At 36.3% G+C, this 144,179-nt stretch overlaps 1 protein-coding gene across 1 annotated transcript; it reads left to right on the plus strand.

Annotated features, from left to right (window-relative positions):
* Nucleotides 1-6,879: 6,879 nt before the first annotated feature.
* On the plus strand, nt 6,880-78,739 carry CDH7 (cadherin 7; the record flags this gene model as incomplete). The annotated part of the gene is made up of 11 exons (XM_082317267.1): nt 6,880-7,089; nt 36,723-37,017; nt 44,466-44,585; nt 46,900-47,067; nt 48,412-48,599; nt 59,094-59,347; nt 63,191-63,327; nt 66,227-66,348; nt 68,353-68,470; nt 70,522-70,773; nt 78,246-78,739. The coding sequence occupies 11 exons, from the start codon at nt 6,880-6,882 to the stop codon at nt 78,737-78,739; spliced, it is 2,358 nt and encodes a 785-aa protein (XP_082173393.1).
* Between the last annotated feature and the right edge of the window lie 65,440 nt (nt 78,740-144,179).

Consider the following 144,179-nt stretch of genomic DNA (forward strand, 5'->3'; position numbering starts at 1 on the left):
TTATAATGAGAGACTTTACTGTAATTAAAGGCTGATGTAGGTCATTAGAATTGTGTTAAGAGTCAGATGACAGCCTTACAACTCTCTTAATTCTACTTTTATTGATTTAATAGCAAAGCACTCTTGATTATTTGCTATTGATTTAACAGCAAAGCATTCTTACCTTTCCATATAAAAGGGTAATTGTAAAGCATTTGTATAACTGCAGATTATCCATGAATTATCTGATGAGAAGAATGGATGTCCCATCCATGTAGATTTTTGTCTATCCTTTTCATGTGTAACTCTGTGCGTGTGCATGTTGTGTCCATATTTTTCTGTTTCTTCAGTGGTCAGACACTTGACTGAAGAAAATAATTATTAATGGAAAACCTTAAGTTGTTCTACTCTAAGTTAAAGTCCTCCTTTGCTATGAACCTGGCTAAGACTTTTCTCAAAGGTATTCAACTCACAAATCGACTCCAGTGTGCAATGAAAATAGAAAATATTTTAAACTTCAGATGAGGGTGAATATACTGCTTGGGAGTCAGTTTTAGTGACAGGTTGGCTAGTAAGTTTCTGTGTACATTTTTGGCTATTGGTTTCAATATCTGATGTGTTCAGCAGTTTTTCAATTAAGGCCTTTCTTGAGCCATTCAGTTTCCTTTCGTTTATCATGCACATTTATTTTTTTTTCGCGTACACTTTCATGCTACTTCTGGGTATTATTTTCTCATGGCAATAAACCCCATTAAATTCTAGCTGAGGAAGGGTGCATCAAATAGATGATGCTTACTTCGGTTCTTCCTGTCAAACCAGGCTTAACTCTAAGCAGTAATGCAGGAGTGCCTCCTCTGGGAATTCAGCTGTTCTGCAAGAAAGTCATCCCTAGGTATTATGTGAAGTTCTTCAGCTTAAATGGGGCTGCAGAAATAGAGCTTGTGGAAATTTAAATATTTGACTTGATTGGTCACAGATATACAAACACTGCTAGCGTTTCTTTTCAATAGCTGATCAAATTAGCATAATCCTTTCCAGCAACTTAGATCTATAAAATGTACCATAGAGATGCGAAAAACCAACAAAGCATTTTCACATGGAGAAAACGATATTAAAAAATATATATATTTCTTTTGTTAACTTTTCTTGGGGAAAAAAAGAAACCTACCAACAACCCAAACAACTTAGCACTCTAGCCACATGCAATCGTATGATCAACTGCAGAGCAGTATGAAAGACTAAAAGCTGTTGCCTGGTTTTCTTTATGCATTTTTTGAAGCCATATCATTTATTGAAGTGTGCCTAGTGTTTTTCTGTTGTTTCATCAGGTCCTTTCACCTGAGTCAGAGGGTATTGGAGCCAGTTTAGTGTAACAGCGCCATATGTTTGGAGCAGTGATAGTTTTTTGCTTGATAACCAGATGCAGACTGCAGGATGTGCACTACATTTACAGATCTCCCATGTGAATATTTAGGCCAGTTAGCGGCAGGAGGTTGTGGTCTGTAGTTGTAATGTCATCTGGCACAGGGATTTAATAGGTTTCATTGTACTGCCTTGAATTACAGAGCTTCATTTCATGGAAGGGTCCCCACCTCACTTGCTCCAAGGCGCCCTCCTTTTTTCTTTTTTTTTTTTTCTTTCCCTGAAAAAAGTGATAACCAGACATTTCAATCTACACCATAATTAGACATTTTATCTTCTCTAAACCCTTTGTCTCAAAGATCACAGAGTTCCTGTGCCTGTAAAGGAGTCTCCCATGATATTTAGGATTTGTGACATAGAGGAGCTGTAGGCTCATAACAAAGGTGAATTTTCTCTGCCATGGAAAGTGACACCCTTTTCAATGGGCATTGTAAAATTGAATGTCAAAACATAAATATTTCAGTGAGGGTCATTCAGCTGTCAGGGGGCTCACCTGCTGATTCCACTGTGTTTAAGGGATCATGGTTCAAGATCCAGTAGCAACAGTCACCCTCGGAATTATCACAACACGCAGGGTCTTATTTTATTGAATGACTAAAGTCGAGGGGAAAAAAAGACCAAACACGGGATAACTTTGCACTATTGACCAAGCTAAAGCAAGATTTACTACCAGGTGCTGTCTGGGTTGCACTTTCAGAGGCAGTGAGGTCCAGGTTTACACAGTAAATTTTGCAATGGTATCAAAAATTGAAGCAATATGATGAGAGGAGAATAAGGGGGGGGGGGGAGGGGGAGAGGGAAGGCAATAGGAGTGGAACAGTTTTCAGTTATACCTTCAATGGATGCCCTGAGCTGAGAGTGAGATTTCAAAATAGAGAAATGTAATGCAGACTGGTGGAGTTTAGTAATGGAAAAGGTTTTGAATTCCCACTTCTTCGTGAAGAATTTTGCACATTGGAAAGACTTTAGGACAATATGTGGTGAAGGACAAAATTCTCTTTTGGGTTGAAGTGGTTGACAGGGAAATTATATGGTTCATAGATTAAGCTGGCACTGTGACACCAGTAGCAATGTGTGAGTGGAAGGCTGCAGGAACTTGCACTTTGGCTGCAAAGTTTAGGTGGTATGAAGATCATCTCAAGATCCTTCAGCAAATGGCCCTACAAGGCTGGGGAAATCTCAGGGGTGGGGAAAGAGGGTTTCCATGAAGATATCTAGGAGACTGAAGACATGTTTTGCCCATATCTACTGGTGCTCACTGCTACACACAAACAGCGAGGACTGGTCTTGATGTGTTGTTTTAGAAATTATGGAGCAAAGCAAAATATTCAGAGAGATCTTCAGTGGGTGTAAATTACCCTTAATTGCTTACAGTGAGGAGAACTATTCCTTAAAGCTGAGGATCTTATTCATGATGTGAATGTTTTGAACAAATCAAGATTGCCCCTCAGAGACAGTGCATAATAGTGTCTTTTTGACACTAGCAGATTGTTTTGGCAAAGTAGAGTAGTAACATTTTTCAGATTAGCAATGTTCACCAGAACACTTCTGCTACTAGGCTATGGCTTAAATATAGATCAATTTCTATACAGCAGATGGGAGAAAATGTAAGTTTTATGGTACATATTGAATAAGGAGGTTATTATTTTTTCAGATGTATATTCTTCAGTCTGATGTTTTATATATCAACCGGCTATTTAAGAGCACAGACATGAGAGATTAGATATTTAGTGGGTATTTTTTATGTTTGTTTGTTTGTTTGTTTGTTTGTTTTATTCTTATAGCTGTTCACATAGGCAACATATTACTGCTCTGGTAAGACATATTACATGCATAGTCCAGATCACATGACATACTCTTTGAATTATACACCAGTTTTTATACTTTATATTTTTCATATTTATGATTGTTGGGACTATATGCAAAGTAAATAGGGAATACAAGCTTAGATGTGAAAGGTAGAGCCTAGTGCTTTAAATATACTAGCAGACAAATTAATTTTATTTTTAAAGCCTAAATTACTCTTTATGTAGGCAAAACATGAGTGAGGAGACATGATTGCATTTTGCCCCTTTTTGGGTAGGGGAGCAGCATTTTGGAGATCCAGAAACAAGATGTAAAGGTGCACTTATGTCCTAGGGTAATTAATTACATCAATTACAAGCACAAATATTTCTCAGTTCTGTGTACTCTGAGTACTGTTTGCGCAGAAAGTGATACCATTTTATAAAAGAGCATCTTTAAACACAAAATACAAAATGGTTCTGGGTCAGTTTTGCCTTCACACTCAAGCCTGTAAACGCTGATGACAGAGAAGGCACTGGAATCAGAGCACTGTATTCCCTCTATTGCTGTCAGTGTTAGTCATACCCACTGCTGCAAGTGCAACCCTGAACAGTGAAGTTATGCCTTGATGAGGAAAAAAACCCAGCACCTTTTAGCTTTCAGTTTTATGAATGCTATGATGTTGCTTATGTGGATTTGTGGGCTTCATATGCATGGACTTCTTAGAACAGGTGATATTGAAGTGCTAGTTATGCTTGGATAGAAATATAATATTTTTATTTTTTTTAATTAATATAAATATGTATATCTATATCAGTAAGAAAGGTAATGAAACTCAATTTAATAAATAATTATTCCCAAAACAGAAAAGATTTTTAAATACCAGATACTTTTACTTCTGCTTTGGGAAGTATCACACTCGAAAGGCAATGTGCTGAAAGAACTATAAATAAAAACCTAAAAAAAAAAGGCCTCTAAGAGGAATAGGAAGACTTATCCTGAAGAAGGGGAGGAAGGGAGGGAAGAGTGTTTCAGAGCAGAAAGTGCTGTTATACAGCTGAATAAAAATAATTGGAATTCTGGAGACTGTGTGGTGAAAGTATTTGAGAATGAGTAAATGACAACAATTTTTTTCCAGGGGGTGAGTATTCTGCTTTTCATCAGATTGTGCTGTCTAGCATATGGACTGTTTTTAAGTTGGTATTTTGGGTGCGTTTTTCAGTTCTGTTCTGTGGTGTGTGGCTGGGGACCATGGCACTCCATATGGTGGCTTTCATACTTTCCTGCAGGTGTAAAAGAAAGGATATAAGAGAACACTGTTCAAGATAAAGGTTAGAGCAATTCCAGGTTTGAAATGTCTGTTCAGAGCAAGAACAAGACATTTCGAACTGCTTAGTGGAAAGACTCTAACATATTGTAAATGTTTTACTGACATTTCTTAAGAAAATCCATTTCATATTTTTATCTCTGTTAAATAACAATCTGCTGCCTCTTTGAAATAAACTGACAGTTTATCAATATCAGATGTCTTTAACCTGATGTACCTTAGACACAGAGAGGGAAAGTAAAGGGTGCATAAACAGCCTCTACTACAAAAAACGCTTATCTTATTTGAACTGAGCGGTAAGAAGTGAACATATCATGGAGGAAGCACAGCCACCCGCCTTAACACTCATGGTAGCCCTCTCAGCAGTTACTATGTCATGTGGTCATGATTCACCCAAAGGGCCAGATCAAAGCTGAGCTATGACTAGTTGGGATTAATTATTTTAAACTATGCTCTGCCACTGAGGATGACACCTGAGTGCTAATCGTGCTGCAAAAAGAATCTTGGTCCATGTTGGAGAGACATCTTTTATAACCATGGAATCACGTTTTGGAAATTAGGGTCTTTAGGTAAGACATTGCCTATTCTCTTTGTTTTGCCTGTAGGGAGACACTGGATTTTCACATATGGAAGCTTTCAAATTGTTGCTGCTTAGCAAACACGCTCAGTGGGTTTGTGGTTTATCCCACCAGTCTCTAAGCAAAGCCTTTCTGGTGCAGGGCAGTACCACAGAAGGGATTACTATAAAAAGGCTTTAAATACAGTCTGTAATCAGAAGAGCTTTTTATTTGTTTCATGTTTCTGCCCTCTAGGTACCTTTGGCAGCACAATGCATAGGAGTTCTTCAGCTAAAAGAGCCTGACGTACTGAAAACAGCAGAGATTGCATTTCACTCAGTTTTAATAGTAGTGGGTAGGGATATAATAATAATCTATCTAGAGCATTTAAAGTTCATGTGATTTAATGTCTAGTCTTTTTAGATTAACTAAATGTAGAGGGGATGAAATCTTCTTTCTTCCATGGCTTCCTAAGTAGCAGCGGTTCCCTCCAGATGAATGCCTTGTTATCTGTTTTAATTTCATCCTCATTTTCACCTTGTGTTTGGCACTTCTTGAATACTTCTCGAATACTTCTCATCTGCCTCATTGCTCACTCAGACAAGGAGGATGCCTGTTTCAGAGAGAGCATTCCTAACCTGACTGATAGAACTTATACTTCTAAAAACATTATACTAAGTATACATTTTACTTGGCCAGAGAAGGCTCACAATTGTAAAAGGCCGAAAAAAGACCTTTTTAAGTATTGAAGTTGGTTTTTTTGTTGTTGTAAATGATTTTTTTTTTGGTGCATTCCACCAGTTACTAAGTGATCAGGATTTTGAAATAAAAAAGGACCAGATGCACAAGACAATAAAACCTGTATGTGTTACTGCTGAAAAATCATTCGTCATTAAATCAAGGTTTCATTGAAAACACAAAATCCAATTATCCTCTGATCTTTCTGAACATATTTGTGTATAAGTGTATAAATTAGTTTAGCTTGCTTCTTACCGTGCCTGACATTTGCTTTAGGAATGTAGTAAAAATGAGTGGGGAGACTCTGAGGACTTTTTAGCAGGTCAGATTCAGATCAGAACAAATCATAATATCTGGTGTACTGTGACTAAGAAACAATCAAATTGATTTGATTCATCTTATACTCCTTTATTTTTACTTTTCAGTTATATGGAAGAGAGTTAAGCTAGCATATGTCCTTTCCATTAATAAAACTTCCTGCCTGTATCTGGTTTGTAATTATGTCACGGTAATGGCAAGTAAAGCAGACTGCAGCAGGCAGAGAAGGAAAAATCAAAACAAATAACTGTAGAAAACTACACTTGCTTTGATTATTTTAAAGAGAAAAAAATCAGCCTTTGTACTGGGGAAACTGGTGTATTAAGAGAACAGTCAAGAGAACTTTATAATATAAATACAGTTCTATCAGCAGTAGAAATGCCATCCAAGGAATGAGCTCTAAACTTTCAAAAACTTATGTAAACTCAACTGTGTTGATGATGAGAAAAAACATAAATAAACATTTTTGATGTATTACGTGAAAGCTGCAAAGAATTTGCCTTCTTTAAAGAAAAAAAAAAAGTTCTGACAACAGTTCTTATCTTTTTCCCGGATAGGTACCTATTTCACCACTTCTTTGGTGAAGGCTGTTCAGCAGTGGTGACTTCTCCCAATTGACTGCTCCACAAATTATTATCTCTGGACTCTCAGCTGACACCCTGCCGGAGGCTAGACCTACTGAGACAACTGGAATTGTGCCCGCTCTCCTCAAGGTTTTTTCTTACACAGTGGAAAAAAAAAAAAAAAAAAAAGATGAAGTTGGGCAAAGTGGAGTTCTGCCATTTTCTGCAGATACTAGCTCTTTTCCTCTGTCTTTCTGGGATGAATCAAGCAGAGCTCTCGAGGTCCAGGTCAAAGCCCTACTTTCAGTCGGGGAGGACGAGAACCAAACGCAGCTGGGTGTGGAATCAATTCTTTGTGCTGGAAGAATACATGGGTACAGACCCACTCTATGTAGGAAAGGTAGGGGATTTAAACAAACTTTGGAGGGTGCAGATGCTTGCTTTTTGATGTGTTTATACGGTGCAACCTGAAAATTGCAATTCTGCCAGTGTGGTTGAATTAAGCCAGGGTGGGCCAAAGTTTCGTAATTTGGAAAAGAAAAATGTTTAGCACTTCAAAACAGCAACACATTACATTCCTGATTCCTCTTGTAATTTTCTTTAAAAGCTCTACATATTAGCTATGCTTCTTTAAAGGAGTGCAATAATTAAAGTGTTTTACCACCATTGATAAAGAGAAAATATTTTATTACTAATATTAAATGTATTTTTTTACAGAGGAGTAAAGAAACATAACGATGAATATTCTTTTATAAGAGCTAACAGCTAGTCCCAGAAGATAAAAGTTCTGTGATATGTCAATTGCTCCCTAAAGATCAGCACTGCTGAAGTCAAGAGAGAAAGAAACAGGCATCTGGGGGTGTGACAACTAAAAAGGAGGGCATGTCTGCATTACCGCTATGCTTTGACGTTGCCTGGCTGGCAGATTGGCACCTTGGGGGCCTCGCTGCCCTCTGTGCACGGCACAGCCTTGTGGCTTTACCTTCCCTCTGATGGGCACCAGGCCAGTGCTGAACAAGCCCTTACATCAGGGCATCCCAAATGGCTCATTTTGAGTGCCTGTCGCTGCACGTGGAGCACACTGAGCACAGCTGTGAATATGGGACTTAGCTCATTCACTGCCTTGTGCTGGTGGGTAATATGCTTCCTTCAGCAATTATGAAGGGAAAAAAAAAACCCAAACAAAAAACCCTCTTGTGTTTCTATGTAACATTTATGCATAATCCTCTTATTGAAAGAAAAACCCATTTTTCTATGTCATATCAGAATCAATAAATAAAGATTCTCATTAAAATATAGCAAATGCATAGAAAACAAGGGAGTGACAGCTTTTGGCAAAATGGCATGCTTACAGATGAAGTAATCTGAAATCCACCGCTTCAAATATACGAGTGCAATGAATTTCAGCTTACTTAATTTGTGCTACTGAGACAAAAACCTTGATGTTTGTGCTAACACAGTTAAGCACTTAGAATTTAATCATGCTAACTGAATAATCAAGTTAAATGAGGAACAGCTCTCATGATTACAGCTATGGTTGTGTTTAGGTGCTTTTCTGAACTGAGGCTGGTACTTTGCACAATTGAGCCCTTAAGAAAGATGTGCTAGAATCAGAAATATCATCTCTTATTACAGCAGTCCTGAAAGTTTTTGTTAAGTTTTAGGTTATGTAGCAGTTTCCATTCTGATGCCATGCAGCTGCTGGTTGGCTTTGTGAGTTTTATCTTTTAGGCAAATTTGTTCTCAGGTTAGAGCTTCTCTTGTGCCTCTGGAAAATAGCATATTTGGCATTCTTGCCCATTGATAAAAAAGGTAGTGTGGCTTACAAATTAGAATTTCTCTCCTGGAGAAGAAGTGTCTTTAAATACTTGACTGAAGACTGGATTTGATCTGTAGCAATTCTCATATCAATTTGATTGCTATATTATGTCCAAAGATGCTGTGGTAGCACTAGAGTATATGATATTTGCATGTATGTGGTTATTTTTATCTTCACAGTCAGCTCTTTCCTGTCCTTTATAAAAGTCCTAACATTCATAAGCAGATATCTTCTGAAAAGCAAACCTTTTTTTTCTGAAACAGTCTTTGTCCAGCCTGCTTTTGTATCAGCAGTATGAGTTGTTGGCTCAGGAACTCACATTTGTACGAGCAATTCTTTTTGTAGGAAAAACAGATAAAAATTTGCCCTTGCAAAAGGAAGCCCATATTCCTGGAAACAGAGCCCTTGCTGAGCATCTTATAAGATAAGATGTGCCCGGTTCCTAACCTTCTCACTGGAGAGGCTTTTTAGTGTGTGGTTCCTGAGGTGCAATCATGACCGAAGCTGCATTCCCATGCAGGGGAGCAAAAAGGTGAAGAAGTGATTTTCTTTCTGTATGTTAACATATTATGTGTAGCACCACTTTGAAGTCAGCAGCAGTCGCCTTCCTCCCCCTCTTCTCCCCTTAAAAATATTGCTGTTCTTGTTTCAAATCCTTTGCAGGCAGGTAGGGACTGAGAAGACCGAGATTTGAATAGGAAGGTTGCGGTTTTATGTATTTATTTATTTATTTATTTATTTTATTTCTTTTCCCTTGGTGAGGAAGCATCAGCAAGCAAAGAGCTGGCATAACTCATTTCTCTCATGAAGTGAAGTAGAAGCAGCAACCAGACTCTGCCTTGTGTTCTGCAGAGTGCTCTGCTCCTGGGGAGGTCAGTCCTGTACTACCTGACATTCAGGATGCTTTGCAGGGTGCCAATCTAACTGCACATCCAGGAATAAGGAACCTTCCTCCAGATTTTAAGGGCTGTGAGAGAAAAATGTTTCAGAAAAAATCAGGCAAATTGAGCTGCAAAAATATCCAGGAATGTTTTCTCCCTGCCACTATTCAATTTTACAAAGCCCTAGGCAATTCTGTTTGGAAGGCAGCATTCAGAGAATGTTAGGGTTACACGACAAATCATTCAAGAGTCATGAAATACCAATGTTAATTCCATGCTCAGCATTAACTCTGTCCTCCTGGGTGTGTGCATTCTGACACTCGAATTACATGATCATGCAGGGTAAAATCCTATTCCTTTTAAATAATGTAATAGGATTCCAATTCACCTGAGTAAGATGAATCTTTCACTTAAAATAATTTTTCAGTGTTTTCATGTTTGTTTAACAAGACTTCAGATCCATACCTGAGGTATATTGCAGTCGCCCTTCTTGCATCCTTGACATCCATTTATTGGCAGAATGTGTTTTTTTTTTTTTTTTTTTTTTTTTAAATGTATTTATTTTCTTAAGGTGGCTGGGGCCTGTTTCTTGCGTCACTCTGGAGAAACCTCTGGAGAAGTTCCATTAGTTTTACACTAATAGGAGTCAGAGGTGACTGAGGTTTTTTTGCTTTTTTTTTTTTTTTTTTTTAATGTAGGTCTTTCCTCTCCATAGTATGAATTTTAATCATCTTGGATTCAATCCTGAGTAATTCTGGGTGCCTCCTGGGAGGTGCTTAACATGTAATCAGATTGTGGACTGAACCATATACAATTTCTTTCTGTCTGTCAGCACAGCATATGTTATGTTCACTTAAAGGGCTGAAGCATTTAACTATTTAGCCCATTTACCTGTTCGGGTAGGCACTGTTATCTTCCAGACATGCCATGTAGGAGATGAGGCAGTTAACTATGAAGCTAATTTAACTAGAAGTATAGATGGCTTCTGTTTTCCAGAAAATGTTTACTATTGCTTGGTAATATGTTTTGTGAAATGCCTTACTCTGTATTTTCCGTATAAATGACTTAAATGGAATCTATTTGGGCATAAAAATAATAGTACATAGCAGTTTTAAATGATTCAATGCATAAACACCTAAAATTAGGAAAAAGTGTATGCTATTATACTGAACATTTGAAAAGCTGTGTACAATCTTGTAATTAAAGTGTATATGGGTACATATTGGCAAAAAGGGTGCAGTTAAAGTAGAACTTTAAAATTTTGTTGATACCTTTTTTGGTTTTATTACATAACTATCAGACATCCAGGGTTTGGTTTTGGTTGTGGGTTTTTCTTGTTGTTGCTGTTGGGTTTTGTTGTTGTTTTTAGTTTCATTTTACATATTCTGCTGGAAGAGTGTCAGTCTCCTCAAAAGCATTATAATAACACAAAGTCTCAGCCAGTAACCCTTTCATTTTTCTTATAAAAAATAAAAAAAAAATCAAAGGAAGCCACAAAAAAACCTGCAGAAGTGAAACAAGGCTGTGAACTCCATGTGAGATGCTGATTGATGGATGGCTTCACTGTTTTCTTTTGGATCAAAACCAAAGCTCCTTCTCCAATGGCTCTAAATTTAGGTGTAGTTAAAGACAGGGACAATTTCAAGCTCTTTGCTGAGTTAAACTCTTTTTTTTCCTCCTGAAACCTCACTAAGATATGAAGGACTGAAAATAAAAGAGAAAAAGGCATAGGCTTGATTGAGCACAAACCCAAGAAGTTGATATTTGACTTTGAGAGGCTCACTGGTACTTCTCAAAAATAATACTTGGAACTTGTAAAGTGCCCTGCATGTAATTGTTATTTATAATGTATGGGGAAGAAAGCATAAATCCTAACCTGCATTTTCTAGATGTTAAAATCAAGAAAAAAAGGTTGAGTGGACTTAGAGCATGTAGTTTGTTAGAGCTCACAGTCATTGCCTTCCAATTCCATTTTACCTGCCTCATTGTTTTTCTTTTAACTTTTTTAAGATAAAAAGGCTTGTTGGATTCAATTTTAAAACATGGACCAAAGTGCATAAAAGCTAATATTTGCATTATTATTTTCTGGAGTAGTACAGAATGAGTGAAGCATAAAAAAATGCAGTGAACTTAAACATTTCCTAGAAAATTAGTGCATTTAAGAGAATTTACGGGTTTGTACCAAGGCAGGGTGGGGAAAGGGCTTTTCAAGCAGCAAAACAGGAACTGTATGTTATTGTCGGCATAGACAGTGGGTTTTTTCCAGCCTCATCATTTTGGAGGGAAGGAGGCTGGACAGGAGAGGATACGGGATTTTTGTATTTGTTTTTTGTTTTTCAAAGGTGTTGGTGAACGTGTCAATAGGGTGACAGAGTTATTCACATATGATATTTATTTGTGGTGTGACCTTGTATCAAGCCATACAGGTGTAATCAAAAGTGGGGCTCCTTTTCTAGATCATAGCCTGACACTTTCAGATGTGACTGATGGCTTTTTGACTGACTTGGGTAATAAATGTCTTTGCTAAAATAGTTCAAGGCGGTGAGTACTGTGGAAGAGCTGGCCACTCAGTCAAACTCAGACTGATATGCAGGAATATCAGCTGCTGAGAAACTGAGGGAACTTCATCTGTGATGAAAGAGCTGAGGATCTCTGAATAGAAATTAGCCCAAATAACTTTTAATCTCTCTAGAAACTACGCTACAGGAGTTTTACTGACACTTTGGGAAATGGACAGGAGGTGGGGTGAAATTACAAAGGCTAAATGTAGGTAAAAGAGGCTAAGCTTCCTCAGTTACAGATAATGGAGCAGGATGTGGGTCCGGTGCAATTCCCTGGAGGGCTCTGTCCCTCCCGCTCCCTCTGGAGGCAACCCATGGGGACCTGCACTCTCTACCCAGCCTTAACCTGGGGTCTCGCCCCTCCAAGCATCCTGCACAAGATAAATGTTCACATCTGCTTTGCAAGTAAACTCCTGGCTGAGAATAGCTACAACTCCGCACAGATTTTTTTTCCTTTTATTTTTGTTCCCCCAAGTACTTTTGGGAAAAAGAAAAACAAACCAAACCCAAACCAACTATTTTTATCTGTCTTTGTGGACACTATGTGGAAAACAAAGATGGCATAATAACTCAGAGAGAAACTTCCTCTTTGTTATATTTTTTGCTCCTTTTCTCAAAAGGCCATTTATGAAAGTGAAAAAACAAATCTGCTGCATTTCTGATATTTATCCATCTTAGGAACTCTTTGTTGTTCTGTGCTATGAAAATTGATAACAGTTGACCTTTTAAGTAAATTGGGACATGCCATTCCTGTCAATGTTCTTCTACCACAAGTGCTGCAAATGAAACACATGAACAGACAAAATAGTCAAGTCCTACTTACCTGCTTTGTGGATTGAATAGGTCTTGCTGAAGGGATGCTTCAACTCTACAGCAGTGGTATGAATTTACCATCTCAGCTTGTACTACGCAGTCACCAGTAGCACACGTTTTTCTTCACTAGATAGTCACTGTGGGCTTTGCATTATTCCATGCTTTACTTTATTTGGATTACCTCAAATAACTAAGAGCTGACTGACAATCTGAGTGTTTCCTACTTAGCATGCCAGGCTAAAGTGTCTCTGGGGAGAACGGTGAGATTAAGGCACACAGGAAGAATTATCCAAATGGATAACCTAAAATCTACTGCTTTTTCCTTGTTGATTTCATTAGCCTGCACAGCTACAGTGTAATTTCCTCTTTCTCTCTTTATAGGAAGTCATCTTCTCACATAGCTGAACTGATACAGAAATGGGTTTTATGCCAGGGTTTTAAAGTGATGACAATTTCACATGCTCAAGCACTAAAAGACAATTTGTATGTAATTTCATTATTAGAAGTGATAATAGAGTTGAGAGACTTATGGTTGCATACTGAACCAGAACATGCAACTTTTTGATCTTTTAGTATAATATAGAACATTGATCCTTAACATGTGGCATTACAGAAGAGGAAGGTTAGTGAAGGTGATGACAACATCCGTAAATTAAGTAGCCCTCTTCACAGCTTTTTATTCAATGGCACAGCCATGCTATTTATATAATCCTGTAATACCAGTTCTGTATTTCAGTAGACTAATAGGATCTACCTGCAGTGCTCTGCTTTGAATTTCTTTTGGGCATTATTTAAAACTATATTTTATGGGTCTCTGACAAAATAGAAAAGCAAGAGTAAAAGCTAATTTTGCAATGATACGTAGATGCAAGTCTTCTGTATGCTTGGCTGGTTATCAGAAAATGCCTCTTTTCAATGAGACCATGAGATTTACAGTTTTGATGTCAGTCAAGCTCATGCTGCTTCAGCTGATGTTTTTTTAGCCATGTTCTAATGTTCCTTCTCCCTTTCATCTGTTGAGCTTGTTTTTAGCCCTCTACTTCATGCTATTGGCTGTCACTCAACATTCAGTTTTACCTCTGTCTCACAGTTTTGTATTAATGATGGTGGAAATACAGCACTGTAAAACTAGGGCTACCAAGAACTGTATTTGCATTATTCTAGGGCTAAGGAAGTCCAGTTATGAACCAAATTCTCACTGTGCTAGGCACAGTGCAAGCAAACACAACCCCTGCCCTGAGGCAGTGGTCTTGTAAGACAAGAGGCAATCGCAGATTAAGAAGCAATGACAGAATCCAGAGAAATATGGAGAAATTAGTCAACATCCCGAAAATAGCTTGAGAACAATACCTTACTATTTGCTATGAAGATAGAATATTATTTATTCTGAAAATGACAATCATGCAACATCTTTAAGCATTATGAACAGATAACAGGGAGTTCTTTCCTGCCTTTATTTTCCATCCTTTATGGATGACAAGTTAGTTGAAATTCATAAGTGCAGATCTATTTGATATCTATGTTAGTACAAGGCTACTTCTTCTTTCAGACCAGTGAAGATAAAGGATATTTTTCTGTTGCTTTCAAAAGATCAAACTGCATATGCTTTAAAGTTTTACATCTTGTAGCCTGCTATCACACTACATTTTCCATGTTGCCTTTTTTCTTATACCTGTACTGTTAGACATAAGTGTCTTTCTACAGACCCATTGGGCATTCATTCCATGTATTTAGTATTTTCCATGTGTCACAGTCTAAAAGTGCTCCAGGACTATTGCTGCCTTGTCACAATTCTTCTGCTGAATTTCTTCTTTGTTGCACACTATTAGGTTTTTTTGGTGTTTGTCTTTTTTTTTCTCTTTTTTAAATATCACACTGCATTTCTCAAGTTCCTTGTCTTTTTTTTTTTTTTTTTTTTTTTTTTTTTTTTGTAGTAGTCATCATTTAAGAAAATAGTACCTGTGTACACATGTCAGTTTTTCAGCGCTAACTTTTACCAGTTAAGGGGAGTACCTGGGACAACATACTTAGAGATCCTGAAAAAATCAGGGAATGGTTCCTTCATATCCAATAAATTGGCTTTTACATGAATATACTGGTGATAAGTTCTGGAAAATCTCTGCAGTATAATCTTTTTCTCTCAGCATTATGCATTTCCCTGGAAGAGGTAGCTGAAGTGCTAATGGTGGAACTACTGAGAGAAGAAAGTTAATACACTAGGTTGTTCTCTTCTCTCCGAATAGCTATTAGCTACCTTATGCTACCAGCATCTTCTCTGTCACTTTTGCACTGGAAGAGACACTTACTGTCATGTAAACTAGAGACAAGTAGCTCTTAGAAAAAGCAGTGAAGTTTATGCTGTTAGAAGAACTCTAATTCTGTCCCAACTGTCCAAACCATGGTTGTGGTATGAATACCAGCCTACACCACAAGCAGGAGTTTGAGGAGGTCATAATGCCTAATCTCTCATAGCTTCAAGGCTGTAAGAAGGAGGATCAACCAGTTAAAAATAGGGTGGGTTTTTTTTTTTTTTGCATGATATTAAAAATATGTTGTCAACACCTAACTATAGATGACTTGACCTCAATCTATAAATGAGAACCACCTTAATCTTCCCAGGTTAAGTGTAAACTTAGCCAATGAAGAAGTTCCATAGACAACATAAGAACACATCAGGAAAAGATGCTGATCACCAAAATCAATGAATATGCTCATAAAATTATACAATATATTTAGGATTAATTCTTGCTGATGTTTTTGGCTCAGCTAAAAAAATTACTACAATTAGTAGTTCCTTCCATTTTCAAGCATTTGCTCGTGCTGCAGCCCTGTGCTGTTGCAAAAGTAATATTGCTATTTATGTGGGTGTAAAGCACGTAGTATGGTAGTAGTACTCTATAAATCATAAACAATAGACCAAAGAATAAACATTATTTTATCTTTCAGATAAATAGGAATACCAAGACAAATATAGCTCTTTTGCATATAGTAGTTCATATGCAATTATTCATGTACCAGAAAATACAAAATACGCCTTACTGGCTCAGTCTCAGGCTGTCTTTTTTAGAATGTTCCCCAGGGAGAAGAAGGTAGTTCTAAACATTGGAGAAGAAGGCAAAAGTTGTTTAATGTGTTGCTTATTAAGTTGTGCTGTTCATACAGTAACTGAAGATTTAATCCAGAATCTTGAAATCTGTTTTATCGACCTTAGTAGACCATTTGAGAATATTAATTTTGGAATATCACTATTTGGCCATTTTAAAATCGAATTTGTAACTGATATTTTATTCTGTAGGTTAGTAAAAGAGGAATAGTGAGGACTGATTGACAACAGGTAGCAACATATTCCACATTGTGACAGTAAAAAAATAGTGCCTTCCTTTCATATAGTCATATCGAGCACTGAAGGCCTGCATTATGGTGTTTCATATGGGTGAATAGGGTATTTATTGAGAACAGCTAAGGGTGGTCCAACAGAATGTTCTACCTACATCCCAGGAGGTTCTTTGGCCCTCTCTGAGTAGAAGGAAATAAATGTCATTTTCCAGGTGATATAAGGAGATTTTGCTCCATGCATTCCACAAAATGTTACCATAGTCATACTGTCCCATTTAGTTTTCCTGTTTCTGTAAATCATGAGAAATTGCTTTAAGGACTATAAAGACATGCAATTTTGTTGCTGTGGAGGTGTGTGAGAAGAATTGAGCCCACAGTTATTTTCCATTTGAAATGCTTTGAAAATATGGAAAATCTGGTACTTGGATACGTGTGTGAGGATGATAAGCTGCTTAAACATTTCATACTGAGGTACCAAATCGTAACCTGCTGACTAGGCAATCAAGCAATTTGTTTTCCTTACAAGGTAGGCAGGTGCTGTATTAGGCAAAGTTTAGCTTGTTATTCTGTAACACTGAAAAGTTTTCAGACACAGTTGGGAAAAGCAGATGGTCATTTCTTAAGTTTCCGTAATCATGGTATAAATGCAATGCCATAAATTAGCAAAATATTTAACTTGTCTTTCTTATACAATTTACACAGATTATATGGGCAGAGTAGGCATTTGGGAAAGTACTTGGCATATTTTTATGTTTCTTTTTTAACTTACAGGGCTATAATGCTGTACAGTGTTTATATTAAAAACTGTTAAATAATTTCTCTTGCTCCTGAATGTTCATAATCTTCATGCATATGCAGACTTGTCCACCCCATCCGTCTTTTACCATTTAGCACTTAACTGTTGCTTAGCCAAGCAATAAATATTTCACACTTTTTAAAAGTTTTCCTCATTAGTCAGCACTGCAGCACAGCACTGCAGTCCTGTGTTCATCTTTACTGTTCTTTTATGCATTCCTTCTATTTTTTCAATATCTTTCTGACAATAAAAAGCCGTGAACAGAAGCACTCTATTATACCTTCAGCTAAACAGGAAATAAGCCAAGTGAAACTGTTATTTCCTGTCTCATTGTGTGATTCAAATTGCACAATTCATGTTGGTTTCTTTCTTTGCAAGCTCATATCCACTACTACTCTGAGAATCTTAAAGCCTTATTGCTTTTCTGTTTTATTCTTTCTGCTGAATCGTGTACTCCTGAGTGCATATCAAACCATCTTGAAAAATTCAGAGAGCAAAGGAAGTATTAGTTGTTTAAAAAGTTGTTTCAATTTATCTGCTTGACTGATAAACTGAATGAAGCCATATCAAAGGAGGTTTTATGGAGGAAACCAGCAGGAATTGGAGTGATAGCAGTGATGGAGCATATACGTAAATGTGTGCATATGCTAATATGTATAGGAAACAATGGAGGTACCTTACATTGAGGAATAATTCCCACTTGTACTGACACATTTATTCAATTCAGATTTGTCTTAAGATTGAATGAAAATGTAAAGATTTTAATCTTAATGACTTTAGTACAAGAAAAAAGAGATTGAAAAAGTTTAAGAGAAGAAAACGCATCCCAAAGTGTAAGTAAGTGTGAGAACGCAAGGACCATGATGAAGCAATATGCTATGTTTTTCTCACTCCAGAGCCTGACGTAAAGCTGAAAAGAATATACCAAAGCAATCAATGAAAAGATTAATTTAGATTAAGGCATAACAATCATATGTATAGGTCTTGATTCCCTTTGCTCTTTGCTAAGGATGCTATATGTGTGTATATGGGGCACACATTGGTTTAAGTCACATCAATTCATCACACAGGAGTTCTAGAAAGAGGGTCTTGTAGGTACCAATGCTGGCTGACTTTTAGTTATGTTAACACAGATAGAAAAAGAGGACACCTAGCCAGAGAACCAGTAAAACCCAGGTTTGAGAAATGTGAAGGAGACTAGGTCTGTTAACTAGCAGATCCAGTTGAAAGGGACAAAAAGGTAAGTAAAGCTCATTTTTAATTGAAAGAGGAAGATGCCATATACAAGGTAATCTGTGACACAAAACAGCAGAAAAAAAACAAATATCAACAAGACAAAGATAGTAGAAAAGTGATTTTATGTTTCTTTTCTGGGAACAGGGAAGCAAGGGATAGAAAAGGAAAGATGTAAATATTTTTTTATAAAACACTACTGGAGAGGGCTAGAGAATTCAGGATTTAACCTGAAAAAAAACCCAAAACTAAAATGTGCAACATGGTGCCAAACAACATAGGACAAGAAAGAAAATCCTTCCATCTGTAGAGGTTCCAAGAATTCTGGGGTCAAGATAGAGTGATAGATAAGCAAAAAAAGCAACACGCAGATCTGGAGGAGTCCAAGGAAGTCTCAGCTCTCAGCAGATGGACAGAAGAATGCAAATACGTGCAGCTGTCAGGGCAGGAACTGGGCCATGTCCAGACTGTTTCCAAATTAAAAGCTGAAAATCCAAAGGGTTAATGCTCTGGTCTACCACTAAGGAAAGCAGCCTGCACCTTATGAATTAAATTTCTGTTTGGAGTTAAGGGAATGAAATAATGACACTCGTGGGTTTTCTAGTTTTTTCAGAACCTCAGTAGACATCTTTCCTTCTAGACTGGTATTTTGACATTCATCATTTCATGTAACTGTATTTCCTTCAATCTATTTGCAGGCTACATGAGAATTTTTTTCCTGCAGACTAATTTCAGTCTCCTATCAAGATTAGATTTTGTTCCATACTATGTAAGCCACAGTATCACATTCAACAATTTCCCTTCATCTATTATTCTAAGTAGCTAGACCTAGGTAGAAGACGATGGTCCATTCTGCTAGCCTGATGACAAAATAATCTTTCCAGAATGTGTTTTTTTTTTTCCTAATTTTACCTCTAGAAGCACAAAATTAAATCAATGACTGCTTTTCACATGGGATGATGCAGACTTGGGGCTCAGGTGCTTTGTCTTGCTTCCAAAATATCTGCCAAGCAGGCAAGGAAGGCAGGTGAAGACAACAGAAAGATTGAGATGTCCACCTTGATGGCAGATCCTTCTGATACCTTTAGAGATATAAGGGTCTGTATCAGCAGACGGCGCTAAAAATACAAGATATTTACCTTTGCTTCTGACATAAGTTTTTTCTTCTGTGTATTAGATACAGTGGCCCACCTTCCAGTTCTGATCATTTCATGCATGCTTTTTTATCCTTAAAACACAAAGACCAATTTGGAACACAGTTTTGGACTGTAGCAGGATGAGCTAACAGGCTGTGGATCAGATTCAGTTCTCTGGAAAATTACTTTGTGAGGTAGTTAGCAAGATACAGGGGAAACACGTTGCAGCTTAACCATCAAGGTCAGAAGAATTAAGTTTATTACAGTGAACAAACTGATCAGCAATATCACAAGTTTTCCTGGAGCCAAACATTCTTGCACCTGTAAATAACCTTTACTGATAACAGAACTCTGACAGAACTGATCCGAGTGCCATTGTAGAGAGTAACGGGATGAAACCAGATCTTTTTTTTCCCATAATTACTTGGATCTGTTGGAATATAAATGCAACTGATGATTAACATTACTTTCAATGCTTTCCTAATCTATTCTCAAAATCAAAGTACACTTTTGGTTTTGTTGGTGGCTACAGAAGTAATGCAATGAAATAAGATAGATTTTCTTAAATTCTAAAACATTAAGATACTATCTAATAATGTTTGGTAGAGGATAACATTATTTTATCAATGATGTTTTGGAAGGTAAAGTAAGGGTTGTTCTGTTCTTCATACTCCTGAAGTTGTGTGTCTCATTAATCAATAGACCCTTCCTGATGTTTTGCTGTAAGGTTGGGCTCCAGCAAAACATTCAATTTTGTTATTTTTTTTACCTTAACTGAAGGTTTAAATGCTTTCAGGTGGAGTGTGGAACTGTCAGAAGAAGCAGCAGGTTAACACATGGAAAAGGGAGCTCAGGGCCACGAGTTTTCACATTGGCTTAGAAACCCTGGGTGTCTTCACTAAATACAATACAATGGTCTAATATGTGTCTGTTTATAGAGTAGCAGAAAATTTGCTCTTAAAAGTGACTGTATAGAAGTATACTTCATTACTCTGTAGATGAATTGTATGTGTGAGTCACACCTGTCTGTTCTGGTGATGATTTTTTTTCTACTTATTATTGCCGTTAGTCCTGCTGAGCTAACATAGTTGAGAGACAGCAAACTGCATTCTATTATTCCTTGAGTGTCATCCACAGACATGTTTGTTATGTTCCACTGACTTACACCTGCACAACCCAGTTGTAAGCTATGGAACCATACATTTTTTACAATGAGAACAGAATCTCAAGATAGCAGGGGTTTTTCTTACTTATGTAATTGGAGGCATAATTCGTCTCCTGGGAAGAAAGAGCTTGTCTTTACAAGACCTAGCCAAGGTGGCAATACAAACAGCCTATGTATGACTTGTCCACTGAGTCTGTTTGAAATGCAAGTCACAGAATGGCATTGCTGGTTTTATACTACCACTTTTCAGCATGCAGCACATTAATAGAAAGCCTGTTTACTGTCTGAATGCCTTTTTTATGATAAAATTGGTTTACTTGGTTAATTCAGTTTGTTCTTGGCCAGTTAACATTGAATTCACTAGATTTGCTATTGAACAACTACTTTCCTTCCACTTGTCCCACTATATTTGTGTATATATGGACACAACAACATGGCTCTATTAATGAACTGACATGCTTTCTGTTTGATAAAAATTGGAGAATTTAAATAGTGCATTCTGGTTCCTTTATTCTCTTATATAGCCATTGTTTTTGCCTTCCAGTCTTCCACTTGTTTTAAAAGTAGCTGCAGAGCAGACTGAAGGGTATTCCTTATCTTGTGCTGTCATGAGCACTGACTACCAGTGTTTGATCACTTCTGCCAACAACATGCTTTACAATTTATCATGTATTCTTCATTGAAAACAAATTAAAAAACCAAACCAAAACAATTTTTTTCCCTTCTCATAAATTTTATTGAGCAAATACAAACAGAAATTAGTGGGGAAAACAAAAGAGGAAGAAGAAATAAAAAGGATGTATGTAAGAAAAAAATAAGGCAATACTACCCAACCACAAACTCCTAGAAGAGCACAGTATCTGTGGGACCATTAGGAGGACAAAGGATTCACTAGTTCGGAATGCAAGGAATAGAGTACGGTTGAGGAAACACAATGACCTTTGAAGATGTATATAAGCTAGAGACAAGCGGGGAATATAAATTCCAACTGTGAATTACAAGTGAGATTATTACGTAGAATTTTCTGTTCTCTTCAGAAAGTTTGATTTTAATGATATTTGAGATTTATACATCCTTGATCTTCATTAGTTTGACTGATCTGCTTGTGACTTTTCTTTGCAGAAACTTTTATTTATTTGTGTTATTTTCACAAGCTAGATTTCATCTATTCATAAGCAATATAACTTTTTACTAAACTGCCATTTTATTTAAATGAAAATTTGCACATTTTTGAAGGAAAAAAGTATAGAAAAATAACATAAATAATAGATTTCTGTTTCACGTGCAGAAACAGTTGCTATTTGGAAAATATTTACTGAATTTAAAATTACATTTTCCTTTTAAAAGATATAAAATTTTTGGCAGCATTTATTAATGTACAAGGCTCAGTACTTTATGAATAGAGACATAATAATTTGTTTTCCCTTAAAAATATAGGAGTAGATCCTCAATGAATGGAAATTGTTCTCTCCTTCCAGTGCAAAGAGGTGTGCTGATGATTTACATCAAGCTGTATAGAACTTCCCTAAGGGGGGATATTTAGCACAGTTTGTTAAATTAAGTGATCATTTTAATGGACCACACAGAAGGTGTGAGACAAACGTGACAATGCCTTGAGTATAAAGTTCTGAACATTACAATTCGTGACAGAAGGCCAATCAATGAGACAGTAATCCTATAAAAATACAGAAAGATCAGATTGCTTGTCGAATTAGAATTGCTTTAATACGGATGCATGCAAGGGAATAGCAAAGGAGCTGGAAACTTTCCATCTGCTTTGTATACAAAGTGATTAGATTGTGATCACTTAGTCCAAGAGGATAGAAACGATGCACAATTCTGCCGGGATGAGACATGCAAATTGGATCAATTAAGCTTTGAGAGTGCTCAGACAATCTGGTAGAGAAGTTTACATGCTGTGTCAAGTGAAACTTAGCAAAGATCAGTCTTGAATGCTAGGGGCAACTATTATAGTGATTTAAACTCTAATCTCCAAGAGTAATTCATTGTTTTCAGATTCAGTTATAAAACCGATCAAATACTATAATAAAAAGATCAGATACTATAATAAAAGATCCCTTTAGGAGATGTTTGATGGTATACATAAGAAGTATGACAGACAAATTAGTAAGTCATCTGAGTTGAAATATTTGATGTAGATGAGAGTAAATTCAGATGACTGATCTTGTTTGCAGTTAATGGAATACACAATACTAGTAACTCCTGTACCTTCATGTTGACAACAATGCTTCAGAAGCAGGGAGTGTTCTCATAAGGAACTCACTGTGTGCTCTGTTTTTATTGAACAAGAGCTCACTCAGAAGGGGAACAACGTGAAAACGATCATTAGATAAGTGTGCTCTAATTTCATCAGGAACCATCTAAGAATTTGAATTATGTACCCTATGCAATGTCTTTTATAGCGGCAAAAGGACATGCTGTTTCAGATAATCAGAGGGGTCTATATGTAAATCAAAAGTTCTCAATATATGTGAAGTACTGGAACCTTCAGAAATGAGTTTCCAAAGGAAGACTTTGAACATTTTCAGTAGAATCCAGATGGCTTTCAGAATTAGAAACAGGTCTGCACAATTTGAATTTTAATGTAGATTCAGCAAGTATACATGACCAACATCAAATAACACCTGCCATTTCAGTATTTTCTCATCATTTGTTCATCAATGGCACATAAATTGATTGTATTGCCAGCATTTAATGGCAGTGAGTAAGAAACACAGCAAGAACATGTTCTGGTGAAAACACAAGCAACAGACGAAAAAATCCTGGGTTGGCATCAGGATTGTACATGGCAAAACTCAGATCTATGGATTTTTTTGAAAACTATGAGTGAATTTCAATTTTAATCCATAAATGTCTTCTCTCATCATTTGAAATGTCAAAATATGATTTAAGGAAACCAGGTGTAATGACTGTATAGGAATTTGATAAGATTATCTTGATTAAATACTCACCGCTCTCACCAAAATAGAAAAAGGCACCAGGAGAGCACTGCCCCTTACATGCTGCTGTTAAAATCCTTCTAAGCTGGAAGGCTTTACAATTAACCTATTATTGTTCATGTTAAGGCAGTTTGTTGTGATTTTGAAAGACTAATGCATTATTCTCCCTCTCAAATGTTTTCTGAAAAACAGTACAAAACACAGGCATTAAAAGCATTTCTTTCCCAGCCCTTAATCCTATGGAGTAAAAATGCCTATCAAAATATGAATTACTATCTTGAGATCAGTCTGGTTATATCCGAAAGCCCTGGCAGACCTGCAAATTTGAATGGTTAAAAAAAAAAAAAAAATCTTAAGAAGAAATAAAACCTTTTAAAGTAGTTATTTGCAAAGGATCACTTTAAATGTTCTGAACAATTTAAGGCAGACTTTCAACCGTCCGTATTTACTGTGCATACCCTACTTCAGCTTGTTCTGAATACTGAACAGCTACAGTGTGAATTTATGTAATGGAATCACTTAAGCTTTCAGTTCTGCTTCTTACAATTAGTCTATGTGCTGCACATCGCTCTTCATTAAAGCACCCTTCTTTTGCACAAGGATTAAGGCTCTATTTCAGAAAGGCGCTTAGGCATATGTTTAGTACCAACTTTCATGAGCGTTAAGCACGTCCTGACATGCTGTACATGGGTAAGGATGATTTCCTAACTTAGAGAATTCTGAAACAGAGGTTTAATTTGATGTAATACAGGGTTAAATTTCCCTGCTCTTTGGAGTAAATTTTGAACACTAGGCTGTTAATTAACTAGCCGGTATATATGGATGGATAGATATGTACTTTAGAAACACTTTTGGGTAAAAATCAATGTGATTGATAAACCATCTTCAGGAAAGTACATAAGAGTAGGGGAAAAAAGAAAAAAAAAAAAATTGTCCTATAGCCTACTGAAAAAAGAACAACTTCTTTGTCATTCAGTGTTTTACCTTTACTGAACTGCAGTGTTAGTAATTGGTCATAGTAGTTAATAGAAAGCACTACAGAAATGTTAGGGTGTTTAATCAAGCCAGACTGAAAAAGAGATTCTAAATGAAATGTAAACACACTGACAACAGTAACTTGTGTTTTAAGATAATAAGTTAACCAAGGGATTCTGCTCTTTTTAAGTGAACTTATTTTAAGACACAAGACAAGTGTCTACAGGAAGATATCTAATACTGCACTTTATTTGGTCATGCATTGTTTTTTCATGTTATACTGTCATGCTAGCAATGAAACTGCAATGTTTTTCTACAGATTTTCATTGCTGCCCTTTTCATATGAAATAATTTACCCATATTAAAATGTTATAGTAAAATTTTACATTCAAAATTCTCTGTTCTTGCTTCATTTCCTTGACCCACTGCCAGCTCTGAGCAGTTATGACTCTCTCCCCAACATACCTTCCCAGGGACTAATTATGTGTGATATAGTATTGCGTCAAATTCTTAATTTTGCACTTTAAATCTAGGAGTAGCCCTATTGATCTTAGTGGGAATACTGATGGGATTAGATTTGTGGAAATTCTTTGAGAAATATCTCAGTGGTGTGAAACATTTTATAACATATAACTAATATGATCATATGAAGAATTGTTAATTTCAAGTTGACTATAAATCTTTCAGGAAAGTCAGCACTAAGTATTGCATTTATCCAAACATGTAAAACTTTATAAAGACAGGCAATAGGAATTTAGTTTTTAAGAAACAAAACACAATAACTAACACTGATGCCCTGACATGTATATTATCATTCATGTACGTTAAAGTTGGAGATGTAGACCAACAGGTTAATTCTGTTTTGTTGTAACATTTTCATAAATTTTATTTAACAAGTCCTTAATTGTTTTCAGGGAATTACAAGTTAGTGTGGCTGTGGACCCAGTTAATTACATTTTTTCTGTATTGTAAATCTTTCATCATTAAAATGATCAGATCGTGCTATCTTTTGTAGTCCAGTACTTTATAAGCTTCTACAGACACAATTAGTCACAGTAATTACTACAACTGTTTTACAGTTACATATTTTACTGTTGTCTTCTAGGCTGTCAGCGTTTCAGCACTTCCCACCAACACGCAGGGTAAGATTATAGGTGGATTTTTAGTAGCATTAAACTTTCAAGAGCAAATGAAATTTGAGGAATTGATACAACACAAAACCAAACCAAAAACAACAGAGAAAAGCTCTACACCCTCTGGGTATCTATTCCTTGGTACTAATGTTCTTTGGAAGCAGGTTCCTATGAGAAAAATCATTATCAACCAAGCAACGCTGCAAGCTATTTTGGGTAGTTGAAGCAGAAACAGGATAATCACTCTAAACTATAGATCAGTATTTTGACAACGAAGAGACAATATGGGAGGTATAATTTCCACTCTAAAATAAAGACATTCAGTATAAGTACATATCTTATCTCATAAAGAACTTTAACACCAAATGAATTTTTGTTTGTAAATTTGGTATTATTGATATGGTAGTCAAACAAGAAGTGTGTATGATTATTTTCCCTGCTCAGTGCTATTACAGATAATTCTTCAGATTACAGAGTTAGATATGAAAAAGTAGATCCTCTAATATGCTCTCATTTTCTGTGGTTGAAATCCTAGGCCTGAATTGTCATGGCTAAGTAGAAAAAGCAATATGGGAGAAACAACTTTCCAATCAGCATATTTGTACTCCTTTTTCTTATTTCTATTTTCAAGAACAGGGAAAAAGTAAAAGCATTCATTTTCCATAATTGTAGATATATAAATTCTGCTATTGCCTTTCTTGTTTCATCTCCCCTCTTTCCCTCTTTCCCGTGCCAAAAGGCAAAGTGCGTTCATGCATTCTCTGGTCATAAAAACAAATAAATATATTAATAAATAAGACTTAAAAATAAATAATTAACAAGAGGATTAACATATTTTTACAAGGTACAGTGGTATAAGAACAGAAAAATATTCACATCACTGTATATGTATTTATATATGTATGTGTATATATATATGATATATATGTGTATTTATGCATATATACATATATATATTTCATTCAAGAAAAGTATGCCCAAGAAATAGTTCTTTACTGTATGTATATTGACATTGTGCAAGAAAAGATTATTTCATGTGTAGTGGGGAAGTAATCTGAGAAGAATGAGTGAAGTTTCTTGAAGGCTCTGTTTCTGTAAGCTGCTACATGTGCATAAACTTTTCAAGCCCATGGACATCTGCTAGCCTAGAGATATTCTTCTATGAAGTATACTAGGGTCTTTGGTATTTATTTGCCGTGCTACATTTTTTAAGCCTGATCACCTTCATAGAAGCTACACGTGGGGTATGGAGAGAGAGAGCATCCTCACAAAATTTTTTATTACACTGCTGAAATAGAGAGTAGTGACTTTAAAAGAATTTTGTCTTACAGCTTCAGTGATTCTTGGCAACAAAATAAATCAAATCACTGAACCAGTAAATACATTGGTTTAGTATATAACAGCAAGTAGTATGGTGCATTATAAATAGATATGGATCATGTGAAAATACTATTGGTATGTATGGAAGAGAACTTGTAGTCCTTTTCATGGAGAATAAGTAAATGCAGAGACCCAAATACAGATGGTAAGAATAAACATTCAGGAATTTGTAAATAGAATTTCACTCCAGTGGTATTTTCACATGATTTAATTGTTTCAGGCACTTGTATAAATGAGGTTTGAGTCATTGGTTTCTTCCATAAAAAATTAAATCTATTTGGGTAAAAACATAAGCACTTTTTATATGGTAAATCAGATAACAAAACCACTACTCTGTGGCTTGGTTTGTCAGTGATGCAGTTTTGTTACTGAAATACTGAGAATGAGTACTCCAAGGAATAAATACTGATGGACTGAGAGTGGTTTGGGAAAAAACAAAACAAAACAAAGCTGAATATTTAACAGGTCTGTAAGGATTCCAATGTGCATATTGTTTACAAACACTGTGGTCTGTTTCTCCATTCTAAATTGTAGCAAGATAAGTTCTGAAAAGCTTGAAGTGTGTGTGTGAGGCAAAAGCAGGTCTCTTTTTTTCCTTTCCTATTCTGAACTTGTTATGTTGCCTGCAGGCTCTTGGTGGTGCTACAATACAGTATTGCTGTCCCCCCACCCCCAATAAATATTATGCAATTAGTACGTGATGATGCACAGTATACAGATGGCTTTTACCTCCCAAAGCTGCCAAACTGTCTTTTTAAGAGTGTGAATGACAAATAGTCATTTTGGAGAGTGACATGTCATGATGATGGCCCATTAAAACTCCTCAAGAATACTCAGCCAGCTACATATGCCCACTCAGCTCCATCTACAGCAGCAGCTGCTTCCGAGTTCCTCCTGTAGCTGCACTAATCTTAATGGGCTGGCTGCACAATTCCCTGTCACCACAGGGCATTTTGTGTTCTTATTAAAACTAGGGGGTAGAAGGCACAGATTTGCGAGTACAGCATCTGCAGAGATCGCAAAAGAAGAGGACAGAATAAGGAAATGTACGTGTGTGTGCATGTGCATATGTATGTATACATACATATACTTAAATGTATGCACACATTGCATACATATATACAATCACTATATCACTATCTATATAAAGAGATTAATTATATAAGTATGCACAGAGAGAGAATACTATAGACACTATTGAGTGTTATTAAGAGAAAAAATGTCATAAAAATGTGACATAGTTGCTCTTATCACATCCAGTTTTCAGTATTTTCTATTAATTATTCAACTCACTAGCCTTTAGGTGACAGTATCTCTTATTCCTAGAAGAATCTTTCACCTGAACTTTATCTTCCACTTAGAAGCCTTGGGGGCTTACTTAGATACTAACTGGAATGTTATGAAGTGTAAGTTTTAGAATTTTGGTACTTTTATTTTTAATTTTGTTTGAACAATAACCATCAAGGAACTAAAGAAGTTTCACTGTTCTCTTTCCTGTTTCACCCCCCTTTTTCAAAAGTTTGGCAGAATTAAATATTCTCTTCACTTCATGTGGCTGAGGTCATAAGGTTATTAACCTCCTGGAGCACTGATCAGTCACTTAAGAGCATAAGAGCTATATATTTTTCACTAAACTCTTCCACCAACATTTCTGAACCTTTTACTGGGGAAACAACGTGGGAGAAGGAGGGGATAGTAAAGCTTAACTGCTTATTCCAAGTTTGATCATGGGAGGCAATAAGTCTGAGTAAATTAATAAAAATTCTTACTATTTTAATTTCTTAGGCACAGAAACATACATTCTGTAGCAGCAAAAAAAGTTTCAGAAACTACGTTAATAGGGGAAATAAAGATTTTTTTCTGTTTAAAGAATAATGCCTAATTCATTCAAAACAAGCTGTCACTTATGCTACTCTCCCTACCCATCAGTCATGTATCTTACGTTTGCTTCTCTGGCTCCAGCACTTTAACATCAACGACAATCCAAATTGCACCCTCTTTTTTGCTTTTTTTTTTTCCCCTCCAGAGAAGGCTTTTTTCTGTGAACTTGGAGTAGTAGTAATACACACCCTCAGTAAAACTGCACCTGACCACATTCAGGTTATCGGCCTATTTAATTCCTGTTGCATTAAACAGAGCATGAAAAGGTGCTGGTAAAGTTATACAGCTTTACTCTCAAATACTGTTCTTGCCTAACACTGATCAGTCACTGTAGATCAGCTCCACTTAACTACTTCAGCATTTTCTTTCATTTGTACCTTTTATTTTTCCTTGCTGTTTCCTCGCATTTCAACTTGTCATTCTTCCTTTTGCCTGTCTCCTTTTGTCTTCCTTTTGCCCCATCTCCTCTGCCTCATCACATTCATTTGAGGTCTTTCATCACTCTGTTTCCCATTCCAGTTCTCTCCTGGTCCTTCAGACCTGTCCATGTTCTCATCTACTTTGTTTTTTTGGTTTGTGGATTTTTTTACCTTGGTTTTTTTTTTTTAAAACTCAGTTTCCTTTCTTCCTTCTTTATCCTTCCTATTTATTTCCTCTCTTATCTTATGCTTTCTTAATCCTGCACCTGCATGAATACCTTGATTGTAGATGGAGTTTTATTCTCATTGGCTTTATATACACCACTGAATATGAAGATCTTGGAGGTCAAAATACACTAAATGACATACCATTTGCCTGCAGGAGGGCTATTAAGGACAAGCTGTGGGATGACACAGCTGATACTCACAAAAGGATGTGCTCTGGTTTTACCTTGAATGTGAAATGCATTCATATAATAGGTAACCTCTCATTATCTCATTGCCTTCATGGTGATCTTGGGTAGATATATTGTCTTGTGGTCATTCGTAGGACTCTAGTATTACCTGTAGCACGTAATTATTCAGGCAGCCTATAAGGACAGTGCTGGTGTGAACAGATTTCAGGAATGTCTTGGACCTCAGTTGTCTCAGCAGCTCTTGGGTTCTTGGTCAGCTCTGAGCACTCTAGACACAATTTTGGGGCTTTTAGATCAACCCAGAACAGAAGTCTTGTCTAGGCTGACTGTGTTTTGAGCAAGCTTGTCACCAGCTGCTTGTGTTAGATAAATATAATGTGGTTATACTGTGGTCTACAGCATGGGACCTTGTATTCCCACATGACTATCTCTGTGCTTGCCTGACAAGGAGAAAGTCTGGAGGCAACAGAACAGTGCATGAAATTGCTAGTATGTCAAAGTGGCAAATTGTGCCACTGTGGCACAGTTGTCTATGCTGGTCCCCTACTATACTGACAGCATCGCTGGGACAAGGAAACTCCGGCAACATTACAAGTGTATTCCTTCTTTTCAAACTCTAATTAAAAATGTTAGGGTTTTGGGTATAGCCATTTATATTGACTTGATCTCTTGTCCTCAGTATTATCTGTCATGCTGAAAGCACAGAACATAGACCAGCGTATTTCTTTCTGAGCCCTGGCTTGTACTATAGTTTTACATAAATTAATAAAACCAAAAGCAAACAAAAGCCCTTCAGGAGCTCCTTTATCACTTTCTCAATGTTTCTTGGAAAGAAGACTTTTGTAAGAAAATCATTACCCGCTGAATAATACTTTCATTAGTGCCTGGGTGTGAAGTCAACTATATGAATCACAAGCCTTTGCTGACATCAATAAAATGTTGAGGAATCTTTTTCTGTCCCACATGACTTCTGTAATGAGACTGAAAAGGAAATTAAAAGAGATGTCTTAAGCTGTTGATATTGAAATATGGTTACAGTTTACAAAATTGTGAGTTTCATATCTCCCTCTGAAAACAACTGTATTAGTAACTAATGTGTTTGTCAGGTCCTTAAACATTGCAGAAATATGACATGTGTGCACATTGGATTTTACTTAAATGTTAACTCAATTGTTTATGATGAATTTTAAATATTACTTATTATTTGCATTGAAATTCTTCCAAATCAGCAACAATTGAACCCTTAGTTAACCTGATAGTTAACAAATAAAGTGTTATATTTAAAAAAGAAGAAAAGAAAAATACAAATATCTAGTGCTTTATAAGTCATCACAATTCAAAACATTTACTAGCAGTGATAATCTGAGGGGAAAAGGGATTTCAAAACCTTCTAGGTGCAACCACAATAAATAGTGAATCCAAGAACAGAAGTTTTAAGAACCTGGCTGTTGTGATGAGCAAAATTTAATAGAAATAGCCAAATTAAGTCTTTGTTTCAAATCACCTACTTTCTTTCATCTTCTGGCAATTACATGTTGAATCTGTATACACCTGAGAAGCTCCCTTTTTACGTCTTCCCAGAAAGTGGGGGGGGGGCATGTTATATATGAAGACAAGAGTGTCTTCCTCCCAGAATCAATTCTCAGTTGTTTTGTGATAGTAAGTTGTGGTTATAAAATGGACAAGAATATTGCTCCTGGCTTGGTGTTCTTTCTTCCTTTTGTCCTTTTCTGTTTCCTAGTCCCTCCTTGCTTTTAGTGAGGAGGCAGGAATAAAGCTGCAGCTGCATCAGTTCCATATCACCAAGAACTATGGATGCCTGCACAGTCATGAGGAGGCAGTTTTCATTCCTCTCCTCCCTTTCTAGTTACCATCACAGAGAGAAAGCAAAGGGTGCAGGCAAGGTAACTCCGCCTTGAGAAAACTTTTCAGCTTTTCTGCAAACGAGTGCGCATTTCTTATGGTCTCAGGGAGCTATGGAGCTAGGTTGTATTGAAGCATCTCATGTTTGCTCCATCTATCTCTTTCTTACCATTACCTCTGTCATCCTGCTAGTGCTGAAAACACAGCAGCTCCTCATGTTCTCCCTGTGCTTTTCTTCTTCACCCAGTAAACTCTGCAATGAAACATTAGCCATGCTGCTACAGGGAGGAACAACTGCAAAAATAGATCTTTGGGGAAGAAGAAATGGAGAAGAGAGGCATATGAACATTGCACCTGCTTTAAGGGAGCCTGAACAGAAAAACAGAGAAATAGCAGACCTCTCATTCAGACCTCAAACAGATCAGTGGTGGCTAGATTAATTGCCTATAATGCAGTGCAGTATCTCTGCTTACTGATAAAAATAAATGTCCTTCTCTATTGAAAATACTTCATTAGCATACTTTAATGGTAAGTGATGTAAAATGACATAATCTTTGATTGTACAGATATGTACCTTCAAATAGACAAAATCCATAAACTATTGAGTATTAGGGATCTTGAAGGAAATGTATTATTTAGGTTTCCCTAGAATAATCTTCATCCTAAGCGTCCACATAAACATAAATGCGTTAGTTGAGACCCTATACTAAGCTATATTGCTGCAGGGCCAAAAAATGTGAGGACAAAATTGCATTCATTAAAGGAGTTAAGGTAATAGTGCCTTTGCTACTGAGTGAAGCTGACTGCTTCTTTCTCTCACACATATCCAAACAAGCATTTTCTAAAACTGAGAGGTGTTTTAGGAGTTAGGCCTAAGAAGACATGAGTGCCCTTGTTTTAGATTGAGTTCAGAGACAGTAGAGGGCACCCAGTTAATTATCTTCTTACAAAAAAAAAAAAAAAAAAAAGTGCACTTCTTATACACACTGGCTGTCTCTGCCTCCTCAACGTTTGTGTGGCTTTTATCATTAAATTTGTTCACTCTCTGCTAACTTTCCTAGCACATCAAAAGTTAATCTCCTGTTAAAAATGCATCATCTCACTGCAAAAGTTTGCTGCTTCCCTTTTCTGTTCTCGTGTACTCTGTCTTGTACATGGTGTAATGCAGGGAACACCCAACACCAAAACTCTTAAAATCTTCAGGTTAAATGTATGTGGAATATAACAAAGAAACAATAGGATCAGCATATAATAATTGGATCATGAATCTCATACTGGAAATAAGGTTACTTGAAAGCCAAGGCAAACTGGAGATTGACCATCATGGATGTTGCGTAGAGGCAGCAATGGATGAAATTACTTGGAAATATACAACCGTCTTTACCTATAGCATTCCTCTTTCAGAAAATGGAGGAATTTTATTTACAGTATTTATTGGAAACTAATTCTGAAAGAAAATTTGTCTGGGGGGTTCCAGAATGGGATCAGATGAGATTTACCCAGTGAATCCTTGAATCTTCCATGTCTCTTGAAACAAGAATTTGAAACTGCTTTTGTCTTGATCCTCTCTACTTCTAAAGTCATAGTCCCCATGTACAGCTACAGACTGAGCTGCAGTTCTGTCTCCTACATGAAAGTTTCTGTAGAAAGTGGGAGGAGTGATAGACAAGCTAGTAGATGTCACAGTCATAGATGTTTTCTGGAGCCTTCCTGTAAAGTACAAGTGTCCTGAGGCCTAATATCATTCTATATAATTGTTGCCAAATTAATCACAAGAACAAAGAAAAATCCCAGTCTCATTCTTAAATGCACTTCTTTGCAAAAAAGGGGGAGAAAAACAAAACAAAACAAAACAAAACTAGAAAAAAAAAAGAACGTACAAAGTGTTTTCTAAAGCCAACATTATAAGGAAAATATTACTTCTCACTTCCTAGGATGTTAAACTAAATAGCTGGAAGTACAGGTAGTTTGAAGTCACGTTCGGTAGTAGCAGAGCTGTAAGTATGGTACAGGACTGCTGCATTCAAAAATTTTATTCTTAGTTGCAAATCACTGATGCCTCTACATTAATGACTTTGAAGATCACTGTTTAGAAGGATTATATTGGGTGGAACTGGAATAAAGATGATCTGAAAACTGCACCAAACATACATCTGGATTCTGTCAGCCTAGTTGATTTTTGCATTGTTCTCTTGTATTGTATTTTTAAGTTAAGTTATCTCAGATTGACACTAAAATACCCATATAAGTGTTGAAAAAAATTATTTAGAGTGCTTTACACGGAATTGATTATACTATAGTGCCAAAGATAAACTAAATCTTGAGCTATATCACCTTCCTGAGCTTAAGTGGGTAGAGAATGGTGCTTTACTAACTTGAGCATGGGCCAGCAATGTTTTTTTAAAGGCTTAGTAGAACAAAGTTTTAATAAAAGATATAAAGAAATTTGCTCTCCCAGAGCCTCAACCTTGGAGTAACAAAGGTCATTGCTAATCACTTTACTAATATGTGTGGTAGCAGTTTTCTACCAAGGTATCATTCCAAAAAGTGGCTTCTGTTCAGCATTTCACTCAAGGGCACCAGCCACTGTAGTGTAATCCATGAGGAGATTTATGGATCTCAGAGTGGGACTCCTTAAAAAACAATGCGCTAATCAGCGAGCCACTGAGTTAGCAAATGGTAAATGCTGAAGCTACAGAATTTCTTCTTTCTCTGGAATGTGAAAGCCTTACTCAGTGCATCTTTGAGGATTTACACTTCTGGCCTCTCCCCTGAAGGTCTCTTTTCTTTCAAAACACTGTTAGAAAGTTATTCAGGATAGGGCTGGATCTAAATACAAGGTGAAAGGGAGGCTGTATAGCCCTGCAGCATGAGGCCCAGGTGTGAGTGCTATACTCTGGTATGCTGATAGGCTCGGCTTCACCCCCGTGAGAGAGCTCTATGTTGCTCTCAGAAAGCTGAGACATGGAATCCCTTTCCATCTCTGACTGAAGAGATCTACTTGCACATCTCTAACTTTCAGAAAACTGCTCTGCCTGATAAACTGCTAAGTATGCTGATGTCACCTGCTTTTCTCCCATCCAGCACATCCTTAAGCATGCCACAAAAGGTGAAATAACTTTTACAGGGAGAATGGGAGAGTCTTAGCCACCACAGAAAGACTGGTGCTGTGCTATAATATGGGATATGGAAAAAGCTGAATCACTTCAAGAAGACAAAGGCATTGAATCTTTGTATCCCATAACTTCAGTTCTTGGGTAATGTGATTCTCAGCATTTCAGTCTAGACTGTAGGATTCTGGCCATGTGGGGGAACCCACACAATGCCTCTGTAGCACATAGGAGACATACACCCTGAAGTAGGTCTTAGAAAAAGAAAAAAAGAAAGAAAAAAGTAAAACAAAATCAAACACAAGCCAGATAGATTCTTACTTGCACAGGCCGCTGCTCCTTTGTAGGGAAGATGGGTACTTCCAGTCAAGTTTTAAAAAGCAGTAAGAGCCCCAGCCAAAAGATTTGTGAGATGAACAGAGGTATGGTTTATTGAATAAACCCTCAGCCATTAGGGCTGAGGATCTTGAAAGAGCCTGGATGTGAGATACATTTTACCTTGATCTGCTCACAGTATCAGCATTGACTATTCCTGAGTGTGCTGAGAAGTAGGACTTTAGATGTTCGGGGAACTCCACCAAAGAAATCTCAGGCTTGTTTAGGTATCTCAGGAGTTAGATAGCAGCAGAATGAGGATAAGCCATATTTTGAAATAATGCAGCTAATCTGATTTAGACACCCTAGTTCTGTTTTTTTGATCCAGTCCAAAGCTCATACTCCATTTCTCTCTTAAAAGAGAGAGGGAGTGCACTGTAATTGCATAAGTAAAGTATCCAGACAGTGTGAGTGAAATAATGTGTAAGAAATAGGCAGCTTTTTATCCAGCTGAAAAATTCAAAACTGATCACAAATACTTCCCTGCTGAAATAAGAAAAGGTTTTGCAGCTGTGCTAAGTTATGCCTGAGATAGCAATTTTCTGCGTGTATTCTGGAAGTGATTACTATCTCAGTGATACTCCCAGCTGAGAGAAAAAATATATTAGTGGAGGAAATTATGATGATGACAGTAGAGTTACCTCCAAACTCAACGTCATGAAGTTAGGGCAAGTACAAAGTAGATAAGAGACATAAAGAATCTGAACATCTTTAACATTGTCCTCAGCTATTTACAAATAATAATCCATTTTTTAACAAGCGAGCAAGTACTTTGAATTTTACTGATGTTCTTTCCACTTGTACCATATTACATATGTCATGTGTGTGTGTTACTTTAATGTGATATCCAGATCAATTGCATTGCTGATACAAGTTTGAAAAGTATATGAGAATAGTTTGAGTCTGTGTTCTGTAACAGGAAGGTGAGACTCAGTAGACATAAAAGAGCTACAAAACCTGTGGAACCTTGCCCTGTAACTTAAAATAGCTTGCGTGATGAGGAAGAAAGTTTCTTTCTGTAAATCTGTCTTGTAATTCTAATGGAAGATACATTTTGACCTACTGAGGTACATATGTTCTGTGCCTGCTGCATGCAGTCCCAGGGAAACCACACCCGACTTTCGATGTTGTGTAGTTCAGGTGGTGCCAGGACACTTCTTGGTCTTTCTCAGCCTCTGCATTTTTCTGAAGTTAGATAATGGAAAACAAGATATGGAAGTGAAGTTACCGGCCCATCAGATAGTAGTGAGCAACCTATCAACCAGTCCATTTTAATTAATTTGATACATTTTACTGGTCTACACAGTAAACACTGAGGAAATCAGTATGTCGTTTCCCATACATGCACAGGAGCAAACACACACTGACATCAAGTTTATAGTGACATTTGTTTGAAGTCTCAACCTTCAGTAGGATAAGAAGCTGCAACCAACAATGTAGTTAAATTCAGATAGGAATAAAGTCACGCTTATAGTCATACATGTGCATGTGTGTATGTATGTGGCTATGTAAAACTCTGGTATGAGAAGACTGTAAGACAATATCAAATGCATTTGAAAATGAGATTGTTTGCAGGAAAGAATGAAATTATCGTGCTCAAAAGAGCAAGCTGACAGATTCTAATGGTCCCTCACATGCCGTGCACGATAAACATTCAGCTTATCTTTCCAAGAACAATAAAATTTCATGTACTACTGCTTGACATAAGAATTATTTTTACATATCTCCATGCCACTGACTCTCTTGTAAGTTAATCTCATCTCTCATCAATTTTTCACCAGCTTCACTCTGATGTTGATAAAGGAGATGGTTCCATCAAATACATCTTGTCAGGCGAAGGGGCAAGTTCCATTTTCATTATTGATGAGAACACGGGGGATATTCATGCTACAAAGAGGCTGGATCGAGAAGAGCAGGCCTACTACACGCTCCGAGCACAAGCACTAGATAGGCTGACTAATAAACCTGTGGAACCAGAATCTGAGTTCGTCATTAAGATTCAGGACATCAATGACAATGAACCAAAATTTCTGGATGGTCCTTACACTGCTGGAGTTCCTGAGATGTCTCCTGTGGGTAAGTGCAAAATACACTGTTGGTGTTGTGGGAAATTTGTTCCTATTGCCTTTTTAAAAAATTCATTATTTTTTACTGTATTGCACTAAGCTACTTAATTTTCTATGAGGCACCTGCAACAGTTAGATATTTCAGGACTTAACTGCAAATAACATGCTAGATTAAGTATTTACCCTTTCAAAAATGTTGTGAAACTCAAATAGCTATGTAGGGATTCAGATAAGCATTTTATGGTGTATTTCTCATTCCAGTGCCCAGAGGCCTTGTTTTATAATTCTCATTAACAGTAATAAGTTTCACACCTATGCTATGGTACTCAGAAGTGATAATATATCATTTTGTTCAGATAAAGTCCATTCTGAACAAACTCTTCAAATTCCTGCTAGTGCATATCATCATTTTTTTTGTAAGTAAGTGTTGCATATGTCAGTAACAGTTTACTGTATATCTTTTCTAATACTGAAATCCAGCTCTCTAGGAAATATATGCAAGCAGCAGGGACTGAGATACAACTTGAGATAGTTTCAAAATTCCAGTGGAATCAGAGAAGAATGGCTTTTAGAGGCTTCAGACCCTCTGTTGCAAAAGAAATGCTAATTTTTCCTGAGTTTGAATTAGGGAAGCATTTCAACATCAGATCAACTCGCTCTTCATTTTAAAGAGACGAAATGCTCCATTATCGTCAGGTGCCACTGTCCCTTTGAAAGCTGACTGATTCAGACCAGATAGGAGTTTGGCCCGGAGACATTTTGGTAAATTTTACCTTAACCTGAAATTATAAATGCAAGCATGAAGCTAAAAAAACGCAGAAGAACTTAATCTACTTGAGTGGAAATACATGTATGGCAAGTCTCACTGCAGGTTGAGACAGTTATATAGTGATTGAAATTAGGATTTTCTTTACTTGACTGATTTTAAACCATATCAAAATTTGATACTCTTACAGAAGACTGCCCATATAGAATTTGTTATAGTTTCCTCAAGACCATCTCCTGTGGTTTTCGATGTTAAACAATGCCTCTAAGTCAGAGCTAGAAAGAGAAAATAATCTTCCCTGCCTAAGTGCCCTGCAGCAATCATTAGTCGACATCGCTTTTATATTTAAAACTCAGTTTAGGAGCCAATAGGAGATAAGTAAAACATTTCTAATGAGTTTTCTATTTATTTATTTTACTAAGCAGTGAGCATAGACACTATTTCTCGTTTGATACTTCGCACTTGTTCATTGTCACTTGAACACTATGTGGATGGCTGAAGAGGCAATAGTAGCCTTGGAAAGAAAGATGGACACCACAGCTTTTGAGGAGTATCAGGGAGAAGGTGAAGGGATACATTGCTGAGAACTTTTTACTGCTGTGCTTTGGAAAAACAGAGATAATCAGATAATCTAAGACTGTAAAACCTAAATATTCAGCACTTCAAAAATATGTTCTGTAAAAAATCTATCTTTTTTTAATTGCTGTTTTATTTTAGAATTAGATTATTGAAGTGAGCTGTAGCATGCAGCAATCATTAGATTTTTGCACCTTTTCCTTCTGCCCTGAAGAGCAATATCTCCACATTTCCCTTTTGCATGAGTTACCTCTCTTGTCCTGTACTGGCATATTGACACACAGATCCATGCCTCTACCCCTCACCCATGCTCCATTTGTTCCAAAAGTATATTGGGAATCTGTGTGGAGTGCACAGTGTGCAGTGGAGAACATAAGGACTATTTTTCAAAATGAGCTGCTTCTGCATATTTTGTTGAATCTTTACCACATAAATGACTGAAAGAAATTCTCTCCCATACAGACTGCAGCACCAAATATATATTCAACTTAGGTGGAATATTATGCAAAATTATTAGCTGATACTTGTGCACTCTCTGGGATTTGTGTCAATTAAGGGCAGTTTCATTTTCATGAGCTTCCTGAAACTGTACATTTTAAACACATTCATAGTTTGTATCACACAACTACCAAATACTGCATTGTTACTGATATAAGGATTACCATGAAATGTCTGTGTGGCACTTGTCTTATATAGTCACATTGATTCATAGTTTATACATATAACACAATTTTTAATTAATCACCTGGAGCATTCATGAAATATTAAGGAGAAACAAAGTATCTCTCTCCTGTTTTCTTTAAAATTTTATCCATGACAAGGATTTTTAATTGGATATTATGCAAAATGAAAGAGATCATAGGATTATAAACCCAAATTAACTATAAAGCTAGGAGAACTATAACTTTTAACCTAAAGGGTGGTTATGCAAGTATAATGACTGTGTATTTTATTTGACAGATATTTTAGGACATTATCTAAGGCTAATTGAAGTCAATCTTTTCTGTTATTTGAAATGACTTCAGGTCAGGTTCAAATTATATTTGGGTCAGGCCCAATTATATTGATTATCCTGGATAGGGCAAATATCTTGATGGCTTGTAAATCTATTCATAGCAAAAACCTCAAAGATATGGCTTATCTGAAAATCATAGGGCTTTTTTTTTTTTTTTTAAAGTATGTCTCCTACTTAAAAAAATCTAGCAATTTTATATTTCAAACAAAAAGACTGCAAATTACAGTTAGAAGAGTATTAAAAGAGTGTTCCTGTAACGTTGACCAAAAATATAGCTGATGTGAGATGCTGATCTGTTTCGCTTATAGCCAATGGAACTGAGCATAAAAATTCCAAATACCCAACATAGTTTTGGTTTTGTTTAATCTTCTCTACTCTCCAGACATATCAACAGCTTTGCTTGTTACCCAGCAGAACAGATATCTTTCTTGCCACATTTGTTATTTCTGATTAAGAAGGATAGAAACATTTGATTTTTTTACCAAAGAAAAAAAAAGGCAAAAAAAAAAAAAAAAAAGAGCTTTATATCATGCTTAAACCTTTAGTACAAGCTGGTAGTGGGTTTTGAGAGCCTGAATGCGTGTCTCTCTCCAATCACAAGCCCCCTGTACTGCACTTTACCTGACCTTGCTGCTGGGCTGGGACCAGTTTTGGGCTTTGTCCCGAGGTGAAGGTAAGCTAATGAGGCTGTGGGAGGAGAAGGAGGAGGTGAAGAGCGTAGAACCTGCTTCCATGTGCTGTCTCTCTCCCTTTACATTCCTGGAGGGGAAGGGCTGTGGAGGCATTACTGCATCAGCTCTGGGTGAGGGCCAGTGGCAGAAGCACAGAAATACCAGATGGTACAGAACAGAACCAGGCCAGGCTGTTGCATGTAAGGATTAAGCAGGTATTATTGATAACTTGATAGTAAAGGTGTTTAATATTTCTAGTAGGAGCTGATATCACGTAGAAATGTGATCCCATCATGGAATTGTTTTGTGTATTACACGTATTACACTTCACTAATTGATATCAATCAATACCTTTAATAAATGACTGCCTTTAAAGGTCTATTTTTAACTACTTAATGTGGCTACAATTCAACTGATAAGGGTTTGTGCAGTTTCAAAAAATAAGTGTTTATTAAGTTCATCTAGTTCTAGAAACCAGTTTTCCCTTAAATGATTTCACCAATGTTAAAAATGGAAGTCACACAAGCATTTCTCATACAAACTCATTTAAAAACTTTGGTAAAATACTATACAAGTTACTAGCAAGCTTTTTAAAAAACTCTGTGCAGAGGTTTCTAAAACAATAAACTCAGAGATTTAAAAAGGATCCCTTTGAAGGATCTCCAGCTCAAAATAAACTTCAGCAACCAGTTCTCCTTTATCTGACCCTGTCACAGAAAATGTTGATCTCTGTGACATGTCGGAAACATTGCTGAATCTTGACTTGGGTAAATTAAAGTACAAATAATGTTCTAAATTCAAGGTCCTCTCTGCAAAAAACCCTTCCCTTCCTTCTGCCCTAATATCAGAACTTAAATAGGTCAAGTTCTCAGATTACTGCGATTCTGTAATATCTGCCAATGTCTAATAAAGGTTAGGTTAAAAATGATAGCTTAAACATTCTGGAAAAAAAACAGAAATCTGCAACAGTCACACAAAATTCAGTGTGCTATTAGCTAGTATCAATAAAGAAATACATGGAATACTCTTTGATTAACAGCACGGATTTTCCCTCAGTATTTGCAGCAATTGCTGAAAAAGTTTGTGAAGTTATTACATGTAGAATTCTTTTTAATGAACTAATATTCAAGCTTTGTTACAAAGACACAATTGTCAAGAAAAATAATTATACAGGAATCCATATCTGAGAGGGAAAGACACTTTTTCAGTAAATAGCCTGTATTTATTTTCTCAACCCATATCAGATACACAAACTGTAAGAAATATTTAAAGTTGTAGTTGTGAAGCTATAGGTTATAACAAGTCACAAATGAAAGTTTGGGGTAGGGTTAGTGTCCTGTTTACACCTGCAGTCTAGGGCTCTGAACAATGCTGCCATAAACAAGATTTACCAGGACACTCATTTGGTTGGATGGAGTGAAGGTATGGTGTCGTTTGTTGACTGTCCCACGTTACCTGTAAGTCCTAATCTTGGACACATGTATGACAGCTCACCACCTGTGTTATGAGGTAGGGCAAAGTGTTCAGGAATAAAAGGAAGACTTAATTTCAGTGCAGGAACACAAACTCTCCTTTTGAAAGATGATATAGTTGGAACTACCCATTTTTCCTCAACCTATAGATTTATTGACTATCCACAAGTATCCATAGAGCTTTATCGGTTACTTTTTTTTTTTTTTTAAGGAAAATAAGCATATGAATTTGACATCAATCCATTGCAAGAAAAAATAGGATAGCTCTGTGTTGCAATGATCATCCTCTGAAGGAATTCATGTTCTTGAAGAGAAATCTGCTTCCTCTGGGAAAATCTCTGGAAATCTCCGCATACTGATCTTTCCATGCATTATGTTTCCTTGGAACTGATTTCCTACACATAGGACTTTTCACACAGTTAGCATACCTTATGTTAGCTTGCATATTCTAAAAAGAATATATAAAAAAATATAAAAAAATATATTGTGCAGAAATCTGCCTCTCAACATGAGACTTCTGGAAGCTCGAAGTTTTTGTGTGCAACTGGTAAAGAAATAATGACAATAGCAGTTGTTTTAAAAGGTCTTTTCCTCATGAGATTTGAGAGAAGTTGATTAGCACAAAGGGACTAGAAAAGTATTGTTGTTTTTTAGTTGCTGATTACAAGTGGGATGAGTGCAGAATTTCTACCTAAAAAAAAAAAGACTTTTCTAAAGGATCTATGTGTTTTAGGAGAGAGCCAGTTAGATTCAAATACTAACTTTATTCATCTCATGGAATGTAGAGGGTTTGTTTGCTACATCAATAGATTTTTACAGCAAACAAGCACTTCTAAGCTTGCAGGATTTCCAAAATGTCTATGTTGAGATTGCAGAGCCTATAATTTCTTTGATCTTGTATTGGTCTGGAGTCCTTGAAAGCTGCAAGAGCAAGGAGCAAAGACGTTACTGTGTATGAGGTTTATAAGCACTTTTGCCAATATTTGCAGACATTGTAAGCTTCATTGGCAGGGCTTAGGGACTTTGTAGATGTGGTAAGCCTGGCTTTCTCAAAGAACGCAGGATGTCAAATATTCATTATGATACCCTTGTACTCAAAAGCTGGAGAGACTCTGGCAAGTTTAAAATAGGTCCCTGTATGAAATTACATTATAGAGTAATTTGTAAAATCAGTTTGACATATTGAATCAAAGTTCTTAGTTACTGGTGAACAGAAAATTGATGTATTTTAAGTCCCATAACTGATAAATGACTTGATGGATTAACTACCAATTTTCTTTTTAAACTTTCCATCTACTTAATAGTTGCATGTGAAATTTCAGGTTGAGAATAACCTTTTTCCTGTCCAAAAATATTAGACAGTCCACAAGAGAGAAAAATTGCATTTAAAATAGATTTGCAATCATAATACTTTGTTATGGATACTTCAGGAACAGAGATTGGGAATGTGGGTTAGCTAGGCCATAACTTAAGTGAATAAAGTTATCTTATGAATGATCATTTCTGGTCAGAATTCATTCAAGCAGGTCCTATCCTTTGTAATCTGTACCATTTTATGGAGGGCTGCACTTAATCCTCTCCAAACCTTCAGCCTGATCCCAGGACTCATTTATGATACTCTACTTAACTGAGAATTGAAAAGCTGAGGAAAATGGATGGGGAATGTACTATATCAGACATGAAGAATTTCAGAACTTTCTCCCACTCATTTCCTGAAAAAAATCCAAATAAAACTGACCAGAATACAACTTATGTTGAGTTCACCTTGGACACTTGCTATTGCAATGTGTTCTTAAAGAGTGATTTCTAGACTTGCTGCTCTCATTTTCACATGTCAAAAATGTGTTCATTCGGAAAATGAACACTCTCTTTAACAAATGCTTTTCTCTAATATTGTGTCTAAATCCAGTTTATGAAGGAATCTGATCCTCTGTTCAAGACCTTTGCTGGGCATCTGCCAAATCGCTACAATATTAATTTGCAACCTAACCTCCAAATGGGTCCCTGGGCTGTTGAATGGAAGGTCTCGGTGTTCCAGACAATCTGCCTATGAGAAAAAATAATCCTTTCTGGCTATCAAAGGGTGATGACCATGGCCAAGGCCCTGGCTCCCAAGTGTTGTTTTATTCTGCTCTCAGCATACATCATGGAAGTTGTTGTACAGAACAAAACAAATGGGAACTGACGTGGAGAAAATAATGAATAGGAGCTGGATGCAGAATGAGATCCTCGCAAAATATATCCTTCTTGCTAGCCAGTTAGACATTTCACTTTCTTATTCCTGTCAACAAAGAGACATTTCTTGCTCAAGAAATGTTTATACAGCAGATTATTACCACAACTGATACTAAAATATTGCAGATTATTGAAGGAAATGAGTACTTTTTAAAGGAATTTAGAGACTGCTCTCACCAGTTTTTCTCTGAGCTGAAACAGAAACTCTTCAGCCATCTCTTTATAAAAGGGTAAATAATTTTATAGGCTAAAATTAATTTATATATATATGTGTACAATTATCAAAACTTTTATAGGTATGTATATTCGAATCTCTAACTACTCATTACAATTTTAGCATGCAGACTTCTCTTCAAAGGGAAACTATTACTGTATTTCATAATTAAGCATACTTCAGGCATCACTATAATCTAAGAAATATTGTTCACATACCCTCCACCAACAAAAGGCAGAGAAAGAGAGGGGGAGCTACTGAATGAGATTGTTTTTATTGCTGTGAGTCAAAGGCTGAGATTATTTGGGAAGACAGAACTCTCTAATAGCTGATACTACTGGTTTACAAAGAGGACCTTATGCTCTAAGCTGAATCAGCATGGAAATGATGAACAGTTTTGAAAAAGCCACCTCACACTGTTCCAAATATATATTGGCACAGCATGTTGAATAAGTGTAGTTCAGATTTTTGGATCTTTTATGTACAATAGTCCCTTAAACATTTTGCAGGTACCTCTGTGGTTCAAGTGACAGCCACTGATGCAGATGATCCTACCTACGGCAACAGTGCTCGGGTGGTTTACAGCATATTGCAAGGACAGCCTTACTTTTCTGTGGAGCCAAAAACAGGTAACTTTCCATAAACTCTCCGCAGTAATGCTGAGAAAAAAGAAAATGTGCATTAAAACTTGGTAGGAACTTATTAATGTGGTCTCTTGGTTAATTGAATACATTTGGATTTTGTTGATCTTTTAATCTCTTATTCTTCAGAATAGATTATGAAAACCACACATCTGAGCTATGTGATAAGCAGGCATTGCTGCTATGGGAATTTTTATCTTCTTGTCAATCTACCAGCTCCCTGGTCTGCTGCCTGTTGCCATCTTTCTGATCAATGAAAATTTCAAGATGCTATGAACAAGTTTTTTTGCAGATGTTTGTTTTAAAAATATCTAAATGTCATATAGCCAGATTTCCTTAAGCATAGATTTATGGCATGATCACCTCTCCATTCTCCTTATTAAACTGAAGTTTTGTTGCGAGCAATGTATCTTTTCTTTATTAGCTTAAAGAAGAAAGCATTGTGCTTCCTATCCGTATCTGATATAACACTATGCTGCCACTTTCAAAACAAATTACTGGTGGAACTTTTTTTTGCTCTTTTCATGAAACTTTGTAAATATTTTAAGCCACAACAAGATGCAACCTTTAATCCTCTGTTGGTTTAATAAACAGTACTCATTCTACTGCATAATTTCATAGTGAGAAAATAAATTCTCTCTCTGCTCACTTCAGTTTTGTGCCTGAGCCTTCACTTACACCAACACGGAGAAGAGTTATAATCTTCGTTTCAGACATGGACAAATTGAGACAAAAGAAAAACAAACTATTTACCCTAATTATCATAAACAATCTATGACATGAATCAGACCTGAATCCCAATGCTATGACCAAAAAGTCACACTCTTTTTAACAACATCTAAATTTGCAGAAATAAGTACTATAATTATATTCATATTGCAACAGGTACATCTGTAGCAGGGATACATAGAACTTTCTTTTCCCCCCTCAATGAGTATGATTTATAGTGGTTTTCTCCCTGTGTCTCCATGTATATGTATGTACAACGTGTATTGTCATAATGACTGCAGACAGTCCTTGAACAATAATTTGGTAGTTTCTGCTAATTCAAAATCTTTAAGGCTTCAGACAGAAATGTTTACGTACATTTTCACTTTGATATGATGATACTCACATTTCCTGTGTGCATGATAATTAGCTTCCAAATGATTGGTTAACATTGACTGGCAATTTAACTATGATAGAAAAAGAAGAGGGCCAGAAAAAGCAATGTAGAAAAAATAACATGATGAAATTATATATTAGCTGTATTTTAAAACGTCTTGTAAAATGGGTGAAATAGTGCCAGACAGTCTGTTTGTGAAATAAATGTTTCAGCCCAGAGATGATTAATGGCAACACCTGCATTCATAAGGGAAGAAAGAAATAAAACTCTAACTAAACATTCAGCAAATATCAGATTAAGACATATGTGTCCCAATGTGGCTCTCCTTTATTTAGTTTGTTTATGTTTCCTTTGCTGCTGACACTAAGTGCTGGTGGAGTAAACGGTTGCCTCTCTGGAAATCAGAGTTAGCGGCTGTACTGTGTACTGAGCATGAAATATTCATAAAGTTATCACATTTTGAGAAGGCATATTTGTTTTCTGATCTATATCAATAGAACTGAAAGGATGAAGCATGGAGCTTTCTTCTGGTTTTCATTTCAAATCAATTAATTACAAATTGCATGCAGATCATCAAATGGATATAACAAAAACTACTTCAGATATTACAGTATTTCCATTAATAAATCAAAAATCTCTTAATTACACTAATGCTTTAGAAATGGGTGTTGTTAAAGCAAATATATGGTAAAATAAGATAATTTCATATATATGCGGAGTGTGGCATGATATCAATATTAGTAAGAGTTAATGATGTGGTAAATGGCTATTCAAGACATCGTGAAAAGAATCTTGACTGTGGAGTCTTAAAAATGAATGTAGAATATTCTGTTCTTCCTAGCTCTAAAAAAGTGGGAAATCAAACACAGAAGATGATATCTTCCAGGGAAGGGAGTGTTACCCAAGCCATTATGAAGTCTATAGTTCAGGGAGAAGATATTCAGAAAAAACAGTCATGAATGGCATTACCCAAAGAATCTAGTACTAAATAAAGATCATTGGGTTTTGGTGACTACTTAAAATAAGCTTGCTGATGTCAGTTCTGGTCCTAGTCAAAAACTGTGATATTAGTGTTGAAATTAATTCTTTCCTCTCTTGTTGCAGTCATTGATCTACTGCTACTCTTTAACGGCAAACTCAGCTTTTGTGGTAATGTATTTGCTTTTGCAACGATTGACATAACTTGTCTTACTGCAGGTGTTATCAAGACTGCACTTCCTAATATGGATAGAGAAGCCAAGGACCAGTACCTATTAGTTATTCAAGCAAAGGACATGGTTGGGCAGAATGGTGGATTATCAGGGACTACATCTGTAACTGTCACCCTGACTGATGTTAATGACAACCCACCCCGCTTTCCACGACGTAAGTTACTTTGTAAAAATATGACTTGTAATATTATTCCTAAACATTGTTATTTTCTTTACATGTCATGCTATTTCTAAACAGAGAGTAAAAGTGCTCAGCTTCCGTGTTAAGTACTTTGAGAATCACTGACAGCAAGGTGTATTATTATTATTATTACTACTACTACTACATTGGAAGAATCTTTTTTCTTTACCTAATATATTTCAGAACACTTGAAATGATGTACAGCAAGTACATTTATTAATGTATTTTACTTCCTCTCTATGAATAAAAAGACAAAGAAAGATACACCTTAATAGACATTTAGCTCTTGCTAGTTGGACTTCAGGATGTATAGTTCTTTAACTTGACTCTTAATCCTTCATATTCCTTTGACATTTTTAGAAGGATTTCTCTTGTGCATACAGTGTTTCGTAAGGAGTTAATCACAGAAGAGCTGGAAAGTTATCTTGCCTCCATTTACTTACTTTGACCAAGGTGGCTCTCACCCTAACTAAAGAAAGGAGTACACAAAAGTTGTACGCTCAAACCTGAAGAGCTCAGTTTAATAATAGCATTCTGTCTGGGGTGCTTTTTTCTTAGAAATAAAAAGAAAAAAGTCCTCGCTAAGTAGAATTAAAATAATGTGAAGAATATATTCACGTCCACTCCAGCCTCACCTCCAATGATATAAAAAATAGATCTATACCTAATAGATTTCCTGTTATTTCAAGCCACCATCTGCTTGAAATAATAATAGAATAACTGAAGTTATTTTTGAAGGTGAGGGTGTTATTGGATACACACTGCACTCAGATACCCTTTTGAGAGCATATATATCATTTTCTACTTGAATGGAAAAGCTGGAATTTTCAAAAATGCAGATGGTGCACTTACTGTTAAAGAAATGAATATATATGTTTCTAGTCACATTCAGATTGCAAACCGCCTAATCAAGATACACATCTATAAAAAAATAAGAGTTTATATTGATATTATTTGACTAACTTGCTTTTTTTCCACTTTTGTGGAAAACAAAATAAAATACTTTCTGCACTGGAACTCTGTAGCAGGCATTCACCTCATGATTTGCGCTTAAGTTTTGAATTATGTTTTTGCATCTTTGCCTTGTGCTTCTCTCGTCGTAGGAAGAAATTATGCCCATAGTACTTAAAGTAGAGTCCATCACAAGGAAAACCTAGCAAAAAAAGGGTAATTCTATTTTAAACTGAATATATTCTGGTAGCCTGAGTAAAGATTCAAGTGCACGATTTAAAGGAAGGAAGATTTTATGAAGGCTAGATTTTTTTTAGCCTACAGTCCCAGAAGACTCTGACTTCATTAAATTTTTAAATTTCACAGGATCATATCAGTATAATGTCCCAGAGTCTTTGCCAGTAGCTTCTGTGGTGGCCAGAATAAAGGCTGCAGATGCAGATGTGGGACCTAATGCTGAAATGGAGTATAAGATTGTGGATGGTGATGGTTTGGGAGTATTCAAAATTTCTGTCGACAAAGACACCCAGGAGGGAATCATAACAATTCAGAAGGTAAGTCTGATTTTTCACACTGTTTCTGTTTGGATCTGTGCAAGATGAGGGCAGGTAATGAGAGCATGAGCTTTTGTTTCTGAGAGCCTTATCTACTGTGAAAGTTTCCATTGGCATATTTCAACTTGACTTCATTGTGTGTGCATGTCTGTGTGTGATTTTGAGCTTTTTTTTTTTTTTTACTTACACTGAAAATTCTTGTGGGTTTTTTGTTGGCAATAGCTGTATTGTTTTGATGAGGTTTTTTTTAAAGCTTCTGCACATACAACTTTGGATGGGAATCTCAGCTTTAGTCTCATTTGTCCTTGTATTAAAAAGAAAATGTGAAAATATATCTTACAGTAAAAATGCAAACTCCAAATACAAAATGGATCCCAAATGTAATTTAAAAAAAAAAATCTAATTGTCTTTGGCTGATGTTCTATTCAGGAGGCACATGTAACTAATGCTAAAATTATGTATCACTAAGAATAGTTGTTTTACAAGATAATATATTATAAAAAATATTATTTAAAAAAGTGGAAATATTTAAAGAAATATTTTTTCTTCTTAGCTTTCTCTATGTAAAGTTTGAAAACTAACATTTTAAGATTGAAAAATCATGTTTATATAAAAATATTAAACTCAGCATTCTTACCTTGCTGCAACACATTTTAAAGGGTATCCTTTTACAAAATAAAAGTTGCCGAAATATTTTTCAAGAAAATTTAAATTTTGAGGAGAACAGGAAAAAAAAAAACAACAACACCTTAGACAGAAGAATCTCTTCTCATGTAATTTCATACTCTTAACGTGTGAATGCTTGACAATGACAATACTGAATCTATGGCCCTAACACTGCTAAGCAATTTAATACCCCCTAAAATGTGGGAGCGACTTGGCATTTTAAAATATGTGTAAGTATGTTCCTGAACAAGGACCTGCGTTTGCAGTTAATATGATTCCATAGCAGATTTTTCTTCCTTATATACTCTTTAAGCTCTGTAAGCTTCACCTACCAGTTGTGGGGTTTTTTGTTTGTTTGTTTATTTTTTTTTCCTCCTCTGGTGCATCAATTCCTTTCTAAAACAATATAAAACTTCAGTAACATTTCTCCTTTGAAAGAAGTTAAGACTGCATGATGTTGCAAAGCAACAGGCTAATTCTCTGATGCCCTGAACACCTGCTGTGAGCTGGTAAGTATCCATAGATGTCACGGCAAATGGAAGCTGTTCAGCACCCTTGAAAGATCAGGCTCTAATATGTTTAATGTGAATCATCTTTTTTCAAGGCAAAACCATCCATCTTAGGCTTCTTGCAAACTGTGCTAATTTCTGCTTAGCACGTTTGAAATACAAGTGATGAAAAGTTAGTCGTCTCTTTGTTCAACAGCCAAATTCAATGTGGCTCCTTCAGTTTGCTTGTTTAAGGTTTTTTGAGCAAAGATCTGGAAGAAATATGCCTATCCTAGAGGGGGAGCATTTATCAGTGCTGCTGTGAGCAACACTGAATCAGTCAGGGCCTTCAGCGATCTAATTTGAGAATGGATGAGTTAATTTTAATTTTTAGTATGCTCTTGTAGTCATGGTATTTGTTCCTGGAATCTCCTGATTCCAGTGTTGTACAGTGGGCCAAAGAATTGTCATTTATTATTTCTATAATCATTTTAGCCAGGGAGCTGAACTGGGCTTTTCAATACTGAACATTTATCCTGAGAAGTGATCTATGAAATGGCTGTTGGACTACATTAAAGAGGTTACAAAATTTTGACCTGATGAAATGCTCCAATTTTTGTTAATAATTTTTAAACCTAGATGCTGCTACATTTTCACACAAGAATTCAGACTTTTTTCTCTGCAACGCTAGAACATTTCTCTCATTTGCCTACTATTATCGACTTACTTTGCCCCATGCTGAGGGGCACCTCCCAAACTTCTGGATGCCCTTAGCTCTTCATTTGGATTCCAGGGAACTTGGTGCCTTGCTGCAGGCTGAAAGATCCTTCCTGCCAACGCTGCAGATAAAATGACAGAGAACATTGGCTAGGAGGTAAGAAAGAAAGTGAAGAGCTCAAGCACAGTGACTAACAGGCAACTGTGCCTTGTTCTTCTCTGGAGGACATGTACATAGAAAACCATTAATGACAGTGTATGCAGGTTAAACAGATTTCAGCCACAGAGCCTAACCTGCCAGATCATTATGGAGTCAGGCAGAGGTTATCCCTGCATGATAATGTGTGCTTGCTATTAAGGAATCAGGGAAGAAATTGAGTCTGTAGCCTGGAATCTGCCTAAACATTTTATGATCCGGCACATGACATTCTGTGAACTTCTGAGTGCAGTTAGCTCTCTCCTTTTCATGTCCGTGACATCAGCTGAGGCATTGAGAAGCAGCTCAGCCTCCAAACTCATGCCCATCATTTTAAACTCGTGTGTATTTATATGCTCAGATGACATGTCTGTGTACACATCAAGAAGTAAAATGCCAAGGCAAAGATTTCTGAAAAGGCACGCTTTGATTCTAAATGCAAATGAATGCCTTAGCTTTGCATACTGTTGCTGCAATGATACATACGAATCAGCAGGTCAGGCATGAAAATCACCACCAGTATCTCTGAGCAGCTGAAGTCACTGCTTCATTCATTTTTGTGCTGTGTTGTGGAGAAAGTTTGGCACCTGGTTATTGGAGTTCCACACACAAACTGAGGGGTTTACATTCTGTTTTTAGAAGGATAATCATTTTGAGATGATTTTAAAAGTTGACTTCCTCACTTAAAACTAAAACTCTTTTTTAACACATAAGGAGCGTCAAGTAAAAAAAAAAAAAAAAGTTTTCGTTAAAAAAAAATTGAGAGAAGTGAGATTTAAGAATTCATCGAGTAAAGCAGGATTTTTGTATGCTCCAAGTGGATAGAATGTGAAAGAAAATGCCCAAGGATCAGCAAAAATTGCAAATAAATTATTTATATATTTAAATTCAGGAAAATTAACTTTTTTGAAAAAGAGAGATACCAAGAATTGTGATATTAGAAAGAGAAAAATGTTACATGGCTAGGTATTTCCCAAGATTAGTTGTGTAGACTAATACATATATTGACTTGAAAGGTGGTAAAATTGGTGAATGAGATTTGAGTGTGTTCAATTTTTCATTTTGTTGGTGTTTTTCCATGCATATTTGAACACATTTCTTCTCTGCACCCTATCACAGAGACTTCAAAGCATCAAAGTCAGCAGAAGAAAAAAAAAAAAATCATGGTTTTACTCTAACGGTGATATTCATCAAAATAGGGAGTGTATTCTTCCCTCATTTATATCTCTTCTGCATTGCTAAATCCAGATATCTCTTTGTCTTGCACAGTTTATTCAGGATGGATTTTTCTCTAAACAGTTTGAGAACAGTGCTATTTTTCAAATAGCAGTAGTTCTGCTCATAGCTTTTATGGCCATGGCAGGATGGTGGATTACGTGTTCCTGAACATCCTAGTACTGTTGCTGCTAGTGCCTAATTTCAGTATATAGTAGCTACTAGACTAAACCTTAGTTCAAGGTAACATTTTGACAATAGGCTGGTACTCTTATAATGACTCCCTTGACCATACGGAATCAGACAAGGGAGGAATACTTTCTCTGTGTTTTCATTGACTTGGTCTTTACCCCTCCAAAGAGTAAAGAGTAGGACTGTACTACCTTATGCAGCACAACTAAGGAGCATGCATTTGTACCACCGTGCAATATTTGCTGCTATACGGCTTTTCACATACTTGTGACACCTTATTTTCTTTTGTCCTGGTTAGGATGTTTGAATCAGGATTAAATGAATGAGATGTGAAGTTCATGTAGTCCAGCAAGTGCAAGTTCATTCAAACAAAAAAAAAATACTATTTCAAAATATTATTTGGGACAAAGACTAACTTTTTTTTTCATGAATTTATGGCTTAAATAATAACAAGAGGTTAAGCCTGGGTAGAATTGATTTTTTGTGAGATAAGTGAAGCTAGAATTTCATCTTATGACAGGAGCTAGTAAAAACAGTATTGAACCATTTACTTGGTTATTTGCACTAAAAAATAAAGTCTACTTTCTTCTGCAATGCATTAACTGAATTCATTGACTGAATTCATATACAAAAAATTTATCCAGCATGTATCTAGGATGGTATATAAAAGCACCTAAGTTGTTTTTAGGATACCATGCTCTGTTTCCAACCTGCAATAGGATATGAAAAATGCTAGAAAACAAAAATTATTTTCAAGTGAATGGGACCCATAAGCACAGTTCAGAGCGGTATTCTCAGCTTACAGAAAGGGTGGGAAAGTGGTGGGAAAAATAGTGGGGCTCTTTTCCTGTAACTTGCTATGTTCATAAAATTTGTTGCCTAGTAGTTTCAAGTTACTGTGGAAACCTTCCTATTTTTTTCTTTTCCTACTTTCTCTTTTATTAAATAATAATAATAAATAAATGACAGGTTCTTGCTTGTCAAATGAAATAGAAGAAAGCTCTTCCTTTATTTTTATCCTGTGCAGAGCAGTCTAAAGATACCACCTACTCAAACTCTGTGCTAGGGTTCTGATGTTGCAAATAATGGGGAGAATTTGGCTATTCTCCACCCCGTAGACACACTCTCTAGTGAATTCCTAAGTAAAGCTAAATTAGACTTATAAATTACTTTTAAGCAGGATTTAGGAAAACATCCATCTTAGGTGATCTTTTCAGAAAAAAAAAAAAAAAAAAGTCTTGTATGGTTTTTGAAAAAGAATTGGGCATTTATATTTTGTAGAAGTATTTGAAAATTTTATCCTGGTTCATGCTGTGACTCAGTTCTCCATCTGTAGAGTAAAATCAATTCCTTCCTGTGGTTTCATTTGTAATTTACATTCTGCTATCAATGCTCTGTTAGTAAGGACTCAGATAATTTGCATAGCTACATTTCACAGTGGTGAGCGTGTTTGGAAGAAAAGTGTAATTTTTCTGAATATATTGGAATTTTAAAAAATGTGTTGGATTTGTCTCTGCAGTAGCAACTTTAGAATTGAAGAAACGTTTATGGAAGTGAATGATGAATCAGTCATTTAATACAACAATTCTGAATTGTCCATGCAAACCTATGTGTGTACAATTTCAGAGTGAATTCATGTTGACTGTGCACAGAATCTTGATTGTAATATACATGAATGGAATCTTGGCTTCACTTTCTAAGCAAAATGCATACACAAGACCATATTGTTTGTAGTTTCCAAAGCACTATTCCTAAAAGTAATGCACTGAAAAAGGTATCATATATGTACAGATCTCACTTTATTCAGAAAGTTGCAGGCTGTAGTTAGACTTCAGTAATAATAATGATAGCTTAGTAGCAAAACATCTTAAGACAAAAACCTGATAGATGGTCTGTATTCACCTACACCTTTATCAAATACATGGTACTTAAAGTAGTAATGGTAATTTAATAATAAAAAAGGCTGCAGGGTATATTTTTATTATAAGTATCATAGGTGACTTTTTGGAAGGGTATGAGATCTGATTCAAGTCATTTTGAAGTCTATGGAGTGATTTTGGTGGACTTCAGTGCAAAAAAAAAAAAAAAAAAACAAACCTGAAGACTCTATAGAGAGAAGGTTGTCATGTCTTACTGCAGCAAGTGACAAACATTAAGATTTCCCACGGTACAGTTCTTGCTCAGTTTGCCTTAATTTCTCCCCCCAAGACACAGAGCTACCACCAACATCACCAACCAATTTGAAAGTTAGAGGCAAAAATGTGAAAATAGTGTTGCAAAGTAATTTCTCATAGAAATTGACTGCTAAGAGATTATTGTAAAACCTGAGTTCATTCTAAGAGTAATACTGGCAATTATAAAAATGGGGCGTTTATGCGTAAGCTTTTGAGTGACAAGCTATCTTTCTATTACTGTTAACATTTCACATTTTTCGGCAGCTAGAAAATTTTCTTTCAATTCTATATCAGAGTTTACAATGTAAGAACTTGAGGCTTCCATGGTTCCTTTGAGAGATAATGTGTATTTGTTTGATGTACTGCAGTTTTCAATATAAAACCTCAACTGTGCTTAAAAATGGGATTTTCACCTCTGAAAAGTACATTATTACAAAGTTACCATACAATAAAAAAAGAACATTACAAAAATGGACTTCCTATGAATGATAACTTCATATTCAGCCTCTGTAATATAAATGACTTGTTTTGTAATTTCCTTCAGACAGGATAAAATTCTTACCCCTTAAAAGAAAAGAAAAAAGAAAGAAAGAAAAAAAAAAAAGATAAAGAAAGAAAGACCCCACAAACCCCCAAATGAGAGAAAGATGAATAGATCCTGCAGAGGATCTAACCACATAACACTAATGCACAGATATTAATGAAGCTGTCAAGCTCTATTCACTGTACTGAAGGACTGTTGTCCATTTAACCTTCAACACTGATACAGTGATTTGTAGTCTGTTGACTTGGTATGCCATTATGTGCTTTTGTTACAGCAGGAAATAATGAACGCATGATCTGAAGGCCAGTTAAATAATGCTCTCTGTGTAACAGACATCAGTGATAATTAGATAAGAAGCAAGAAAAAAAGGAAATCTTTTCAGTTTACTTTTTTAGTCTTTCATTACTGTCTGTAGTATGTAATGTCTTCATTATGTTATCTACAAATTGTTGAAACTTTTGCACCAGGTCAAGAACTCTTGCATACTAATCATATCTTAGAGGTTTTGTTTATTTTCCCCGATTACATTCTGCCTCACAACTTGGTACCTGTGTATTCACCTTAGGATCTGAGGATGTGTATCTCATCGAAACAGACGGAGGATGATGACTGTAGCTTTTGTAGACATTGTCCCACCCCACAGGAGATAGACTGCTACAAAGAACTAAAATAAAACATTATTACTGCCCCTGTATAACACAATACCATTTGATGCTGTAAAACCCCGTTGCCAATCCATAGTTCCCCTCTTCTAAACATCAACTATTCCCTACTGTATATGTACGTACATCAGATTTATTTATTTATTTATTTTTCATTAACAAGGACCCTTATAGCTTTTGGAAACTAACAGCAGCATTGGGTACCAGAAGATACCCGAGGGAATTGTAGGGCAGGATTCACATTGCTGAAAGCAGATGTTTACTTCTACCAGTTATCGAGACTTCCTTACTAGTGACTGGTAAAAACCAGGCATTCATAAGTAGACTAGATGATTCTTTCCCTAGAAGAATTTTGGTACATGCACAGTAAGCACCATATGGTGATTTTCTCAGATGTACATGGCTAAGTTAGAGAAGGTGAAGCCTGCTCTTAGTAAGCAAGCCTGTTTTGAATATGCAGCTACACCATCATTAGTTTTGCATCCTTCTCTGTGAGGAAATACCTTTCTAATGAAAGTGGCTTTTCTGTATTCCCTACTAGTCTAACACTCCTGTAATCCAGTCAAATAAAGAATGATCTCTTTCTACATTACAAGAATGAAATATGATGATTTAAAAGTGCGTGTCAGCCCTTGTGATAAACGTTCACATGGAAAATACATGTTTTTATGATTTCAATTATTAAAGTTCTAATTTAGTCTTCTTTAATCAATATAGAAACAAGGGAATATCTTAAAAATTTAATTTAAAAAATATTTTTTTCATTATTGTGCTTAGTCTATTAAAATTAAAATTTATATTATTTGTCCAATTACATATATTGTGCCCTATGCACTTTCTCTGTTAAATCAGAGTTTTCATAATTTTTTTTCTTAGGATGACTGTGGTATTGACATTAGTATATCATAAAAAGCTATCTTGTCTGCAGTCTCATGGTATATTTCCATGTGTTTGATTAAGCATTACTGTAATCTCAATTATCCAATTTCAACAGATATCGCTGATTAATGAGAATGCATTAGCCTTCCCTTCTCCGTTACATATTTTTGTACATTCTGACAGAAAACATACTGTTTGCTAAAGGCTCGCTTTTTTTTTTTTAGTTCAACAAATCTCAGACTTTTGTCTTTGACATTCTTCAGGTTATCATTTCTTTAGTTAATATGACGCTTTTATGAGAAAATGAGAAGTCTTAAGATATTTGTGTGCTTGATTGTCGTCTTAACCTTGCTGCTCATCTGGTCATAACAGTTGCTTAATTGTTATTACCACACAATATAGTTTCCGAGACATTTTTCATCATCCTAACACCACATTACGTTTTCATTATGGCTATGAGGTTTGTTTCATAGCACACATATTGTACTTCGAATATAAAACTACAATTAAAACTAAAAACAATTAAACACGCTTTAGTAATAAATACGGACCAGTTGTATCCAGTATAGTGACCAGTATCCAGACAGCCTTTCTTTTATGGCATATCTGTGTTTGGAGAGCTGTGGATACTAAGCTCTGATTCAGTGCAAGAAGTAAGCTCTTGCATAACATGAGTGTATTGGGTTTGCATGGCAAGGTTTTAGTAGCGGGGGGCCTACAGGGATGGCTTCTGTGAGAAGCTAGAAGCTTCCCCTGTGTCCAATAGAGCCAATGCCAGCCGGCTCCAAGATGGACCTGCTGCTGGCCAAGGCTGAGCCCATCAGCGACAGTGGTAGCGCCTCTGGGATAACATATTTAAGAAGGGGGGGAAAAAAACTGCTGCAGAACAGCAGCCAGAGAGAGGAGTGAGAATATGTCAGAGGAACAACCCTGCAGACACCAAGGTCAGTGAAGAAGGAGGGGGAGGAGATGCTCCAAGCGCCAGAGCAGAGATACCCCTGCAGCCCATGGTGAAGACCATGGTGAGGCAGGCTGTCCCCCTGCAGCCCATGGCAGACCCCACACCAGAGCAGGTGGATGCCTGAAGGAGGCTGTAACCCTGTGCGAAGCCTGTGCTGGAGCAGGTTCATGGCAGGACCTGTGGCCCCATGGAGAGAGGAGCCCATGCTGGAGCTAGTTTGCTGTCAGGACTTGTGACCCTGTGGGGGACCCACGCTGGAGCAGTCTGTTCATGAAGGACTGCACCCTGTGGAAGGGACCCACACTGGAGCAGTTCATGAGGAACTGCAGCCTGTGGGAAGGACTCCTGTTGGAGAACTTTGTGGCGGACTGTCTCCTGTGAGACAGTGAGGATCACATGTAATCCCATTCGGAGAAGCCTTTTGGTGCCACATAGAGTTTATAAAAGTTCAGTGCTTTTCTGAGTGTGATATGTTGCAATTCATTTTTCTTTTTTAAATCTAGACTGTTTAGAGCTGTACTGTAATGTCAGCATAATCGCTGACTTTAAGATGCTCATTTGGGATTTATCCTACTGTAACTCGATGGAGAACTTAGACCCTTGCATTTGTAGGTCAACAGATGTGTGTTTCACCTCAGCTGCTCCTCTGAGTGAGTATAGGAATGCTTTGCAGATGCTGTCAGATTATTTAGCAAGCACATTTCAGATCCCTATGATGTATTCAGAATCAGAACTGCGGAAAACCTTTTTTAATCTGCTTTATACACTTGGAATTATAGTTTGAAAAGATAGTTGAGTAACCAGACTGCAGCTTTACAAATGCTTTGGTCTTTTATTGCTCTTCTTAATCATTAAGCTTGGAATTGCAAAGAAATAGTTAACTGGGCATTTGGTGCGAGCTGACAAAATAATACTATAGATAATATAGTATAAATGGTGCTAATATTAACATGATGCTTTCTTTCAATAATTGCCTGTGAGGTAAGATCCTTTTTTACCTTTTTTACAAAATAATTTTCTTTACAAGACTGTCCTCCAGATCACAGATATCCCATTAGTTGGGGGGGGGTAATTTTTAATTCTAATGCAGTCTTTATTCCAAAAGAAACTATATTTTCATCAAAGAAAATTAAAGCAGAATGAAGTTGGAAAAAATTAATGTACATTTTGTTTAACAAGCAAAACAAAACAAAACAGTCTCCAGGCTTCATCTCAGTACAAAATATTGTCATATAAACAATGTAGTTTAACCGATTGCCACATTTTCTACACAAATTTATACAGAGCTTGGCATAATGATTGATTAGTCAATCCCACTGTCATGCAACCCACCCACCCGCCCCACCCCCCGGTTTTCTGAATGAGATGTTTTCACCAGTTAATATTATATCGAGTTCTTATGCCTGGGTAGTATGGCACATTGTATTGGACATTACCTTAGATAAAATATGAATAAGACAAAAAGAAGTATTCATTCATAATGATGAAATAATGGGGGAGAATTTGGTCCTCACAGAAGTCACAGAAAGTTTTGCCATTAACTCAGAGAATTCTTGTTTCATTCACAGGGTAGAACTACCTTTACCGTTAAAGTAATTGAGGAATATTCACTAGCGAGACACTGCAAATAGTGTTTTGAGAAAGCTAAAAAATGAGCCATCAACTATGCTCTGCCAATCAAAAGTGCTAGTTGGATACAAATGGCAAAGTTCATTTTGTACTTACTGACAGTAATAAGTGAAACGGTTTTGCAGCAACATCACTGGATAATGAAATTTCCAAATAACTTTACCTGTATAGGAGCTGGATTTTGAAGCTAAGACAAGCTACACCCTGAGGATAGAAGCAGCCAATATGCATGTTGACCCTCGCTTCCTGAGTCTGGGACCCTTCAGTGACATGACAACAGTGAAGATAATCGTAGAAGATGTTGATGAGCCACCTGTGTTTACTTCACGTTTGTACTCCATGGTGGTGTCTGAAGCAGCAAAGGTTGGCACTATCATTGGAACTGTAGCGGCCCATGATCCAGATGCCTCAAATAGTCCCGTCAGGTAATTATAAGATGTCTTAATTGTTTATTTATTTAGCCTTTGTACTGAAGTTGTTCATTTTGTTGTTGGTTACACTGAAATCAATTAGTTAGCTTTTTTCCCTTGCAGAAGGAGATTGAGATGTTCTAAGAGTTTGCATATTTTGACTTTTATGCTTCTGAACCACAGAACCTTTGAAAAAATAATATATCTAAATCTCTGTAAAACAAAGAAAACGTATAATTTCAAGATTCCAAAGAAAAAAAAAACTCAACATGTTACTCATATTTATTTCTTCTCTCTAAGTTTAGGAAGAGTCTACTATTATCTATAACAAATTATGTTCTCTTAAAACAACCAGGACAAAAAAATATATATATAATATAGATATATGTGTGTGTGCATAATGATTCATATTCTGTGTACACTATGCACAAGAATGTAATAGCACAATAGACTCTTGCATGGTAAACCAGAACTGAGGTCTCACAGAAAAAAAATTAGAAAAAATTCTTTATGTGAGAGAAATGGGTAGGACAAGACTTGTCCTGTCCTAGTCAGGATGGTTAAAGGCAATAATCTTTTGTCTTTTGTAAATTCTGCTGCAGCCAAATATCTCCCGTTCAAATGGGAAGAGATATGAACACTAGAGATGCATGAAAACTGTCAAGGGCCTCTTCCTTTGTCTTCAGTGTGTGAAGTACCTGTAAGTCTTCCACAATCTAATGTCCAGGATCATAAAGAAACCATAAGAAAACACAAAGTATCGATCTTATCCTGCTCAAGGACAAAGACTCACCACCCAGGTTAAACCAGTAATGAGTTACATGTTACTTTTTTTATGCAGAGTAATAATATTAATTGTCAAAGGAACACGTAAAGGATCTAGAGGGTAATACTTCTGATTCAGGAATTTTGTGAACTTAAATATCTGCAGGAGGAGGAACACATACACAATTAAATGTTAGTACTAAGTTTCATTTGTTATTATTATTCATTTAGGACATACATAGAAAAGACTCGCTTGGATGTAACCTTTTTTGGTGATGTTAAATTTTTACTTTCATGCATAGAAGATAAACTTGGGACTCCAGTGTAGCTCTGTAATTTCTAAAGTAGCAATCTTAAGCTGTAAAAGTAAAGCATATGTTTCACTCCTCGAGGTGACGTAAGTGTTCTCTTTCTCTCATTATGTATTTGCAACATATTCAAAATAGCTGATTCCTATCATGTATAAACAAGTCCTAGATGGATGGTTGGCATGGATTTACTTGTGAAATTTATCTTTGCTGAAGTATTTCTTTGATGTGGCAGTGTTTTCTGGCACTGATGTTAGCATCTGCTGCATAATATCTGGTTTACCAGAGTCATGTAGAGTAGGATTAAATCCAGTTCCATAAATGCAGTCCATGCTCAGAATGCTTTTGACTCCCGTGTAAACATAAGGTTAAGTTTTACCTTGATCTGGTTAATTTTTACAATTCCAGCATAAACCAGTGTAACTAACATCTTGAAGATTTCTTCTGCTGCAAAGTTGTTTGTTTGGAATTTGAGAGGAAGGAGAAAGAGAAATAATGAGAGTTTATCTATATGCTTGTGAACCTGCTATGTACACTGTCGGGGGTACTGACGGATCATATAATTTAAAGCTGTCCTGCATCTGCTATTATGTACATCAGAGCCAGATTCACCTAAAATTGGAATGTGTTAAGAAGGATTAATGCATAATACTTTTCATGATCTATTTAAGAAGTTTAAATTATTAGTCTATAAATAAGAATTACAAATTCCAAACATTGGATTATATTGATATTGATTAAAAATTAGATTTGTTACAATTGAGAAAATTTTGAAATTACAAGATCAGACACAATTAAAACCTTGGCAATACTGGGGGGGGGAAGTAATAAATATTTTGAAAATAAGAGGTTATCTTGTATGGACCAGAGAACTATTAATGTTTGAACTAACTTAAATAAAGGATTTAAAATTCCTGCAGCTCAAAGATTTTCAAGTATTAATGGCTGCAAGGAATTAAAGGATTAAAAGTATTTAAAATATTTTTTTTTTTAGAATTTGAATATGGATACAATGTTTGTAAATAAGTTAAGGGAAACTGCTTGCTTCCTATGCATAAAAATTATTTTTCTTCTTGTTTCATAAGAATCTGGTGTCCAATTTATATAACTTATTTCCCTTCCCTTCCCTTCCCTTCCCTTCCCTCTGTCCTTCCATCCTTCCTTCCATCCTTTTTACTGCTTTCTTTTTATTGCCTCCTTGCTTTCTTTTCCTTTTTCTGTCTTTCTTACCTCTCTCCTTCTCCTTCTCCTTCTCCTTCTCCTTCTCCTTCTCTTCTCCTTCTCCTTCTCGCTCTCTCTTTCTTACTATTTTTTTAAGAAACGTCTTTGGCTCTTAAAATTGCATAGTGATAGTGTTAATAATCGGGAAATCTAAGGGCTGACAGGAGATTGAATCCCAGCTACGAGGCCTTGCCAAGATTGCCTACATAGCAGAGGTGACAGGAATAGTCTCATGGGGAAGCTTGCCAGCCACAAAAGAGCTGAAGAGCACTGCTGACCAAATAAACAAGAGTGCTGGCATGAAATAAAGTAAAAAATGAACTACCGTCAACATAAAATGGAAAAAAAAAGAAAGTGAAACAGAGAGAGCCTCAGTCCATGAAAACTGCTCTTACTGTTACAACTCTTTACTCCGTTCTCACTCTCACTGTGACTTAATACGGTAAAACAACTCTAATTATGTAACAAGTCTCTGCTCTAAGATTTTTCAGCCAAGAGGGATAGATAAAAACACAGTAATACAACAAAGTAAGAGCTGGTATATTACAACACAGAACAAACAAACAGTGTCATAAGATCATTATATCTGGGAAGCCCCGTTTTTTGATTGTCTTCCATAATTCTTTCCTTCCACGTTGTTCAAAGGGTTTGGTCAACGTTATATCAATAATCTAATATATCATCTGCGTGACAGTAATTGTAATGATCACACTTGGTCTGATTCAGACATTTTAATTCATCTGGAGTGTAGGGAAGTGCTCTGGAGTACATACTTGATCTAAATGAGAGTGCAAGAATCTGACCCAATATTAAATCGAATGTCAAGAATACTCCAGTTGTAAATCTAAATCTGCTTAATCAACTGTCCCTTTCTCTCAAAAGGGTTATAAGCAAAACACCCACAGGCATTTTGACCTTTTCCTTTATGCTATTTTCTGTTTGCTAAGGAGCTCATTTCTCATTCCTAAAACAAATTTAGAAGTAAAAGATATGTTAAGCCAAAGACTTAATGGCACAAGCCTGCGTTTGTCTAATGACAGTAAAGCACCAGGAGCTGACAGTGATGACATGCAATCCCTTGACCTACGGTGCATCATTTATCTTTTTTTCCCTGCCCCTGCAGCTCTGGGTGACCCAGGGGCTCTTCTGCTGGTGATAGAAAGCTCAGACTGCCAGCCCCCATGGGAGCAGCGCCCAGCTGGTCGAGATGCATAGCAAACTTCCAGCTTGCCTTCTGCTTAGCTGGGGTTCAGGAGGATGCTATTCCATGAATAAAAGTTTGCCTTACAGCAGACAGGAAGAAAGAAAAGAGAGGGGAATACCTATAACCTCACTTAAGAGGGCACTGTGGGAATGGAGCCCACCATTATCAGCACAGGTCACTCTGTAACTCTCTTGCCTTTGCATATGGCTTTGCATCTCTCAAAACCCCAGAGAAACTGGACAAAACAAAGCTCAAAATGGGGAAACTGGAAATTCTTTCTCTCTAATAAGAAATCAATAAAACATTTTTACAAGCTATAATTGAACATAAATCAAAAGTTTTCTTTCATCCTTTACCTAGGTACTCGATAGACCGAAACACCGACCTGGAGAGGTATTTCAATATTGATGCCAACAGTGGAGTCATTACAACTGCCAAGTCGTTGGACAGGGAAACCAATGCTGTTCATAATATCACTGTTTTGGCTATGGAGAGTCGTAAGTAACAATTTAAAGATTTTATTGGCTGTTTATGTGTGAAACTTCAGGCTTGGTTGTGATCAGCTGCACTGAGAGAAATTGTGATGGTTTCAAACCATGGCAGATACAAATGTCTTCTCAATCAATGTAAAAGAAACCTATGTGATAAAAATTAAGAAATACAACGGATTAAGTATTTGATTTCCTTTGCCTCACATCTTGTGTAGTCTTTTGACTTCTGAAAAACAAGTAAAAAGGAAGATGAAATATGCTAAATCAGCAGTCTCAGACTAAGTGTAATTAGAGGAAAGATGATATGAAGTATAGAGGAGAGCAGAGCATTCACTGACGGTTGATTGCTGTTGGTCAGCCACAGCATTCTGAAACAGTATGAAGGAAAGGGGATGTGAATGCTTGTGTGGTTTCACTTCCCTGACTCTAAGGTAAGACTGTAGAGGATATTTTGTACTTGGTAGCTTTTCTGGTGTGAGGTGAAAAGTGTTGAAGAATCGAACTCTTCAAGCACATGCAACAAGAATTCTGTTTATGCAAGCTTAAACCTAAAATTGTTCAGCTCTGAATATATTCTGTGAAAAACTATATATTTTTACCTTTATATTTCGTAGAATTATAAAATTGTTAAGGTTGGAAAAGACCCTTAAGATCATCGAGTCCAACCGTTAACCTAGCACTGCCAAGTCCACCACTAAACCATGTCCCTAAGCACCACATCTACCCGTCTTTGAAATACCTCCAGGGATGGGGACTCAACCACTTCCCTGCGCAGCCTGTTCCAATGCCTGACTACACTTTCAGTGAAGAAGTTTTTCTTAATATCCAACCTAGATCTGCCCTGGCACAACATGAGGCCATTTCCTCTTGTCTTATCGCTTGTTACTTGGGAGAAGAGACCAACACCCACCTCGCTACAACCTCCTTTCAGGTAGTTGTAGAGAGCGATAAGGTCTCCCCTCAGCCTCCTCTTCTCCAGGCTAAACAACCCCAGTTCCCTCAGCCGCTCCCTGTAAGACTTGTGCTCTAGACCCTTCACCAACTTTGTTGCCCTGCTTTGGACACGCTCCAGTACCTCGATGTCCTTCTTGTAGTGAGGGGCCCAAAACTGAACACAGTACTCGAGATGCGGCCTCACCGGTGCCGAGTACAGGGGCACTATCACCTCCCTGGTCCTGCTGGCCACACTATTCCTGATGCAGGCTGGGATGCTATTGGCCTTCTTGGCCACCTGAGCACACTGCTGGCTCGTGTTCAGCCGGTTGTCGAACAACACCCCCAGGTCCTTTTCTGCCAGGCAGCTCTCCAGCTGCTCCTCCCCAAGCCTGTAACGTTGCATGGGGTTGTTGTGACCCAAGTGCAGGACCCGGCACTGAGCCTTGTTGAATCTCATACAGTTGGGCTCGGCCCATCAATCCAGCCTGTCCAGGTCCCTCTGCAGGGCCTTCCTACCCTCCAGCAGATCAACATTTCCACCCAACTTGGTGTCGTCTGCAAACTTACTGAGGGTGCACTCAATCCCCTCATCCAGATCATCGATAAATATATTAAACAAAAAATTTGAAGAAGTTATTTCTTCAAATTTCATCCTTATTACTACTCTGTTGGGCTGTGATAAAAGTTATCAGTTCTCTGACCTGCTATTTTAAAAATCCTCACTTCTTGCTTTCAGTGAGTTTAATTTAATGTTTAACCTGAAAACTAACATCATTTAGTGTCTGTATGAATTTATCTTGTATTCTCAGGAGCAGAATTTTGGTCTAGGAGGCCAGCATGAAAACCAGAAATTTTCCTGAGTAGCAACAAAACTGACAAAGTAGCCAAGGGGCACACCTGACACAAGTGAGGATCTAGGAGCACAAGTAATACCTTACAATGCTTTAATTTATGTTCATGGCCTGCTTGGTTTTCAATAAGCTTAGATCAGCATAGGAAAAAGTTAGTGTCAAAATCACTTACTTCTCTGGTATTTCACATGTAGAATAAAAACCAAAACCAAACACTTCATGATCTACATTGGGATGCATTGCTGTAGATACCTAAAATATTTACTAAAATGCGGTTGCAATACCCTATAAAAAGACAGATACATATTTGAAAGTTTGTACAGTTTTCCATTCTGTCCTGTTCTATCACTAATACTATCACTTGTGGTAAAAAAATAATGCAATCTCTGTTTTCTCTGCTCCAAAACAGAAATATTATCTAGCAAAATAAGTATAGCACACACTGATGTCCTTTATGCTTAGTCCAGAAATATCTACTGCTTAAAATTAAATGATGACATTGGACCCTGCACAGGTTCATATTTTAGCTAGATACGTGCATCCGTTCAAGAATGCGATTCATATTTAAGGTGTTTAACATGTTAATGACAGTGTCTAAATACTTAGTTGTGTGTGCACTTTAAATACTTTGGGTTTTCCTTAGGAATACAGGTTCCTCTTTTTTTTCTGTTATACATGGCTGACAGAATTCTATTTTTAACTTCTTAATAGCCTGATCAATCTGGATTGCAATAAAAATCTATTTAACCCATAATAACCATGCTGTTCCCTGTATGAATAGTGCTGTTCTGGCTAGCTATAGACCTTGGTGATGGTTTTACATCATCTTGCTCTTATCCTTCCATATGATGCAATTCGATGCTGTGATTTGTGAGTTAGATTTTCAGTTTATCCCTGAGAGTAAAATCTTAGTTTAATTAAAGTGGTTGGAAAACATAAACATTGTTTCCACTAGGTCCAGAAGATCAAGCCAAGAGCTTCCTTTGTCTTTCTAGGAGGGATTGTAATTGATTTAACAAGTATATGCAAAAGAAGAATGCAAATAAAAAACGTACTGACCCAAAGAATAACTTGCAAGGAGCTCTTCTTGATTGTTTTGTTGGCTTCTTTTCCTATAGAGAATCCAGCACAGATTGGGAGAGGCTATGTAGCCATCACTATCCTTGACATCAATGACAATGCCCCCGAGTTTGCCATGGAGTATGAGACAACTGTCTGTGAAAATGCTCAACCTGGTCAGGTATGGCTTGATAGTTTTTTAATGTTTATTTTTATTAGATAGGCAGCCAGTCCTTATGAAAGCCTGCCAGCTTTAAGATAAAATATAATCAGCTTATGGCGGTAAAAATGATGCTTTGATGTGCAGCACAAGCAAATATTCATCAAACCCAAACATCTTCACTGTACCGCTGAAGAGAAAGACTCAGGTGTAAAAATTACATGTTGAAGGTACTGTTAAAATCTCTAGCTTTCTTACTGACTTAACAAATGCATTTTGCTAAACTCACCTAACTTTGAATAATATTAAGAATGTGTTCTTCCTCCGAATTTTACTGGGAAGTGGAAAGTCTTAACACAGAGGTTATTCTGAGACTGAAGGCCTACCATTCCTAAAATGAGAACACACTTTTATTTCCCTTAGGAAGCATGGGCCATAAGGCTACAATTTCACAAGGGAGATGTATTCCTACCAAATTCCCCAGTGTTTTTAACTTCCCCGATGTCTTCCAAGTAGTCTTAGACTCAATCAAAAGTATCTGGTGTTGTTTATACTTGTTGTCTCCCATATTGGTACTTCTCCTCTCTACTTTGTAAGACCTCAGAAAATATATATATTTTCTCATTCTCTCATCTCTCTCCCAGAAAACTAATTGATGTTTCACCCACATAGATCCCACATATTCCCTGGAAGGCTTTGCACTTTTGTGCCTTCTCCCAGAATATTGTCCTTCCTGTGGCAGATGTTGTTTATTGCACATGTCAAAATCACAGCATATCTTAAATCCTCAACAGAAAACACTATGATTATTAGCTTGCATTCACGAGAAACACAGAATATGCATGCTCTTATTGGAGTACCTGTTTGTTTTCCGTGTGATCTAGTCAGAACCGTTAGCTCTGAGTATTCATTCTTTATGGATTGTAATCAATGGTGATGTCTTCTAGAAACAGATTTTGACAGAATTTTAGAAAATAAAATTGGAAAAATAGTAATGATAATAAAAAAGCCAGAAAATGTTAATATACTTATGTCCTGGTTTCAGCTGGGATAGAGTTAATTTTCTTCTTAGTAGCTGGTATAGTGCTGTGTTTTGGATTTAGGATGAGAATAATATTAATAACACACTGATGTTTTAGTTGTTGCTAAGTAGTGCTTACACTGGTCAAGAAATTTTCAGCTTCCCATGCTCTGCCCGGTGCACAAGAAGCTGGGAGGGAGCACAGCCAGGACAGCTGACCCAAACTGGCCAAAGGGCTATTCCATACCATATGGCATCATTCTCAGTATATAAACTGGAGGAAGTTGGCTGGGGGCGGGCGGGCAATGATCACCGCTCGGGGATGGGCTGGACATCGGTCAGTGGGTAGTGAGCGATTGCATTGTGCATCACTTTTTTTGTATATTCTACTTCTTCTTCTTCTTATTATTATTAATTATTATTTTCTTCTGCTGCTGTCCTATTAAACTGTCTTTATCTCAACCTGTGGGTTTTACTTTTTTTTTCCGATTCTCTGCCCTATCCCAATGTGGGGGAGAGGGTGAACGAGTGGCTGTGTGGTGCTTAGTTGCCAACTGGGGTTAAGCCACAACAATTTATGACTTGGATTTTTCTTTTTCATGTCTTTAAAGCAAATTAAATGAATTAAAAGGCTCAAAATCATAATCTTCTCCTTGCCAAAGTTTGCAATACAACATTAATTGCAGACAGTGATTACTACATTCTTCCACTGCTATGCAGTTTATACTCCCTGCCCTGGTGAATGACAGGACCTAACTTTTTCACAGGCCCTGCAGATCATTGCTTTTGGACAATAAAGTTGGTACAGGGAAAGTAAAGGGTCTGTAATAGTAAATAGTGAATAGAAAGTAATAGAGTCTCTACATGCTTAAGAGATTAGAAATACAAAATGCAATATGAGCAGGACCCGAGAGGGTTGATGCTTTGATAGGTAGTAGAGGGGTTATTCAGTGTACATGTATTTATGCTTTTCCTATTCCAAACAATGATGTATGTCAAAACAGGTCATCCAGAAAATCAGTGCAATTGATAAAGATGACCCACCAAATGGCCATCAGTTCTACTTCAGTTTAACAGCAGAGGCAGCAAATAACCACAATTTTACACTGCAGGACAACAAAGGTAAGGACATTTTGTTTGGGTAAATATTCACAACTAACACCTTTCATTTGGAATATATTGTGCTGATTATAACCTACATAAACTTCTGTTCTGGTAAGGACATAAATTAAAGCACAATCACCTTGCAAAATAATTTTATCTGTAGATTATTTGTCAAGGGAATTAAGCTGTTGTTTGAATCGTTTAAAGCCTTGAGCCAAACAGAGCAGCTTCAAACCTTTCTTTTTTTTTTTTTTTTTTTTTCCACAAGTCACTCTTCTCACATTTTTTCCTTGTATTTATAGGTTTTTATCTAAATTAGATTTTACCTTGGGGCAGTGACTGAAAAATGTCCAGGAATTCATGTTTTATTAATATAACTCAGGGCATAAAAAAAGAGTGCACAGTAAATAGAGAAGGTTTGTTTTGGTTTTTTGTTTTTTTTTTGGTTTTTTTTTTTTTTTTTAGAAAAACACAACTTTTCAGTAAGTATACCACCTACTGAAGAATGCTTTTGATAATGGAGCTGCCTACAATATTTACACAGAATTCTATGACTATTTCCCCAAAGACTTATGCAAAGACTCCCACTGACATCACGTTTCTATTAGTTAAAATATCTGAAAACATGCTTCTAATTAGTGTTCTCATTAGTTGCACTGCATAGTACGGCAGCTGGGCATGTATCAGTCAGTTTAGTTACTAGCTGAAGCAAATAGAACTAAATAGATACTATGTTACTCTTGCATTGCTCTTTTATAGATCAGTAGTAAACCAGAGCTACAAAGTCATCCTTATTAATAAAATAAGAAAAATAGACATATGGTGGACTAAGGGATACTGTTTGTACAGACAGACTTTGAACAACATTCACTAAATATAACATGTGACCTAATAAAGTTCTCTCACACAGCTATTTATTGCCTTACCCTGCATGTAGTTGCTGACATGCTTAATTTTCTTCATATGAGCAGCTTGCAGTTTGAAACTAAAGACTGTAACAGTAATAATGATCAAAACAATAAAAACATCTTAGAATAAGACTCTATTCAGAAATCTGACATTGTTACAAGTACTATAAAGTATTTAATGAAAAGACAAGCCCGCTTCCAGAAGACTTATAATTTGTAAAAAGTAATAATAGACTTCTGCAATGCCAGTAAAATTAATGGAGTTACAAGACACAGCAGCAGTTGCTTCTTTCTATGTTAATTAATTTTATGCATATCTCATATGATGCTATATGAAGAAATGCTTGCATAGTTTCCCAGATAGGTCATAATAGATGACACAATAAGATAACTTTACAGGACTATCGATATATCTCTCTATAAATAGAAAGATAAGTGGATAGATAGATAGACCGACCGACCTTTTCTATACATTCTAGATGTAACTCCCTACCTCTCAGGAGCTGTCAATCTGTGTTGAACACAGTGAGTTTTGCACATATTTTCTGGAACACATGGACTGTTTAGTGGCCCACCTCAGAGCAGCTTCAAACCACACATTTTAGATTGATTATATTAGTCATCTTCACTCTCAGATGAGACTGAAAACAAGTGTATGTCTTTGTTACATGTGCAATTGCCTGTATTTGTGCACCAACTGGATTTTACTTATTCTCCTATTAATATATTAATCCCTTCCATTAATAAAATATCTATATCTGTAAATAACTGAAATAGACCCTTGGAAATTAGACCTGAAACAGGTATATAGATACTTCATCTGATCACTGAAGGGTGAATTTTCTCTTTTTTATAATGATCTCATCTTCAACTGTGTCTCAAGAGTGTGGAACTCTGAGCTTAACTAAAACCAAACAGACGTCTGCAATTTTGAAACGGTCTTTCCTGGAAAATAGAAAACTTTTTTATTTTCAGCTGGGTATCTTGTCTCAGCTGATTCTCTCTCTGCAGCTTCAAAAATATATGACCAGGAAAGATAAACTTGTTGAAATAATATAAATGTATTTATAAAGTCTTTTAAGGGGAAACCTGTATTATTTATAGGCTTATGTTTTAGAAAGGTTGTGTATTTTATATTTATCTTTTTATTCCTTTATCTAGATAACACTGCAACAGTATTAACCAGAAGAAATGGGTTCCGAAGACAGGAACAGTCTGTTTTCTACTTGCCAATATTCATTGTGGACAGTGGATCACCTTCACTTAGTAGCACTAATACCCTCACCATCAGAGTCTGTGATTGTGATGCAGATGGTATTGCTCAGACATGCAATGCAGAAGCATACATCTTGCCTGCAGGACTTAGCACTGGAGCCCTGATAGCGATATTGGCTTGTGTCTTGACACTGCTAGGTATGCCTTCTTTCTGTTACCCTTATTTTCCATTCAATGTACAGTGGCAAAAGATATACATGTATATATTTATAAGCTTCAACACACACCCACCACACCACACCCCCCCGATTTCTGTAGAGACACCTAACATTCCAGGCAGAACAGCATTTTGTATCATGAGCCACACAAAACCTCTAGTTTGGGATTTTCAAGTTTTACTTTGTTTCTATGTCAAGCTGCTTCCAGACGTATATATGAAATAATAGTAAAAGAAAAAAAAAATCACTTGCATCAAATGTAATAATTAAGAGATAGACAGTGCAGTCTATGGAATTATTTGATTTAGCATACTCACCATATAACCAGTATCAGTGTGTGTCCCTTTTTCAGAGATATAACTATTTTTAAACATTTATTGATTTGCATAGAACAAAAGACATTCAGAAAATAGAACAGATGTAATTTACTGATGGGAATCATCACATTTAATTGAACATCTATGGAATGATCTTTTGGTACTTCTGCAACTGGTAGCACAGTTTGATTTTATGTTGTGCAGTGAAACTGCAACTAGATAAAAGACAGTGGAAAACAGTGGAACAGTGTCGACATCCTAGTTTGGTTAGCATTTCTCATTTCATGCCTAGTCCTTAAACAAAATGATCGCATGGTAATAGTAAAGGCCCAAATTGACAAGTAAAGGTGAAGGATCATCCTGCATCTGCAGGGACCTGCTCATCTGCAGGATGCAGGGGAGCAAAAGTGCAGTTTTGCTTAATGTCAGAAAGATCACATGTTAATGAGGGTAGCAATTCAGCACACAAGAATTTTCTTGACTGTCATTATCAAAGGAGAGATTTTTCTATTCCCTGGCTGTACATATCAGTCTAAGTGAAAGGGTAAGACAATAGTCTCCTCAGGTTGGTATAATCCCAGTGGTGATTTGTCTGTCACTGTTATCCAAGTAATTTGAACAGGTCAAATCAAGAGACTTTTGTCCACACTTCTGTTCATGGCAGTATTTCAACAGTGTATAGATTTCTCTTCTTATTGACTTTGATTCACCTCACTGTAAACCATGAGAAGGAAACGTTCCTTCTGCTACAAATATTTCTAAAGGACTCAAAAAAGGAAATCCTCTTTCATTGTTGCTACAGAGTAAGAAAAATCATTACCTATGCAATGAACCCAACCAACTTACTCAATAGCTATGCATAGGAGGTGGCTTTTCCAGAGTTTTCCATCTTTGTGACAAAAGAAAGTAAGAACATAAGATTGTTTAAACTCACTCAACATATGGTTAAGCCTAGGTTTAAAGGGAAATGGAAGAGAATGATTGCCAGAAGTTTTAATGAAGATTTTTTAAATATCATTTTTCTAGTAGCATTTCTAGGCCATTTATACATGCAAATGAACTTTATTTGGACATGAAGCTAAATGGTAGAGTTCAAAAAGATATACAAAAGATTCTCTCATATCGACTGGCATTGGCATCAGTGGAAAAACACCCATTTAAAACTTTGGTCCAATGTACTTAAGAAGAAATGTTCTGTAACAATAGCAATTCACTTCATCCCAAATTGAAATGTCACCATTTCTGTTATATATAAAAAGGGGATTCCAAAGATTACATAAGAAACTGCTGTAGGTACAATACAGCCTGGCCTGGGCATAAACTTTTCTTACATAGGAGCCATATGTCTTAAAGAAGAACACTGAGTGGAGACACAGCATGTTACCAGGCAATAACTTGCTGCTTCTACTCAGTACACCAGGGTTCGAATACAAACAATAAATCAAGAAACCTGAGTTTATTCTGGTCATGTTTTAGAGTTTGCTGAACAAGTGTTTGGTAAAGAACTGAGGATAAGCTCTCTGAACATAGTGTTTGAATAACGGGCTGTGCACTGAAGAGGAATCTGGCACATGACCACCTTACCATTGATTTTATTTGTCAAAGAATTGGACTTCCAAATACAGCTGTCTGAATGCATCACCACTGTTTATCCAAATAGACATTTGTATGTGCTGTCATCACTTCCAATCTAAACTGTTCCTTTTGGGTACAGTTCAAAGCTGCAGGCACAGTTTAGGCTGCATTTGTATGCTAACCCTGGCTTTGAGTCCTGCATTTTGGTACTGTATCCTGCTGCTGTTTTGTTCCCAGCCAAGTGCCAGTCTTCACAGCGAAGAGGTGCCTAAGCATCACTGCTGCCCAGTGAAACCCCAGTCAAGTGTTGTTGCTTGTCTGGTCCCAGAGCCTTTCTTCTTCTCTCATTTGTTCTTAGAAGACATTTTCTGGGATCAGCTGAATGGTAGTACTGCTAGGAAATTACTTTCTCCTTTTTCCCTTTTTCTTTTCACTTCCATTCCTGAAGATCCACTAGCACAGCATAAAAAATAGGTTTCAGCTGTTGGCAAGTGGTTCCGGGGCTGGGACCAAGGGATGCACCTTTTTGTGTAAGGGTTTATCAGTGAAAAGAGAAGACAGCCTACGAGATCAAATTTTTTTCTGACCCAAGATTAACATGTAGTGCAAGTCCAGTCACATTCATCAATGTCATCTCAATGTGACTCCCAGTTGTAAAGTGGAGGAGGCATGAGATTTGCATAATTGTCATGGATACATGCATTCTGGCACTAGTATCTTGAATTCTCAACAAGCTCTTATCTTATTAATGTTAGTAGGATGTACTTTGATATTTGTTCTTGCCCCATACATCCCTTTGTCTAATAAATAACCATTTGTCTTGACCAAGGCTCAGATTGTCTCAGTGGAATTTCTTAGTCTTATTATTCTTACTTAAGCAACCAATCAATTTTAGATAAGCATAGTGTTTTCACTGATGCTAGGAAGGAAGGATGTTACTAAATAATATTAATTCATTATAATTGCATATAACATGGTGTAGATTATTTTTTCAAACTGAAATAAATTTTAAAAGTTTAAATCATTTTACCAAAATATTTTCCCCTCCTCATATTGATCTTGGAGATTAAATGATAAATTTTATTCCACAAGAAAATTCCACTACTTTGTTAATTACTCAAAACAGCTTTATAATTATTCATTTTGCAGTGAGGTTATGTTTTAAAGAAAAAAGCTAAAAAAAAAGTGCTTGCAATTTATTCCATTAAAAGCATATGAAAAGCTAGTTTGCATTCATTTTAGACTGTACATAATTTTTAGAGAAGTAAGTAGGATTTTGTTAACTGCTCTGAAAATTACATGGTAATTTAATTCAAGGTAATTTGTTTTTCAGTTAGCATCTTCCAGACACAATAATTGCTTTTGTAACAAGTGTTTAGTATAAAACGTGTACATAAAATCACGCAAAAAAGAATGTTCACCTGTAGATTACCCAATCATATTTGAGAGGTTAAAGATTTTCTTTGTATTGAAACAATAGAAAGCTAGATTGACATAATGCTTTTTCATGATTTATTTTCATGATTTATTTTCATCTGAAAATAATCTATTAGTACCACCTATTTTCTTAGAAACACTAAAGCCTCCTATTAGTGTGGCACTAGAGTTTGCAAGTTAATATTACATTGATTAAACTTCAAAATGCAGATTTAAATTATTATTTTTTCAGTTGAAAGACGAGGAATTTGTTATTATTATCACAATACCTAGAAGAATCCAATTAAATCAGCACTCATAATTGTGTGATTTGTAAACAAAAAGAAACAGTCCTAGTCATAAGGATCTTATTATCTAAATAGGTAAAATGTGTAAAGAATGACTATATAGTATGTGTGGGGTTTGATCTTGCAGTTTTAAAAGTGATAAATCCATAACTGTTTTAATTTGGGGGTAACCAAATTAAGCCATTTAAAAGGTGGTTGAGTATGCAATGCAGAAGCTGTTTTCTGAAAGTTGTAGAGCCTATTAGGGTCATTCAGTGTGGGCATTGAAAGGTCACAGTCACTTTGCAAATATCAATCCAAACTGATTAAACAACAGTTATATATAAAGCTTGTTAACTGGGAATTTCAGTGCAGGTTTCCTAAGTCTTGTCCTCTGTAATCCCCAAATCTCATCTGACTGTACTGGCAACTGCAAAGTATAACTAAATAGGTTATTAGTGTGCTGCTTTAGATGGCTGAGGATCTCCAATCTTCAACTTTATGAATCATGACACACCTAAGGCATAAACCAATGTGCAGATATGCTCTCAGCTGCTGCAGCTCATTGCTATAGTAAATGCCAGGCTTAGGGGTGTACTGTATACAAGGCATGATAATGCTTGTCATTTAGCTCTGTCCCTTACTGTGTAGCTCTGCATGTAGTCTTCTCCCTCAGGTTGTCTCAGGGCTTTTATGGCTTCCCTACAATTACATTGTAGTTGCCTTGAGTACAAAAGGAAAGATTAATACTAAAACAGAGAAATATGCTCAGGTGACCTAAACCTGGCCTTTTATCAGATCATACCAAAATGGAAATTTCGTAATAATTCCATAAAGCAGACTGCAAAATGGCAAAGCAAAAATCCATTCTTGCATTCAAAGATGTTTGTTTAAAGACTGATTTGCTGAACTGAAACTACTGATATTATCATTACATCTATACTGACACAAGGATAAAACTATGTATTACCACACCTAATATAAATACAAATGACTTTTTCTCTTGGCTATTGTACCTGTTAAACAAAATCAGGATTTCTAACAATTCAGGTAAATGAGAAGAAAAAGGTTAGTTTAGATCTATCTTTATTAGTTCTGGTTATTTAGTCTTTATAATTAGTTACTTCTAATAACAATTGGTTTATTTATTTGCTAAATCACATATGAAATCAGTATGGCCATTTCATCTCTTTAGCATGTTTGGCGTACCAGTATGGAGCCAAACTAGTGGCCTCGATATACAATACATATGTCCATAACGTTTTTCCATTGTATTATTTCTTTTCTAAAAAGCATAAAATTAGGTTTTCTAGATGTTAAACCAGTCACATTACTGGCTTAATCTCTGCTTTTGTGATTAAATGTAGGAAAAAAACCTCACCCTGACTTAATGAGAAATGGATAAGCTTTAAAACCATTTGCACTCGGTTTAGATATCAGCGAAATTTGGTTTGGGTTTGTATTCATCTCTGCAGTTCCTGCAATGCAGCTAAAGCTTTGTTCATTTAGAGGTTAAACTTTGTTGTTCATAGACGTTGGAAAGGCTGGAAAGTAATAATGTCATAAAGCCATCTAAATGTTGAAATATTTAACCTTTAGAAAGACTCCATATTTTTTTTGGCTTCAAGCAAGTGTGAGATGTACAAGGAATACTATATAAAACATTCATTGTATCTTGATTTTTATTGAACCTTTAGGCAAACCTGCCTACTAATTTTCATATTTTTCACTTATTAGCAGATATTTAACTTTCAAAATGAAGTACGTTAAGAGGGACAGTGGTGTGAAAACGCATTTACACTTGAGGAAATGATTAGCTGCTTACTTATATGGCAGTAAATGTTAAAAATAATAATTAAATAGTTATGTCAATAGCAATCTTGGCTTAAATGTATATTTGTACTGTCGGCAAGCTAATTTGTCTTTCACTTTAAAATATCTTTTATAATAAGGAAAAAACATTGAGTGTAGTGCAATTGTCTCTATAATGACAATTTTATGTTCTGTGCTGTGTAATTTACAGCTCAATTTATATTATACAAATATCAGAATATTTTGAAATTTCACAAAAGCCACTTTAAAGGTCAAAATCCTATATTGTCAAACTGTTTATGTAAATATTGTTGAAAGCAAAATGCCCGAAAGTAGTGGCTTTGAATTCAATACATAAAGCATGAATCAGGGAGATGCTAGGGGCAAAAAAGTGAAAGAGTGATGCTGATGCTGCGGTAATATAGAATCACAAGACATCTGTTAATAGATAGATCATTAGATGTGTGCCTCATAGCTACTGAAAAAAGGGGAAAAAATATTGCCTAATATGTTTGTCAAAAAGTTTTGAAAAAAAATTGAACTTGTTCCAGTTTTATTTTTAGACATACATGGCTCCGAAAGAAAATGAAAAGAATTGCAGAAAGTCCACCTTTAAAGTAATCTTATGTTTTAGATGATTCCAAATAGTACCATAACGTCTGTATACATATGATACAGTTTTCTGCATGTACAGTCTCTGAATGACTGGTTTATTCTAACCAAGTGATCCCAATATTAAATCATGCCTCACGATGACTAGATTGATATTGATTTTAAAAATTCCTCCATGAAAAGAAGGGCTTTCAAGAATGGCAGTCCTACATCATACAATTTACAGAGGTCATTTTTGAGACTACCTAGGGAAGCTCAAGATTAATTTTATCTATATCAGCTTTTGCTTTTCCAGATGTTTATACAGCATTTAGTTGGCATATCAAAGTACTGTAAGTAAAGACTGTAAACCTTAGACATATGAATGCATATAATCACATATTCTTAGGATTAAAAATAAACATAAAATCAGAAGAGATTAATTGAATGTGAAATGACACTTACTTTTCAACATACTGTTATTTTTACAGTCATAGTGATGCCTGCTATTTTCTAGGAGTATCATTAACTCAGCAAATGTTACCCAGATGCTACAATATAGTATTAATCATTTTCTAGGAGGATGATTCATACTCCATCATGTCCCACAGATGGGTGTAATATTCATATTACTGGTTCCATATTTTGTGTTTCAGCAATGATATTTCTCTACCAAAACTATATTTGTAGAAGAGGAGCCTTGAGTTAGTTTCTTCTAGTTCTTTTGGCTGTCACTACAGTTTAGTATTAGCTGTCAAGCTGAAAGAAACTTTAAGGATTAAAATTTAAAAAATAATCACATTTCTAGCACTGGCTGATCTAATAAACTCCAGCCGTACCCGTTCTCATTAGATGTAATTCATAAACCTCAAGTACAGTACTTTGCACTTTATAGGAAAATGAAGTCTTATATAGAGGTACTTTCAATCCATGAACTAAGATAGTCTTATTTTACACGTTGCTTAAAAATTCAGTGTTCTCCAATCTACAATGTTTTAATTTTTTTTTTTTTTTCCCCGCAGAGATTGACCATATACTTTAATTCAGTCACTTCGCAAACCATGGTTGTTAAATTCTATTCAGTTACTTTATGAATGTGCTTTTATCACTTGGGCAATTAAGAGTTCAGGAAAAGGTCTTTTTTTATTTCATGTCTGTGAGATTGTAATAGTCAGACTGAACCAGTCCTAAAATTTATGGTTAGCGGACAGCATAGGATATAGAATGAGAGAGGAAGATGTTAATCCAGAATGGTTTTGGAAATAGACTCTTTAACATCTAAAAAGCTTATGGTTTAAAATCTGTTTCAGAACCTGCTAGATTTCAAATCTAACTGCGTAAATTGTCTGCTATTTCTTTGGGTCTTTGCCATATAAATTAATGAGTACTTCAACCACTAGGAAAAATATGAGGAAATTTAGCATTGCTAAAACTCCAGTCTTTCTGTGTTTCAGTTCTTGTCTTGCTGATTGTTACCATGAGGCGACGGAAAAAAGAGCCCCTCATTTTTGATGAAGAGAGAGATATCAGAGAGAACATTGTCAGGTATGATGATGAGGGTGGTGGAGAAGAAGACACCGAGGCTTTTGACATGGCTGCCTTGAGAAACCTCAACATTATCCGAGACACCAAGACCAGAAGGGATGTGACACCTGAGATTCAGTTCTTGAGCAGACCGACTTTTAAAAGCATCCCAGATAATGTCATTTTTAGGGAATTTATCTGGGAAAGACTAAAAGAAGCTGACGTGGACCCCTGCGCGCCGCCCTACGACTCCCTGCAGACATACGCGTTTGAGGGGAATGGCTCAGTGGCAGAGTCGCTCAGTTCTTTAGATTCAATCAGCTCAAACTCTGACCAGAACTATGATTACCTCAGTGACTGGGGCCCTCGCTTTAAAAGGCTTGCAGATATGTACGGGACTGGGCCAGACTGCTTATACTCATAGCCTTGGAACCTTTCTCTGAAAATGCACTGAAGAATACTAAAACAGAAAACTCAACCTTACAGACTGAAGAAAGTTGTAAATATTTCTCCATTTTTAACCTTTTAGGTTTTTTTGCCTTGGTGGAACATATCTTCATTAGACTTGTCCTAGGGACTGCACTGACCACACAGAATATGAGCATTTCGTGGCATTTTTGATAAAATTAAATGCTCAGCCACGTTCAAATAGATAGCAACCCTCAGATACCGGCAGAGGCAACTCACTTTCAAGAGTATGTTATGCACTGTGACCTCAATGAGCCAATGATACTCTGTAGATGCCTTCGCAGTATTGCTATATCTAGAACACAGTCTCTGGTATGAGATAAGTGTAAGAAGAAACAAATTTACAAATATAATATATCATTCAATACAACACTGCAATATATAGTATTTACAGATGCAAGGGTTTTTTAACAAGTTTTCTTTACAGCGTTGCATGCAGCTTGCTAGGCCAAAAGCAGAAGGACAGACATGAAAACAAACAAAAGCCCAGCAGATCATTTTTTTGCTTCTCCCTGTTTGGTTTCAGAGCTATTTAATTAGAAGTCTCTGTAATTTTCTGCGTAGTTTAATGAAAAATTACTGTTTGTACTAAGAAATTCCACAATGTTTGTCATCAACTTACTGAAGTAGTTTACAAACCACATAAAATGAGAAATATGGAGGGGTATTCTTATGGCTGAAAAATTTTGTGAGGCCCTTGTAGGTATAGAAAAGATGTTGCTATCTATTTGCTATTTTTTATTATCTCTTCTGATTTGTACAGGAGAATTTATCCTTTTTTATTATTATTTGACATAAAGTGTTATATTTATTTTGGAGCTCCGATCTCCACTAAATTCAGGTCCATTTTACTGCCTCATGGTATTAGACTTGTCAGAACATGCTGATTTTTCTCCAGTCTCAGATAAATGTAGGAAATGAAGCATGGAAATGGAGAAATTACAGTAAAGCAATCTCACCTGCCATTCATCTCTCAGAAAGGAAAGCAGCTACAAGGACATGCAGTTGTTATTCTGAGCCATTACAAAGTCTGAGACATTTAAATAAAATATTTGTACATTGAATTTTTGGAAAGAAGACTACAGAGGTAGCTGGGTGTGTCTTTAATGCAAGATTTAATTTTCAAGGTTAAACATGCTATATGCTTCAAAGACTGTAAACACCTTGCTTTTCTCCTTCCCCTTCTCTTTTGCTGCTGATGAATCACAGTAAAAGACTCCTTTCAATTTCTTTCTTATGTTAAGCAATGTAATGCTATTCACTCCAGAAATCATCTTTAGATCCTGCTGCACATAAGTATTTTTCCCCAAAGGTGTTAACTCACTACACATAATTTCTATGCTGGTTCAGGTGTGCCAAAACAGAAGGACAGCTGCTGTTGGTTAAAATACTGTACTATTTTGAAGTAGGATTTCTTAGAATAAGACAACTTTTTTATGATTCTGACAATATTTATACTTCATCTTTCATGATTTATTACTAGACAATAAGGCATATATTCAAGTAAAATAGTGTTTTTAAGTATTATTTCAGATTGTTTTGTTTTAGATAATCTGTAGATGAGTTCCTAAGTTAGAGTCTCCTCCTGCAAACTTTTTTGCTTGTACCTAACTTGAAATGACGACTTGCCTGTAATTACTGAGAGACATACAGAATTGTTTGCAGGACTGTATTTGTGAATAGAAGGTACTCCATAGAGGATGATGCTCACTCTAAAATTACTTCTTTCTGAAAGAAGGATCTTGGTACTAAAATCCTAATGTATGGCTGACACCAGGCTGGGAGATTGGAGTTATCATAAAGGCTTTGTAATTTTTGCAGCCCAGCATTATCAATTAACTATGTGAAAGTGGCCTTCAGCTCCATCAGAGAAAACAAAATATTTTTAATCATCTGCAACATATTTAATTTGAGTTACATTTTGGTAGACAATCATTGTTTCATAATTCAGTAGATTTTCTTCTAGTTGTATCAAATATATATATATAGGTATATATATATATATATATATATATGACAGATTTTGTAATGGAACTGAAAGATATCGCCCATGACTTTTAGTCGTACATGTATGATTTTCAATAAAAAATTAAAAAAAAAAAAAGAAAATGAACCATGTGTATGCAGTTTAATGAGAGCAAGATATGCTGCAGGAGGTATTAAATCAACAAGGTGCTGGGAGAACAGGTTTTCGTTAATCTCCTTGTTTGTGGGAAGGTAATTCATGCATCTGGATTAAGATGTCAAAAATGCTGATTTTAACAAATAACACTCAAAGGAAATTTAAATGTGATTTAGAATAAACAACAAAATTCCCTTGCTTTTCCACCTTCTATATCTGTAAAAAACCAAAAAGGTCCCCGGTTATGAAACTATGTTAGGGGGTTTTTTTGTGTGTGTTTTCTATGGAGAGAAATATACTTTACTCTAATGCCATAAAAACTCTTGCATATATATGTTTTCTGTTGCACAGTTCTAAAACAATGGAGTAAATTTGTTGTTACGTTATATATGCTTACCTATTGATTATATTACTGCAGTAAGAAAGAAAGGTGGAAATCCCTTACATTTGATGACAGATGTTACTATAGTATATACATATGGTCTGCATAACACACATGCTATATAATGCTCTCCATAAGTTAGCATGACTTTAAGTTTTCACAGTTTATAATCTGATTCAAATTCTTCCTTCGAGTGTTATTTATATTGTATAGCCTGATGTCATAAAATATATTCTACTGATTAAATAGTGTAAAATATAAGAAATATTTTCTCTGTCCTGGAAAGGTTATGGAATTATTTGAACAAATTAATTAGAAAAACCTTTTAAAAAGACTTCCCATTTTATTTATTTATTTAACTTTCTGAAGAACTCCAGTATCTAACTAGAGGCCACAAGTCCTCCTTAAAAAGTATGTCAAACATTGCAGCCACTCCCATCTTACAGTGAAATGACAACACCTCTTTCCTTCTGCTATACGGCAATTGAATAGGCTTATTTTAAATGAGATTTCCAAGTGCCTTGGAAAGTGTATGGTTTTAAGAGTGCTACTAAAAAAACCCACGTAAAGTTAACCAATTTGAAGAAGATTTAAGGAAAGACTCCTTACTCTGCTTTGACCACAGTAAAATCTACTGAATTCAACAGAGTTAAACAGTGGACATTCTGACTTACGTTTTTATTCAAAAGAATAAACTTAGTGTACTTACTTTATTAAGTTATATCCCCACTAAGACATAGCACAGGCCATCCTAAGCCTACTAATTCTGGTGGCTGGGTTAATACAATCACTGTAGGACTCATGAAATTTCATTATATCAACCGAAACCCCTCCTTCTCCCTAAGAATTAAGGGGGAAAAAAAGTTGCTTCCTTTTTACTTGCTGTTTTTATTTGTTGTTTTGGAAGGGGAATTTTCTTTTAAAGCTAAGGTCTTTTCTCAGTTATTTTATCCTATTTACTCTTCATGTGCTGGCACTCATCAATAACAAAATATTTCTTGTCCTTTTTTCCTTTTAGAGATTTTGGATGAAAGCATGTTATGAAATATAAAATGACACCATCTTATTTTTATGGACAAGTACTCTTGTATGATATAAAGAAAAGTAGTAGTTTGTCATCTGAAAAAGAAATAAATATATTATAAAGCATACAATTACATTGACTTTTAAGATCATTAAAGAGTTGAAAGGTGAACACAATTGCCTATATCAAATCTAGTATTAAATTCTTGGTTGCAGCCTGTCATGTGGCTGATTTTATTTTTCTATATGTAGAATTTTTCTCTACTTTAAAATCTACATAGAGCAATACCGCTTTGAGACAATATTGTATTCACCTCATTAGTGACAGTTACATGGGGTCAAGTATATTTTTATTGATCTGTGACTCTAAAAGTGAATTGCAAAAGATAGAAATGTCATTTTATTTATTTGACAGAAACAGGAAAGTCTACAAGATAACCAGAGGTCTACAAGTTGCAGTCTTAACTATGGCAACATTAGGTTTCCCAGATATATCCTGAGATATAGTTACACCCCAGCACCATTTCTTCCACACTAAGAATTTTTCCTCTGCTCAGTATCAATGCAACTAAGACAATATTGTATTGTTTACTGAAAAGTTTTTTTATGGATATCTACCTGCAGTTTTGTTCTTGGGACTAGGAGAATCACAGTACACGAGAGGAATAATCTATCTCCTAGAAGAAGGGAATGAAAAAAAATATCCACATATGAATGATATACTTTGCTTTGTGACTATAGTTTATCATTTCTCACAAAAGAAAAAAAAAATCTTGAATTGTGGTAAACAAAATCTGTGAAACCTTAGACGATACAATTGCAGACAGAAATATATTTGTTGAAAAAGCTTGATTTACCTAAACATTATATGACACAAGATTGTCATGGAATCTTTATGTATCTAATCAAGCACAATGAAAGCAGAAAACTTTTTAAACTTTCTAGGGTCTAATCTTACAACTTTAAAATATACTTCCATTTTCTGACACTACTATTACCAATTTTTACATGTTTAGCAAAATCATATTTTAAAATTGTCAAGGTTTGTTGTAGCTCAGTTTCATCATTATTATTTATATCATGATCTTGATGCACAGAAAAAGAGTAAAAAGTTACAGAAGTAAAGCAGCACAAGTACAAAGTGCCCCTATGTGTACTGACTTTTAATGTAGTGTTTCAGTTATTGCTCTACCTTAGTGCTCCATAATACATTGATAGCTTTTCTTCCCATTGAGACTAACTACTCATCAGTTAGGACAAGTGTGATATCCAGCCAGACATTCAAGCCACATTAGACCATTCATGTCTGACAAGAATGGTCAGTCTGAATTTTAATATCCTTATATTTCCTTAATGATCCAAACATCCTTTATTATTATTACACTGTGGAAATTATATGGAGAAAGAAGTGTTTACTGATGCACCTAAAAAATGCTAGGTGAAATCTTGATCATGTTGAAGTACTTGGCAGATCTCCCTATGGCTTTCAAGAGGTGTCAAGATTTATACATTGCTAGGGGAGACTGATAAATGACTACTTACAGCACCAAGATGAGAGATTGTTAATGTGAGCTGGATACCCTTTCTTTTTACACAATCTTTTCTACTTACTTTCCTTTTCTAAAAGCCACAATCTGTGTCTTTTAATAGTAATGCAAGTAGCTTAATAGGATGTTTTTAATGGCTTAAACTACTTACTATCAGCATAGTACACATAACCTTGCTACAACAAACTGTACCCTTGCTCACAAAGATCATTTCTGTGCAAATGCAAAATATGGTGTTACAAAAGGTTTACACTTAGTGAAGTACTGACTGAAGAAAAAAAAATCTCTTTCTCCCTAAAATTAAGAACATATAGAATTTCTGAGCTATAAAATCAAATTATTTATCTTTCCTCAGACTGTGTGACCATCTGTAGCTTTACCGACTTCCATGACTGTAGATAAAATCCAAATGGATCATAATCTTCCTGTTTTGGAGTCTGTTATCTCACTGTTGCTTGAGATTTTATTAACATAGAAAGGGGCTGCAGCAACAAAATGACAGAGAGATTAAGAGTACCAAGCTTTTTCTGGTGTTTTTATTGCTTCATACATGACCTAATGATGTGAAAAATAACATTTTACCAGATGCTACTAGAATACTATTTCCTCTGAGCTACTAATGTTTCCATCCTGTGGAACAATATCTTCCAACTGTCTACAGTACTTGGCCTGGTCTCATATTCTTATTCAAATGTAAAGAAAGAACTATTAAAGAGAAAGATTAAATATCTGAGTGATAAGCTTAACAAGAAATTTGCTATTCCTCAAAACATTAAGTTTTCCTAATTATGTGCGATGAACACATGCATAGAGCTCTCATAGGACATACAACCTGTTGATGCAGTTACTATTTCTGGATGGATGTTTGTTCGTCTATTTTTTCCCCTTCAGTTTCTAGTAGAGTTTGACTGTGACATATAGAAAACAACTACAGTGATGAAAAAGTGCAGTATATTTACCTCCAAGGACACTGTGAAGATTTAAGCAGTGTAAAAAATAATTTCTTTAAAACACGTTAGTGAAAAGTTGAACATTTTGGCTCACCCTTTCACTTTTCTTCTCTCTCCTTCCATCATCTGCCCCTCAAAGATGACATATGACACTAAAGCTTCTGCTAATGTATCATTTTGCTGGTTGGGGTACACATTCAGTATCATTTGTAGTAGTCACATGTAGAAGCTGAATGGAGAACAAGCCAGTGTCAAAGTAAAAGCCTGGGAATCAGGAGAAAGATTTACTAGTTTCCTACTCTTTTTATATGACCTTGACAAACTAGCTTTAAGGTAGAACTATGATTTATCTTTCACTGTAAATTATTATATGATAACAAAATAAAATAATATGAAAAATTGATATTTAGTAACAGCTGATTTTGAGAAATATATTAATATATTATGTATGACTTTTTTTTTTACAGTGGCTTAGCACAGGTCAATATACTTTATTGGGACTCAAAGATTAATGTAGACCATCTTGGCTCAGGCACAAAGCACTTTCATGAAGTGATTTTAATTCAAATAGCTACTGTGAAATGTGAGGTTATTTTAACATTCAAAAGTCTCAGTTTCTTGGAAATAAACAGAGGTAACCTACAGTCTAGAGTCCTTGTCCTCCTGGGAACGGATAGATCTAAACAGAGAAGACAGGAAGGGGAAGCTTTTAGAATTCAACACCTGCAGTGAATCTGTATGTAAATTCAATTGACTACAACTGAAAGCAAGACAGAAGCAGAGGAGGCATCTTTCAATGGCGTGCATTCTAATGTCTCATTTAGCCAATTATTGTCATCTGTATTAAGAGTTGTCTTACTTTAGTTTGGCATTTGTGTACTACAAAAAACACAGTTTCAGAAACTGAAAAGATTTCTGTGGTCTTCTGGTGAATTTGCATTCATGAAGAGGTAAAGCAAATACATACCAAAGCTGTGGCTGACTGGCAGCCTGTTCTCACCTACAATATAGTTAAGACTGATGGTACGCAGAGACCACGCTGAATGACAGTCTTGCTGTCTCATTCTTCATCCTTTCCTATACACATCCACTGATCATCTCTTTCTCTAGTTGCTATTTCCTAGAGGAAAGTTTTATCTTTTTCAGTTCTCTCTGTATGGTGCTTCATACAATCGGTCACAGACAATGATTAGGCCTTCTAAACAGAACAGCAATACTACCGTTACTCTAACTACTAATATTAACGATGTTGCCGAAAAGAGACATTTTTGGTCTTGGAATAAGAATATCAAGTTATCTGCCCAGCTTTGTCACTGATCTGTTCTGTGACATTGGTTGATTCATCTGTCTTTGTCATCTGTTGATATAAAGGCCTGAAGAGGAACAGAGTGTTTTTGATATTTTGGAGAATGAAAATAATATGGTAACATCTACGTAATAAGTGTTGTTTGTTTGTTTGTTTGTTTTCTCTTTCAAATTAAAAATGTGAAGTATATTCGTGGACAGAATTCAGTCCTGGCATAAGTCTGGAGTAAACCATTCCTGAGCAAATGTCACCAACAATGTAATTTCAGTGCTGTATATGGGATGACAAGGGAGCATCAAGAGACAACGAGCATTCCTGAAAATGATTTGGCATTAGGAAGGCATACAAATGCAATATGATAGTCATACCAGTGGGATGGAATGTTGTAGAAAAAAACACAAAGGCTGCCAGTACTTTCATTTCATACATCTTGTGTTCCATAGAGTTTCAGACAAAGAAAGATTGAATTAATTTGCTTATTCATTCTGTTTTTGAAGTAAGTGTTCTCTCAAATCCACAATGAAACAGTGGTGTATAAATATATTGCAGGGCTAGTATACATTTTTCTGAGGTAAAAGAAAGCTTTACACCCTTCTGTTGAGTATACAAGTAGATAAACACAAACACTTAATTGATGTTTTAATATGGAAGAAGCCATATTTGCAAATAACCAGGCAAGGTTTTGACAATGCATATTTTCCTCAGCTAATTTACTTTGACAGCTGAAGCTTGTTAAAATCCATTCTTAACTCAAAGCATGTATCTTTGTAAGCCTTATGGTTTAACTAATCTGAGATTAATAAATATAAATTTTATTAACATGGATGCTCCATCTGAAGAGGGAAAGTTAATTCATCCTTATTGTCATTTAATTATAAAAAAACCTAATGGTTTTGTAAATTTAAAAATCTGTCCTCCCTTTGGAAATAAGAAATCAAAGGCTCCCTCACTAGCAAGTTGTATTGGCAAAGTAATGTGTGGGAAAAGATAATGGACTTGAACAGACTACCTCATTGAATAATATCTCTCAAGTTTATCTGCCATGTGGATCAGCAATCCCTGCTCTGTTAGAAAACCAAAGTGGAGGCAGCTCAGGTAAGCTGTCATCAACTTCAGTAACAAAACAGGTTTTGTTCTATCACTTTATCTCTGTAAGTTGATAGTGGATGGAAATGATATAAACCAATTGATACAGACAAAATTCATGCATTATTAATTTTAAAGTTGATCATACTGTCCAAAAATATTCTATATGTGAAATAATTTATCAAGATTCAGGCCAATAAATTTGGACTGCTCAAATTTTTGCTGAGTGAATTAAAAAGGATGGCAATACTCTGATACCAAAATTATTTTCTAAATTAAATGGGACCTCACAGAACACGTTTGACTGTTTGCTTTCAACATGTTTAAATGAAAAAAATCCAAGGAAACAGAAGACATAAGAGTTCAAAGAGATTAAAGAGGACTTTTTGTAACTACAGCAGCTGTTTTATTTGTCATACAGTAGATCAGAATTTGTGCAATATGGTGGCAATAATTTTGTACTACAGCAGCAGTGAATTGACCCAGGGAACAAGATGTCTTTCAGTGAATGAGGCCAAATTCAGATCTTCAAAGGTATTTAGACACATGATCAATGACAGTGTGACAGCTAAACACCTCTAAGGGCCAGGATCAGAACTGTTCCCTCATCTTCTAAATTTCCTGGAGACCAGACATCTGAGCACAACACTCTTTAGACAGTGAAATGTGACAAGACTCTCTACCTTAGTAAATCTAGTTACAAGAGAAAAAAAGGTCATATATCTTTCACCTCTTTATATTTTGTTATTATAGTGAAAGAGATCATACTTTTATCTACAAATGACCAAAGCATTGCATGAAACTTTATCTGCACAATTCCCATTAAAACTGCATAAGCTAAATCCTTTAAAAAGCCTCCTTGATTTTTCTTGGGAATCTTTGGTAATTCACAATGAAGTCTTTAACATTCTCCAAGCTCTAAAATAGATATAAAGTATAATATTAGCATACAATTTAAAGGTCAATTAGTAGTGGTAGTCCATCAGTATTTTGTAGGTTAGCCATGTTGGCAGCTTGAGAAATAAATGACTGGTCATATGATTTTATAGACTTCTGTTACTCCCACACTCCTTCACCTTTCTCTGTTATTTTTCATCTCCTCCTTCCCCTTCACTTCTTTTCTTCTTTAATAAATCTATTTTATTATACAACCTCTCAGTCTCTAAAAGGTTAAGATGTACCAGGTACTCTCACTATTTGGGTTGCAAAATTAGATTGCAGCAATGGATTTCTTAATCATTGCTTCTCGTAGTGCTCCCTTCTATATCTACTTAGAAGAAAATTCTCTACCAGTGTCTACATGTGTTCAGGATTTTGCCTATTTCTTGTGAAAGACAGGCAAAAGACATAAAACCAATACACTGCCTGATGTCTTCTCCTTCTGCCTGTGTATTCTATGAATTCTAAAAGAAAAACTTTTCAAGAAACTGTGGTACTGCATAGAGGAAAGGACAGAGTAAGAAAAGGGACTTCATGTCTAAGGAAGTTGATAATGAGTTTTGAGTGGGAAGAAGTTAGTCAATAGTATTTGAAAGGCATTACGTTACTTTCAGCTGGCTATCAGGGAGCATATGTCAAATGAATTGTGTTTTGAAACTAGGTGATAGAGAATAACTCTTCACATAACTGCTGAGAATTAACATCTTTGTCAGCAGTCTCAGTAAAGACAGAAAGTACTGAATTAACACATACACACTAAAATACTCTCTCCCTTTCCATCTGATTTCAAAACGTTCCCTATAGGTAATTTTTTTTTAGTCACACTGGTGAAGAAAACCTTTACTAGCCATCCCAGAACAAGATCAAGAAAATTTCAGATGTTAATGGACTGTTAATTCAGCATTTTTATAATAACATTAGAAACAAAAGAAAATAGTTGACTAAGCAAAGATAATTCAAGTTAAGGTCAGTCATAAAACCTTTCTGATATTTAATCAGCTGTCATGCTCAATTTTCAAAACTTCTAGCAGTTATGTTCAAATCAGGTCAAAAGTAATCATTAAACTAGGTATGTATTTAGATAGAATTTAGATTCAATTTTTGAAAAAGTTCCAATGTCCTCCTTCTTTCTTACATCTTTTATTCCTTTAACCTATATGAAATTGAAGATGTTCAGTATGTAATAATAATCTCAGCAAAATTCTGGAAGTAATAAGTAACATAATTATGAAACACTACAGTTTTCTAGGCATGTATTGTGAAATAGATATCATAATAACTATAAGGACAAGATGTTCTTATTCATGGAGCTGGCAGATATCTCTACCAAATACTGAAATAAAACAGTGAAATAAATTCTTTTAGATCAGATAGTATTTTTATAAAAAAAGTGACAGAAATAAGGATATCTGAAATGGAAAAAAAGGTTAGACTGCATATTCTAACAAAATCAGGATAGTCCATTAGTCCCTATCCCTGAAGAATTTGTTCCTTAAAAGAATCATCACTTGAAATTGAAAGTCCAGTACTATGAATGAATGATGGCAATGCTCTCTGAATGGAGAGCAGCAAAGACAACACTGCATGTACATCAGATGTATGTACATAATAATCCTCAGTGCTGCATAACAGCTTAGAACATATTTTGGAGAAAAAATTATCAAATCCATGGAACTCTGCAGACCCTTGAGTAAGTTACAAAATTGTATTAAAGAGATAGCACATTAGATTCACTCCATATATGTATGTTTGCAAGCATATACATATGCATATTTTGTGACATCTGATCTATTAGATCATCATAGTCAAGTCAGTCCAATATATCTAGACTTACAAAAGCATTTCATACAGCTCCCTATAGAAAGTGATATTTCAAATGGACTTATATTCATCAGAAATTATGAATAGCTAGGTAACAGGAAAGTGACACAAGTTACATCAAACAAATCAGACTGGAAAGAGATTAGACAGTGTTTTTCCTCAGTCTTTATTCTTGGGGTAGGTTTATTTAATGTTTTTATTAGAGACCTTCATGCAGGAAGTAAATGGGTGATCCGAGATGTGCAGGTGATACAAAGTGGAAAGTATTATCCATACTCTGGAAGACCAGATCAATAAATGGAAGAATCGGATAAACTTGTGGACTAAAGCAATATAAATTAAATTAAATTTTATAATACAAAGTACAGAGATATATATTTCAGGATTAGTGAGAATTTGAGCCTATAAATGTAAACTACACCAATTGTATGTGACAAAGGAAAGGAAAAATCTGAATACATTTGTGACTAATAGGATGACAGTGTGACATGGCTGGGAAAATGCTAATGATATCCTGGGATGCATTAAGCAAGGTATTCTCAGTATGGATAGGAAAACATTGCTCCAATTTTGTAGCATCTTGGCACAATCTTACACAAAATATTCTATACAATATTACTCATCTGATAATGATGAAATTAACCTGAATTAAGTTCAGAAAAAGACTATAAGGATGACTATGAGAATGAAAAAATCCCTATAAAATCATGTGAGAAGAGATAGTAAAACAAATGTTGAGAGAAGATGACTTTCTTTGTAAGCATGCAAATATAAGAAGGACAAGAATGATCTGCTTTAGAAGACATTGCTATGCATGATCATATGGATATAAAATGGCCATGAACAATTCTGTCATCACATTTAGAAAAATGTCTCTAAGTAAGGCCCTGGGATAGCCTTTCTAATGTTTTTGACTTTAACACAAAAGTTGAAAAGATTATAGAAGAAGGGATCACACAAGACAAAAATACATCAATCCTAAATCTCATGATGAAAGACTGTGTATTCAACCCAAATTTTCCAAGGCTGTTGAAATAAACTTAAATGCTTTGTTGATCAAAAATATAGACCGTATTTATTTGGTAGTACACAGAAGTTACATGTCGCTGAGATTGCCTCCTAGATGAATAAATTGGCTCTTTTTTGGTGTTCTGTTTTTTACTCCCCATCCCGAAAAGTGCTTGAAGACTGGTCACAGGCTACTGTACAGGTTCACAAGTGGCTCTAGCAACACTGAAAATTTTACATGGTATTTCTTGCTTAGATGCTCAAGTGATCATCATATATCGTTAAATTAGTAGTCAGGAAGTCATCCCAAAGACTGACTGGCAGAAAACATTGGAAGGTTGTTTTAATTTGCTATGCAGTGTCCTTATGTAGATGGTTTCATGTAACAAATGCTCACATTCTTCCAGGAATCTAGGACAGTGTCAATGCCCTTGATGTTCTCAGCTATATTTCTGTACATTTTTGTAGCTTTTGATCTGATGTTGAAATCCTGAAGTCTTTGGTGTGTTGAGAGAAGATAGTGTTGTGACATGTGAGATGTTCAGCTAAGGTTTTTTGCCTATCCAAATAGATGTTCTTTAATCTATAACTGGTTAACACTGGGATCTATTGCTATAGCTATTTTTTTTTTTTTTTCCCACAAGCTCTATTTCCGTATTTATTTGTATTTATTTATGAGTTTAAGGTGTATTATTGATTGTTTTTCCAACCTGATAACAGAAGTAATACCACATTTTGTGTAATTCTTGTTCTTTGGGGCCTTTAGGCAACATTCTGGATCCGTGTTACTGAATGGGTATAAATCTGATTTAGGATTAGATGAAATTTATATAATATTTTAAAATTTAGGATCTATATGGTAAAGAACAAAATTCTAGCTGTTAAAGTGTCTTAAACACTGCATATGTATATACCTACAAAATCTCTGGTTTTAGTTAAGCAACTTTGACTTACCTTTTTTTTTCCCTTTACTGATACTTATTTCACCTTTCCCAATTTCTGTCATTTCTGGCTGAATATCTGAAACTACCTGTTCTCATTCCCCTACTGTATGTCACTCAAGACCACTTTCCCAGTAGTTAATTGGGAAAAGACAGCTCACCCAGGCAGGCTCTAGCCTCATGATATTTCCACACAGGAGTCTTTATCACTCAGTTGTCATGACTGATGCTGCTCTATATATCATTGTATAGAAAATTCATAAGGCATCTACAGTATTTTTCTGTACAGTGCTCCAGAAGAGAAATGGGGGAAAAAGTAAAGAGGTTTTGTTAGAGAGAAAAAAAAAAATTATAAATTGAGATTAGGCAAAGGGAAATTCTTATTTTTAATACTGAGAAGGAAACATAAGATTTTCATAATTTCAATCAGCAGTTTCACTATTTTTATATGCAAAAATAAATAAATGTAGACCAGTGTGGAAACAGGGTTGTATGACAACATTTTTGTGTTTCTTAATCTTTGTCTTCTCCACTGCTTTCTCTGCTCTATTATGACAAGAAAGTAGCAGGAAATTGTAGGTTATATTTTCTCAATTATTTTGTTGTCTGTTTTAAAACGGTGTTTAGTAATTTATACATAATAGTTTTACAAAGTACATATTTTTGAAATTATTTATTTCATTCATTTACAGAAAGCAGAATGCCTTACAATATTAGATTCACTGACAGCTGAATCATGCTACCTTTAAATCAGTAATGTAATTGTTTCCCCTAATTAGGGAAAGGTCAGTGTAGAATGAGAATAATAATCATATTAATAAAACTTTACATTTGTATGATGTGTTGTGTGTGAAGAATTCAAAGTATTTTTCAAGCTTAATAGTGTTTAGCCATGTATTAGAGGTCTATTTACACAGAAGAAGCTAAGAATCAGGGCATAGACAAATTAAGTGACTTTCCAAGGCCATGCAACAATTCAATTCCGGTAACAAAAATAAGATTCCATAATTTAAGGCTCCTTTTTTCCTAGCAAGACCTCATTCCTGCCAAGCACCTGTCTTATAGACAAATACCCTTGTTCTCAATGGTGAAGTGAAATGAAAGGAAATGAAGTCACCTTGTGTGGTTTTATTAGCTGACTTGTCTTAATGAAATATTAAATCCTCTAAAGATGGTGCATAGTATTTATCTTTCTGGTCCTAAATATGTTAATAATATTCTTTTACTCTTTCTCCTGTAGAAATTTTGGATGTGTCACCAGAGGTGCATCCTTACAGCACCATCTTTTGCAGCTGGGTAGACTTAAGAGTAAAAGAGAGCAGATGTAATAGCAAAGGACTGACTGCATTAACAGCTTAAATAAAAAGTAAATGGCATATCAGACAGAAATGTGAAGGAAGTGAAATACCTTCTATCTAAATATACACATGCAGTCGCAGCTGTTTCCGAGGTAACACAATGTGCTTTTCTGAACAGTAATTCCCAGAAGCAGGTGTAACTTTCAAGGGATGAGTCAGTGCAGAAAGACATTCAGACCTATAACATTTCTAACTCCAGCAGTTAGTTATTTTAGGTGAATTTTTCCTTGTCACAGGCTTTTATATAATCACTAAGCAAAGGTTTGGCAGGAAAATAAGTGCAGTCTTCTGGCAAACTCTATTTCTGCTTCCTGTAGAGTGATCTGTGCTTCTGTATGTTGGGAAAAACAAGAACAAAAATAAGTTGATAAGAAAGTCAGGAGGAGCAAGAAAAAGTATTTGATTAAGGCTTCGCTGCGTGACAAAACAGCTGTCTATAAATCTTTGTGCATCTTTTACCTTTGCAAAACTGGACACTAGCCAGTAGTGTACAATGCTCTGTAGGCAGGGAATCCAATTCTCTACTGGCTAAAGCTTGTGTAATTTCTTACAGCTTTTCAGAATGCATCTAAAATACCAGTATTCTGATCATACACTTCTTTGCACACAAGATAGTGATTACCTGAGGCAGTGTGGAATCAGATCAAGAAGGACAGGGAAGAGGACTCTTTCTTTATGATCGATATTTAAGTGAGAAAATACAGAATAATAAAAACCACATGCATTTTCATGAGCTTTCACCTTTTTTCCAGTGTTTGCAATAGCATTAATCAATTTTTAATTACGAATTCAGGCAGGTGTTAAAATATTCAAACTGTACAAAATTTTCCAATGGATTACCAATGCATTCAAACCCACTTAAAGTTACATTTTTGTAGCGTACCTACAAAAAGTGTTACTTAATCATCTCTGCAGAAGATCTATTTAAAACCTATGTGCAGATTTAGAGAACTAGATTCCTGCTGTATTACTTTTGGGTGCTATAATGTAACTATCAGTAATTCGCTCAGAGTGCTAGTGGACTAAAATATCTAACAATGTACAGAATGAATATGGAACATCTACTTGTTAATCTTTTATAGTCTCTGAGTATATCTTGCTGCACCTTAGTTGATTTGTCACATACTCTAAGGGTGGTTTACAGTGAAGGACTACAGATTTGCAATTTTAACAGTTTTTGTGGGCTTGTTATTGCATGAGGTCCCACAAAAGCTTTTACAAGATGTGATTAACTATTTGTTTCTTATTCATATGTGTATTTTTCATTCACAGATTGAAAGTAGAGGTCTACAGTCAAGGGAGATGTGACTGGCTGCCTTTCAGCACTATAATGGAGAGTAATCATCCATCATTTATATTCTCCTCCCCCTTCACATGCTCTTATGTGGCAATAATTGTAGTTTAGATGAAACTGTAGAGAATATAAAATATCCGTGTTCTGGTGTATTTTTGAGAAATGAAAATATGTGAATAATTTTTAATATTACATCAGCAATTTAGGTAAGAAGAAGATGATGTCATTCAAAGAAGCCTTGAAAATTTGGTGAGGTATGCCAGGACACAGGCCGGATTAAGAAGTTAACATCCACAAGAACATAAGCATGGCCATAGTTCAAACTAAAGACCCTGTAAACAAAAGTGAAAAATTAATATAGAAGAAACCTAGAAAGGAGAGGTTGTGCTGAAATGTTCTCAAAAGACTTTCCTGGCCTTGAGATGGGAATTGGAGTTCCAGGACTCAAGGCAGCTGATATGTCCTTGTCTGTACTACTCAGATGAAAGTTGGGAATGGAAAGTGCTTTCACATCTCTAGGCAGATATGTTCTTCCTGCCTTTTATCCCAGCCAGGCTTTGTTTTCCTCAAAATAATCTTCCCATCATTGTATAAACATACTGCACTTCAGAGACTTCATATTCTTTGGTAATGATCAGTTTACTAGTCAGAGAACCATGGACCATTACGAGTTCACTCATATTCCTCAGCTGTCACACCTGACCAGACAGTAACGCTTACTGATTTGCATGGTTTGCTTACAAACTATGTAAAAAACATACCATTGCTTTTTGAGAAATGGCTTTAATCTATTAGTTGGCACAACAGAAACACACAGAAACAAAGGAAATTGGTTCTGCAACTTTCATTTGTAGGGAACTGCAGTAAAATCATTAAGATTGGTATGAACAGGATTTTTCGGCTATAGAAGCAATGGAAGGAGAAGCAGAAGAAAATAAGGCCTATAAGAACAGCATGTGCTGATAGCACGTAGATTATCAGGTGGTCGCCAAGACCCATGCACACCTACATGTTGATTCTCAAAACATCCATATCCATAGACAAGTAACTGAGTAAATACTGAAGACTCGTAGAGGTTGGACAGGATGAACAGATTAATCTCTAAAGAGTCCAACAGACACATTAAAAACTAGTACGTAGTCACCAACCTAAGAAAAACTGAGGGGATTATGAGTAGCTGGTGTTCCTTGGAATTTGTATCATCCTGGGACCAACTGTTATTGTACAAGCACCTTGGTCACTGCATGCTGGAGAGGCTGCTAAGACACAAAGATGTTGGTGCCTGTGAGCATGTGAGCATCAGTGTGGGTGTTAACAAGTTAAATTAGTGGTTTTTTTTTTTTTTTTGGTTTGGTTTCATTTGTTTTTTAATAAAATCGTCTTTCTCCCCTAGAAGGCCCACACTAAGTTTTGCTACATTTTTGCTACTATGTTATGACATTACTTCCTACCTTCTCTATTTCTCTTTTGTTCCTATTTTCTATTTTATTATATATCCTCCTTCTGCATGAGCTAAAAAAACAAAACAAAACAAAACAAAACAAAACAAAGCAAACAAAAAAACCCCAAACACCCCAAATAACGAATCAAGATGTGGTCCCTAAACATTTGTTTCACAGATAGCACTTTCTAGCCGTAGAGGTTTACAAGAAAGAATGATGAAAACTGAAGTACAGCCAGACTATGAACAAGCTCCAAAAATTTCTCCCTTAACAGCCGTTAAACAGGATGCCTTCCTTCAAGAGGATCCAAGTCAGTCTGGCTTTTGATACTTCGTAGATCTTGTAGGACTCTTTTGAAAACCATTCTGTGGAATCCAGCAGAGGTTCAGTGGTTAGTCTGACTTAGTGGTTACATGACTTGTCCATCTACATAGTTCACAGAAAATTAGAAATGTATCAAAGGCACAGATTCAAAAAGGAAAATGTATTTCTTGGTTATAAAAGTGGAACAGGAAGTGGAATGAAATACATCTACAATGGCTTTCACAGTGTGAAGTGAAGCTGTCCTCTGCACAGCCAGCCAGCTTGGAAGGCCAGTGCAAATGGGCAACAAAGGTCACTCTTCCAATCAGCTTTTGGGGACTTCTTGTTTCTAAAGAGGAGGGCATAGATAAAGTAAATTCTGATATTAAGGGTAATTGTATCAGATCATGAAGGATGTACTCCAAAAAAGGGCTATCTGACTCTGTTAAGTATCACAACATGCTGGCACGAGCAGAAAAAAACACACCAGCCCCATGTTAGTTCTGGAAGTCCAAAGTGAGAGGAAATAAAAAGAAATACCGGAATTAAATGCCTTTTTTTTTTTTTTTTTAAAAAAAAAAAACACTATACTGCAATTTCTATCAAGTCAGGGAGGTCCAAGCTCTACAAACTATAAATGAGGTCTGTACATGAATGTCTCACATTTAATTACTAGGTGCCAATTTGGAATGTTAACCACCAGCTGCCTATGTGTCCAGATAATTTCAAAATAATTAGAGCCTCCTGAGTATTAATTTAGGTTAGCTCTGTATCACTGTACAGTTAATGTTCTTCCATACTATACTGTCCATTAGTTTCAACACCACTGGTATTTGAATGCTCAATAAAAAGGGGGGAAGGAGGAAAGGAAAGAAGGAAGGAGAAAGAAAGGTAGGAAGCAAGCATGCAAGACTTAGATTTTTATTATAACAGCTAGGAAACTTGCATATTGGGGCGTGGGGAGAAGTACGGTTGTTTTCAGTTTCAGCTTTTTGCTTAGACATTTCAGTGATTCAGTTCTGAATAATGTCCTCGGCTTGATCCAAAGACACAGAAGCAGTCTTACTGACTCCTCTTGCCTTGGAACATGCCATTGACAGATGTATGGACCAGGCACAGATTTAACTCTGATATTCTGAAGTTGTTTTTTTCCATGTAGAATGAAAAAGCAAATGAGAACAAGAGAGGACCTGCAAGTCTGAAATTTAGCTTTGTAGCCAATGAAACAACAGCAGCAGCATTCCTCAGCTGTGCTTATTACTACTGCACAACAGTGATAATTACCAAATTTCTATATTTATAGAAAACTGGTGCCTCATAAATATCCAGCTGCGCTTTTATCTAAGTACAATATGTGACCATTTTCTATAAATATGGACATTCGCTAGAAGCATTTTATAACCCTTAAAATGCAGGATTAGATTATAGGAAAGTTCAGGTTTTGTGGGTTTTTTTTGGTGTTTTTTTTTTGTTTTTTTTTAAATACAGAAAAACTCTGCCTTTCAGGAAAACCAGAATGACTCATTGTCATTTTCAGTGAGCCCATCACTGATCATTTAGTGATATTTGACCATGAGGGCTATACAGGGATTTTTTTCAGCAGTATGTTTTGACAGGAAACAAGCAGATTAACAAAGTTTTTGATCATGATGACTAATGTGCATAGTCACTGACTGTGCCGGCTATACTGCTGGAAACACTGGCACCAACAAATCTATCAGCGGAGTGGAGCTGTACAGGTAGAATAAAACAGGGACATTGATTCAGGTGAGATAGGTGGAACATTCCAATTATTTATCTGCAAACAACCACAGCGGCAGCAAAACCCTGACATAACATCAGATGGTTAACTCTGAACTTGGGATAGATCTTAGTCACCAAGGTACTTCAGAGGCAGAAGGCAAGTTGTCAGTAATTAATGGCTTGTGGATTTAAGAAAAAAGCAGGGTGTCAGCATTTACGCAGTGAAGGGCAGAAGAGTACGTGGGACCAATCTAGCTGACAACTGCAGGGAGTTTTGCAAATGTTTGCAAGTGGCTTCTTAAGAAATATTCATCTGAAAATGACTATACCTGTAAATGGATTATGGTATCTAAAACTCCACATGCCTTTTATTGTTCAGTTCTGGCTGCTGGTCTTCTTCCATCTTGTCTAATAAGATTTACCTTAAAATGTTTGTCCTATTTTAACAACTGCAGCAGCAGCCAAAGAGAAGAAAAACAACCAACCCTTTTTCTATGCCAGACAAACCTCTTTCTTTTTATTAGTCCAAATGGTTCCAAAGGCTGGTTTTGTATAGTGCATGATGTGTGTGTGGTTGCAGTGGCAATATATAACATAAGTACACAAAACTGGCAAGGTGGATTTCAGTCTACTGCTGATGAGCTGGCTCCTTTTATCCCTCTTCCCTCCCCGAAATAAACTGCCAAGCTTTCAAATGCTATCCTGCCTCCATGTAATCACTTGACTAAAATGGATTTTAAACTTTTCACCTGTTAAAGCTCTTCTTTTTCAAACAGCACTGAGGGAACTCAAAGCAATAAAGAACTGGCAGAAGTCCCAATGTCATCCAGAGGGGGGGAAGAGGAGATCTCAGGAAACTAAATTGCTGTTCAAAATGTCAGCAATTAAAATTAATTGAAAATAATTAAGTAACTCCCATCTTCTTGTTCCTCTTCAGTGTTTATTTAATTTTGATATTACTACTATAGTAAGTTCATGCACAGGCTGGAAACAAGCTGAAAGCGATCTGCAGTTTCATTCCTGATTCTTTGCTGGAGCGTATCAGGGCACTGTGGGGGCCGGGGGCCATGTCACAGCAGGGCCTGGCAGCCAGGGCCCATCCCACCACCACAGCCAGGAGCAGGGCAGCTGGGGGGGGCACTGGGGCCGCCCCAGTCCTGGGCATTGGGCACCTCCCTGGGGACAGGGACAGGCCAAGGCTGGGCTGGGACATGGGCCTGCAGATGGGTCCAGCTTGGTGGAACCCAAGGCAGGACTGTGGGAACAGGGACGGGCTGAGGCCAGCCCAGAGTGTCCCTACAGGGCATCGGGGCCTCTGCCCAGGGCCCCAGAGGAACAGGACTCCCTCGGCCATGCCAGCTCTGAGTTGGCCTCAGTCCTTGGCAGGGCCCTGCCCTCCAGGCGCTGCTGAATGGTGCTGCTGTGACCATTTCAAGGAGAGGTACATTTGTACAAAGGTCTTTTACTCATGGTCCAGGGAGGCTGCCCTCCATCCCTGCTTCAGGCAGCTGTGATGTGGGGCCCTTTTTCTTGTTTCCTGTCCTCCACCTATGGAGGGTCTGGACTTCCAAGGCAAAGCTAGTCTCTGCCAGTATGTGGTAACTGCTCTGCATGAAGGTCCCTGGTGTCCCAGAGGGCTCAGTAGAACAAGAACAGTGCAGTTTGCAGTCATAATCTCAGCCCAGAGACCCCCACCAATGTAAAAACCCACATCCGGAAAAGCCAAAGCTTTCTGGGAAATTACATTTCAGGGAGCTTTGATGGCAAACACACTTTTATCTTATTAATTACAAGAATTCAAGCAAAACCAAGACACAGTCAAAACCATAAGAGAAACCTGTCCTCCTTGCTTTTAACAGCTGAATGCCATTCAATTCTTCTGTTTTCCAGCTAGGATTTTAGCAACTGAAAATCAAAATATTTATCCTGAAATTAAAATGGGGGAGAAGATAATGCTTTCTAAACAAAAACACCTAGTGGAAGAAAGTAAGACAAGGCTGTAGTAACAACTAATATTCTTAATCAGAAAAAATAACTTTTGAACCTATCACCTCTTCTTTCAAAGAGAAGGAGCAAACCACAGACAAAGGCCAGGCTGGTAGTGACAGTTAAGGTTCATATGCCTTCCCTTGGCTTCTCATGCCCCTGGCTTTATCTTCCTGGGGTATCTTGTACAACTTGTGGGTACCACAGCTGTGACAGTGAATGCTTGTAGGCCACGAGTATAAACCAGATGAGACAAATGATCCAGAATAAGTACAAGCCTTGGGAACTAACAAATGTGGAAAGAACTACATGAGATCACACCCTGAGTTTATCTTACTTATGTTTACTGGTTTTAATATGCTTTCAGACTTGATTTGTGTCAAGTAAAAAAAAAATGTTAGACATAGGAGAATTAAGAAAAGTGTTTTAATCTGCAGAACAGGGAGGGGTAATTATCACCTGAGAAACATTAACAGCTGCACTGGGGAAAGGATGGGGGAAAATGCATACAGCATAAAAAGAATAACCCTCTTGAGCCTTTGATTTATAATATTAATTTTCAGGGTGTCCTGGTTTCAGCTGGGATAGAGTTAATTTTCTTTTTAGTAGCTGGTATAGTGTTGTGGTTTGGGTTTAGGATGAGAACAATGTGATGATACACTGATATTTTGGTTCTTGCTAAATAGTGCTTAGTGCTAAGTTGTTGCTAAGTAGGCGCTAAGTAGTGCTTACACTAGTCAAGGATTTTTCAGCTTCCCATGCTCTGCCAGGTGCACAAGAAGATGGGAGGGGGCACAGCCAGGACAGCTGACCCGGACTGGCCAAAGGGCTATTCCATACCATATGACTTCATGCTCAGTATATAAGCTGGGGAAGAAGAAGGAAGGGGAGAACGTTCAGAGGGATGGTGTTTGTCTTCCTAATTAATCCTTACGCATGATGGAGCCCTGTTTTCCTGGGGATGGCTGAACACCTGCTTGCTGATGGGAAGTAGTGAACGAATTCCTTGCTTTGTTTTGTTTGCGTGCACAGCTTTTGCTTTACCTATTAAACCGTTCTATTTTATTTTACTTCAATTATTAAACTGTTCTTATCTCAACCCATGAGTTTTCTCCCTTTTACCCCTCTGATTCTCACCCCCATCCAACTGGAGGGGAGGAGAGACTGAGCAGCTGTGTGGTGCTTAGTTGCTAGCTGGGGTTAAATCACGACACAGGGGAAAAGAAAAAAAAATGTTGGAAAAAAAAAAAAGTGAAAAAAGCTTAACAAACCTGGGTCTGGATTAGCACTTCACAATATATTAATTGTTTTTTTTTAGGTTTCTCAATTTTCTTATGTACCCAATATCTTTCCCCAGCTGCTATTGTTAATGTTATGCTTGTGCTGACAACAGAATGTGGAGTGTTCCTTAGCAATAACTTATCCTCCACGTCTTGCTTTTTGAGATGTCTAAGCAATGAATTTTCTCTATGGGATACTTGCTGTCTCATCAGGTCTTCCTTACTTTTAAAATGTAAACTACTTTCTCTTGTCCTTTGATTCCTTTAATTTATTCCCCAAATTTCATTCTGAATCAGAGCATTTCTTTTAATCAGCTGGTATGCTGCTGGGCTTCTATCTCTTTTGTGTATAGTATCAGGTACTGACACATTCGAAGTTGCCCTCGTAAGCATAACTCTCAGCATTACAAGATGTAGTTGTATGGCACAAGACTTCTTATTACACAGCACAGGCTGGAGCTAACCTAATCCCTTTTAAAGATTAATTACCAGTATAGCAGATTGGTGAGTGTGGGCTAAGCACCCAACCTTCCTCAATTCACAAAAAAGGAAGAATATATATAAGTACATAAGACTTGTTAAAAGATTGGCTTTTTAGCTCAAGCTGTTGAAATTCATGTTTATAGTTTTGGAATTTCCCAGTTTGTCTGCTGTTATTATTGCTCAGTTTTTCAGAACTCAGCTGGACAAGATTCTGAGCAACTGGATCTCAGTTTGAATTTAACCCTGTTTTCAGCAGAATGTTGGGCTAGGTGAGCTTCAGAGTGTCCTTTGAACCTAAACTTATCTATGCTGCTATGAATTATAATGAACTTGATGAGGACAGGCCTCTGTTCAGTAGTGAATTTAATGCTCATTCTCAAAACCCTGTGACCTTTGCTGTTTTTAATTTATTTTTATCTCAAGTTTTAAACGACTTACTGAAATTCTACTGTATTTTATATCTGGTATTTCATCCAATACATTGTTTTCTTTTGCTTAAAAAGCAATTGAAGAATAGAAAGAATTGAGACAGTAATAATTAGTATATTTACCACTTTTTTCTTCTTCTGATTTCCCATAATCATATTACTTATACATTTTGCAATGTTTCTTCTTTTGACCCTAATACTGCCATTACTGTTCTGTAAGCAGTCACCTCCATTTCATCAATTAGTGGTGACAGGAGCAGCTGTCATTCACAAAATCTTTTGTGAATAATTATCCTTTCGGAAACTGACATCCCAATAATTTTCTTAACAAGCTATTGATTTTCTTGTGCTTTTCTCTTCACATCAGACATAGAAGCTTCATACTTTTGAAGATACTGTAACCAGGAAGGCAATGCAGCAGGTATTTTTTGCATCAGATTTACCCTTTCATCATTTCATTTTTATGTTTCTGTGACTCTTTCAACTCTTTTTAACACTATCTTTGCCTAGCAATCAAGTCTACCTTGAATGCATAAACCTTTAAAAGCCGTAGAGATACTGAAAGAACATTACTGATGTCTCCTTTTGGACACAACTATAAATAAGAGTTTAGGGTTACTATCTATCTAAAGCTTTTGAAAATTGGAACAAATAGGCTGCAGAATTAGGTTAGGAGGAAATAAAGCCATAAAGAGCTCATTATCTTGTTTCCCAAAACAAGATTATGTAACCTCATTTTGTGTATTTTCATATCCTATCATATAAAGCAGATAACTATCGAATGTTTCATTGCACTTGTAAAGATATGTAAGAAAAAAAAAGACATTTCCTTTGTTAGAGATAAATATTGAAGAGGCTCTTACAGATGGTCTGGGTATGAAGAAACCCTCATTGAATATAGAATTAGGAGAAATGAGTGTTATGTTCAGTTTTCAGCAGAAGGTATAGGATGAATGTTAATCTTCAGTGAATATAAAGATGATGTTTCTTGCACTTCCCAGTAAAATCATTGGGATCCAAAGATTTTGGAAGGCAGGCTACTTGCTTGAGACAGAAAATACAGGCAGGAGCTCAAGACTGCAAATCCTCTTGTATGTGCACTGTCTTATTCCTTCATCAGTTTTGCAGATGTCCATTCTTTTAAGTAACCATCCTCCTACGTGAACATATGCAATAGTTGTGTTGGCAATGAAAGCTTTTAGGTGCCAAAAATAAGGAAATATTTTTCATAACTTAAAGCTGGCAAGGAAGGCTGTTGTATGTTCTAGGTGCAAGCAATAAAAAGATGATAATGTAAGAAAGCTGCATGTAAGTGTAACAAGCCATGTTTTTTAATCGTTTTCACCTTCCAGTTGCAAGATGCAGTATGTACATGCGGAGAGTAGAGTACCACCTCTTGGACTTTTTAACAGGTATAATCCCACCTTATTTACAGTTACTTCTGACCTCTTGTTAGTTAACAGCATTAGAAAATCACTATTCATTTTATACGTCTACAAGGCATTAAATACATTTTTATAAAAAAAAGCACTTGTATTTGACTACACACATGTTTTAGAGAGTGTCTTGTTATATTTGCTTAGATTTCTAATCTTACAAAACAGTTGCCTTCCAAATGTATAGAAGCTGTGAATGCTGCACCTTGCAGTTCTTGTACTTATAGTCACTGAACCAGAACTGAAGGGTTTCTGGATAAGGTTCATATCACTATGTAATAGAAGGAACACTATGAAAATAGTTAAATATTAATGTCCTGTAAGTGTGATGTGAGGTAGATAAATATTCTTATTAGGCAGCATCAGCTTTTAATACAGTAATAAAGTTTCCTGTGTCTAGGTGCTGTAGTAAATTCTGGCAAGTGATATTTATGTAAGTCAATGTAATCTTTTTGGATTTCAGTAAAACTTTTGATACTGTCTCTCACAGTATCCTCCTGGACAAAATGTCCAGAATACAGCTGGATAAACACATAATGCACTGGTGAGCAATTGGCTGATTGGTTGGGCTCAAAGGGTTATAGTAAATGGGGTTACATTGGGCTGGTGACTGGTCACTAGCAGGGTTATGCAGGGATCCATCTTGGGGCCAGTGCTCTTCAATATCTTCATAAATGACTTGGATGCAGGACTTGAAGGACTACTAAGTTTGCTGATGACACAAAATTGGGAGGAGCTGTTGACACTCTTGAGGGCAGAAAGGCCCTGCAGAGAGATCTAGACAAATCAGAGAACTGGGCAATCACAAACTGTATGAAGTTTAACAAGGGCAAGTGCTGGGTTTTGCACCTGGGATAGGGCAACCCTGGATGTACATACAGACTGGGGAACGAGAGGCTGGAGAGCAGCCCCGTGGAGAGGGATCTGGGGGTTCTGGTTGACGGCAAGTTGAACATGAGCCAAGAGTGTGCCCTGGCAGCCAGGAGGGCCAAGCGTGTCCTGGGGTGCATCAAGCACTGCATTGCTACCCGGTCGAGGGAAGTGATTGTCCTGTTCTACTCTGTGCTGGCGTGGCCTCATCTTGAGTATTGTGTGCAGTTTTGGGCGCCACAGTACAAAAAGGATACGAAGCTACTAGAGAGCGTCCAGAGGAGAGCCAGAAAGATGGTGAAGGGTTTGGAGGGGAAGCTGTATGAGGAGCGGCTGAAGTCACTTGGTCTGTTCAGCCTGGAGAAGAGGAGATGGAGGGGAGACCGCATCGCGATCTACAGCTTGGTAGACTGTCTAAAGGTTGGTGGAGCACTGGAACAGGCTCCCCAGGGAGGTAGTCATGGTGCCAAGACTGACAATATTGAAGAAGTAATTAGACAACGCCCTCAGCCATATGGTGTGAATTTTCGGGGTTGTCCTATGCAGGGACAGGAGTTGGACTCAATGATCCTTGTGGGTCCCTTCCAACTCAGGACATACTATGATTCTATAAGTGTCTATTGACTAAAAACACCAACAGTAAGTATTAACAGTGGTAGGTTTGGAGCAGAGAATTTTACAGATTTTCTATCAAATCTCCCCTACGTAGCAACTGTTTGGATTAATTTTTCAAAATAATTTTCAAGAGATATTTTGAACAGGGTGGGTAATAATTATAAGCCAAGACAAATCCATATTTGTGATTGAATCCCTCCTCTATTTGACTTCTGGACTCATAACATCTCTGCATTTAGCATATTCCCCTCCTGTATCGCTTACACTGGTTTCTGGTCAGAAATTGTAAATGCTCTGATTCAGTGTTCCTAGAAAGATAAAAAACCTTTTAAAAACCTTTCATTGTTAACTATTTAATTGTCTTTGTACAGACGTTTCAAACTAATCCATATATACACTAATACAAAGCAGGCAACTTCTCATCTCCAGGTACACAATGGGATCTATAACTATTAAAAAAGGAATCACAGAGGAGAGGAGACCTTAGCAAATAGACACTTTGATCACTCCTTTCTATTTCTAAATACATCTCATAGTCATCTGTCTTTTAATCACCACACACACAGCTCCAGCAGAGACTCTTTCTAGTTATTCTGATTTTTGCTCATTCATATTAAGTAAGAAATTATTTCCATGTAAAAACTGAGATTCTTCTTAATCACATCTGCTGTAGGAAAATTTAATTTTGTTTATCCCTTTTGAGTAAGTAGGTTTTTCAAACACATCAACAAGACTATGAAGTGTTTAAACAGTATAGGTCAAGAGTTTATGATTCTCCAAAGGCAGAAGAGCTGGAATTGTTGAATAAAATAGAGAAAATAAAAGTCAAATATAATTCCTTAGCAATTTAGTGAGAGAGTTTTCCAATGTAATTTTCTTGTGTATCATTAAAGCCTTTTGTAAAAAAAGGGAAAAAAGGAATATACACAAAAGAACCAAGAGGAAAAACAGAGAATAAAGAAAGAATGATGATAACATTTGTTAGGACTTGTTAGAGGGAATTAAAAAAAAAAAAATGATGTAAACATTAGAACTTTTCCCTAAAGACCCCAGATAAAAAGGTTTTGGAGCTGGTGACATAAATATAAAATGAATGAATACGAAATGTTCATCTGTGAAGAACTGGAGATAACCCAACATGACAATAAGGTAGTTTTTGAAGCCAGTGATTGAGAAGTGAAAATAAGCTGCCTCTGGGGATGCTGATTCCAGCTATGCATATATGCTTACAGTTTGAAGGAACAGCAGCAGCTATCCTGTAGTGGGTAAATTTCTGAAGGATGGAGTTTAGTCTCGGGTAAGACTTACTAGCCTGTCATCAATTTCTCATGCCTTTTCCATAAAGAAAAGTATCATCCCCAAAAGTTCCTCAAATCACAGGGTCAACAAACTTTCCGGTAGAAATCAGAGGACTATGAAACAGCTCTTTGGGAGCAGTTGAAACCTTAGATGTTTTTTGTTCAGAAACACTTCAGGCAGTAAGGACTCTTCATTTTTATGCCAACTGCTGAAATATCCTTTGTAATTTCACTTATAAACTTTCATAAAGATCCCTAGAGTTTTGCTTTAAAAACTTAACCATGTTGGACTCATTTAGTAGAAGAGCATTCCACCAATATTATAACCACTTTTTTTTTTTTTTTCTTCCCCTTTTTTTTGAAGTTTAAGTCTTAGCTGTATTGCTTACTAGGTATACATACAAGTAGTTCTTATTGATTGCTTAAAGGTACACAGAAAGGCAAGAATTTGAATTATGAGCCCAGGTCCTGCAACACAGCATGAGACTAGTGCCCAGTCTTAAGCTTTCAAGTGACTTTAGAGTGTGTTGTCTTTTCCTCATCAGTGCTAGGCGTATTTGCACATGAAGAGCTTTAAGAACTGAGTCTTCTCAGCACCTCTTCAGAGAAGACATTTAGACCTTTTTGTTATCTCTCAAGTTACATTCGCTCTGTTTCAGAGTGATTCCCCCCCCGCCCCCCGGAGACCCAGCGTTATCTATTTCTGCACAGCTCCTCTTTCCCCTTTCTGTCTTTGGTGCTATCTTCCAAACCTGCTATATCCCTTCATATTTAACTCCCATTGATTTTAACTCCTCTGCCATGTTCCAGTTGTTCACTTAAATGGAACAGTCACCCGTCCTTGTCATTAAGAGGCACCCTTTATTAAAGAAGTTAAAGTCCAAAGAGCAGCCTATCAAAAAGGTTAACGGCAAATGACATGGTGCATTTCAGTGTCACTTTGGAACTTTATTAAAATTTAGGACCCGTTATTGGTCTTTCTAAGATCCCAACTTCCATTGAATCATCTGATTTTGTCCTTGTAGTTTTGTTAATAATTCAAAAAATTTTGTTTCAAACACCTCATGTCAGCATCTCTGTCAGCTAATAATTTTAACTTCACCTGAATATAAAAGGAGGGAGATCAGCACAGAGAGACTGAAACCTGAATTTCAGCCTTGCAGTAGCAATCAGTCTAAGGAAATGTATTTTCCACTGAGGGATACCAGCAGGCTAAAGACGACATTTTTTTTTTTTTTTTTTTTTTTAGTAATTAATATTTCATTGTATGCTAAATAGAATCACATGTTTGTACTGCAGGGATTATTTGTATAAAGTTTAGCTATGAAATGTGAACAACAGATCATGTCATGGAGACATCTCATAGTAGCTTATTGCCTACTAGTTAGCATTATATTGCCAAACATTGTCATTCAAATGATGAGAAATAGAGTGGGGAGTGGGAGGGATAAAGAGACAGGGGCGGGGGAGGGGGGAGAGAGAGAGAGAGAGTGTGAATCTTCATGTTCTGATTCTGGTATATGTTAGGCTCAAGTTAAGAAAGGAACAAACACATAGGAAAGAGGAATGTAACGTTATAATAAATTCCTATTTATCCCTTTACATTTATAAAATGCATTTATACATTTCATCTCTGCAGAGGTACAATCCATTGCTCTCATATTATCTCTGTGAAAAGTGTTTTTCAAAAGATAAATAAAGACATTTTAATAAACAGACAAATTGGCTGCCATAGAATTAGCAGACTCCAGCAACCTTTCCTCTTCCCTTATGTACTCTTAATGAAAACCACTTTAGATTTAAGCAACATCTGATATATTCTTATGAATGCATAAGCCACATCTTATAAGATATAAAAAGGATTCATTTCATTTAATACTGTAAGTAGCTCTTATTCAACAAATATGAATCTTGCTCATTAGAAGCTGATTTGTATTGTTCTTCAAAAATATCATTTTAACAGTTATTGTTGCTCTTAAATATCTGGTTTTACCCTGCTTTGTCAATTACAGAGAAACAGTATTCATCCACATATATTGCTTTATTTTTTTGCTGTTTGAAGAATATGAAAAAAAAAATAATAGAGGATTTCTTGAGAAAGTAGTATCATACTGAATACTCGTATAATATTGCTTAGCTTCATAAATATAACAAAACAATTTTTCCACTTTCAGAAAATGTCAGGTAAAGAATAAATCTTTCAAAGTACCTGGGTTAGTTTGCTGGACCAAGACTGGTTTTCCAGAGATTTTTCTGACTAATTGAGATTCTAAGAACTTTCTTCAGTGTTGGCTCTATTGTGTTCATCAAAACTTATGAAAATTTTAGCTTATGTAAGAAATTTCACCAAAACAATAATGGACAGAGAAAGGCTGTTTGTTTCCCCCTCAAAGAAGAAACATTTCTCCTATTGGATATGTTTTGCTCTCATCTATACTAAAAGAAATGCCTATTTAAAAATGTTTCCTACTTAACCATTGACTTATATATCTGCTGAGAGGGATTATTGTATGGCAGTCATTCAAGCCTAATATAAAAGACTAGCCAATCTGCACACAGATGTTCCTTCAACACACCTGTTGGAAACAGGTTGTTTTCTTTTAATTTAGCTTTCAGCTTGTGTCCACACTGTTTCCATCTTTTAATTTAGCTTTCAGCTTGTGTCCACACTGTTTCCATCTTTTATGTAAGCCAATTGTCATTATACTTCGCAAACAGACTTCAGGTTCCATTGCATCTGAAAGTACATCATCTGCTGTATGTATTTTAACTTCTGTCAAATGTTACAGTTACCTTCTGAGAAACTCTCTTAGATATGCTGTACAGATCATATCACATAGGGTGGCTCCACAGGAAAGGATAAGTAGGTCAGGTCCTTCAAATAAGGAACCTCAGAGATGTAGTTTCTTAAAGTTTATTGCATCTTTCCTCAGTACATAGGAAATGCATTATAGTCATTGTGTTTGAACAGATAGTTGTGAAATTTCCAGGGTAACATGAGGAGCAAACTGTTCCATTCAGTGTGACATTAACTGTTACTGTACTAGTACTTATAATGAAGAGATTTCGTTTTCTGTCTGGGAGTGTTGGCCTGAGTTTTGCAAACAGAACATGGGGATTATCCAGTCACTAATTTCTGGGAATTTTGTACAGGATCTTCATGTACGATTTATGCTTGCTGAAGATTCTCTGCACCAAAATCTTTAGGTGCTATTTTCTACCCTCCCCCTGCCAAATACTTTCTAATGTATGATAGAACATGAATCTTAGGGATAAAATTGATGGCAAAATATGAGTACCTTTGTAATTTTTCAAATGACTAATTTTCTGCTAGAAAATATAAGGTAATCATAAATGAAAATATCCACAGGTTGGCCTGATTTGTTGACTTTTTAACTAGCCACAAACAGGCTTCAGTAACATCCACCGGTTTCTGCTAACCTGTCACTTCAGCAATGCCTTTGATTTGGGTAGCTGTGGTTTTGTCTGTTACAGGGAAACGGAACCGATGTTTATGCTGTCTAAAGGTAGGGCACTTGTAACACAGCTGGATTCCCTGAGATCCTGATAGATACTAGCTTGCAGTGAGGTTTTCAGAATTTAGGTTTTTGATTCTGCAGCAGGGTGTCTTAAAACTGGAGAGATGTCATTTTCTAAGCCCCTTGCTATAGAGTATTGGCCAGACACCCTGTGTCTCCCAGTGCATCGACGAGGAAAAAAAAAAAAACGTAGAGAGTCAAGAGTCTCAGAGATTTAGCTATATAAACAATTTTGTACCAACATTTTTAAATGAAACTTCTTTTTTTTCAGACATTAGTTTCCAAAGTCCTTTTCAGAAGTATTTATGAAATTGGCTCTTAGAAAATAGGCATTTTTCTCCCCAAATTTTGGAATATCATAAGAAAAGGAATTCAGATTTGTGATTTTGTGGTTCTGGTTCTGCTTTCTTTATGTATTGGTCTGATCAATTCCCAATATTTTAATCACTTCCTAAAATATTATTGACAACTATTTTCATTTTTCTCTCCTGGACAGTATGCTTTTTCTCTAGTGAAAAGCTCCTGAAAATCTTAAGAGTTACTTGTAATGCCTTCAAGAGTGAGTAGGAAAGCAGGAGAAGCATTTAATGCTTCCATGAGTATGTGGAATACTTTTGGTGGTGAGAAGCTACCTATCCTTTCCCAAATCTCTTTTTACTTCCTGTTATAGTTGGAGCAAGGTTATACACTAGCTATGATCCTTCAAGTACTCATTTCATTAGCTTGTAAGAAAATAGAAATATTACGCTGAATTCAGTTGTAGAAAAAGATTAGCTGTCAGTCAGATGATTACAGCACAAAGGAAATGTTCAAAACTTGCATTTTTTGCACCTTTTTTCTCCTTTCTAGTACAATAAGGAGAGATGGGAGAATGACGAAGTTTTTCTGAAGAGGGAGTTTTGGGAAGTCTGTCTCAGGGACTAGGAAGACAGCATTCTATCGTGAACAAACCTCCACCTGACTACCAGTTATCCTCAGCTGGACCACTGTTATGGTTTCTCTAGAAAGAGTTGTTGAAAGACAGACTTTGGGAAAACAATAATAACTAAGAAAATTATCCATGGAACTATGTGAATAAAAAAATACCTGTCTATGAAAAAGATGAGGGCCGTCTCTGCTGCAGTGCCGCAGTGACCTGGGACATGGCTGCAGTGAGGAAAGCCTGGGATTGGCCTCCATAGGACCTTTCCTCCTTCAGTGGGGACTGTGCTGGAGCTCAGGCCCTCAGCCCTGGCTCTTGCCCAGACTGCACTATAGAGGGGCCTGTGCCGACCTGGACACCACCCACTGCCATGGTCCCCACAGACCTGCTCAGCCATCCCAGGGCTGCATCTTCCCCTGGTTTCTGGCATCAGGCCTGCTCTTTCTCCCTTTCCTGGGAGCTGTGGCACTGTATCCCACCTCCATGAGGTCCTTGCCTTACCAGCCATGCTGTCATCCTTGGCTGCCAACTCGGCTCCCTTGTGGAGCCACCTGCCCTCACTGTTCCCTGACATTTAGACACCCCATGCAAGATAATGGGTGGCATGCTTCATTCTATCTACATATTGGAATTGTCCAAACTGCCACATAAATCTTCAGAAAGTAGAAAGAAGATCAAGCAGGTGTCCAGCCAGAAATGATGTAAAGAGGCAATAGCATGGACAGCAGCTTTTTTATCCAGAAATTTCCTGGATGGGGATCACAAGGACAAGAACAAGGCAAATCTTGGATGGAGTTTGTAAGCTGCGAAAAATGAGCAAACCATCTTCTTTCAGAAATTCTTCATCTAATCTTGAAACTCTCATTACAAAAAAATGATTGCTTTTTAGCTAAAGAGAGAAACCAGACACTTACATTTCTGATGGGCGCCATTTTATGGGGAAATTAGATGCTAGCATTTAGAAGAGAGCTTATGAAGTGATTGATTGGAAATTTTTCACTGAAATGTGAAAATCTGTCAGTAAATGAATTGTCAAAACTGAAATTATTCCCAGAAAACTAGTCTTGATTAAAAACTCAGTAAAAAAAATGAGAGCAAATTTAAAATTGTCAAAGCATTCTACTTTTATATTCTTTAAATAGCAATTTACATTTTAATTTGTAAAAGACCATTTCCTTATAAAACTTGTTTCAGATTCTTTCTTAATTTTAAGTTTTAAACTATTCTCAGTGCTGGTATTCTGGTGTCTCTGATAATTCTTATTCCTTTTGGTTTACTATATTAGATTGGAAAGAAAGAGTAAATATTTACTTTGGGAAGAAAAGGTCATGCATATTCTAGTTTCGTTGTATTGTTGTTGTGGTATACTGTTCACAAAATATTTTAAATTTTACTAAACAGGAAAAGAGGTAAAATCACAGATCTTCAGAAGAAACAATTGTTTCTTCTAAATTGCAAGGTTGGGATGATTTCAGAAAATCAGTATTATGAACTGATAGCTTTTTGGGAGATAATATATTGCAAAGGTAGTTTATGTTCTCAAATGTTCACCAGTGAGCTGTCTAGCCCATGGCCAGGTAGACCCAATCTTTCCTTCAGGCTTTACTTCTTTGCTCTAATTTGATATTGATTTCTTTCAGAAAACTTAAAAATGGTCAAATTTAGTTACTTCAAAAAAGGACCCCCAGGTCCTTTTTCACCGGGCAGCTCTCAGCCACTTCTCCCCAAAGCCTGTAACATTGCATGGGGTTGTTTTGACCCAACTGCAGGACCTGGCACTTAGCCTTGTTGAACCTCAGACAATTGGGCTCGACCCATCGATCCAGCCTGTCCAGGTCCCTCTGTAGAGCCTTCCTACCCTCCAAGCATATCAACACTTCCACCCAGCTTGGTGTTGTCTGCAAACTTACTGAGGGTGCACTCGATCCCCTCATCCAGCTCATCAATGAAGATATTAAACAGAACTGGCCCCAACACTGAGCCCTGGGGAACACCACTTGTGACCGGCCACCAACTGGATTTAACTCCATTCACCACAACTCTTTGGGCCTGGACATCCAGCCAGTTTTTTTACCCAGTGAACAGTGTGTCCGTCCAAGCTATGAGCAGCCAGTTTCTCCAGGAGAACGCTGTGGGAAACGGCGTTAAAGGCTTTACTGAAGTCCAGGTAGACAACATCCATAGTCTTTCTCTCATCCACTAAGCGAGTCATCTTGTCATAGAAGGAGATCAGGTGAGCGAAGCATGCCCTGCCTTTCCTAAACCCATGCTGACTGGGCCTGATCACGTGGTGGTTCTGTACATGCTGCACGGTGGCACTCAAGATGATCTGCTCCATAACCTTCCCCAGCACTGAGGTCAGGCTGACAGGCCTGTAGTTCCCTGAATCCTCCTTCCAGCCCTTCTTGTAGATGGGCATCATGTTTGCTAACCTCCAGTCAACTGGGACCCCCGTGGTTAGCCAGGACTGCTGATAAAGGATTGAAAGTGGCTTGGTGAGCACTTCCACCAGCTCCCTCAGTACCCTTGGGTGGATCCCATTCGGCCCCATAGACTTGTGTGTGTCTAAGTGGTGTAGCAAGTTACTAACCATTTCCCTTTGGATAACTGGGGTTTCATTCTGCTGCTCGTCCCTGTCCTCGAGCTCAGGGGGCTGGCTATCCCAAGAACAACTGGTCTTGCTCTTAAAGACTGAGGCAAAGAAAGCATTAAGTACCTCAGCCTTTTCCTCATCTTTTGTCAGTATGTTTCCCCCCGCATACAACAAAGGACAGAGATTCTCCTTAGCTCTCCTTTTGTTTGTAATGTATTTATAGAAACATTTTTTTATTGTCTTTTACCTCAGTAGTCAGGTTAAGTTCCAGTTGGGCTTTGGCCCTTCTAATTTTCTCCCTGCATAATCTCACGACATCCTTGTAGTCCTCCTGAGTTGCCTGCCCCCTCTTATAAACGTCATAAACTCTCCTTTTTTTCCTGAGTTCCAACCAAAGCTCTCTGTTCAGCCAGGCCGGTCTTCTTCCCCGCTGGCTTGACTTTTGGCACATGGGGATGGCCTGCTCCTGTGCCCTTAAGATTTCCTTCTTGAAGAACGTCCAGCCTTCCTGGACTCGTTTGCCTTTCAGGACTGCTTCCCAAGGGACTCTGCCAACCAGTCTCCTAAACAGGCCAAAGTCTGCCCTCCGCAAGTCCAAGGTGGCAGTTCTGCTGACCTGCCTCCTTACTTCTCTAAGAATCGAAAATTATTTTGTGATCCCTATGCTCAAGACGGCCTCCAACCACCACATCACCCACCAGGCCTCCTCTGTTCACAAACAACAGGTCCAGCCTTCCCTAGTTGGCTCCCTCACCAGCTGTGTCAGGAAGTTATCTTCCACGCACTCCAGGAACCTCCTAGACTGTTTCCTGTCTGCTGTATTGTATTTCCAGTGGCTGTCTGGTAAGTTGAAGTCCCCCAGGAGAACAAGGGCTAGCGGTCATGAGACTTCTCCCAGCTGCTTATAGAATATTTCCTCTGCCTCTTCATCCTGGTTGGGTGGTCTGTAACAGACTGCCACCATGATATCTGCCTTGTTGGCCTTCCCCCTGATTCTTAGCCATAAACACTCAACCCTATCAATCATCACCATCATCACACTCTAGACAATCAAAACAGTCCCTAACATCATGGCAACCCCACCACCTGTCCTTCCTTGCTTATCCCTTCTGAAGAGTTTATAGCCATCCATGGCAGGACTCCAGTTTTGCGAGTCACCCCACCATGTTTCCATGATGGCAACTGTCATAGTTTTCCTGCTGCACAATGGCTTCCAGGTCCTCCTGTTTGTTGCCCATGCTCTGTGCATTGGTGTAGATGCACTTCAGTTGGGCTATTGATCCTGCCGTCTTTTTTGAGGAAGAAACCCTAATTCCTACGTGACCATTCTCAGGTGCTTCTGTGGTTTCTAACACATCCATAACCCTTGCGTTTTTGCTGCTACATGGATCTCCATCCCCTGTCTCCATTGAGATGGCAGACTGAAGGACCTCACTAGCACAGCATCCCGCAAACATTGGTGTGTCACCCCCAGACTTATCTCTAGCAGGCCTGTTTTTATCCCTTTCCCCCTTTAAATCTAGTTTAACACTCTTTCAATGAGCCCTGCTAGCTCCTGTGCAAAGATCCTTCTCCCACTTTGAGACAGGTGTACCCTGTCTGTTGCCAGCAGGCCTGGTGTTGTATAGACTGACCCATGATCAAAAAACCCAAAATTCTGCCGGTGACACCAGGCTCAGAGCCAGGTATTGATCTGCTGGCTCTTCCTGTGTCTGCCATCATCATTCCCTGCAACTGGAAGGATAGAGGAGAACGCTACTTGTGCTCCTGATCCCTTAACCAGTCATCCCAAGGACCTGAAGTCTCTCTTGACTACCCTCAGACTTCTTGTTGCAACTTCATTGCTGCCTACCAAAAAATCAATAATGGACAGTTATCTGAGGGCCGTACCAGGGTAGGAAGCATTCTCTTCACATCTTTAACCCAGGCCCCAGGGAGGCATCAGACTTCCCGAAGAAGTGGGTCTGGTCTTCATATTGAGCCTTCTGTTTTCCTTCAGGAGAGAGTCTCCTATGACAATGATGTGTCTTTTTTTCTTTATGGAAGCAGTTTTGACGTAGGGCGTAGCCTGACTTAACCTCGGTGACACCTCTGAGCTAGTTGAACCATTGTCCTTGTTATTACTCAGTTGCACTTGCAGAGCCTCATACCTGTTATGCAAGGGCACCTGGGAAGGTGGGGCAGTCACAGAAGAGATGTGCCTACTGCGCTGGGCAGGAACTTGTCGCCATTGCCCCCTATCCCTTAAGTCACTGTGCTCAGCCAGGCGGAGAGAGGATAGCAAATCCTCTGTATCATGGGTCCTGTCTGCCCGTTGGGTCTGTCCTGGGGAAGGCAGGTGCAATTCCAGTAGTCTCTCTCTCTTGGATTCCCTGATACTCACCTCCTCCCAGAGCTTTGTCACTAAGCGGAGAAGATCTTCTACTTGGGCGCACCTCCCACAGGCGTGCTCACTGCCGCCATCCGATACTGGCATAAGAGCAGGGCACACCCTGCAGCCTGACACCTGGGTGGCAGCGTGTTCCCACCGGAGCTCTGTCTGGGAAGCTGCGTCAGTCGTGATACATAGCACCATTCTGGCACCATTAGCTATATAACTATGGTATGAACAATTCTTACCATTTTTCAGATCTTGTATTATGTGTAATTCAAAATAGGTGCTTCTTACCGATAATATAATACACCTACGTAATACTCAATATTTTTTTGGCAAAATACCAGATTTGTGTCCAATGTAAGTTAATATTTTTTTATTGTCTGCTGGAAAACTCTGTGAATTGCAAAATCTAAAGGCTACTGAAATATTCTTTCACACAACTTTGGTTAGTTAAAATTTCTACACTGTACTTTCCCAAATCAGATTAAAATGATACAAATTTAATTTAAGTTTCAAGAATTTTGAAGGAATATTTATGATTTCTTTAAACTAAGTTTTACTGCTATAGAAGTATGATTCTACTAGTATGGTCTGTTGGAAAGTATTCCAAAATATTTAGAACTCAAAGGTATCTGAAATTCAAAGTTTTATTTTTTTCAAGTAAAAAAAAGAGAGATGTTTAAAATGGGAAAATTCTATGGCCTTCAATCTGTCATTGTAATTTAATACTTAACAAAGCGCCTACAAAGATCACAGATTTCTTTTACTGTTAGTTACAATGTTTTCTTCTGTTCCACCTAGATTAAAATAAAGGACTGGGGTGGAGTTGTGATCATTTTCATAAGATTTCTTATGACATTACTTATATCATGGACATAATATTAAGGTCACAGTAACAGATTTGATTTTGTGGTTATTACTTATGGACAAAGTTAAATATATATGTAAGATTCATATCTATCAAAGTAGCTTTCTACTCCTTCATTTAGCTGCATCATAGAACTAAATTCATGTGTTTGTATACTTTCTCTTCTACCCTGTTCTTTGTACAGTGAAGTTAAAACCTCTTGCTTGATAAAAAGGAAGCAGCTGTTTTTATACTGGTTATCTTATCTCAACTAAAATATTACTTTTCAAAAGTGTTTTTCCCTGCCTCTTCCTTGCAAATTAGGCTTGCAAAAGCATAATGCCGGAAATAGTTTGGAAAAATAAGACTATATAGTGTAGCTGGGAAACCAGCTCCTAGCGTGCTGTATGCTGACTGCATTTTTATCTTGCAATCTTACTGAATACACTCCTAAACCCTTTGTTTTCTGGGCAGTGTCATTTTTTGCAGAACATGCCATCAGGATGTCTTATTAATACATCATTTGCATGACAGATTCAATGGCATGCTGAAGCAACAGCTCATCAGAGCAGCAGCACACTGATGATTTATCGTTGTAACATATCATCAGAATGAGGCACGCTAATAATATATGATTAAAAAAAAACCCTACAAGGGTATTACGCAGGAGTGGATTCAATTCAGGCATCAGAATGAAGGTATAACTTGTAAACCTTCAAACCATTGTCACTGATGTAACAGCATTTGCATTCTTGCAGTGTCACATTATTTTCTCCTAGATCCCTTGTCCCTTCAGCATGAGCCCTGAAGCTCTATGGACATGCAAGGTGTCAGCTCACTAGTACAATCTCTCTGGCTTGTCTTGGCATAAGACAATGGTTTAACTATTCTCCAGGGTCCGATTTCACTCCCTTTTCTGTCATGGCTAATAAAGGCATAAGAGTATGGCACATAATGCACTGGTAATGTGCTTCTGAGAGATGCTCTCAGAGAGTATGTCCTACAACATGATGCAGTCAAAGAGGACTGTGGCATTTATTATCACTAGTTACAAGGTCAAAGTCAATGGCATACAAAACACAAAATGAAAATTGGGTACACAGAAAATGCATTGCTTAAAGATTGTCTACTAAATATGTTCTTGCTATTGGAAAGCTTTGCTACAGGGAAGGATCAAATAAGCTGAAAAAAGTTTGTAAGAACCTCTTCTAAGAAAATTAAGAACTGAATTCAGTTTTGGAATGCTTACCAAATGGAAATCACAAGACACAAGGTAGTAAATGCTCCTTTGGTCTCAGTCTTACTAACTTAGGAACTTTGTTCCTTTTGTGCAGAAGACACTGAGGTACTCAGAAATTAATTCCCTGGACATATCTATAATTTTGTTGAAGTGTCTCACCCTTTTTTATTACATTATTGCATTATTACATTATCTTTGACTAATATAAAACAATTGCACTATGTGCAAGGAGTTGGACATTTACAACTAACCAGTTGATTCATGCTAATTGAAAGCATCATAAAAATGAATCTTACAATTATTAAAGTTGTGCTTATTAATTTAAATATTTGTATAGTGTTATGTTAGAAAGCATTAGCAGACCAAGACAGCAATAACTAAAGATGTTAAGAATAAATTAATCATAATATTTATATAATCATCACAGATGTGCACTTACGCACATATGGACACATAATTCATACAACAGCTAAGTCAAAATTATTTGGTACCCAAGAATGGAATCATATCTCATTACTTAACTGACCCAGAGAAAAATATTTTCTGCATGACTTATGCAGGCCATTTAGGAACAAGCATGATGCCTATATATCTTCAAAGTAGTGTGCAAAACTTGGCTAACTAATCCATTTATGCTAATCCATTTATTTAAAGCACTTGAAACTAAGTGACCTTTATGAGTCAGGCAGAACCTTTTTATGTTTTCACAGATTTGTTTCTACAGAGCCTTCCTTTATGGGTCATTTTCCTTTTTCTCAACCACTTTGTATTCACTGAACAAAGTAAAACTATCTGGAGCTACCTGCATGTTAACTACAGTGCTAGCCTTAGAATTTAGGACCAAAAAGAGACAAACCATACAGTTTTACCTGCTCTCCCGATTTGGATTTTTCTGTGTACCACCAAGAACATTTATTTTAAATCTAAGAAATCTTGATCATTTTGCTCTGGAGATAGAACACAGTCAACAACAGAGGAAGTGTAAGGTCTTTCTTCTCATAAGGTCCCTACATTTGTACATCTGTAGATGCACAACAGAATTTTTTTTTTTTTTTTTTTTTTGTGGATAGACTCAGTTTTTGCTGTTTCTCCTCTTTTTACTGAACATTTTTAATTAGTATATCATTTCAAAACCACTGACATCTAGAGTCCAAGACGTCCCATAATCTCTAGCTCCACAGACCTATTCTTTACAAAGACTATAATATCATGTTACCTTTTGTTTAGCATCCACAGTTTATTCTTCCCTTTGCTCCCACAGTTCAAAAGTATTTAACTTGTTTAACTGTCACTTTTCTTATACTTGAAAAGAAAAATGATGTATCAAAAAAACTTGCCCTGTCATGTTATTACTATTTCAACTTATAATTTCACTGACACCTTTGATAGGTAACAAAATGTTTAGTTAAGATATTTCACACTAACAATATTATGGAACAAATTTAAACATGTGGTTAACTTTTTTAATTCACTATGGTTTTTGAAGGTACACTTTATTTTACTTTGCTGATTTTATTTGGACTGTCAAAGTGTTTTAATCATCTGACTTGTATATAGTACCTTATTTTTGGGCAATCCTGAAGAAAATAATTATTTGAAAGAACTGAAATCACCTAATGCAATCCTCAGTAAACAACTACATATTTTCAAGTTCGATCTTTTCCAGCTATTCAACAGCAGGATTCCCAGACCAGTTTAGAGATTGTCAGTGGAGGTGATTTTTCTCAGGCAGCGATTCAGAGTCATTTAAATCTTGGCATATACTGAGAGTTTGTATTTTTGCCTTTCTGTGCTATGTCCAACATGTTTTGAGGTGTCCCAGGGGTTCTAAGTATCCCATTCTTTGTTATCTGTCTGATGCCTTTAGCCGCTCTGGTTTGACTGGGTGATTCAGGCTTTCATTGCTGTCCAGAAAAAAAATGTTAATATACTCGGCTTTTTCAAGATGTCATAAAACCATTATTATCCTACAGTCTTTTATATGTCTGGTAGTGTCAGATGGATTAGCAAAATTAAAAACAACACAGAAAGAAATTAAATTGTTCCACTGATATTGGCACTTACATCAAAGAGTTTTTAATTAGTGGTGAATTAACTGTATTAACTGATTAGGAACGTGCTGATGACAAGGACAAAGAACTGAGAAACCCTCATATTTATGTGATAATGAACAATAACATGTAATAAATTTTTAGCACTAGTTGCTATATTTGCTTAGTTTGTTTCCTGCTATATCTGCCATGACTTAATTTAACTTGATGGATCACAAAGAACATACTAACATTTCATAGAATCACAGAATGGTTTGAATTGGAAGAGACCTTTAAAGATCATCTAGTTCACCCTCCCCTGCCATGGGCAGAGACATCTTCAACTAGATCAGGTTGCTCAAAGACCCGTTCAGCCTGACCTTGAACGCTTCCAATAATGGGGCATCCACAACTTCTCTGGACAACCTGTTCCAGTATCTCATCACCCTTATCGTAAAAATTTCTTCCTTATGTCCAATCTAAATTTACCCTCAGTTATTTTAAAACCATTGCCCCTTGTCTTGTCACTACAGGCCCTGGTAAAAAGTCTTTCTCCATCTTTCTTATAACCCCCCTTTATATATTGAAAGGTTGCTATAAGGTATCCCCAGAGCCTTCTCTAGGCTGAAGAACATCGACTCTCTCAGCCTTTCTTCATAGGAGAGGTGTTCCAGTCCTCCAGTATTTTGTTTTGATTCATCTTTATATTTTATCTTGCGACCTTTGTGTTGCATTATGACAAAAAATTGAAAGGTGAACATAAAACACTAACTTTCTGTTTTAGTAGCATTTTACACTGGCTTTATACTCACTTTGTACTGATAGCATTATTACACAAAGTGAAGGACAGTACAGGATAAGGATTTTGTTTGTTTGTTTGTTTTTTTAATAGTTACTATTAATAAAGTCAACATTTGCTAACATATGTCTGGCAATTATCATAGTTCTGGCAATCAATTACTAGCCTGAATAAATGGGATAATATTTAGTAGTTGATACTACTCACTTTTTCTAGTGACCACATTACTTTTTGTATTTAATGTAATAGGCTTGAAAAGTACCACTTATGTAGCCCTGTAGCAGACTGCCTTCATATCCTTCAACAAAATGCAGATACTGTTTCTAATATCTGCTTGTTATGTTTGCTGTTTACAATACATCTTGCTCAGAGATGTGGCAAGATTATGACAGCACCTACATGTGACATACTGGTTTTATACTCAGGAATGCCATAAAAAGAAACATACTGTCTACCAGTTTTCATTTTTACATTTAATTCCGACATTTGGAAAATTAAGTTCTTAATCAGCTTTGCTCATAAGTGTTTTCCAGAGATTTTATACAGATATATTTAACAGCATGATGAAATATAGCTCTAAGAAACATTTGTTGCCAAAAATTATATTCTGAAATACAATTGTAGTTTACCTATTACCTTTCAGTGCAGTGTGGCACTTTGCTATGCATGAAGAAATATGAAAGACGAGAATATAAAGAAGGAATGTTTCCTGTAATGGGTTTACAAAATCAAAATGGACTCTTATGCAAATTTACTGATTGCTACAAGGGTGTCCTAAAGTGGGATGTTGAAGAAAAACAACTCTATAAGTTACATTATTAAATAGGGGATAAATATGAAATTTTTTAAACTTGTGTAAAGTCAAGGTAGACCAAGTTAAACTAAATACTTTGAAATAAAAATAACATCTCAATTTTATTGATGGCGTTGATCTTCAAGTTTGTTATTCTGCTATGATCCTATATCCACTGAAGTCTCGCTTCCTTACATTCATACAGGTGTCCATGCATCAGAGGACTGCGTTTCACAATTGCAGTGATACCAGTCAAAATGGTATGATACTTTAGGTATATGTGCACAGAGTATTAGTTCTGTAACGGAGAGAGCGCTGTGACATTGCTTCCCATGACAAGCTAAATCTGCATTACAGAAAGTCTGTTCCATCCTTCTCCATTTTAATAATTCTGCCTGGACACACCAACCTCTTGAATGTCTTTGAAATGACTGCAGATGTTTCACTATAAAAAAAGCTATTGTTAAAATGCTGTGTTCAAAAACATATTAAAATGTTTAAACAAATTTCTGGCTCCAAGTGATATTTAATGCCCATGGCATTCATAAGTAATGAAGCCATCTGCAGTCATGAAATGTGAAGCTAGCTGGTATAAAGCCATTACTTTTTTATATATTTAATTACATTAAGACTGTTACCTGCATGTTACCAACTATATATCCATGGCTTTCAACACCTCAAATACGTATTAGAAGACAACCAACATTCCTTTCCTATAAGAAATAAGAAAGAATGAATTTTATACAAGTGATTTTTCTATTTAAGCAATGTTAAAACACCATCAAGGAGGAATATCAAACTTGTTCTTCAAGGGGGAAAATTGCAAACTACAATACCACATTTTAAAACTGAATAAATTTTTAGAGTTACTTACAGAACAGGAAAACAGTTATGTTGTATGCATGGAATTTCTTTAGAGTGCTTCAGGGCTTCAACTGTTTGCATTTGAGACAACATTTAGGAATTTTTCTCCCTCAAAACTATCCTCTCTTTCTATTTCTTGTTTTCATTTACCCTGAAAAATGGTAGCTTCTTCATACCTAAAGTGGGACACCAGGGATCCAAGTTACATTACATTAAAAATCTTTGGGGCCTTTCATTTCTGCATTTTTCTTACTCAACTGGAACAAAACTTGATTTGGGATCAGTAAGAATTTTTCCCGGATGGAATAAATAAGTAGTGTTGGTAGTGTTCTCTTCCATCTGTATTATTTATTTCTTCCCAAAAGAATTGAAATAATTTAAGTAATAGCTCCAAACAAATGAAAAAAATGTCTTTAATGTATTCCTGACGTATTTTGCTCTTTCTATAGCATGATTCTGTTGTCTATGCTAAGGTGTTTGAGTGTTCAGCAAGGTGTGAAAATGATGTGTGGCTTATGATGTGAGAGGGACTGTACTGTTTCTTATAAATCAGTGTAGATTAATGACTGCTATAGAGCTGTTTATTATTATGTTTGGCCGTGGATACTCTGTCACTTGTGGTCATATGTTTCATGACAAAATACGTTGATAGCTAACAAAAATAAGATAAAATGTGTCTATTGTTTTATAAAAGAAAGTGTAAGAACTTGAATACCATGGCAAATTTGTCAGAGTGTACACAGTTGCTCTTGGAAAGTCCTTTTTGCTACCCCTTCAATTTGTTTGTAGTTTTGATGATTATTTTGTGTTGCTGTGTGGGTCCATAATAGAAAACAAAAATTCGTATTCAAATAATTCAAATTCAGATTCAATAATTCTAATTTAAAAACATTTTACTGATTTCAACATTGTTGAAATTTTTTTTATTATATTCCGATTTGTATTAATAGCAGTAGTTTATTTACAAACTTTGAAATTGAAGGTTTAAAACTTAAAATAAAATTGTCAACTAAATAGTATTAAAAATATAAATATATAGTTTTATTAAAACAAGCTTTGTGTGGAAAATATAAGTTTAACAACATGATTAGTTTCAGTGGAAAAATAGTAAGTCTGAAAAGTTTTAACAAGTACCATTGTTATCATTCCTAGTCATTTGGATTTGAGCAAAAAAAGCCTCACAAAACGTTAAACAAATATCTGGCAATATATTAGAAAAGTTTAAGGAATTTTTAAGGTGGAATCTATTGTCTTGTCCGTTTTAAACTTTCATGCTGAACCCTGTAGCTGGGTAGAAATATACATTTCTACTCTATTGCAATGTAAAAAAATGTTTCTACATAACCCAATATTAGATTAATGGTTGGCAGTAGAACTCATTAAAATTCTCAAATAGTCCTCAATTGTATTAACACTTTTCAGATACAAAATATATTTGAAAACACTGTCAAGAAGGCCTTATTCATTAATAAACAGGAACATTTTTAATTACCCCATCATAGCTGAGCAGAGGTAACCTCCATCTGGAAGGTAACATTATCCTGAGCCATCATTTGTGGTAGCTAGATTATATTGTTAGTCCCCATATGTTGCTGTTGATGTTGCTATGATCTCTCCATGATCTTTTCCCTGCTTTTGCATGATCCAGAGATTCATTCACATATCATAGAATCATAGAATGCTTTAGGATGGAAGGGACCTTTAAAGGTCATCTAGTCCATCCCCCCTGCAATTGGCAGGGACATCTTCAGCTAGATCAGGTTGCTCAGAGCCCCATCCAGCCTGTCCTTGAATGTTTCCAAGGATGGGGCATCTACCACCTCTCTGGGCAACCCGTTCCAGTGTTTCACCACCCTCATCATGAAAAATTTCGTCCTTGTGTTTAGTCTAAATCTACCCTCCTTTAGTTTAAAACCATTACCCCTTGTCCTATCAAAACAGGCCTTGCTAAGACGACTATCCCCATCTTTCTTATAGGCCCCCTTTAAGTATTGAAAGGCCGCGATAAGGTCTCCCCACAGCCTTCTCTTCTCCAGGCTGAACAACCCCAACTCTCTCAGCCTTTCCTCATAGCAGAGGCATTCCATCCCTGTGATCACTTTTGTGGCCCTCCTCTCGACCCGCTCCAACAGGTCCATATCCTTCGTGTGCTGAGGACTCCAGAGCTGGACACAGCACTCCAGGTGGGGTCTCACCAGAGCAGAGTAGAGGGGCAGAATCACCTCCCTCGACCTGCTGGCCACGCTTCTTTTGATGCAGCCCAGAATACGGTTGGCTTTCTGGGCTGTGAGAGCACATTGCTGGCTCATGTCCAGCTTTTCATCCACCGGTACCCCCAAGTCCTTCTCCTCAGGGCTAATCTCAATCCCTTCATCCCCCAGCCGGTACTGATACCAGGGACTGCCCCGACCCAAGTGCAGGACCTTGCACTTGTGCTTGTTGAACCTCATGAGGTTCACACTGGCCCATTTCTCCAGCTTGTCCAGGTCTCTCTGGATGGCATCCCGTCCCTCAGGCATGTCAACTGCACCGCTCAGCTTGGTGTCATCTGCAAACTTGTTGAGGGTGCACTCAATCCCGCTGTCTATAAGTCATTGATGAAGATATTGAACAGCACTGGCCTCAGTATGGACCCCTGAGGGACACCACTTGTTACTGATCTCCATCTGGGCATCAAGCCTTTGACCACTACCTTCTGGATGCAACCATCCAGCCAATTAGCTACCCACCTAACAGTCCGCTCATCAAATCCATATCCTTCCAATTTAGAGAGAAGGATATTGTGGGGGACTGTGTCAGAGGCCTTATGGAAGTCCAGATAGATGACATTCATAGTTCTTCCCTCGTCCACTGATGTATTTCTCTTTTGCGAATTATTTAGTTATATTAGGGAAATTGTTCTTACTTCATGACATTGAGTATATGCAGACAAGTCTCCTGTTAACAACAAAATTGTATCCTTGAATATCTTACATATATTTAAAGAAGAATGAACTATTTTCTCAGACTTCATTTAAGTTTTCACCCCATCATACATTCAAAACAGAGCAGAAACATGGTTAATATGAGTCCAAGTCATACTGGAAGTATGTATACTGGAAAATACAATTTAACTCAAGGTAGAAAGGACAGATATTTGAGTTGATTTTTTTTAAATAAAATTATATACTGGGGAGGGAATATTGATAATCCTTTTCCTGATAAAAATCTATATGTAGTATTACTTTAGTTGGTTGCACTGGACACTATAAATATTTATTCGTTTTGAGTTCATGTGAAAGGAAGTTGGAAAAAAATGTCCTCATTGTAATTAAAGAATACATCAGATTTTTTATATTTCTGGATGATAATTCACTTGTTTTCATATGATGTCATATGTTTTGTTCCTGCTTGTTAATATAAAGATTCTTACTATATCTTTCTGTCATTCTGCAAAGGCATTTTAATATAGAAAAAAAGTGAAAAAACCCCATGTGTGCTAACAAAGCCAGGAGTTTTAATTCTGTAAAAAAAACCATGAAGTGTTTTATGTCACTGAGAGAGCACAATGCATTTGAATATGCAAAAGTTTCGTGTTCTTCATCTGTTGCAGAAGGAAGTATATTGGTTTGCTCAAATCCTAACAGAGCATTAGATAGTAATATGGCAGCCTCTGAATAGTAACTAAGTTTTATTATTAATTTTTGGTCTTTTTTTTAAAAAAAAAAAGTTGTTACTGCCAATGTACTTGTTTTGGAAAAAAAATAGTAAATTACTGTGAAATTCTGGATATAAACTTAAGATTTTTCCCTAATGTTCACATGGTTTAGACAGTACTCAAGCTCATTAACTTTTTTTTCAAACTTACGATCAAATGGGTTGTGCAGAAAGGAGCACTTTGATGATACAATTTAGATATGTAAAATCTGATAATTTTCTTCCTCACTAGTTCATCTCCACTTAAGGCTCAGTAAAAGTAGAACTGCCTATCAAATATTCATTGTACAATGAACAACTCTATTTTTTGCTGATGCTTAAGCAAAATTGATTGAGCAAGGAAGAGAAATTTTCCTTTCTTAAGGCAACTGGCTTGCTTCATCCTCTCAAAGAGAATATAAGTTCTTCCAGATTGAGGACCCCCAACTCATAATAAGAAATAGATTTCTAGTTTCATAATATAGCTAGCATAGGCCTTCATTACTTTTTTTTAATATTTTATATTAGTCGTAGTTAATAAGAAGTCACTGAAACTTTCCTTTTAACTTAAAAAAGCTAGTAGTAAATAATAGCCATTGGGACAGTGTAACAGTTTTTTATGAGACTGTTGTCTGGCACAAACCTGATTACAGTCATGTCTATGGAAAAAATAGCAGTAAAGCCACATAAGCTGTCTCATGTATGATCAACAGTCAAACATATTAAAGAACATGATTTTCACCCCTGTAGATGAGAACTACAAATTAATCAGAATCTCATTAAAATTTTTTGTTCTTAAATCTGGAAAATGCCGTCTGTCTGCTTGTGATCTGATTTGGCATTCAGATGTTGTCAATATCATTAACTTAATCAGTGTTGTGGGTTGTGAGCCTGGAATTCTACTAGGGCTGTCCCCCTTGAGCAGCTCTCTCCTTTCCACAGCAAGTTTATGCCTTTAGTAATGCAGTTTGTCCCTTGGATTTCTTTGTTGTCTCCTTCTTGCTTTCTGTCCACTAAGTCTGCTTTAGCTACCCAAACAAATGTGACTTCATGATACATTGTACCAATGCAAGAGAAGGTTTGAATCAATGATTTCTATAACATGATTTGTTAACTAGGCATATTTATTCAGTCCCTGGGAGATTTGTTTTGGAGGAGACAATGGCTGAGAGTTGCAACTCCTGAAAGACAAATAACTTCATTTTATTTTCTCATAGACTGCTGTGCTATGACAGGGGAAATATAGAACATCTTAGATGGCTGGTAACTGAAGGTTATCAGACCAGTATCACTATGCTCAAGTACATTTAGGTAATTTTGTATAAGTAATATTAATTTATTAGATGAGGGACATTTAATGTAATCAGAATAGTGGAAACACAGGCATGGGTCAGGAATTAGTGAGCAAAAATAGAATAAAATTTACTTTTGATTGAGAATAGGCAATATTTAGTGGACTCATTTTAAAGTGGCACTGGTGAGGAACAACAGTTAACTTGCATTCAGAAATTATCTGTTCAAAAATTTTTAACTGCTCTATTTAGTTTACAATGCTAAATACAATTTGAAGCATAAAATTTCTGAATATTTAATCAAGTAAGTATAATACTACTCAGGTTAAGACTGCAATATCAGAGTTCTTTAATTCATTTAAGACACATTGCTAGCACTTTGAATAGACACAAATGGATGTGTTTCACTGCATTCAATAATCCCCATGTGGATGCTTACATGAAATAATGAATAAAAATGCCTATGATGTTAATATTTTCATCATGACATTTAAGAGTGCATAAACATAGCAAGATTTTCAGAAAATGAATTAGCATGGAGAACAATTATAATTTAAAAATGTCATGAACTAAACAACTGCTGATTTCCTTAGTGAGATTTGAAATATACTCCATACCTCATGAAAGGGAAGACAGAAAATTCAGTTAGTTTAAATTAGATTGGTTTTAACATGGAAAATTATTCATATTTACCATACTCTTGGGAAGTCTGAACCTCTTTGTAAAAGGAGAACGACATGTAGCAGAAATTGAAAGATGGAATTAATAGAGAAGGTTCAGATTCAATGATACAGTGTTTAAGGAAAGGGAACTTTAATTTAGAACATACCTTGGAAAACAGATAGAATTACGGTGCAGGGTTATACTCTTAAACAACACACTAGCTTTGTTTATAAAATAGATATAAGAAATATAGAAGTAAGATGATGTTTCAGAGTTCATGCCAGTAAAAGTTTTCTTACTAATACAAAAAAATTGGAGGAGAGCCTGGTATGAAACTGTAGAGAAAATGAGACCATAGGACTGTAAGGGACCTTTTGATTTGTCAGTTCCATTTCTTCTTTAGATCAAGTATCATCTCATATGTTTGTTTTTCATAAGCTTTTGTAGATTAATCTTTACATATTAGAGTTCTACCAACCTTATTGAAAATGCAAGACACTTTTCCACAGTCTCAATACTTAATTCGCTATAAGTCTTATAATTCCCAGTCTAATTTTCTTCAGGGCCTTTTTATGGGTGTACAAGTACTTTGTTCTCATGCCAATACAGCCCTTTGCTTAACAGTTCTGTAAAATCAAATTTCTTAAACATCTCTCTTGGATAATAAGTACTATACACAACAGTCCAGATGAAGCCTCCTATAGCATTAAAGCACAATGACACTAAACTACTTTCTATCCCTAAGAAAATTAATTCAGTAACTTACAAACATATCTGACTATCCTTGCCTGAATCACATTAATGTTTTATATACGTTATACTCAGCTGGCAAGCCTGTGCCTTTTTCTTCTCTGGTCATTTCCAGGTGACTAGTTCCTAGTTTATGGCTAAAATTTGTGTTATTCTTCAGGAATGTTTTGTACTGTTGAAATTAATCTTGATTCTATTGCATTTCAAGATTTCCTCTTATTGCTTTTACCTAGTGATATCCTGGGCTGCTTCTGTGTTGGAAAAAAACCCCTCTTGTAGTTGTTCCCTGAACAGATTTCATCTACTCATTCTACTTATTTGCATCATAGTCGTAAATAAAATATATTAAGCAGGAAAGATTCTCAAGGATTTTATAGCAACCTGTATCTTTTCTTCTTCATGTTACCTCTTGACCTTATGAATTTTTTGAATTCTCAAGATCTGTTACATGTTTTGTGCCAATATGGCGGAGTCTTTAAGTCCAGGTAAATGAGTAATGTTGGAGTTCTTAGCTTAATATTTAATTGTGTTATCAAAGAAAACTTGTTAGATTAATCTAGCAATACCTCTCTTTGATAAACCCATGTTGCATTTTATTCTACTTTCCATTTACATCTGTGTTTTTAATTGCTCTATTCTTCAAAATTCTTTATAAGCTTTACATATGATTAACGTTAAACTAATGTGCCTTTGGTTCCATGGATTACTTTTCTCATTTTATAAATTTAGTACAATCACCCTCTGCCCTCCCCAGCTTCAGCTGGACAGATTTATGTAAGATACTTACAACAAGTTTTACATTTTTTGTGTGTTTCTTTCTGAATCCTGAATACAAGTTATTATTTGTTTCTGGTTCTTTGAATTATATCCAGATTATCTCTAATCTAAGTATTTTTAATCCTTTATTTGACTCCATTTTCATTGTGGTCCTGTTTATTCTTTTCTTTTCTTTTTTTTTTTTTTTTTAATTTATGTCTCAACTTTTTTTTTTTTACTTGCTTCTGTAGCTTTCTTTCACTCAGTCTTACACATATTCTTTTCTTGTTGAGGGAGGCTTCTGAAGATGTCTTCTTTGCTAATCAGTTCTTTTTATGCTGTTTCCATCTTTTTATTTTTTTTTTCTGTGATAATAATTGGAATTACTCTTTTCTGTAATAATTATTCATATAGAGCCTCTTCATAAAATGTTTTTATCTTGTTTTGAGTACAGATACATAAAACTTTGAGTCATAGCATTTCTCAGCCTTCTCTATAATTGAATCCTTCATGATCTAGTAGTAGTTCACTAAGAAATTCTTGAGGTAGTAAAATTTTTACACCTCACCTAGTCTTCAAAATGCTCTTCCAACTTAACCCTTATTTCTTCACCTCCTGAATAAAACATCCTTTCAAGTCAGTGAAGTCCTTACTTTAATCCCCAAATTTCATTTCCTGCACACATAGTTTAAGAACCTCTATTTCTTTATCACTCTGTTGGCATTTATTGAAGTGCATTTTGGTTGCTTCTTAGAGATCACACTTAGTTACTTAGCTAAATTTAGCAGAGTCTTGTTATTAAATGTTGTGACTGACTGTAAAGCAGTTCTTTTTTTTTTTTTTTTTTTGGTTATGCATTTGATTGGTCATTTGTTCATCTGTGTTATTTGTATAGTCATATAGCCATATGATCTCTAGTCTATGCTGCACTATTCTTTATTAGTGAAAAATATTTATTTATTTATTTAATAAAAGACAGCTAAAACAGAATTCAATAGTATTTTACTTTACTGGAAACCTGGCAGTCATTTTTGCACATTTTTAATAGTGCTTCAGCTCAGGAACAAGTTTGCTAAAACACTTTCATCACAGAAAGGTATTCTTGTGTTATGTACTAACAGCAGACATGAAGATTGTAAGAGACTTTAGCAAACTACTTCATTTCTGAGTTTTAAATTTTCAGTTGAAGCTGCCCACTAGTAAACCACTACACAAAGAGGAATTCACTCTTCAGTGTAAGAACAACACAATATATCCTATATTTAATTGATAGTTAATTCAAATGTATTTACAAAGTCCTAGACAGTGTAGTTTATTTTATTTATTTACTTGCAGGCATAAAAGGGTATTGTAAATTGCAAAGTTTAGTATCTTTAGAAATAATAACCTTGGTTTCACTTTGGTCCACAATCACTTCTTAGGATCATATGTACCCAAAAAGGAATTCCAAAACTGCTCATTGTATATCCTTAGCTGGTGATCACAACTAAATCTATCAATAATTATTAACACAAGTGAACATGTTGCAAGGCTTTAAGTGGTTAACAAAATGTTTATCATGTTGACTCCAAAAATTGCTCAAATCCTTTTGTAGTGGTAGTGATACTTATTTCCATATTCTCATTGTTAATTATGCATCTTCGATTAGTGCATGAGTACAATCCATAGATCTTTGCTCGTTAGAGAAATCTTGTGGTGCCAAACAATGTCCTTTTCTTCAGCTTCTGTTGTCAAAGAGGAACATGTGAAGAACAAATTACCTAACAGTATGATGGCTTATGGCATCTAGAATGCATGCAAAGCATTTTGATGAACTTACCTCAGATAATTCTCTCTGCCAGTCTTTGAGGGAATTTGCTATGTAATGCAGGGAGTGCCCTGGTTACTCTATAGAGCTGTCAGTGTTCACCAGTTGTTCAGACAGTATACTGCACCTGGTGAAAGAAAAGATGTCTACAGAGAACTCTTGACTGAGTTAATCAATTCTGTTGTTAATATGTGTGATTCATAGTCTCAATGTTTTTGCCCAGGTATTTTATTCCTCCTAACTTCACCAATATGTGTAAATTATCATTCATACTACAAAAGCACAGGAAAAGAAGGCACCAAAAAATCTTGCATCGGTGACAAGTGTTTGTAGAAGGTACTAAAATATAAATAGGCATTTAAGTAATTAGAGAACATTGGTCACTGTTGTTCTAAACAAAGATTTGCAATACTTAAAAAATGAGATGTCCAACCACAGACTGCTTAGTGATGATACAATAGTACTGGTAATACTCTACTTTTTACATCTCAGATTTCACCCTTGCATTCAAATTCTGAATTTGATTTTTTTTTAATTTTTGAAGTTTGAAGAAATTCTGTCTCTTCAAAGACAAAGTTGGCTAACGGTAGAAAATAATTCAAACAAATCCATCTCTCCTAAATGCCCTTGGATGCTGAGTTTCAAATTGTACTCTTATTTCTATTCTCTAATAGGAGAGCTAAAGTAAAATCCTGCCACAGGTCAGCCCTGGGATGTGGACTTGTGAATTTGAATTTTAGATCTTGAATGACTCCTGTGTGAAACAGTATGGACTTATATCTCCTATTTTGTAGCCTGTAATACAGGATAGATTATTTTCTTTTTGCTTTTTAGTAAAGGGAAGGGAATATTATGTTACCTTCTAACACATATTACTGTCCTCAGTGACTAACATGCTTAATTAGATGAACCATGGCAGTACTCATAAGTGACTCCTGGGAAATGGAAAAAGAAAGTCAGTTGGAAAAAAAAAAAAGCAGGATTTTGTTAATTATAGGGAATTTTGACTGAAAAAAAAAAAAAGGTATGATTTTATATAGTGTATGATTTTATATAGTTTAGAAGTAAAAGATCTCTTTTTCCTGATGTTTTTGATAGTCCTTTTTCATACCAATGCTCCATTCACCTCTTCTACCATTCTAGTCTTATTTTAGACAATTCCCCCGTCTCTTTCTTTTTGCCTTTCCCATTTCCTTTCCTCCTTCTCACATATTTTTCCCCTATGTTGCATAACTCTTCTTCATTCTCTGTTTTCATATTTTTCCACCTAATTTTCCCCACTTCCTTTTGCTCTCAAAACCTGTACTTTTTTTTAAAAAAATTGCCTATTTTGTTCTTCCTCAACTCTATTCTGCTCCTCTTTACATTGTCCTTTCTGCTTCCCCCTTCCTTGAAAAAGAGTACATTGAAACAAATGCTGATCATATTAGTATTATTCTAACTTTATTTGAACTGTAACCCCCCTCTGTTTTCATTTGTTAAATAAAACCCATGATACTACATTTTGCAAGTCCCATGTATAACCTTGCAGAATATGTGACTGCATTATTAATGAATTTTAGAGCAAAGGAAGTATGTGTTCATGCAGATCACTTGCTAATTACACTTGAAGCTAGAAAATAATAATAAAAAAAATCCTATATTAGTTTTAGATGTTTTTACGAGGACAACTCCAAAATTTCCATTTTCAGGAGAGAATAGACACTGAAAGTACAAAATACCTCCTTTATATAAACAAAGGAAACAAGCAGAATAGCGAAAGCACTTTTTTAAGGCATGAAAGTGAGGAATATTATTCCTAATGTATCAATGCTTCAAACAAGTTTTAATTTGGAAACAGAATGAAAAACATTAACTTATATTATACAATCAATAAGTGTACAACAGAAAAAAACAATGACTTTTTGGTCATGGTATTGAGTATCCAGTTACTTCAGTAACAGAACTTTCTTAATGTGCCCTCCTCCACCAAGTCCCAACTATTGTTTCTTGTCTCATAAACTATTGTATCCCCACCGATTGAAACAAAAACGGAGTAGCTTGGATTCCCTGCTAGGAGACTTGCGACAGAAAATCTCAGTTGTAATTTTGAAGAGATGCTAGAATTAAAAAAAACCCCAGCCCTTCCATATATATAAAAACTCTCAACTGGAGCTACAGAAAACCTTGAAGCACAAGTTAGTAGTGATCAAATATGACTTCTTATTGTATTGCAGTATGTGTTTAATTTTAACCTTACTGAGAAAAGCTGCAGAAAAGAAAGCAACTTAGGTAATTTTCCTTTTTGCAGATTTGCCTTTACTTCTTATTGAGGCACAGCAGAATTCCAACAGGTAATTTATTTGCTATGGGAGTTACCATTTTTCTAATTCAGCAGCCAAACTTGATTTTAGACGTGTCACGAAATCTTGTAAAGGAAATCTGTCTAAACCCAGGATTCAGAAAACTTTGAAGCTATTTGCTGAAATAATAATCTTCAGCTTAACATTTTTTCTGAAAAAAAAAAAAAAAAAAAAGAAATTATATCGTTAGACACAATAGTATGTATTTCAATATATTTCAGTGTATTTGGAAGCAAAGCTAGCTATTAATAAATGCCTGTCCTTCCTTCCCTTTTTCTAATTCACAATTTATCAAGTCAGGCTGCAAAATTAGGCATGGATTATGGAATTTTCTTTCTAGAAATACATAATTTAGTATACTGGTAAGAGAACTTGTCTTAAGGTTATGAATTTACTTCAGTGTTTCCACTATCTACACTTCAAATAACAAAGACTAATTTTTGCTGAACAATAGTATTAAAAAAAGTCAAACCCTTTCCACACTTTTAATGGGATTTTAAATGGTTTTCAGGTCAAAGATTTTTCCTTTTACTTCACTCTTGACTTTCCTGTAATCATTTAATCCTCTCACCTTGTTCTAAACTTGGCTACTCCTCTGATACCAGTCACTACCCTGCCTGATCTGCTATAACCGCATGCAAGCTAAAACCAAATCTAATATGGAAATACAGTGAGACTCATCTAGGAGGTGAGAGATTAAATTATTAAAAATATACATTATATATCATTTCTCACAGTACATACTTAATTTTGTAATTAAGTAGTTGTTTTCCTGGTTTTAGCTTTAAATGAGAGACAATTTACTTCAATGTGTTATTTACAGAGACTTTGATGCTTTTGATCTGATCTGAAAATGCTCAAAACCTAATAGGTTAAATTGTCAGATGCAGGTTACTGTGGTTCAGCTAGCAAACACAGAATGACTCTTCCCCCTCCCACTGCAAGAAGCAGAGATTGAGGTCAAAGACCCCAATTTCTTCATTGAGACTTCTCTGTCACCATTTAAACATCATATTTTAACCTTTGAGTTTAAAGAATGGAGGAAAAATTGCAGGCATGACCCTCCCTGAGTTGGGGGGGGGACACAAAAGAGTTTTGTTGAACTAAGGCTTTATAATTTGTGTAAATATACAAGAGAGAAAGAAATGTTGCCAAACAGTAACTGAGGTGAAATTTGAAGTCATATCCTAATTAGAGCTTTACAAACCTTACAGGTTGGCCCAAAAGAGCTGGAAGAAAGCTGATTATTTCAGAAAGTCAAAAACTTCTTTTACTACTGGGCTCCTGCATAAGTCCTCCAACTTCCAAATTGTCACCCTGTTGAAAGAATGAAGAAAAAATAAACAAAATCTTAACATAATTGAGAGGGAAGGTCTCTTTCAAGGGAAAGGAGGTGGTGATACTAACAGAGATTTGACAATTTCTGAGGTTCTTTACTCATATTGTGTGAAGCATCTGAAAATTATGCACACAGGAAACATAAACCCAGCTTCAGCCTGACTGGGATGATATATACCTATAGTACAGATAATTATTGGGGACAGGGGGTGTCAGTATACTCAGTGGCAGGGCTGTTATTCAGAGAGACTTAGGCAGGCTGGAGAGACCATGAACATAAATTGAGAAAAGTGATGTTAACAGGCTGGGTGTAAGGAAAAGCTTTTTCTCCCTGAGAACAGCCCAGCAGTGAGCCAGTCTGCCCAGAGATGCTGTCCAATTCCCACCCTTGGAGGTTTTCAAGACGCAGCTGGACAAAGCCCTGAGCAATCAGACGTCTGACCTCAGAAGTGACCCTGCTGTGAGCAGGAGGTTGGAATGGACACCTCATGAGCTCCCATCTGACCTGAGCTATCCTTTGAATGTAATTGAAAGTTATAAAAATTGTAAAAGATGTCTCATTGTCCAGGGCATGAGTGTAAGAAAGAATGAACAGACTTATACTCATACCCTTCTCTCTAAGTTTCTAACATGAACTTTTTCAACTTGCTTTTTTTCCCAATCATCTGTTCCCTATTACTTAAATAAGACTGAATCAGCATTTCTTTGTTTATCAGGTGTTATCTAAGCAGATATTCACTTACAAGCTTGTGAATATAGTAACAAAACTCCTGAACTGACAACAATCATCAATTTTAAAAACGTTTGTGAGGCTAGGGCTTTGTAGCTTGAGTTCCATTTCATGTGCTTTGAGCCCTGTCAGCTATTGATTTTAGGTGCTAGAGCCTATGTTGACACTAGGTTTTAATTGGCCAAAATGTAAGTGAAAGGTATTGACTCATCAAATATTTAAACCACAGAGTGTTTCCACTTTCTTATTTAAAAAACATTTCATTATTATCTTGTGTGCATACCATTAAAAGTTGGGATAGATTTAAGGACTACTCTTAAGACTTTAACAAGTATTCTAATAGCTCTTTGCTAGCTATAATGTCCCTTTGTTACATAAACTAGCAAAAAACTTCAAAAAAGACATCAATTCTGATACCAGTTAAATACAGAAAAAATAATAAAACATAATGAATGGTCATTTAGTGCTGGAAAACTGTCAGGTAACACTGTTAATGCATATAGAGACCTAGTATATGTGAGAATGGGTGGATTTTAAGATAAAGACATTAAGGTGTCACAAGCACCATTATTTTTTCTTTAGGTGAAGAAGTTGCTCCTATTAGAACACACATACATAATCTTTAGAGAGTTAAAGATAAATGAAGTATTTCACTACTGATGAGAAAAAAGACCATAAGTGCAAGTGAATTCTAGAGAAAAAACAAACTTCTTAGTACTGTTGTAGTTGACAGCACTTGAGGTAGTGCTGGAAGAACCAAACCAAGATTCCAGCCCAGTGAAGTCTTGAAGTTTCTCTATGAGATGAAGGTGTTACATTTTAAAAACAGTGGTCTTTTCACTGGATTATACAACATGTTTTTATTGTGCCAGCATATCAGATTTAGTTAAAAAGTGATCCACAAGCAGAAATTAAGGGATATTTTCAGCATTATGAATTTTCTAATCCTATTTACTGAACACTTTCTTGAATAGCCATGATGATGCAGAAGCAAAGGCGATATATAGGTGAGACCGAGAGTCTGGTGCAAAGGACTCTTAAGCTAGCACTGCCTTGAAGTCTGTAGAATCACAGTTTGGCAAGTCTCACTCATCTGATCTTATTTCAAGCATCTGAAGTGTCCTGTTCATTCAGATTTTGTGCAAAGACGTGTATTCATTCCAAACTTACATTGATTGCTTGATTCACCCTGTACTGAAAGACTCAGTAATTGAAGGATATTGCTTAAATTGCCTTAACATTCTCCTGTTGCAGTGTTGGGGAGCGACTTTTCTCCCTTTTTACAATTTTATAATGTAGAGACACAATCAAAACCTTAGACCTGACCTGCATAAAATTCAACTTTTATGCTCTCTTTCTACAGACCTGTTACACTTATATCTGCCAATATACTTTTAGTACACTCTTCTTATACTGCGCTCTTTAATGATTATCAGATGTAAGAATTCATTTAAGTGCTCTAACTAGCATGATTATCATTATTCAAGAAGTAGGTACTGCTAGCCCTCACCCAGCGAGGAACTGGTGGAGGTGACAGCAGGGTAAAAGGGAGCGCCACAATATGTTTGACATGGTGACATAACTGGGGATGTTGCAGATTGAAAAACATTGGTCCTCGTAACTCACTGTTTGACATGCATACACAATAAGCTTTTGCATTATCACTTGATTTAAAGCTGTTGTTACTTCCATGGAACAGGGGAACAGTGGAAATATAAGCATCTCGGAGATGGCTAAGCTGATATAATCGCTCAAAACTGCACTTCCTTCTCTTCTCTCATTGGCTTCCCCAATCAGATGGTTGTGCTTACCTGACACTCCAGTAAAAAATGACCCAGATAGATAAACAATTCCAAAATAAACCAATTACTATTAAACTAGCTTTCTGGTAGTTATGGGACTGAAGCAACTGAAAAAGGGATCAGCTGAGCACCAGAGCTGATGCAATCTATGAAAGTGGAGGACGCAGAACTGTTACTTCCCGTAACAGCGAGAAGTGATTCCTGTTCAGAGTTTTTGTGAAAAGTCAACCTAAATGTTTGGCTCAGTTTGGGTGTGCGGGCTTGTTAGGCTGTTGCAACCTTATTTGTGTCTCCACACTGAAATATGAAGACAGAAGAAGAATTCAAACATTGGAAGGACCACCCTGTTTGTAGAGGCCTTCTGATAGCAATCCTATTTTCCTCTTTTTTTCCTCTCTATGTATATAATCATAAGTGGGTTTTTAATGCTTGTGTTTTTGCAGACTATGAAACCAGTATTATGTCTCTTTTTTCCCTCTGTTTTATTCACAGTTTCATAACTTATTTTTCTCTCTGCCTTCAAATTTTCAGGCCACTTTCCACCTTATTTCCCTCCACAGAAATGTTCCTCATCAGCCCAGAATGTATAGCAGATTAAGAAAAGCAAGTGTTCTTTTTGGTCACTGTAAAAGGTAAACACATGGAAAAGTTACATACATATGAGATGTTATAACTCCAAGCAGCTAGTAGGATTTCAAGCACTGGGTCATTCAGAGCAGGTATAAACAGTAATATTTTAAAACTACTGCCAGTTTTTGTTGTTGGTGGTGGTGTTTTGTTTTGTTTTGTTTTATTTTGTTTCTGTGGCAATAGAGCAGCTTTGGACTTAACAATGATTGAAGATTGCAGCCCAGTTCCTAAAATATAAGGGCTAAACACTGATACAAATTCACAGATAAATTCTTGCAGAAAATCAGGAAAATTTCTGTGATGGGAATTTATTTTGATTTTCATAGAGAGTCAGGTGCTGGTATAAAATGTTAAAACTTTAATTCAATTTTTAAATTATCTTTCTTAGGAAAACACCACAGTTCATTTCACTGTAGCATCAATTTCAACAATTCTCTGCATTGATATGGCGTGAATTTAAGAGAAAGAAAGTGAGTTAAAAACCAGAACTATAAAATTTACATGAAATCTGTATGAAAAACCCTCTTTATGATATTTAAAAGCTATTAGGTAAAAATTATCACATATAGACTGAGCTGGCTATTCTCAAAAATGTAAAATTATTATTGAGATTTGGTAGAAAGGAAATAAAATTCTTATACCTTTTTCTATGTTTTAACTAAGTTCTAAGGGTAATTTTAAAAATGCTTGTATTTCAAAAGTTCTCTAAATCTGGGATTAAGTAGTTTCAAACTGTTGCAAAAGTAAAGGGAAAAAAGCACACCAATAACTAGGAGAGAGTGACCAGAATAAAAAGAATAAAAAATGTCAGCTCTGAAGGCAGCTATCAAAAATACCAATGACATATGAAATATGGAAACAGTTGGAAATTAATCAATGAGAATAAATCAAATGAAACCAGAAAATCCAGGAGACCATACCTATGAAAATCAGTGCTGCAGGCAAAAAGGGAAACTAAAGAAAGAAGAAATGCTGGCAGGACATAACAACTAATGAGAGCTAGCATATAGTTAGCAAAGGCAGGTATGCTTTTACTGATGGAGGAGAACTACTATGTATGTAGTGAAAATTTAATTACTTCTGGAGACCAAAACAGTAATAGCAATGCATTTTAAAAGGTATCAAATAATGGATGTACTTTAATATCAGTGTTCCTTTAAAGTATAATTAAAATATATATTACCACACAAAGGACATTAATATACATAGTTACAAGAACATGTCCTAGTACATCTTGTGAATGATACATAATGTAGAATTCTTACCAAAAGGAACAGGCCCGAGACTCTGTCAGTCCCAGACAGTAAGGTATTCTAATTACCCCCAAGTGAGCATTCCAAGCCCAGAAAATTCAGCTCTCAGGCCCAAACCAATTTCTCTGTGGCTATTTGTGGTGCTAATTTTATGATGGTTAAAACATTCCAGTGTTTCTGAGACTGGGCTAGGTAATAAAGGATCACTATATGTGCACTCAATGAGTATTCTTTGAGTTAAATCACACAGCATATGTCAGAATTTCCTTGTATAGCTTTCTACATACAACATACATTAAAAAGGTATACTTACTTGAACCTCTGTTTGGAGAGCATATCTTAGTCTAAACTACCTGAGCTGACTTAAGTTTTATAACATAAAATACAGTGTGTTTGAATCTGTACAATCCTGAGTTTGCAAAGTGCGAAATTCTCCCATGTGGCATCCAAATGCATCTTAAAATCAGAGAACAAGTCAGAGAACATCTATACAGATTCATCTTCCTTTTTGGAGAATCTTGGGTGGAAGTTTGATGGCAGGTGAAAGGTTTAAGCACCGTTTAGAACACATTCAATCAATTATGTGAAATAAAATTATTCATATTGGCCTTGAATGAAATAATTGTCCATTCTAAAGTATATAGGAAGCCTGAATTGCCATGCAATTAAAAGGGAACATAGAGATATTGTTTGATGTAATTTTGACCAAATACTTTGCAAGTATTCATATTTTCCTTCTTTTTTCCTTGTAGACATTTCAAATTGAGTATTGTCAACAGAAATGAATCTTAACTAAAGTCAGGCATACTGCATCATTCTACAAGTGAACTGAGTATAACCCTACCTCTGTATTTAGCACTTAGTTTGCAAGCCAAAGCCCTGAGAAAAAGCTTCTAACATTAAAATCTAAAGAAGAACACGAAGGAAATCTCCACTGGGTTTCCCCAAGAAAGATCTCATATTTGCTGTTCTGCTGTGGAATATGGAATGTTTTCACCTTTTAAAGCAACCTTAGGGTCAGGTCCAAATCTCACAGTTTTCCTGTTTGCTTACTTCGTATATTCCAGGTCAGCTAAATGCCAGAGCTGCTTACAGGCACTTATTGCTTTTAGATTGTTTTACCTAAATGGCATAAAATGTCACAGCTCCAGGGAATGAGCCACATCATTCACCAGCTGATTTAAATGAACTGTATATCTATACTATGCTGACTTATGTCTGACAAATGGTAAAATTTGTTATACTTTGTTGAAGTATATCTAGAATTAATCCCAGTTACACATCCAATTTCAGTAAGTTAAGAATTTATAAATTTTAATGTATCCCTCTGCCTGGAGAACATGAGAGAGGCATGTTTGATTAAAAATATTTTAAAACTCATCTACTTGTCAACTGTATTGAGTTTTCGATTGGTGAAAGAAAATTTCAGGCTTGGTATGAAATTATTAAATAATAAATTGTAAGGTAAGAATAAGACAGAGAATACAGTATTAATAAATTGAAAATATTAATGAGCTAACACAATGAGGATGCATTCATTTTTAATGTTATTTTAAGTAAAAACATGAATACTTTATGTGTTCTTTTTAAGGTTTTCTTGAGGCAGTGGCTACATACTTATGTAAATTACAAGGAAAATATATTTTTCCTGGTCCTGTAGCAATGTATATGACTACACATCTCTCTACTTGATATTGTAAATAAAACTTAAATTAAGTATTTATCTTCACAATTTTTCTTTAAAATAGAACCTGTCAAAAGTATCTCAGGTATTTTGTTGCTCATTAATACATAATAAAATGTTTATGTAATTAGTAATGCAGCAGAAGCTTTCTGAGACTGTGGAAATGTTAGTTGTGACCATATATATGCTTCCAAGCTGTGCATTGACTTATAGTTCTTCTGGAAGATCTGATGGAAGAGGCAAGGCATTGTCTCACTGGAGATACATGTGGAGTATAACCTGAAGAATGACATTGTGCTTTTTGGGTTACCTTTTTCCTCTAAGGTGAAATGCATTATACCTTGCATGTAAGGAGCACAACATGCTCCCAGCTCACACTTTTCACTCTCGTTCTTACATGGAAAAAGACATGTAGAACGAAAATCCAGGCAGAAAGCATTTCTTATCTTGATCTTTCTGGTGAAATGGAAATCCTGGACTTTAAATGCAATGGGAAACACTTAGGAAGGGATTTGGATGCCAAAAAGCAAACATCAGGCCACTTTAGAAGCATTTTAAAAGGGTCTAGTTTATACCTGACCCTATAATGTAACGTTTCCTGTAGGCCCTGTGTCATTTATAGCAGCACCTGTGAGTATCTCTGAAAGGGAGCTAAATCTATTGTTTAGGCACCTAATTTCCCCTTTAAGTTACCATTTACCTTGAGCTCCCATCTAATATGTATCATATCACAACTTTCTTTTATCAGGGTAAGAATGGCTCTGCTGATAGTAGATTTGACATATTTTCCTGTGTGGCTGATCTAGCACAATCTGATTGGCTTTCCCAGAGCTTTGTCATTACATGTCATTTGTGAGTCTGTCTTTTCTGCAGGCAGCTGTGAGTAAAACAATGGCTTAGGTGACCATATTCTTTCAGACTGAAAATAAAGGTTATTTCGACATCTGAAAAAAAAGTCTTAACATTGCCTTGTATAAAGAGATATGATGAAGAGTGTGCTCATGTTACTGCATAGATTTTAGCTTTAAGACCTTCCCAAAGGAGAATTTATTGTTTTTCATGCTGTGGTTTTTCAACGTCAGCCAGTGGGAAAACCCCCACACAGCTGCTCGCACATTTCCATGCAGCAGGGTAGGGTAGAGAGCTGGAAGGGCAAAAGTGAGAAAAACTCATAGGCCAAGACAAAGACAATTTAATAAGTAAAAAAATCCAAATCAACCAAACAAAAAACCCCAAATTAATCACTGACCACCTCTCACCAGCAGACTAATGTCCAGACAACCTGTGAGCAACAGCTTCTTTAGAAAAACTCTCCCCAGTTGTATTGCTCAGCATGAGATCATAGGGCATGGAATGTTCCTTTGGTCAGTTGGGGTCAGCTGGCCTGGCTGTGTTCCCTCCCAACTTCTTTGGCACTGGTGAGGCTGCACCTCAAGTACTGTGTTCAGTTTTGGGCCCCTCACTACAAAAAGGACATCAAGGTGCTGGAGTGTGTCCAAAGAAGGGCAACGAAGTTGGTGAAGGATCAAGAGAAAAAGTCTTATGAGGAGTGGCTGAGGGAGCTGGGGTTGTTTAGTCTGGAGAAGGGGAGGCTGAGGGGAGACCTTATTGCTCTCTACAACTACCTGAAAGGAGGTTGTAGCGAGGTGGGGGTCGGTCTCTTCTCCCTAGTAACAAGCGATAGGATGAGAGGAAATGGCCCCAAGCTGCACCAGGGGAAGTTTAGGTTGTATATTAAGAAAAACTTCTTCACCAAAAGGGTAGTCAGGCATTGGAACAGGCTGCCCAGGGAAGTGGTTGAGTCTCCATCCCTGGAGGTATTTAAAAGATGGGTAGACGTGGTGCTTGAGGACATGGTTTAGTGGTGGACTTGGCAGTGCTAGGTTAACAGTTGGACTCCATGATCTTAAGGGTCTTTTCCAACCTTAACAATTCTATGATTCTTGTCCACTCCCTGGGGGAGCAGAGTGAGAATCAGGCCTCGATATTGTGCAAGCACTACTCAGCAATATTTAAAACACTGTTTTGGTCACAAATCTGAAATGCAGCACCATGTTGCCTGCTATGAAGCAAATTAACTCCATCTCAACCAAGAGCAATACACATACAGATCCTACCAGGGGCAAATAGTGTAGAGAATGAATTGCAAGTTACAGTCAGATAGCTCTTTCACACCAACTCTTTTTCTTGACCCGGTACTCAGAGTAAACCTATCAAAGTTAGAAGCCTTTTTGCACCTCAGTCTCATACTTGTCCGTGATGAAACACAAAAGGAAAGATTTTACTTTTCCTCATTCCTTGATGACTCCATACAAATTATATAGAAGTAATAATCTTTTTATGTTTTAAATTTACCTCCCTGTGCCCAGTTAAAAAAAAAAAAAAAAAAAAAAATTGGGCCCATTTTTCTTGGCAAAATTCAAATCAGGAATACAGTTAGTAAAGTAGGCAGAAAAATATCATTTCCCCTTTGCTGTGGAAAATTTAAATGAAAATTAAATTTTGTGGTTTTAATCAATTTTTTTTTATTTGTTCATTTCATGTGGCTAGTACCAGTAATACTGGAAAACAAGTTCTTTCTGGATTTTAGCTTTTCTAGGTAAGTCTCTGAAAAAATAGAAAAAAACAGAAGCTTTCACAAGAAGAGGCACTGTTGACAAACTGCAAAATGAGAGGATAAAATGTATTTTATCCTTCTAATGCCTAAACCCCATATTTTTCTCAATCCTGAATTACAATATTAATGGTAAAAACAAATGCTAATTGATCTGTTTGCATGTGAGGTCTTTATGAAGATTCTGATTTCTGTTTAGTCTTGTGGCTAATTATTTAGCTGTAATTTTATGTCATAAGGATATTCAAGGACCAATTTTTTTGCCATGATATTATTTAAAAATTTAATTATGAGTATCCTTTTTCTCCCATTGGTAATCCATTAGAATAAACTTGCCTACTTCCCCAAAATGCACTATGATCTGACTTATCATTAACGATTGTTGACAACAAAAG

The sequence above is a fragment of the Platalea leucorodia genome, assembly GCF_965183815.1.
Source record: "Platalea leucorodia genome assembly, chromosome: 1".
Lineage (NCBI taxonomy): Eukaryota > Metazoa > Chordata > Aves > Pelecaniformes > Threskiornithidae > Platalea > Platalea leucorodia.